Source organism: Peromyscus leucopus, chromosome 1, assembly GCF_004664715.2.
Source record: "Peromyscus leucopus breed LL Stock chromosome 1, UCI_PerLeu_2.1, whole genome shotgun sequence".
Classification (NCBI taxonomy): Eukaryota; Metazoa; Chordata; class Mammalia; order Rodentia; family Cricetidae; genus Peromyscus; species Peromyscus leucopus.
In genome coordinates, this window is record NC_051063.1 from 179428558 (window position 1) to 179572736 (window position 144179).

Genomic DNA, 144179 nt, shown 5'->3' on the forward strand with positions numbered 1-144179 from the left:
TGTATTGTTTAGGTAACAGAGAATAGCAGAAAGTCCTTACATGTTTAGTGTAGATACAGCTCCTTTCTAAATATTTTCTGTTGGCACTTGTTTGAACCTACAGATATGGAGCCAGCATACAGGGGCCTAACTACTATTATGACATGGAATTTAATCTTGTTAACTCAGATCCATGCCCAGGAGCCAACTTAATTCTGGACTCACCCACAGAATAAACCTAGGTTTGCATTTAATGATGCATTGCTGAGAAATACTACTTACTCAGTGACACTGGATCCAAGTCCAGGTGCATATTCAGTGTCCATCAAGCTCAACACCAAGCTACTCTACTGATAAGAACCTACATACAGTAAGGGCTCATTGGGGAATATGACCTTTCCCACAGTGGCACCCTTTCTACAATACAATGAATAAGTAAGCCATGATCATATCTTTACTTGATAGATCAGGAAAGTGAAAACCAGGAATAGTCCAGAAATATTCCACTGTTCAAAATGGCCAAAATGAGTAAATAATGAAAGTGAGACTTGTGGGCCAGGGAGATGGCTTATCAGGTAAAAATTATTTGCTGCCCAGCTTGATGGCATTGAGTTTGATCCCCAAGACTCCCGTGGTGAAAGGACAGAGCTGACTCCTGAAAACTGTACCCTATCACACAGATGTTGTAGCATCCGCATGTGCCCCTTCTTCCATTAACACACAAAATATATAAATGCAATTTAAAATTTTTAAGTGGGAAGCTGGACAGGCTCAGCTATTAAGAGCACAGTCTGCTCCTACAGAGGACCTTGGTTTAGTTTTCAGAACCCACATGGTAGCTCATGACTATATGTAACCCCAGTTCCAGGGAATCTGATACCTTCTTCTGGCTTCTGCAGGTGCACAGACATACATACAGGCAAAACATTCATACACATTTTTTTTTAAATCTTTAACATTTTTAGTCATAAAAGGTGCAACTGGTATCTAGATCCATCTTTAAAAGTCTTTTTTTTTCTTTTTTGACTCATTTATTAACATTATATTTATTTATAATATTTTTAATTTTATAATTTAATTTAATTTTATATTTCAGCCACAGATTCCCTTGTTCTCCCCCCTCCCGCCCCCCTAAAAGTCTTTTTTCTAACCACTTCAAATGCAGTACAGTCCGAGCTGCTTTCTGGCAGACAGCTCTTTCCCCTGGACCACCTTCCTATTTAAAATGCTACTGTCAACCTGAACACCTTCCTCATTCCCACCCTGTCCTAACTCCAGGCATGCCCCTGACCCGTCCTCACGGTTCATGCGGATTTGCTGGCCCAACTCAGTCAACTCCATCTCCGTAGGCATGTAACCCATCGTCCTCATGAGATTGCCCAAATCCTTGTAAGAGATGAACCCATCTCGGTCCTTGTCAAATTCAAGAAATGCTTCCCGGAGCTCTAAAAATTAAGAGAGAAGAGCTGTAGAGCAACTTGAAACAGCCAGTGGCTAAGACTGGTATCCCTTGAAACTATCAATAAGACACAACTAGAGATTTTATGAAGGATACATTTAATGAACTAAATGACTCATTTAAAAAAAAAAAAGCAGGGATATATAAAATGTGCTAGTGAGAAGATGACCCCCCAAGAGCACTGAAGTCCTCAGACTCTTGAGTGAACTTACAAGAGATCTCAAAACCAACCAAAGAAAAATAGTAACATTTTTTAAATCTAAAACTTGCATCATTTCTGAGTTCCTCAGACCCATGCAAATGAAACAGACACCCTGTTAACAGAGCCTAAAATGACAGAGAATGAGCTACGCAAATTACATTTAGCAGGGGGAGGGAAAGGAATCCTCACATGAAAGAATTTACAAAAAATGGAGGAGGGGGCAGCAATGAGGGGCTAACATGGAAGGGCATCTAAGCAAGGACTTACCATCAATCTCGTCCTGTCCCAGTGGTCTCTCCTGAAAGGAACACAGGAGAGGAGATTGGAAAAGTCCCACTTCCCCAAACAAGCCCAGTGTTTATCAAGCTTCCTGGTCCTTCACACTCTTTAATTTCATCTTCCTCCTTCCATCTCCACCTCCCATCCCCAGCTCTTCTCTGACCACCCTTTTCTTCCTTCCCCTCTCATTTCCTGTCTCCCATCCTTGAATCTTCATCTCTGATGGTCTGTCCTAAACATGAGGAAGTTAGAACCTCTTCTCCAGATGAAGAAAGTGCAGTATGTCTCATCTATTGTGGTCAGAGCCCTTTCATTGTATTTAAACCTCAGAATCATGTCAGTGAGGTAGACTCAAATATTCTCATCTTATCCAGGAGAAGCTGAAAAACAAAGATTAATGAGCCTACCAAAGGTCACACAGTTCATAAACAGAATATTCCCTTCTGAGGGAGAGATAAATCAATTAATCCTATTCTCCTTTTACTTATTTACCTATTTATTTAATCATTGTGAAATGCAAGCACTTGTGAGGGGTCAGAGGACAATTTGAGGCAGTTAGTTCTTTCCTTCCACCATCCTGGGGATAGAATTCAGGTCATCAGACTTAGCAACAGGTTCCTTTACCTGCTGAGCATTCTCACTGGCCCTTATTCATTTGTTCTATTATTTATTGAGACAGAGTCTCACATAACTAGTAGCCAAGTATGACTCTGAACTTCTGATGCTCCTGCCTCCACCTCCCAGGCACTGGGATTACAAAAACATCCTAACACACCACTTTGTATGAAGCTAGGGATTGAACCCAGGGCCTCATATGTGCAAAGATACACTCTGCCAGTTAAGATACATTCTCAGCCACTTCGTCCTTTTAAAAATGAATTTTTGTTAGCAAAGAAACAGGTTTACACTGGGATATTGTCACACATCTTTATCATTGTTCTTTGCTGTTCTTGTCACCACAACCACATCTAGCACATTTTCCTCTCTCCCCAGTCCCATTTCTTCCCTGGAGTAATACCCTCTTCTACTTTTATGACACATATACTCCTTTGAGATCATTCAGAGGTCAGACACAGGGCTGGGGCTAGGATGGAGGACTCCTGATTCCCATGCCAAATTCTTTCTGCTACATCCCACTGACTCCAGACCGCCACGCTCATTCCCAGGGTGAACATCCCCTTGTGTGAAACAAGTGTTCAGGGTGGTTCGTGAAGAATGTTCAGTGTCGGTCTCCCATCTGAGAATTGCTGGTCATGGTTCCCTACTCGTGAGTACACCTGAGGGTAAGCATAGTGCCTGGGAATTTACTCCATATCAACCTTGTAATGTGAGGTCTCCTCGCTTTGGATTCTTTTCCTCTTTTCTTCCCAAGTAATCTCTTACCTTCCTTCCTCTCGCCCTCCCCATCTTCCCTTCAGTTCCTTTCTCCTGTCTTCTCCTCCCTGCCCTGTCTTGACCCACCGTGACCTGTGTCACCTTCTCTTCTCTTCCCTTCCATCTTCTCCTCTTCCCTCTCTACCCTCTCCTTTTTTTTCCTTCCCCTTTCTGGTGATTTTAAAGCCTTACAATGAAGTCCATGTTCCTAAGAATCAAACAAGATTGAATAAGTAAATAAATAAGTACATGAATAAATAAATAAGTAAATAGATAAAATCATGATGCTCATTAACTCTATAGACTTAAAGCAAAATACTTCATGATTTAATGGTCTCAGTGTGCTCCCTTGTAAAACAGGAATGAAATTATACCCAACCTCGTGTGCTGTTCTAAGGACTGAATGCCATTATCAGGCATGTAAACTATTTTGCACAGGACAAGGCACACAGCAAGACTCAATAAGCAGTAGCTGCTGTTAATACCATCATCAGCATCCATCAACACCATCACCATCATCATCATCAGACGCAGCAGCAGCACCACCATCACTATCATCATTGTCATGATCATCACCACCACCACCTTCACCATCAACATTGTCATCACCAGCAGCAGCAGCAGCAGCACCATTACTGTCATCACCACCATCACTGTACGATTTCCCATATAAAACGATGATGTTATCAACAATGGCTCCATCCCATCTCCCTTTTACATTTCTCTCACTCCACCATCCCCCTTTGCTCCCGACTTCCGACCCCTGTGCTCACACAGTGCTACCTGAGTTCAGTTCATGTTCTGCTCTCTTCACCAGCTCCCCTTGTGGCTCAGCACTTGCATACTCCTCCCTCTTCCCCATGCCCCAGGACCCTTTGCTCTTCCCACGACCTTTCTACATCATCCCCACCTCACCCGCTGCTTCTCAGCAATGCCTTTCCTCAAAAAGATGCAGGCAGGGCCCATGGGAAACTGCATGGGGGCAGGTAGAGTTCACCAAGCTCTGATGTCAAGATGGCCCCTCCTTCCTGCTCCCCTGCAGCAGGCAGCCCAGCTTCCTGATTGTCTCAATCCTTTGCCAATTCTTCCTGCCTCTCTTGGTCTCTCCCTCAGTCCCTGTGACAGATCTGTGACAGCTTATGGGAAATCTCTAATCAGACAGTGGAGGGGTAGGAGCTCTTCCTACCTCCCCATCTGGCTGGAGTGAGATGGGAGGGGAGAGCTAGTGTGGGCCTCTGAAACTCTTTTATCCCCAGAATGGAATTGGATAGTACATTTTGATATGGGGATTAGACTGAAGCCTTCGCTCATTTGCTGTTCCAACAAGCATTTTGAACACTCATCTAAGCCTGACCTTTGGAGACTGAAAGATAGAAAGGATGGATGTGGTATTTCCTAAGTCATTCATGTGCTCAAAGGAGCAGGGTGCAAGAATCCTTGATACCAGAAGGTCATAGATCTTAAGGGGAGCCTACATACTGTTGTTTTGCTAAATAGATACGTTGCCAAACTGCCTTCCAAATATTTAGTGCTGCACTTGACCTTGACTAGAAAAGCTTCTCTCTTCAGTAGGCAGCTGTTAATGCAGAGACAAGAGCTGGTCAAGTGCTGAGAATAAATGTTTGTTGAGTGTCCAGCCCTAAATAGGACATTGCTATCAACCCCTTCCTCAAGGCTCAGGAAACATTAAGGAGTAGCAGTGAGAGAAGGTAAGCACCAAAGGATGAGAAAAGTACTGTGAAATACTGTCTTCTGGACATGGCATGGCCATTTCACTCATGCACTTACTGTACCTATGGTTACTTGCACAAGATCAAGTCAACAAGATCAGTTAGCAGTGGATTTTGAGACACACAGAGAGAAGGAAAGTGTTAAGAGGTGTCCAGCAGGAGTGGGAAGGGGAAATTTGGTGTGGATATGCTCATTATATATTGTATACATATAGGAAATTGCCAAAGAATACACAAAAATAAAAAAGGGATCAATTGACATGAGTTTTGTGTGACTTAATAAGACATAAATACATGTGTATTGTCCCTAAGATAAGGCAATAGCAATCAACCAAAGAAATTATTCCACCCAAGTTTCATTTGGTGAATCTCTGAGTTTATTGGTGCTGCCTACAGGAATATAAGCAATGGGTTGTGACCCAGATGTAGCTGTATAGCCAAAAAGCCCATCCCAGCGTGGGTAATGATTTATGAATGCCACATGCTGAAAAATCCCTACACAACTTGCAAGCACTTCCACTGAAGAGTCCTCTCATCACTAGAAATTGCTTAAGACTTGTATAACCTTGGAGAGAAACCTTGTGAATCATGTAATGATCTGAGATGCCTTAGTCTTGTAAGATTCATGAGCTTCCTGAGACTCAAAGGTTTGAAAGCTTCGTGAGTCTTATAGGCCTCCTTCCTCTTTCCAGAAGAAAATTGCTACACAACAAACACTAAGCTCTAAGAAGTGAATGTGCACAAGATGAAGAGCAGGACACTCACTCATCCTCTACTTATCTTTTCTCTTGTTCCTTCTGGATGCCTCAGTAGAAAGAGCATATCCTTTTCTATACATGGATTCCACTACTCTTCAAGGGGCCTTGGTTCCTTTCAGTGGATATAGTATTTGGATGTTACATCACAGCCACTGGAAGTCAAACTGGAACAGGTAGGTCACATAATATGAGTGTCCCTACCCTCCCCCAAACTGAGGCATCTTATGCCAGAAAGCAAGAGATTGCTCAGACAGTCATGGAATATGCCAGAAGAACCTATAATTCAGCACCATGGAATTCCATGAATGTGCTGGTAAATTTGAAAATAATGTGTAAATGTGAAAGTCTCTGGTGGGCATATCTTAAGTGATCAAAATGAATATCCTGACTGGTTTAACAAAACAGAATAATGTATCTCCTAATAAGACGCATAAAGGACAAAGTGGGATGGACTCAGAACACTTGCTCTGCAAGCGTAATCTCAGCACTAACACAAAAACTAGACATGACCTTATGAATGTTTATGAACACAGAGACAGGAAGATCACTGGAGCTTGCAGGTCACCAGTCCGGCTCTAAATTCAGTTGGTAGATCCTGTTTCAAAGGAATAAGGTGAATAATGATAGTGCAGAATACCAGATGTCCACCTCTGGCCTCTGCAAGCATATGTGCAGGCACATGCTCCCATGCACACACATGAACAATTTTTTCTGCATGACACAGCATTCATCACTTTTATGATTTGCCTGAATTCAATCATTTGATAGCCAGCTATCAAAACTACTAACGCAACTACTCTGAACCCTTCAAAACACCAAGGCCACACAGTGGAGGAATGATTGAGAACCCAACTGAACTTGGAGGAGACCAAGAAGATATGGACATTGCAACACAGGATTCTGAGCCCAGACCTTTTACCCCAGATGTCAGTATTGTGACAACTGATCATCCACTGGCCATTTTTGGTATCCCTTGCCTCGTGTGTGCATCATGGCAACCTCTCCCTTCATGGTATCATAGTCCAGTACTTGTGTGCACATCTATCTACATGTTCAAATTCTCCTCCTGTGAGGACAATGTATTGCAATCTTAGAGAACCAGCTCCAAGGCTGCACACAGGGCTTGCAAGGAATCCACAGTGTCATGAAGCTAAGACTTTTTTCTATCCAAGGGCTTTTAGGGAAGGAACCACATTCACACTTATTCTGATGGTCACTTTTTCTTATTCTCTCATGTTGTTCTCTATCTCTTTATTCTTCACAGCTATAACTATATCTATATATGTATATATATAGATATATATACATATATATATTCAACAGACTCTTTCAAGTTGAATATAGGAGTTACATTTTAAGGTCACATTCCATTCCTTAAGTAAATGATAAGAGACAGTCATCCCAACAACACACATGCAATAAATCTCAGCTTCCTAATTGGTGGGCTGTAATCTCACAGCTGCAGCTTTAAGGAAAGAACCAGTTATTTTTATTTATCTAGAGATAAAGCTAAACTACTGAGGAGTTTAAGAAAAATAAGAAATTTGTGCATATATCCTATATCTTTGGGTGTTGTTTGTTTTGTTTTGTTTTTGAGACAGGGTTTCTCTGTGTAGTTTTGGTGCCTATCCTGGATCTCGCTCTGTAGACCAGGCTGGCCTCAAACTCACAGAGATCGCCTGGCTCTGCCTCCTGAGTTCTGGGATTAAAGGCGTGTGCCACCACTGCCTGGCTATCCTATATTTTTAAACTTGTAGACTAGGAGTGTTTACAGAGAGACGTGCCATAAATGCTTTAGTTGGAACTCAGGTGTACCTTAATTTTCTTAATATGAGCTCACTTTGGCATTCTCCAAGGCATAGTGACATTAAAAGTTTTTTTAAGTTTTAAAATACATTTTTTGGGGTTTTTTGTTTTTTTGTTTTTGTTTTTTTGTTTTGTTTTGTTTTTTTGTTTGTTTGGTTGGTTGGTTGATTTTTCGAGACAGGGTTTCTCTGTGTAGCTTTGCGCCTTTCCTGGAACTCACTTGGTAGCCCAGGCTGGCCTCGAACTCACAGAGATACACATGCCTCTGCCTCCCGAGTGCTGGGATTAAAGGTGTGCGCCATTTTTCTGTCCTGCGTGTAACTTCTAATTATCTAAAAACATCCACAGCCCACATTATGGGCTATACAGTCAAGCTATTTTCTGTAGCCTTGACTAGTCAGAATATATTTTCACAAATTGAGGCCAGGAATGGGTGCAAGGACTAAATCATTTGCTAGCTAGTAATAATTGGGCTTTTTGTATATACAACCTAGCCAGGGAGCTCGTATGTCCTTGTGAACTAAGACAGGGGATGTTTATCTAAAAATCCATTAGCAAGACACCTGAACTTAATCTAAAGTTACTTTGAAGCATTAAATCAGCTAATGGTATGAAAGCTGTCTTAGAGCTGGGCAGATACAACTATTTTCCAATGTCAGCATGAGCTATGATATAAAACAGGTCCTAAGTATCTCACAGTCCTCATGAAACAACAGGCCTACTTATGAAAAATATACTAATATTATTTCTATTCATCAAAATTACCCAGCTTAAGCAGAAATCACCTTCCTGACCATCCACAGATGTAAATGCCCAATAGATGAAATATATTAATGAGATAAATACATAATAATACAGGCAGTGGGGAACTCCCCACACTGCATACATAGCAGCAGCAAGTATGCAGGAAGACAACAGAAGCAAAATACAGTCTGGAGTCTGTATTCTCATTAAGTGCTACTTGAATGAGACATATCCACCAGAGATATTCTTCTGGTGGACTGACATCTGAACTTGGGTTGCCATCTGCTGCACCTCTAATATGGCCATTGCTACCAGCAACCATGTTCATAGTGGATTAGCACCCACCCTAGTCATCTCATCTTAATTTGTTCACATCTGAAAACTCCCCATTTCCTTTTAATGTCATCTCTATAAGCACATGAGGTATGGCACCTACTTTTTAGAAGAAATAAACAATTCAACTCAAAGCAGTCTTTACATTTATTGAGCCATCAAGAAGAGTGAAGTTACATTGTTTGTGGGAAATGAACAGACCTGGAGTCCATCATGTTAAGCAAAATAACCCAGCCTCAAAAAGACAACTATCATGTTTTCCTTCCTAAGTGTAACAGCTATCTCAGTATCTACCTACTATCATTCTTCTGTCATCTATTTATCATCTGTCTATCTTAACTATCTACCTTGAACTATCTACTAATTATCTATCTTATCTATATGCCTCATATCTATCATCTATCACCTATCTATTTCTTTGTCTTATCTATCTCTATGTATTACGTATGTTGTAAAAGTGAAAGAGGGACAATTTGGTGTCAGGAGAGAAGTCCAAAGAGATAGATGACAAGAGGGAAATTAGGAGAGAAAAAAGACAAATATTGCATGTCTTCTTTTATATGCAAAATTGAGGTTAAAATACATATTTATGCACACATACATATGACACAAGAGCAGGAGAGGATTTTTTGGAGGGAGGAAGGAGACCCACATGAGAAGGAAGTAGGGCCAAAGGGAGGTAATGGGGAACAAATATTAACAAATACAATTATCTATGGCTATAGAAAGGCATGATGAACCCAATTATCTTATACACCATCTAAAAATTACAATGTTTTAATCAAAAGAAAAGAATATTGGCTTGGAAAAAAAATAACAAGTAATGCCTCTTGAAAACTTTGCCTTTACCAGAGCTGGTCTAAGGTCTTAGGACTTAATTGATATGAGCCTCCCAGGACACAGACACAATTACCTACTCCACAGATGATGAAAGTAAGGCTCACATGTGAAAGGACTTGCCTGTGTTCTGATAGTGAGCAAATCGTGGGACCAGGACCCAAGTCAGATGCAGAGCCATCAAGCCTGACCACTGATTTACTAGTGGAAGGAGTAGAAAGGAAGGGTGAGGCAGCAGACAAGACAGACAATGAAGGTATCTATCTAAAGCAGATGGAAGGGAAGTTGTTGAGGGAGAAAAGTGTGGAAGGCAAGCCACACCAGCATGGCAGGGAATGAAGAATAAAGGAGACATCATGGGTGACACAGGATGCAGGAGGGTGCTGAGAGACTAAGAAATGCATCATCAATCTGTTGGTCAAGCAGCAAGCATTTACAGAATAGTTGTCTTCTTAGAGTTCCTTGGCTCTGCAGAGACGGACCATGATTTCAGTTGAGGTCTCTCTTTTTACAGAGCCAAGCAATGTGACTAGAAGTATAAGACGAGCAGCTATGGATGGAGGAAAGAGACTTTTAAGGAGCTTTTTTGGTCTCAACCACTACATCCAGTTTAGCCACATGGATGTTGGACATTGTGGCTCTGATGATCAAGGAATCGTGTTCCAGCTTCAGGGTCCCATGAGGAATCTGAAGATCACACTTTGCTGCCTTTAGCTCCGGAGACCCTTTGCCCTGAATGATGTCATCAAAGACGCTCTCCAGGTCTCTGGAGACTGGCTCAGTTATGATGGCTAAGGCAAACTCAATTCTGTGAAGGGCATAGTTGAAGGGAACAGAGAACAGCAATGCCAAGTGAACACTTGGGCCCTGGTAGACCAGTATGCCCACAGTGCCCTGGAAGCTGGAGCTCTTCTTCACAAAGGAACAGTTGATAGTGGACTCTGGAGACAGCAGAGGTGGTGGGTCCACTAGTACATGCCCACTCTGCAAGTAGTATCTGGGAAAGAGGAATTACAGGTCACTATTGTTCTAAGCAGGTGGCCTTGCATGTTAAAGAAAAATAGATCTAGAGGCCTCTATAGACTATGCATGGGTTCAAAGAAAGGAAGTTCCTTATTCCACAAGAATACCTACTTTTAATCTCAACTCCACTGCCTAAGGGATGTTCCCACCACCTATGCTTGTTGTGTAAATATCTGTGTATCTAATGATGTCGAGTCTAGGGACAACTGTTCAGATTGAGGCAAGGAGTTAATGATTCAGTCTACATCAAATATTAGACCTGTCAGAAGCCACATCATATTGTATTCCATGTTTTCTGCATCTTCACACTGAGCCACGCTAATAGCGTTCCTCTTCCTTATTCAATAGGTTAAAGTCATTCTACTCCAGATTCTTCGGATGTGGTTTCCCTTTATATGGAAGTCTGTTCCCACAGACACCATGGCTAGCACTCTTTCCCTGTGCTTTGCAACCCTGATTCACCCATGCACCATTTAAGTGCTTGATAACAAGAAAACCAAGTTCATTGCTTGTGACCACAGGCAGCTGTGGGAAACTATGTTCACCTCTGCCACATGACATGGTGCTCACACTGGGGGAGGAATGTCCCACCATCAAGCCAGTGGCAACTCCTTCCACTAAAGGAAACCCACAAGAGGATGAAAGACAAGCAGGTCCTCAAAAGATAAGATTGCTCTGGGCAGGAATGCTGCATTCAACTACTCACAGCAGCTGTGGTTACCTGCACAAGATCAAGCCAGTCCATAGCCCCTAATGGTTTGGGGAGGGGCACACAAGCCCACACCCCTACATAAGGAGCTACTTAGAAAACTGACAGCTTCTGGCAGAGAGAGAAGCTATTTTCTTTAGGAATGTCATCCTGGTACCTCTACAGACCAAGCTCCAGTGGATGACCCCATAACCACATGCATGTGGGTAGCACCAGATGAACTCAGTGGGTTATTTAAAAAAATTGGACATGAAGTCTGGAGTGGGATCTGGGAGCATCTGGTAAGAATTAGAGAGGGTTTTGGAGAGTAAATATGATCAAAACATATCATATACATGTATGAAATTCTCAAAGAAAAAGTAAAAATGTTACATTTTCTAAAGTAAGATTGGTGGCTTGATAGTTAAGAACACTTGCTGCTCTTTCAGTGGACCTGGGTTTGATTCCCAGCACCCACACAGCAGCTCACAACCATCTGTAATTCCAGTTCCAGGGGATCCCATGCCCTCTTCCAGCCTCCACTGGCACTGCACACACAGTGCACATGTATGCATGCAGGACAAAGTGTGTATACATATAAGATAATTTTTTAAAGTAAGAGCATTACAAACTTTCAGCACACTTGCTGTGAAATCTTTATAGAAGGGAAGCTGAGGCTTGAACTGGCTGCATCTATCTGATCTGCCATCACACACTGAGCCCCTGCAGAGATGCCCACCAATCACAGATGAGGCACAGGGATAACCTAGGTCAGGACTTGGGAGGACAAGACAAGGATGAAACTTACAAGGGCTCACTGAATGTTATGTCCGTGTTGTTGGACATCTTGATCTCCACAGTCTGAGAGCTTTGGGCATGCTGCACTGTGTCTCCCCAGCAGTCCTCCTTAGTCACCCCTGGGAAGGTGACAGGTTTCCTGAAGTGGAATGAAAAGCAGCTCTGAATGTCATCTGACAGACATTTCTGGGCCCAGGGGCAGTGACTGGGGACTCAATGTCAGCTGTGAAGAGCTGTGATAGGTGTCCATTCAGTGCATACTCTTAGGTTATTAGAAAACCATCAGACATTTGGTCCCCAAGGTGGCACCAACAGCCATAGTAACCTGCTGTGGGATGTCTTTCTGTATGCTGTGAATATGTGTTGCTCTGATTGGTTGATAAATAAAGCTGCATTGGCCTTTGGCAAGGCAGCTTAGAGGCAGGTGGAAATCTAAGCAGATAGACATGAAGAAGAAAAGGAGAGGAAGAGACGCCAGCTGCCTCTGGAGGAATACCATGCCAGCAGATTGGTAAGCCACAGAACATGTGGCAAAACATAGATTAATAGAAATGGGTTAATTTAAGGTATAAAAGCTAACGAGCAAGAATCATGAGCCATTAAGCTATACAGTTTGTAAATAATATAAGCCTCTGTGTGTTCACTTGGGACCAAGTGGCTGCAGGACACAGGAGGGAGAGATTCGTCCCAAATGCAGGGCTGAGAAGGACCGGAGAAAACTTCTGACTACAGCAACCTATTTTCTTTAGGGATGTCATCCTGTTAGGTCTACAGATCAAGCTCAGTGGATGACCCCAAACCCACACACATATGGGTAGCACCAAATGAATTCAGTGGGTTATAAAAAAAAAAAAAAAAAAAAACTGGACATGAAGTCTTGAGAGGGACCTGGAGTGTATCTGAGAAAAATTGGAGAGGGTTTGGAGAGTAAATATAATCAAAATATATCATATACACGTATGAAATTCTCAAAGAAAAAGTAAAAACATTACATTTTCTAAAGTAAGATTGGTGGCTTGATAGTTAAGAACACTTGCTGCTCTTTCAGAGGACCTGGGTTTGATTCCCAGCACCCACACGGCAGCTCACAACCATCTGTAATTCCAGTTCCAGGGGATCCCATGCCCTCTTCCAGCCTCCACTGGCACTGCACACACAGTGCATGTGCATACACGCAGGACAAAGTGTGTATACATATAAGATAATTTTTTAAAGTAAGAGCATTACAAACTTTCAGCGCACTTGCTGTGAAATCTTCATAGAAGGGAAGCTGAGGCTTGAACTGGCTGCGTCTATCTAATCTGCCATCACACACTGAGCCCCTGCAGAGAGGCCCACCGATCACAGATGAGGCACAGGGATAACCTAGGTCAGGACTTGGGAGGACAAGACAAGGATGAAACTTACAAGGGCTCACTGAATGTTATGTCCGTGTTGTTGGACATCTTGATCTCCACAGTCCGAGAGCGTTGGGCATGCTGCACTGTGTCTCCCCAGCAGTCCTCCTTAGTCACCCCTGGGAAGGTGACAGGTTTCCTGAGAGTGGAATGAAAAGCAGCTCTGATGTCATCTGACAGACATTTCTGGGGCCAGGGGCAGTGATTGGGGACTCAATGTCAGCTGTGAAGAGCTGTGATAGGTGTCCATTCAGTGCATACTCTTAGGTTATTAGAAAACCATCAGACATTTGGTCCCCAAAGCAAGCACCAATAGTCATAGCAACCTAGTCCACTCTGCTTTGTGCTTCAGAAAGCCACTCACTCCAACACCGTCCACTGCCTATCTTCTCCCATACACAGATGCAAGCTCCAATGGTAAGAAACAGTTTCTCTCTTCCCATAAATTTTTACTTTATTACAGAGGATGGAACCCAGGGTCCCATATACACTAAACAAGTACCCTGTAACTGAGCCACACTCCCAACCCCTCACTGGAGAATTCTAGGCAGGGCATCTACCACTGAACCATACCACCAGCCCTTTGCTGAGGGTTTCTAGGCAGGGCCTCTACTACTGAGTCATACCCTCAGACCCTCACTGGGGGATTCTATGCAGGAGCTCAATTGCCAGCCACACCTATAATCCTCCCACCAGATGTACTGAAAGTTAGCTCTGCAATAGATATTCCCTAGATCCAACTCAGAGGTCAGGGCCGTTACAGCTGCTGATACAGCCTGATACTCACACAGCTATTTTCCTCATCTCATTGAGGATATTATCCTTGTTCATCTGGACATTTTCCTTAGACACTCTCAGCAAATCTTCCACCAGATCTGGTGTGTAGGAGTCAGAGAGTTTCATTGTGTCATATTTCTTTCTCCACGTCTCAATGTCATCTGAAATAGAACCAAACCAAGAAGAACATTTGTCAAGTTAGGATTGTGTCCGTTTATGAAAGGAGCTGGTAAACTATGTTTGTGACCCAAATCCAGCTGGCACACTTGGCTTTATAAATAAAGAGATGTTGGTATATCACTTTATGAAGTGAAGCATGTGTTTTACTATCTGTTCTCCATACCTACACAAGGAAGAAAAAAATGCCTCCATTTTCATATTAACCTGTATTGCCGGGAACAATGGCCAATATAGGTAACTAATAAATATTTGTTAAAGGAAGGAAGAGAGAGGGCTGGAGAGATAACTCAGCACTTAGGAATAATAACTGCTCTTCCAGAGAGAATGGGCTCAGTTCCTAGCACCTACATGGTGGCTCACACCATCTGTAACTCCAGTTCCAAAAGATCTGATGCCCTCTTCTGGCTTCCTTGGGCACCAGGCACACACACGGTGTACATGCATACATGCAAACAAAACATCCATACACATAAAATAAAAATAAAACATCTTTGCAAAAAAACTAAAAGAAGTAAGAAAGCACATACACTAGCGGGGCCTGGTAGTGTACACATATCATAGCAACACTTGGAGACCAAGATTATGAGTTTGAGCTAAGGCTAAACTTCACAGTGAGACTCTGCCTTAGAAATAAATTTAATGGGGGCTGGAGATATAGCTAGACAGATCTCATACTGCTCTTTCAGAGGACTGGAGTTAATATCCAGCACCCATGTCAGGTGATTCATAACCAAAGGATCCAATGCTTCTGTCCTCCTTGGGCATCTGCACTCACATGGACAGACAGACAAACACACATACACAAAACTGGAAATAACAAAAATAAATCTTTAAAGCAAAACAAAGGCCAGTAGAAAGGAACAGGTAAAGCGATGGGCACAATGTCAGCACTGGAGGGTTGAAGGAAGGGGATCCTGAGCTCAAAGCCAGCTTCAGCAACAATAGTGAGACACTATCTACAGAAAGAAAGAGACAGGCTTTATACTTTATCACTTATAGGGAACCCCACCCCAAAGGCAGAGTGGCAGAGAGCTCCAGATAACCTGGGATAAACAGCAGGGCTGAGACTGACAGGATGGCCATGCTACATGCTGAGCTCCACCTCGAACTGTTCACCTAGGACTAGATGGTAAATGTAGAGTGCCCAGGTAGAAGGAGCCAGACATCCAGCTAGACTAGAACGTCCCAACAAAAGGAGGAAACAGGTTGAAATGTCTAAGACAGAAACAGAAAACATGACACCCTTTTGGAGGCCCCAGGGCAGACAGGATGAGCTTTAGATGTTGAAGTGTGGACCAGGCATCCCTCAGATACAGCCCCACCAGGCCTGGATCCCATGGCTCCTTACCCTGCTCTTCCTCCCACACCTACCTCCACAGTTGTTTATGTTGAACAGAGTAAAATGCATGACAACAGGTCCAGTCTCCCCTCTGAGGATGTAGCAGCTCTCTGGGGCTTTGGCCCATTCCTTCAGCTGATCCTCCCTCACTTCAGGAAAAGGGATTGCATGGCATCGGCAGTAGTCTGCTGTGGCCCTGACGGTCTGAGAAGGGGAGAACAGGAAGCCTTGAGATACACTGGAACCTCAGCAAAGACCTCAGGAGGAGGCTGGAAAGTACACGGTTGTTTTTGGTTTGGTTTTGTACAGAAGACATCTCCCATTCACTGTGCGACAATGAATATTTATTCTAGGCTTGAGAATAACCTTGGGGTCTTTAGGAAGGACAATGTGCTCAGATGAGGGGGCATCCACAGATATTCAGAACGAGTCAATCTCATTTCCTCCCTGAAAGACTCTTTAACATCTACCTCACAGGGATGGTGGACGGTGACCGAGAAAGCTTGTTTCCATTGCTGGCTAACAGAAATGGAAAGTCAGCCATGCATGTGATTTTAAATAGCTTAATAGTCACCATGGAAGTCAGTCCACTTTCCATTACTGTAGCAAACACCCAACACAATCGGCTTACAAAGAGAAAAGGTTGGTTTGGGTTCAAGGCTTGGAGGTTCTAGGTCACGATCACTCGGCTACGTGGTGGGAGTGTATGACAGAGCAAAACTGCTCACCTCACAAGGCAGACAGATAGCAGAAATTGAAAGGATCATGCTGTCCTTTGAGAACATGAGCCCAGTGAACTAGGAACCTCCCACTAAGCCAGTGCTTCTCAACCTATGGGTGTTGACATCTTTAGAGGTTGAATAACAGTTCCACAGGGGTCACCGAAGGTCATCAGAAATTTACATTAGGATTTATAACAGTAGCAAAATGACAGTTATGATGTAGCAATGAAAGTGATTGTATTGGGGTCCCCACAACATGAGGAACTGTGTTAAAGGGTCACAGCATTAGGAAGACTGAGAACACTGCACGAGGCGTATCTCCCCAATTGACACTCTCCAATCTCTATACCCTATGGATCAAGTACAAACACATGGGGTAGAAATTATTAACTTCTGGGGTACATTTCAGATCCAAGTATCACAGCCAGCAAAAAAAAAAAAGTAAATGTGAAATATAAATCTTTGCCCACCAGCATTAAGACTAAGCAGGTAAAGACATTTGCCACCAAGACTGATGATCTGAGTTTAATCAAACATAAATATACTTTTATATATGTATACATTGCATAAGAGATGCAAATGTATATTATGTAAGTGTGTTGTGGGGGGGGTTCTTTTTCGAGATGGGTTTCTCTGTGTAGTTTTGGTGCCTGTCCTGGATCTCGCTCTGTAGACCAGTTGGGCCTCGAACTCACAGAGATCCACCTGTCTCTGCCCGGCTGTAAGTGTGTATATTTTAAAGATAAGATACATAAACTCATATTTAATGTACTGTGAGTGTGTGTGTGTGTGTGTGTGTGTGTGTGTGTGCATGTGTGTGCTACAGTGTGTGTGTGGCATCAGAAGACAACTTATGAGATCCACCACATGGGTCTGGAGGATGGAACTCATGTTGGCAGCAAGCACCTTTATTGGCTGAGCCATCCTGCCAGCCAGCAAGTATCTTCAAAGTTTTTAAATATATGATCATTATGTGTGCCTATGCATGATGTGGGGGATGTACATGCCATAGTGCCCCCAGACAACAACTGCCCAACGTCCAGCTCCCAATCAGACCCTGAGTTCCTTCCTGCACAGCCCCATCTCTGCCCAGGCCATCTCATCTCCTTCCCTCAAATACAAATCTCCTTCCCTCCTTTCAGTTACCTCTAGCGGGTCCCCAGCACTGAAGTCAAACGAGAGGATGAGGTGAGCTTCACGAGCTGGAGGCAGAACAAGCGGGTAGGGAGTGTTGATGGCTAAACCAGCGTCCACCAGATGCAGAAACTCCCGGCTCTGTATGGCCTCATCTGTGATGTTACCTAAAACCAGGAAAAGAACTTGTCTAATCTCAGGTCAGAATGTAGGTAACAGGAGGCAGTTTGAGCAGACAGAGCTGTTGTCTCCGAGAGGTGAGTAGAGACCCATGTCCAATTAGGGTTCACTTCTGCTGGTGTTTGGACATGGTTTGAGTGTGCTCCTCAGAGACCCGTGCACTGGAAGATTGGTTCAAAATGTGAAGTGCTGTGGGGGAACCTTTTAACGGATGGATCTATTTGAATGTGGAGGCACCAGCCTTAGAAGGGATTTGTGTTGCAGTAAATTAGCTCTTTAGAGAGCAAAGTGTTTATACAATGAGGCCCATCCACCTATGACTATGTCCCTTCTACATATGGCTTCTCCATCACATTATGTTGCAACCAGGAACACTCAAAACAGAGGGTGAACAGATCGGGCCACCTCATCTTGGACTTTCATCTCCTAATGCTATGAGTTAAATAAACTTTTTTTTCTTTATAAAGCACACAGCCTGGGGTATTTTGTTATAACCAGCAAAAATAGAGTGATTCAACTTCTCAAGCCATGTATGGTACTGACCAAGCTAACAACATTGTGGAGCTCATCTTCCTAGGGAACTCACCTTTTCCTAAACTACAAAGCCATTAAGGCACAAGATGTTGGCAGTATGTAGTCTTATCATGGAAGAGTGGTAAATGGACTTTAAATGTTTGGGGATTGGCATAGTCTTGAAAGAAGGCATTCATACAGCAAGACAGAAGTTTGTAAAAACTATAAAGTGATCTAAGAGTACCCCACAGGCTAGTGTCTCTTCTATCTGAATGATGAAGGTCAGATCATGAAAGGATAAACTATGGTTGTCTACACCTTTTCAGAGTCAGAGGAAAACACCAACATTTCAGGAGCCTTATCATGCCTTCTATTGATACCAAAAAGACTATGTGACTCTCACTGTGAACCACTACCATGGAGAAGCTCTGCCATTCAGACCGTTGAGGACCATGCCATCCCCACCTCCACACCTCCAGGAAAGGGATGAGCTGAGACCACTCATGCCCCTAGTCCTCCACAGCTTACCACAGCCCATGAGAGTTCAGGAAGACAAAAGGGGGAGTATTCTTACCGTGTTTGTAGAGGAAGTTGTAGACAGTTCCCCACTCCCACCTCCAACAACAAATTCCAGTTTTACTCAGAAAAGTAAAAACATCCTGGATTGAACCTAGACGCAGGAATTGAAAGGTACAAAGTAAGCATCATGGGATGTGTGTGTTGGCGAAGCACTGACCTTCAAGGTGACAGAGGGGTTTGAGTATGGAAGACCCACCTTAAAGCAGACAGCAATATCTCAGGAGCTTGGGCCCCCAACTGAATAGAAAGGAAAAAGTGGCTGAGCACCAGTATCTCTCTCTCTTACTTTTTCTCTGTCTCTCTTTCTGTCTCTCTCTCTCCCCTCTCCCTTCCCCTCTCTTTCTCCCTCTCTGCCTTTTTCTCCCTCTCTATCTCACTCCCTCTCTCTCTGTTTCTCTCTGTCTCTCTCTCCCTGTCTAGCTCTGTCCCTCCATGTGTCTCTCTGTCTCTTTCTCTGTGTGTGTCTCCCTCTCTGGCTCTCTCTGTGTCTCTCTGTCTCTACATTTCTATCTCTCTATCTCTGTGCATCTCTGTATCTGTGTCTCTCTCTTTCTCTCTCTCTCTCTCTGCTTCCTGACTGAGGGGCAATGTAACCAGCTGCCTCACACTCCTTCTGCCAATGTGGACAGTATCTTCTTAAACTATTTCTCCATCTCTGTCTCTGTCTCTCTGTGTCTCTTTCTGTGTCTCTCTCTGTCTCTATGTGTATTTCTCTGTGTGTCTCTCTCACCTCTCTCTCCTGTCTCTCCCTTCTCTCTCCTATCTCTCCACTTTCTCTCTCTCTGTCTCTCTCTCCCTTCTCTCTCCCTCTGTTTCTCTCTGTATCCCTTTCTGTCTCCCTCCATCTCCCAGTCTCCCCATGTCTCTGTAAATGTCTCTCTCTGCTTCTTTTTCTATCTGTGTATGTCTCTCAGTGTCTCCCTCTCTGTCTCTGTCACTATCTCTTTATGTCTCTCTATGTCTCTCTGTCTCTCTTTTTGTCTCTCTCTGTCTCTATCATCTATCTGTCTCTCACACTTCTTCCTGATCTCTATGTCTCTCTCTGTCTCTCTTTTTGTATTTCTTTCTCTATCTATCCTCTCTCTCTCTCTCTCTCTCTCTCTCTCTCTCTCTCTCTCTCTCTCTCTCTCTCTCTCTGCTTCCTGACTGGGGGGCAATGTGACCAGCTGCTGCACACTCCTTCTGGTGGACAGACAATACGTCCTTCAACTGTGAGTCAAAATAAACCACTCTAAGTTGCTTGTGTCAGACGATCTGTCACAGGGATGAGAAAATGTGATGGATACCAGTGGGGACACGAGAGGAGGAGGCTGATAGCGCTGACTCTTACCCTCAATCCGGCTCATCGAGTTGGACTTGGCGCCCTCATGAAGCTCTCGTGGCCTCATTAAGCAGTACAACAGATATTCCAGAAACTGCTCCTTCTCCTTGGGAGAGATCTCATCCCAATTCTGGACTATCTCAGCCAGCCAGATGTATCTCTGTTTGCCAAACTCATCTGCTACAAGAAACCCAGCTGATGACCCGCTGCAGGATGGACCCATGCCATCTCCCAAGAGCCACTGTTTAGCCCACTCCACCTCATCACTTGTGGTCACCTGACAGTGACTGTGTTGTAGAGCAATAGTTTCCTCTGAGAGAAACCATTCCATCCTCTAGGGAAGGCTATGACAGCTCAGGAAGGGTCGGGCAGCAGAGCTTTAGTGGCACACACATTCACTTACAGGGTGGGGGTAGAAAAGAGGGCCACATTGCTATGGCAGGCCACCTGGCTGTGTCAACACCCTGCTTTCCTCATGCTCACCAGCCCCTCAGCAGCCACACAGTGGTCTGCAAGTGTGTCCTCATGCACAAACCTCTCTCAGCACTCAGAACCTGCTGCAGGGCCCGGAGCTTATCCTTGATGCTGGGGTCATTCTGATCTTTGACATAAGCCATCATTAAATCCAAGAGCGCCTCATCCACCTGCACCTCTGGAGATTCCATGCATGTCGCTGCTTTAACCTCTGCTCAGAGATAAAAGTAGCCTCCCATGAGGGTGTGGAGACACCATCACTGACTTCCCCCACACAAATCTCCCTTTCCTGACATTGCTGTGTGTGCCCAGACCAGCTTCCATGTATTTTACTTACAAAGCTCCCACATGCAATTCCAGGACCTGGATGGTCCTCCCATGCCCACCTTGGCTGGCAAATGGCAGGTACAGAACAGAAGGCCACCTCCCTTGTTCCATGTAGCACAGAGGCATGAGCCCTCTTAACAAGGCTTCTGATTTTCCCACCATTACCCCTTTACATACTATTGGAAGGAACACACACACACACACACACACACACACACACACACACACACATTTCCAATCATGATTTCTCTGTCAATCCAGGATCCTCAGTTGACTCATCTGTCAAAAAAACTCCTGAGTGGGGCTGGGGAGATGACTCCATCAGTAAAACACTTGTTCCTCGAGCATGAGGACCTGAGTTCAGATCTCTAACACCTTCTTAAAAAGCCAGGCACAGGAGCACACGCCTGTAATCAGCAATGAGGTGGAGATAGGAGCATCCTGCAGGCTTGTTGGACAGTCTAGCCAATAAACAAACTCCAGGTTCACATAAGGTTGAGATGGTACCAGACATCATCTTCTGACTTCCACACACATGCACAGCACATGTACGTGCATATCTCTCTCTCTCTCTCTCACTCTCTCTCTCTCTCTCTCTCTCTCTCTCTCTCTCTCTCACACACACACACACACACACACACACACACACACAGCACAGCTGAGCAGGTGACATAAGAATAGCATTTCATGCCGGGCGTTGGTGGCGCACGCCTTTAATCCCAGCACTCGGGAGGCAGAACCAGGCGGATCTCTGTGAGTTCGAGGCCAGCCTGGGCTACCAAGTGAGTTCCAGGAAAGGCGCAAAGCTACACAGAGAAACCCTGTCTCGAAAAACCAAAAAAAAAAAAAACAAAAAAAAAATAGCATGACATTCTGCATAATCTGTGACTGCCTTATTCAATTTCTTATCCATGTGGTTCACAACGAAACAGGGTGCTTACCTTTCTGCTTCAATTTTTCTCTCAGATCCCTTAACATGTCTGCAAGAGAGTAAAAATGAAAAATGTTTAACTGTACAATGAAGCCAATGGCTATGATGTTGAGGGTTTTTTTTTTCTTTTTTTTTTTTTTCAGTTTTATAAGACAGGGCCTCATGTTACCCAGACTGGTCTCAAACTCACTACATAGCTGAAGATGACCTTGAACTCCTGATCCTCCTGCCTCCGCCTACCAAGTGCTGAGATTCCAGGCTTGCACCATCACTCCTAGTACTGAGTGTGTCCAAGGCAAGTTTCTCTAGGGCTGTTCCTTTATAGGATTGGCTACCACAGGCTGGAGCTTTTGCTGATACTGAATCTCAAGACCTAACTCCATGCTCTCCTTCCAACTCTACCTTCAATGAACCCATATTGGTAACTTGAAATTGGATAGGACACTACACACCACTATAAATCAAGGCTTCTTCACCAGAAAGCAATCCTCGTACGCCCACTATGGAAATGAAGCAAGACTCAACCTCCAACTTTAGCCACAAGGAAGCTAGAAAGAGATACTCTCTTTTTTTTGTTTGTTTGTTTGGTTTTTTGTTTTATTGTTTTAAGACTGTGTTTCTCAGTATAATCCTGCCTGTCCTGGAACTCTCTGTAAACCAGGCCCTACAAAGGTAGCCTAGAACTCAGAGATCCATCTGCCTCTACCTCTGGAGAACTGGGATTAAAGATATGAGCCATCACACCTGGTTCTAGACTCACTGAATTTGTCTTTAATCAACAAACACATGGTGAATGTTATTTTCAAGGAACAATGTTAAAACATAGACCCAGAATATGTTTGGCCCATGGAATTAAATGAAGAATTAATAGTTATGGGCATAAACTTTCAGTAATTATTTTTACTGTTAGCAGCTACAGTGAGGCAGGCAGCCTTGGAGATAAGAGATTCCTATAGATATTATTCATATTCAAAATATTCTTTACTTTGGCTGCAGCTAACATCTTGGAGAAAGAATTTTTTTTACTTGGGGCCTACAACAGGTCAGCTCACAAAAAGTCAACAAACAACTGCCCAGCACTGTGGCACTAAGTGAGGCCTACCACCTTTACCATGAAAGCTAGCACAGCCAGAGTATTCCTGCCCACCATCTTTAACCCAAATAAATTTTATTTATTTTGCAAGGCATGGTGGTGCACACTTTAATCCCAGCATTTGGGAGGCAGAAACAGAAGTTTAAGAGGTAGAGCTGTAGCAGTGGCTTAGTGGTGTACATCATGTGTGTGTGCATGTGTGTGGTATGTATGTGTGGAGGCTCAAAGATGATGAGAGGAATCCTCCTCTGTTGTTTCCTACATTATTCATTGAGGCAGGGATCTCTCAATCAATCCCAGAGCTAACCAATATGGCTATATTAGTAGCTAGTTTGCTCGAGGGATCCCATGTCTCTGCCATCCAAGGCTGGATTTACAGGCAGGCTGCCATGACCAACTGGTATTTATACAAGATATGGAGACCCAAACTCTAGTCCTCACACTTGCATGGCAAATGCTTTAACCACTAAGCCACTTCTACAGCTCTGCCTCTTAAATTATGTATGCCCAGGTATGTGCACACTCCTGAAATGCCTTCCCAAATACTCACGACCTCCCCAAACTAGTCTTCACACTTCCTTTGTTTGAAGAGGGTATCACTTTGGCATCAATGCCTGACTCTACTTAGCAATACAGATAATAGGTAATGCCTCTTTATTATACTGTGTCACCTTTTGGCTATTGAGTTTTGGCTTCACACTCACCAAGATGCAGACTCATTCTGTCTGGTTACATCATTGTTATTATATATTCGTGAGATAATATTACTATGGTCCAGGCTCTGCTCTAAGCACCATACAAATATTAGGTCATTTAAAACTCACCTCTAATACATGAGGCTGGGGAGGGGGGGGGTATTGTTGTTTCAATTATGGGAGAAACGATGTCACAGAGCATTTGGTTGGCCAGAGCATATATCATACTGGTCAGAGTTGTGATGTGGCTCCAGACACAAACCTCTATCCATTCCTACATCAGTACTCACTTGACGATGAGAACACACAAGTCACTCGGCATTCTTACAACTCAGTGGCTCTCAAAAAAATTAAAATTGAAGGCTTGGGAGATGATTCAGTGGTTAAGAGTACTGCCTGCCCTTCCAGAGGACCCAGGCTCAATACCCAGCACACACATTTCTCAACCATGTAGAACTCCAGTTCCAGGTGATTCAATGCCCTCATCTGGCCTCTGCAGCAACCAGACACACATGTGGTACACAGACATACATGCAGACAAAACATCCATGTACATAAAATAAATAAATAAATTTTGAGACAGTCCTGGTTGCCCTGGAACTCACTATGCAGACCAGGCTGGCCTCAAACTCAGAGAACTTCCGCCTCTGCCTCCCAAATGCTGGGATTAAAGTGTGCACCACCATGCCTGGCAAAATAAATAAAATTTAAATTCAGGTGATTGCAGCATCCATCCCTTGAGGCTGGGGTAAGGATGTATTAGAACAGATAATAACTTCTATTGTTTCCCAGTGCTTTTACCTACCAGGCTCCATCTTTAGTCCTTTAGAATTAACTTTCTGAACCCTTACAACTACTGCTATCATCATCTGTGTGGTGTAGACAGAGCAACTAAGATGCAGAGAAGGTGGGAAAAGAGGTCATATGTAATTAAACAGCACTGTTGCCAAGGCAGCCTGCACCCAGCCACTGGGCAGCCATCCTTGCTGCCTCAAGGTGGCTTGAGAGAAAGCAGTGGCCTTAGGAAATGTAACTGTAGGGACAATGACAGTAGTCTCATCTGTCACACGAAGGAAATGGAAGGTGAGTTCCTTTACACAAAAGATCTATCTCTGGGCTTTGGCCCTTGGGGTCCCCTCAAATACTCACCCCAAATATATTTCTTAATATCTTCAATATCAGCTAGAGCACTTCCCCATAAACCTGTAAAGAACAGAGAAATAAAACTAAGACTTTCTGTAATTAAAGTGGATCAATAGGGTTACATTACACTTGAGTCTCGTTGCCTGTAATAGACAGAAGCAGAATGGGAATGTGGGGAACAGCTGAGGGGTTCATAGTGTCAGACAATGATAGCTCAGCGGTGAGTGCTGCTGCTGGGGGGAAAGAACGGGTATGGGTGGATTCTAAAAACCTAGAAATGGAATGGGGAGGACTTATAGACAGATTAGACATATATAACGTGCAGAGATGGCATCAAAAGGCCCTTCTTCAGTGACTGGATTGTTGGAAGGGCCAGATTCAGTCTTGGCTCTGTTTCCATCTGTGCAGAAGGAGGTACCCATGAAGGACTTCATAGTGTATCTCAAAATTATATGCTGATTGGGCATGGTGGTGCACACCTATAATCCTAGCACTTGGGAGATGGATACAGGAGAAATAAGAGTTCAAGACTAGCCTCAGGCACACTGTCAGTTCAAGGCCAAAATGGGATACATGAGCCCCAATCTAAAGCAACAACAAAAATCATTTGCTGAGTAAATAGGGATTTAACTATCTTTGAATTGCTACCACACTCTGGGTACAGTGCTGAGTGTTTTATTTGTGGGACTGCATATAAATCCCATACTCACATTCTAAATCTGTTTATCAGAAGCTGTAACCTAAGATTCAGGTGCCTCCTGGACTACTTAGTAAGTTACCAGGTATCTGTCAAGCAAGGGAGTCCCTGGAGATGCTGAAGGTTTCCTCTGGAAACCCCAAGACTTCTCCTTTTCTCCTAGCAGTGAAGAAGCCTGGCAGAGCCAGACATTCAGAGAGGTCATTCTTGCCCAACATCGACTTCTCACCTCCTCGGAATTCCATCTGATCCCAGTACTGACCTCTCAGGTAAGTCAAGTCTCTCTCAGGCTCAGGACTAAGCAGTGTTCCATTCTCAAATCTGCTTCCAAACTGTGTGATGGGAACGAAAGCCCCAAGTGCAGGGTAGCCAGCATGGTGAGGGGTGAATTCAAACCAGGACTCTGGGGAGGCAAAACAAGAGTAAACTACAAGCTCTGAGCCTGGAACACAGGTGCTGAGGGAAGGGGATCCATAGAGTAAGGAATGCCAACCAAGAGACTACCATATAGGGATGGGCTGGCTGATCTCAAATATTGGGGGATCTCTTCCCCATGCCTCTGAGAGCCGATTCAGATGGAAACAATTCATCATTTCAAAAACCCTGTTTCCACTATCTCCCCAAGCTTGAGCCTCATACCCACCTTTCTCTTCTACCTCATCACAGATGCAACTCCAGAATGTGGGAATGATGAAAACTCTAGACACACATTGAGATGCGGGTTATCTGGGGGTACTACGGACTGAGTGCACTATTTATAGTAGGAAGGAAAATCACATGATCATGTTTGTCCTAGAAATTTCTATCAGGTAGCTATGGGAGGAGGAGATGACACGTACAGGAAGACAAATGAGGAAGTAATTACAAGAGTCCTCAAGCGAGATGCTGATACTCAGTCCATAATGTGCTCAGGTTGTGGAGAAGATAGTGCTTGCAATGTGGAGAGCTGAGTTAGAGAAGGCGTAGGCTAGAGGTCTCATTAGTCTTCAGGGAATATTTGAGAAGGGTGCAGCTATTCATACCTTCTTGACTGCGTAACTGTCTTCCTCTAGGAAGGAAGGTCAACCTCTCGAAACCATTATATAGCTCAGAAAAGTCACATATGGAGTGGCTAGGGAGGAAGGAACCTCCTGGGTTCCTTATTATATCCACATCAGTATCCATATCATATCCATATCCATATCAGTCAAATCACCCTTGGTAATCAATGGAGTGTCAGATGATATAGTCAAATTAACCTTACCTCTGGACTGCTGGGGTAGGATCTATGTAAAGAAGGAGGTCAGCTCTACTCACTCTAGTGGAAAACCATACAAGGACTACACTGATTAATTTCAACTTTCAACCTGACATGGGCCAGAATACCTGCTAAAAGAGTCTTAATGGGTAATAGATTGGGTTGGCATATGGGAATGTCTGTGGGAACCTTTCTTGATTGTTAATTGAGAGGGGAAAAATCCAGCCTATTGTGGGTGTCACTATTCCCTAGGCAGAATCAGTATAAAGGGAAAGAAAGATAGCCCAGAGCAAGCAAGAAAATAATGATGCATATGTATACTTCCTTTCTGCTCTTGACTGTGGATGTGACATGTAAGTTCCTGACTTGACTTCCCTGAAATAATGGGCCATAACCTGGAACTGTAAGTCAAATAAACTCTTTCTTCCCTAGGCTGCTTTTTTGTGACAGCAACAGAAATGAAACAAGATCAAGGACACGTACCGGGACTCGAGAAATAGAGCATTAACCTCAGGGACTTCTGAGCTTTAGGATGCTAGGGTGAGCAAGCACCTGGAACAGGGCCTGGCAGATATTGAGAAATAGGGGCAAACTCATCAAACAAGTAAATGCACTTTATATGCAGTAAATCGGGTGAGGAGTTCTTGATCCCAGAGCAAAAACTGGGACTCAAAAGAAGAACAGAACATTAGGAAAGCCACCAGCATTGGAGAGGATGACAGGAAAGAGTCATACCACTGTATCTCCAACCCGGGTCCCTCACCTCACCCACATTTCAACTTCTTTGGTCACTCAACGCAAGTATGGGCCCTCTGGTGGTTTCTGGGATTCCTGTTTGCTCTCTGTGAGCTGAGCATACTCTTCTATCCTGACAGCCCGTTTTTGCTCCTGGGCCGCCCAAAGTTGCAGTTTGGCAGAAACACCCATACATTCTACTCAAAGCCTTTCTGGGGAAACTGAACCCAGGACCCCATACATTCAAAGCAAACACTCTACCACTGAGCTATATCCCCGGCCCTGTTCAGTGTCTTTCATTCCCTTACTACCTCCCCTGCCCTCCATTTTTTTTTTTTTTTTTTTTTTTGCTTACCCTGAGTTTTTCTCTTCTTCCAGTCAGGCTGAAGGTCACCATCGATGGCTGCAAAGATTGGGTAAGGCAGCAGGCCTTCTTCCACTTGTTTCTTTATGCTGGACAAATTGGAGTCCTGCAGCTATGAAGGGAAAGTACCCAGATTGAATGGGGTCAAAGCACAAGGGTATGGTTTAGTCTCCCCAAACTCGATGGGATCTGAGTATATAGTGCACCTAGTTCCGGAATATTCTTTCTTCCTTCTTCATCTATGAAACCCATTTCCACATGTGTGGAAGTCAGAGGACAACTCCTCCTTCTACCATGTGGGTTCCAGGGATCAAACTCAGGTCTTCAGGCTTGACCGCAGCTATCTCGACAGTCCACTATCCATGCTTCTCAGTGTAGAAAATAGACAGAGCTCATCTACAGAGTAAGGTGGGGTACCCTCAAAGGATGGGAGTGGATAAGAGTCAGAGAGACCACTGCAGAGGAAAACAGTCTCCTGGGCCAAGAGTGAAGAGAGAGACCATGTCCCTATTCATCTGGCAGAATTATATCCCCTTCGAGCAACAGTTTTCATTTGCCTCTGCCTCCGGGTGCTGACCACCACCATTCTTCATGTCTTCATGTTCTTCATGTCTGTGAGTTTTACTATCTTAGATGCCCCGGAGGAGTAGAATCATTTGACTGGCTTGTGCCACTTAGCATTACTGAAGGGGACAGTTGTCATGCAAAGTATTAACATCCACCTCACAAATAAAACACACACACACACACACACACACACACACACACACACACACACGTGCACACCCAGAAAGGAACACAAGGAATTTCTATAGGGGATGAATCCGCCTAGCTCTGCCTCCCAGGTGCTGGGATTAAAGGCATGTGCCACCACCGCCCGGCTACCCTCTCATTTCTAAGAATGGGACAATGTTCAACCCAACCAAACTACAAAAAAAAAAAAAAAAAAAAAAAAAAAAAAAAAAAAAAAAAAAACAACCAGAAGAAATCCACTGCAGAAAGGACTCAGCTGGGGCTGAGTTCCCACTGTCATCCTGACTGTCCTATGAGGAGTGCACCCATGATGAGTTCACCCCGGCAGTCACAGGCATTTGGATGACAGCAGCCATCTGCTCGGAATAGAGCTGACCAGGTGTGCTCAGACAACCTGGGGCTGGATCCTGGAGCCAGCTGGTTAGAGGGTCTGGAGGTGACCTCGGGGGTACTCTGGGCCTGGGGAAAACTTTTCCCACTAAGAACATGGAGATGCAGAGAACTCTAGTCTTTCTGGGGTGAAGAATAAAATATTAATACAAGGAGAGAGAAAAGTAAATTCAAGAAAAGAAATGAACAAGGACAGAGATGGAAAGAATGGGTACCTTGGAGCCTCTTGCCTTTGGATGGTCCTAGATGTTTCTGACAATTTCTACTTATTTTACTGCACAAATGAGTCACAGTCTGACTCTTCTACTCACAACCAATCAACCCTTGCATCTTTTTAGTCTTGAGGTAAAAGTTCCAAGTGCCCAGATTTGGAAGAGCTGAAACAGGATATTGGTCAAGCTTCTTGGGACCCCACATCCTCTGTTGGGAATGACTTACCTCTCTGGTTTGCCTAGAAACAACAAAATAGGCCCAAAAATCAGTCATGGAGTAATTCTCCCTCCTTGCTGACTGTATGGCTTTCTTCAGGCTCTCTCCAAAGGGCCACCTATTGTGCTCATATCGATGTTTCAGCTCCTCTTCCATCCCTTCCATATTCCCATTGTTGATGTAGAATGAAGACAATGCCCTGGGAGCAGAGAGAAGAAAAGGGCTGAGGATCAGAATAGTGACCCAAGAATGCCATTAACTCTGACTGTGTCTCTCATGTGAAAAAAAAAAAAAAAAAAAACTGGGAAATAATGGTTATTCATAAAGGAAATTCGGTATGGTAAACAAGGACTCACACAGTCTCTGTGCGATTCTCCTATTTAACAGATAGGACAAGAGAGCAAGATAGAAGAAATACATCATGATTTAATGTTAGCCCCCAGACCAGACTGCTACCCTGCCCATCATACAGACACAGTCAGGCGCCTACTAAGAGCATGGTCTGTGAAGATTTAGTTAATGCCTTTCCAAGTACAAGGATCTCTAACCTGGGGAAGTGAGTTTACACTGAAGAGAGTACAGACAGACACACATCCTGCACCCCAGTTGCTTCCGTGATGGGGAACTGGAGAGACTGACTGCAGGATCATGCTGAAACCTCCCTCTGAGACCTATAAGAAGGAACCTGACTCTATCATATGAGTCCTGACTCCTTTTCAGGGTCCCCACCATGCTGTCTGTCTCATTGTTGGATCCTGAATTCTGTTGTTACCTATGTGTTGATGGCATTCATAACTGGTGGTTTGACTGAGCATGTCCTTTGTAGATTCATGTATTTGAACTTGGTCCCCAGTGGCTGGCACTGTTTGTGGAGGTTTTGAAATCTTCAAGGGGTAGACACTTGCTGTGAAGTACATCACTAAAGGTGAGCTTTGAGAGTTCACAGCTTCACCCCACTTTCAGTTTATTCTCTCTGCTTTCTATTTCCATAGAAGATGTAATCTCTCAGCTTCCTGCTTCAGCTGCCTACTGCTACGCCTCTCTCACCACTACAGACTCTCCCTTTGAAACCATAAGCCCAAATAAACTCTTCCTTATATAGTTACTCTGGTCATCATGTTTTATCACAGCAACAGACAAGCAACTGATATAGTAACTTCTGATAAAGTTTTTAACCCCAACAATCCATCTCAGTGTCACCCTGAATCCCACCTCTGGAACTGAATCCCAGTGTCCTACATGACAGGCAGATAGTATTTTTTTTTCAGATGAAAAAAACGTATGTGACAGTTGATCATTGTCCTCATTTGGTTTCTATTGCTGTGATAAAATGCTGACCCAAACCAACATTCAGAGGAAAGAGTTTATTTGGCTTACAGGCCAAATTATAGTCCATCACTGAGGGAAGTCAAAGCAGGAACTGCAGCACGGCAGGAAATGATGAAGAGTCCACGGAGGAATGCTGGATCTCCATTCTTTCTCAGCCTGCTTTCTTATACGACCACCAGCCTAAGGGTGGCTGTAGCGTTTACCTAAATTGTAGTAGTGGAGGGACAATCAGCTGACCCTGCTCTCCACATTTTCCTGGTCCAAAAGTCCCAGAAGTCCCCCTCGGTCCCTCCTTCTCTCTTTCTCTCTCTCTCCCCCAACTTCCTCAGTCTTCAATGACTCTACGGCTAATCCCTGTCGGCCAATCGCTGACTCCTGACTCCGTCCTTGATTCAAGATGACTTTTTTGGCACAGCAGGGTGGCAGTGCAAACAAGTCTTCCCAAACAGTGGCACTGCCTGCAATAGACTGGGCCCTCACCCATCAAACATTAATAAAATGCCCTCACAGACATGTCTACAAGGCAACCCAGGGAGAAAATCCCTCAGTAGGTTGCCTCTTCCCAGGTGACTCTGGTTCACATTCAGTTGCCAAAGATACCAAGCAGCACAATCGTCTTCAAAATTCGCCATCAAAAGGAACAATAGGATCATTCCCAGTTTAGAGAGGCACAGAGAGGCTAAGTGCCTTCCTCAGCACCACACAGGTATTGAAAGGGAACTGGATTTATTTTCAGATAACCTACCATCTTAGTGCTTTTTATTGTCTTTATCTGATCTTAGATGAACAAACTGTGAGCATGCCTAGATGGGGAAAGGTTTTGAAATGAGAACTCCTTACCAGTTCCTATAAGGAAATTTGATACTGCCTGATTCAGTCAGTATTTTTTAAGATTTTTTTAAAACTTGTATCTCTGTGTATGTGTGTATCGCAGGAATATGCATGCACACACAAATGCAAGTGCCCATGGTGACACAGTGAACCCTCATTTCCTCCAGTCACATTTGTCAAGTGCTTTTTAAATTTATTTTAGTGCATATATCTGTGTGTGTGTGTGCATGTGTATGCATCGATATGTACACACGTGTGTGAGGGTGCCCACAGAAGCCAGGAGAGAGTGTCATCCTTTGCAGCTAGAGTGATGGGTGTTATGAGCCTCCTGAGGTGGGTGCTGGGACCCAGACTCCAGTTATCATGACTGAGCAGCAAGTGTTCTTAACCACTGAGCCATGTCTCCAGCCCCGTCTGTCAGGTATTTCTGACATAGCAATGATAAAAAGTCATTAATACAGCACGTGATTAATATAAATTAGAAATTGGTTCTCCATTCCATTTAATTTTATTAACTTCAATTTAAACACTGCCATTCCATTCCATTAGTGGGAAGCTGAAACACATGAGAAATAAGCTTCTGTGACCACCACACAGATGTGGTGGCGCACATGTGCTCGATAAATAAAAACAATAGAAAATATTTAAAATAAAATGTGTATCAGTTTGCAAAGACTTGGTCTGACAAAAGGAATGTCAAGTAGCTGATTAATTACATAATGAAATAAATACTCATGAAGGAGAGTCATTTTTCTTTTGGGTGAGGCCACTGGTAAGTCTCCTATATCCCACAGGATGATCCCACACCGATGTGTATATGGTAATACTAAATGGACTGAATCATAATTTTAAAAAATGGGGGGGATATGAAGTTGGGAGGAAGCTGTGTTAGAGAGGGCCTTGGGGGAGTAGGGAATGGATAGGATTAACATACACTATATAAATATATATATATATATATATATATATATATATATATATATATAATCTTTAAATACCTGAAAAAAACTACTATTGAAAGAGGGAATGCACCATGACAATTAATGTCACTGTATGTATCCTTTTACTTTTTAATGGGGCTTTCAGAAAATCCGAAGGGACAGACATGACTCAAGTTATGTTTCTGTTAGTTAGCTCCATCTGGATGCTTTCCCTGTCACAGCAACCCAGTAAGATTAGAACTGTAATCTTCCTAACAGTGCAGGAGATGGAGGCACACAGATGTGACAGCTGGGCTTAGACCGGTCCTAAACGACTCACTCTAGGAGATGTGTCAACACTGTTGGACTGCAAGGCCCACCTCCTATTCCCCTACAGGCAACCACATCATGCTTAAGTTTTGAGAAGTCTGTAATTTCTATTTCAATAGTGCCCCCTGGAGTTGTGACAGAGGAAGTATGGTTCAATCCCAAGCAACACAGGGATGATAGTAGACATGATGGTGTATGTGTGGTGTGTGTGTGTCTGTGTGTGTGTGTGTGTGTGTGTGTGTGTGTTCTCATGCACAGGTTAAAAGGGGTGCACATGTGGGTTGGAGAGATGGCTCAGTGGTTAAGAGCACTAGCTACTCTTCCAGAGGACCTGGGTTCAATTCGTAGCACCCACATGGCAGCTCACAACTGTCTGTAACTCCAATTCCAGGGAATCTGGCATCCTCACACAGACATACATGCAGGCAAAACACCAGTGCACATAAAATAAAAATAAATGAACTTATAAAAAAGGAGTGCACAGGCACTTGTATGTGCATGCATATGAAAGCCAAAGGGCAATATTAGGTGCCATTCCTCAGAAGCCATCCACCTCGTTTCTGAGACATGGTCTCTCATGCTGTGACCTTTTAATATAGTTCCTCATGTTGGGATTCCCCAGTCATAAAATTATTTTCATTGCTACTTCATAACTGTAATTTTGCTACTGTTATGAATAGTGATGTAAATATTTTTGGAGATAGAGGTTTGCCTGTGGCCCACAGGTGGAGAATCTCTGGCCTAGAATGTGGGAGGTACCAATCCATGGCCTGAATAAAAAAGTGTCATGACCAGAAAGTGTCAGATCCCCTGAAGACGGAGTTACAGGTGGTTGTAAAGCCACCTGACATGGGTGCTGGGAACTGAACTCAGGTCCTCTGGAAGTGAAGTGAATGCCATCTCTCTAGCCCCTCTTTCTGCTTCTACAATGAAGATACAATGTAACCAGCTGCCTCAAGTTCCTGCTGCCATGTCTTCTCCACCATATGATGGATCATATTCCCTCAAACTGAGCCAAATAAACTCTTCTTCCTTAAGTTACTTTTGTTAAATATTTATCACAGCAATGAGAAAAATAACGAATCCAACAAGTGTGTCTCCAAAGGAGCTGCCTCACCACTAAGTGCTACATTTCTGCTATCTGTTACCTCCACCTATCATTCATTCTCCACGCCATTAGTTCAAAAGCTTGTGTAACTTTATGTTACTGAAAAGGTACCAACACTGAATAACCACGTCTGCCCTGGGCTTGGAATCAGGTTGTCAGGCATGAGTGCTTCTGAGCCCTTTGGAATAAGAAAGTCTACATAGATTTAACACAATAATCTCTCATGAAAACTAAAAGATCATAAGGGGTTATATTTTGCCCACCTAAAGTGTAAACACTGCCCTTGAACTTGAAACTGCTAGAAAAGGGGCAGCAGAAGGTAAAAAGTGGGTGGGGAAATTTGGAGTAATAGAGAGGTCAGTATGATCGAAGTATACTGCATTACAGAAATGAAGCAAAGCCCCTTCTGTGGTACAACTGATAATTTCAAAGAGAACTTTCGGCCTAGGGAAATGGCTGAGTAAGTAAGAGTGTTTGCTATGCAAGCATGGGGACCTGAGTTTGAATCCACAACACTCATGTAAAAAGTAGGCATGGAATCTCCTGTAATCGGATTGGTAACTACCCCAATTGTCACCAGAAAGCCTTCATCTACTGACTGATGAAAACAGATGTGAAGATCTATAGCCAAGCACTGGGCTGAGCTTGGGAATTTTGTTGGAGAGAGGGAGAAAAGGAAGGATTGTACAAGCCAGGCGGGGTCAAGGTCATCACAACGGAACCCACAAAAACAACTAACCTGGGCTCATAGGAGCTCACAGACTCTGGACCAACATCTAGGGAGCCTGCATGGGACCAACCTCGGCCCTCTACATATGTGTGACACTTGTGTAGCTTGAGCTACTTGTAGAACAGGAAGTAGTAGCAGTCCTACTGGTGGGAGCAGGGCCTGCCTGTAACTCCTTGGCTGGCTTCCAGAAACCTATTCTTCATACTGAATTGCCTTGCCCAGTCTTAATAAAGGGGAAAAGCTCAGTCCTACCTCAACTTGATATGCCAAGCTTTGATGACACCCATGGGAAGCCTGCCTCTTTCTGAACAGAAACAGAAGAGTGGATTGGAGGTGGGGGTGTGGAGAATGGGAGGAGAGGAGAGAGGGGAAACTGCAGTCAGGATGCAAAATAAATGAATAAATTTAATTAATAATTTTAAAAAGTAGGCATGGATGAACATGCCTGCACCTCTAGCACTGGAGAGCAGACAGGTGGATCCTACAGCCAGCCTGGCCAAAACTGCAAGCTTTAGGCTCAGTAAGAGGCCATGTCTCAAGGCAATAAGGTAGAGACCAGCAGAGGAGGACACTTGATATCTGCCTTGCCCTGGCCACTGCAGGCCTCCACAGGAACACGCACAGCCCAACTCCCTCACACGCAGCGGTAAATCTGTGGGTGAGCCCGTGAAGGTGTTTATCGAGACATTTAAATGACATGAGAAGACACCCTGAATGTGATCACACCACTCCTCAGGCTGGACCCAGACGGAACAAAAGGAAGCTGAGCTGAGCATCAGCACACCTCCCTCTTGGCTTCGCAAAGGGCCCTTAATGCCATGACAGACACTGCTCTCAAGCTGAGAACCCAAGGAAACCTTTCCTTTGTTAAGTTGCTTTTCGTCAGGTATTTCGTTACACCAAGAAAAGTGAAAATACATCGATACACAACAAATCCATATGCTGAAATATCACACCATACAACATAAAATACACAATTATTATCTGCCTGTTTAAGAAATGGAAAAAAAACAGCAGCATGCATTTGGTGTCTGGAGGAAGATGCTCTCATTCTGATATTAGAACACATGGCGCACCCTCCCATACCCACACATAACACTTACCAAGTGGACCCGGAGACCCCTGCGAGGTATGTGACAGCATCCAACAGGCCAAGTTCTTTCATTTCACTCAGTACCCCAAGACAAGCGATGTGGGCCCGCAGCCCCCCACCAGAGCCTAGGACAGCAATGACTGGAGCCTGGACATTAGAGGAAGGACAATTAGAACCAGTGGACAATGTAAGGAACAGGAGGGTATCCAAGGCCCTGCTTGGGTAAGGTGACAGCTGCCCCATGTCGCTACTCTACCAGAGTAAGTCCGTTCCTACGCTCGTCCTGCTCATCCTGGACAAGTTGAGCTGCAAAGCCTAGGGTCAGCAGAGGCAATCCTACCAGTATGGCACCTCACTCCCACTTACCTGCTCAGCCTGGATGTTCAGCTTTTGCAGAGCCTCCAACACCTTGGGGCTACGTTTGTTCACAGCTGCCTTCTCTTCTTCCTGGAGTCCAGTGGCAAAGTAAACCTCAGGGCTTCCCAGGACAAAGAAAAACAGGAAACATCAGGAATTCCGCAGTAAGTAAACACAGAAATTAGCTAGAATTCTGTCCTCCAAACTACCAGTTGCAGGTTGCTTAGGAGCAAATGTGGTCAAGGGCTCTAAGTTTAAGGTGTATATCAGATACTGAAAACATAAACGAAAGAGCAGCCAAGGGTCAGCCAAGATGGTTCTGCAGGTAAAAGTGCCTGCCAACAAGTCTGATGAGCTAGCTGAACCACACAGTAAAGGGAGAGAACTTGTCTTCTGACCTACACATGTGCTGTGGTACATGTGTGCAAGCATACATGCATGCATGCATTCACACACATACATACAAATAAACAAATAAATTAATTAAATGTAATTGTTTTAAGAGGGCTGGAGACACGCATGGCTCAGCAATTAAGAATGCTTGATGCCAACAGCCAGGAACTGGAAACAACCTAGATGTCCCTCAACCGAAGAGTGGATAAAGAAAATGTGGTCCATTTACATAATGTGGTTCATTTACATAATAGAGTATTACTCGGCAGTTTAAAAAAAAAATGACATCATGAAATCTGCAGACAAATGGATAGAAGTAGAAAAAAATCATCCTGAGTAAGTAACACAGACATAGAAATAGGCATGAAATATACTCACTTATAAGTACATATTAGCTGTTAAGGATATTCACACTATAATCCACAGACCCAGAGAGCTAAGTAAAAAAGGAGGGCTCTAGTGAGGATGCATGGATCTCCCTGGGAAGGAGAAATAGAACAGATTTTGTGGGTGGGCTGGGAGCAGGAGGGGATGGGAACGGGGCGGGGGTGAGGGGAGGATCAGGTTGGAGAGGGATGGACAAAGGGAGATAATATAGGAGAGACTGTTAGAATTGGGGGGCACTTGGGGACAATTTGGAAACCTAGTGCAGTGGAAACTTCCTAGAATCTACAAGGGTGACACTAGTGAGGACTCCTGGTAATGAAAGATGCGGAGTCTGAACTGGTCATCTTCTATAACCAGGTAAAGCTTCCAGTGGTGGAACAGCAGCCCAGCCACAAACCCTTCAACCTACAACCTGTCATGCCCACAAGATGTGCTGGGCAATGGCGGCTCAGAACTTGTGGGAGTGGCCGACAAATAACTGGTCTAACTTGAGGCCCAAGCCAGGAGAGGGAGACCATGGCTGACACTGCCTGGATGGCCAGAAACCAGAGGCTGAATAGTCCAGAGACCTAGGATAGAACTTAGAACTAAACACGCCTGGTGGAAAAAAAAAAAAAAAAAAAAAGTCAATGAAATTATTCCTAATGATATTCTGATATTCTGCTTTACTCATAGGTTGGTGCCTAGTCCAGTCATCATCGGAGATATTTCCTCCAGAAGCTGATGGGAACAGATGTAAAGATCCACAGCCAAACATTAGGTAGAGCTCAGGGAACCCCAAGGGGGATGAGGGATTGTAGGAGCCAGAGAGGTTGAAGATACCAGAAGAACATGGCCCACAGAATTGACTAAGCAGGGTTTATACGTTTATGCCTCACAAAAACTGAGGCAGCAATCACAGAACCTGCATGGGTCTACGCTAGGCCCTTTGCATATATGCTGTAGTTATTTAGCTTGGGGTTTTTGTGGGACTTCTAACAGTGAAAGTGGGGGTGTCTCTGACTCTTTTGCCTGCTCTTGAGACCCTTTTCCTTCTGATGGGTTGCCTCATCCAGCCTTGATATGAGGGTTTGTGTCTAGTCTTACTGTATCTTGTTATGCTGTATTCAGTTGCTATCCCTGGGAGGCCTGCTCTTTTTTAAAAGGAAACTGAGGAGGAGTGGATCTAGGGAGAGGGGAGATAGGGAGTAGGGGTACTGGGAGGCGTGGAGGGAGGGAAAACTGTAGTTGGGATATATTATATGAGAGAAGAATTTAAAAGGAAAAAAAAGAAGGTTTGTTGCTCTTCCAGGGGGCCCAAATTCAGTCCCTAGCACCTATATCAGGCAGCTCACAACTGCTTATAACTCCAGCTCCATAGGATCCAACACCCTCTTCAGGCATCCAATCATACACATAAATAAAAACAAACCTTAAATTTTTTTTCAAAGGGCACACAATAGCTCATCAATAAATTTTGTCATGACATGCTGAAATGCCAAAATTCAGGATATAATGACTACAAACACCTGGTGGTCCTCAGTATTTTCAGGGTCTGCTTATGCAAATTCAGTGACCCTCTGAGGAACTTACAGCTTCACTAAAGAGGCAAAGAAATTTTCTGGCCACTAGCCACTGAACAAGACAGTGGAACACCTGCTCCTACAGAACTGGCACTTACTGGGTACTGAAAGTGACTTAAAAAGGCCAAGAGGATGTGTAGGTCTCTGAAGATACCATGATGTCTTATACAAGAGACCAGAGCACCTAGGGATATAGGTGTGTGCAGAAGGTCTAGTGCTGGTCTGGGATCAATTCTCCATGGATACTAAAGAGTGGCTGCATTTATGCTCTTAACAGCATGGCAGAAAACAGTTCAGTGGTTCTCAAAAATGTTTGACAGAAGCTGGCATGGTGGCTTATGCCTGTAATCCCAGCACTTAGAAAATTGAGATAAGAGGATGTTGACTGAGGATCAAGGCCAGCCTGGGCTTCACTGTGATGCTTGATCTCAAGAAGGCAAAAGAGAAAGGTAGGGACATGACTTATTCAGTAAAATGCTTTCTGGGGAAGCAAGAAGATTTGAGTTCAGTCTCTAGCATCCAGGTAACAAAGCCAGGCACAGCAATGTGTACCTATAACCCCAACTCTGGGGAGGGGAGGCTAAGACACACCCAGGGACTTGCTGGCCATCTCATCTACCTAACTCCATGAACGGCAAGTTCAGCATGAGACTCTTTCTCAAAAAAATAAGGTGACAATCAATTGAGAAAGATATTTGATGTCAATCTCTGAGGTGCACACACACACATACATAGCCAACAAACAGAATTGCTATGTGTCCCAGAAATTTCACTCCTGTGTATATAATCCAAAGCATTTAAAGCAGGTATTCAAACAAAACCTTGTACACTAACCTACACATGTTATTCACAATAACTAACAGGCAAACAAACTCCATTGTCCATCAAGCAATGAACACACAAACAAAACATGATCTAATTGAGTTTATCACTCAGTAATGGAAAGTTTCCTGTACATACTACATTGTAGATGGCCCTTTCAAAGGAAATTCTAAGTGACAGAGACAGACACAAGGTCTTATCATATATAACCACCCTAAGTAAGACATCAAGAATAGGATCTAACACATAGTTACAGGAGGCAGGTCAGTAGCTGCCTGGGGCTGGAGAAGGGGAGAAATGGAAGAGATGATTATTGGGTGGAGAGTTTCCTTTTAGGGTGTTAAAAATATTCTGAAATTAGACAGAGGTGGTACTTGAACTTCCCTGAAAATGTGATAATTGCTACTGAATTTGTTTACTTTCAAATGGTCAAGACAGTAAATTTATATTACATGTTTTACCCTAATAAAAAATTAAGTAGTTAAGAAGCTAAACTTCACCTGTTTTGGGGGTCAATATGATAGCATTTGCCTCCAAGTCTGAGGATCTGAGTTTGATTCCTGGGACCCACATGGTAGAAGAAAATTATTCCCATAGGTTGTCTTTGACTTCCACAGATATACAATGGCACATGCATACCCTTGACATACACACACACAAAAAAAAATTAATGTGATAAAAAACATTAAAGTTAAATTACACCTATGACTCACCGTATATGTGTATTGGATGGTTGTGATTTGGAAGACTCTTCAGGGTTCATCTTCCCAAGTTCTTCAACTACTTTTAATGTCTGCAGACTTTTTTCCTGTGGCACAGCCACGTCCTACTTTGTGGTGAGTTGATGGGAGTTCTGAGGTCAGTATTGGTTCTAGCTGTGGTTTCTGTGGAAATGAACTTTGATGAATATTCCTTAAGGCAGGCAGCTCAGTCTACCAGTCCAGTCTTGCTTTGTAGTGATTATCTGATAAATGTCATGTCATGGATTGAATTCAAATAGCCATTTTAAAAAATTGAGATGGGGCGCAGGAAAGAGTAATTAGGACCTCGTGGCAAGTTTGCTGAAAGCCTTTTAGAAGGTTTTCTGGCTTTGAAGCAGATGTTTTTGTCTCTTCAGCCATTGGCTCCTCAGTCCGGGAGGGCAGTAGTTCATTCAAATTAAGGTTATTGATATAGCTGCTGATAGGACGAGGCTAAGCTGAAGGACAAAGACATATTGTGCACACACTCCCTTCCTGGAGAATAGCCCACGCTTCTCCTCCCCCTACACTCCACCCTTAACTTGGAGACTTAAAAGGTGGACGCTGGGGAAGAGGCTCCATGTGACTAACAACTCCACTATTGAAGGCCACTGAGTCCTATGGCTGGCTGTGACCCCTTGTCCTACCCCAATCTAGAAATTCCTCACTTCAGAAAGGGCGTAGATGTTTCAAGTCCTTGTAGAGGTTGCTAGAAGACGGGCTGAGAGGCCTGACCTGTACCTCTCCAGCTTCCCCATACAGGGTCATCTACCAAAGACTCCTCCATCCTGTGGGATGAACTCATGAAAAGAGCTGAATTCCAGCAGACAATATTAGCTCTGGGGAAGGAAACTGCCAATTGAGAGTTGCTATTGCCAGTGATTATCAGTGGTAATATGATTCACAAGTTCAACACAAGAATTGCTTTTCCTTTCACTGTCCTGGGGTTGCTTTTATTCTATTTACCAATTGTTCCATCCCTGTATTACCTGAATTTTTCTAGCAACTTAGCTGGTAGCTGTTGTCCCCAGCAAGGACCCAGCTGCCTCACTGTCAGTGTGTCAGAGTACAAACAGCTCCAATGACACAAACACATACAAGAGGAAGTTTGGTAAAAAAAAAGGTTTTAGTACTTACAGACCCCAGGGATACTCCACAAGCCTCCAGCACAGAGGAAAGATAGACGGGAAAGAGTGGCAACCAGCAATATATACTGGGGGACTAGGTCGTGGGTTACTTCAAGTTATCAGAGAAATGCCTGGGTGGTGCATTTAAAGGAAACCCAGCCTGTGGAGGGAGAGGAGAGGAGTGCTTTCTAGTTTTTATCTATGTTGCAAGCTGGCACACTATGGGTGTGGTAAACAATTATCTGGAAACTATCAAAAGGGACCTATCTGGAAATCTTGTTCCTGGGATTAAAGTCAAATATTAAAAACAAGTAGAAGCATACACACTCATGCTTGAACTATGTTTTTTTAAATGAAGGTTTTATACTCAATTTCCTCAAAGAACATACAGGTTCTCCCACTTCTACCCCTGACTTCTCTGGTTTTTCAAAACATTATTGGATTTGTATGCAGGTTTTATTAAAGCTTTCAATCCCCCCACCCAGCTTTTCTGGGACAATAAAAACTTATAAACTTAAGGTGAAAATATGTTATTTTTGTTATAGTTGCCAGCAAAACTGAGACTACACTTTCTATTAATAAACTTTGTTCTTTTAGACATGACAGGGAAACTGCACCCATGAAATCTCAATGAAATGGTTGTCCAAACAAGGCTTGCATAATGAAAACTCGAGTTAACATGTAAATATGAATGGGGGAAATCTCACATGGCCGCATCCCTTGAGGAAGTGCTGTAGGCAATATTAATGGCTGCTGAGAGAGAGAAGCAGTCTTCTCAAAGGTTTCACCAAATAGGTTATCAAACTCCAAGTTGTCAGCCCTTGTACATGTATATACAAGCAACATTAAATAGCCTCATTGGTGTGTGTGTGTGTGTGTGTGTGTGTGTGTGTGTGTGTGTGTGTGTGATTTATGTGACAATAATGGCCTTGCTCCTCACAGCCATTCTCTTGGTAGCACTCTCAGCACCTGCCCTGTTCCTCCTTTCTTCCTTCTTTCTCCCATCTCTGTTCTGTACTCAACAGAACCCTGAGAAAAATGCAGACCTGAGACCAAATGTTGGCTCCAGTGACCCAGTGATAAATCACAAGTCCCTGCCTCTTACAGTTTCCAGGCAAAATGTCACCACAGGCTCCTGTTTTTCAATATTTGGTTCCCGGTTGATGCCACTGTTTTAAGAGTGTGTGGAACTTACAGGACATGGGACCTAGCTGGAGGATGTAGGACCACCATGGTGGGTCTTCCACACTGCAGGCCAGCATCCCTTCTGGTCTAGCTCTGTGCTTATTGGGAAGATTAACAAGCTGCACAGTGAATTCCAGCCCCCTATGATGAGGTCACAGCATCATGCCTTCCCTACCATGGTGGGTTCATATCCTTAAACAATGGGCCAAAGAAATCCTCTCCTTCTTAAGTTGCTTCTGTCACAGCTATGAGACATGCAGTCTTTCAGTTCAGATCCCTCATCTTGACAGTAGGCAAATGACTATGACATTCAAATGACAATGTGGAGCCTGTCCTAGGAGACAGCAGCATGCTAAGAATGGCCCCCACCCCATTGCTCCAATCTCTTCTGTTCACTTACTCTTCTGTTTTATTTCTCTTCCTCTCCCCTCCTTATTCTTGGCCAAACACAGCAACTACATAGGTGACATAATTGTAGAACAATGTTACTCCCAGTTAATTTCTGCAGAAAATGGTTACTTAACTCGCCAGGGTCAGAGGGCCACTGCCTGTAGATAGGACGTTACTCCATTAATTCTGCAAAAAAGGGTTACTTAACTTGCCAGGGTCTCAAGATCATTGCCTATAGAATGGGGATGTTGCCGGGCAGTGGTGGTGCACGCCTTTAATCCCAGCACTCGGGAGGCAGAGCCAGGCGGATCTCTGTGAGTTCGAGGCCAGCCTGGACTACCAAGTGAGTCCCAGGAAAGGCGCAAAACTACACAGAGAAACCCTGTCTCGAAAAACCAAAAAAAAAAAAAAGAATGGGGATGTTAGTTCATATTAATTTCTCAAAGTCTTGAGGTTATCATCTGTAAATTGCAGACAATGTCATCTGTCTTATGGTGTGTTTACATAAGATATAAGTACAATCATTTACAAACTACCTTGCATACAGTAAGCAACACCTACACGGAAATCATTAATCTTATCAGTTATTACCAGGTGACAGTAAAAGTCAAACATGGAAAATGGACTGTTGTGAAATCTCCCTTCTATTCTCTGCTTACTTGGTTTTTGATTTTGTTTTGTTTTGTTTTAAGGAAGGATTTCTCTGTGTAGTCCTAGCTGTTCTAGAACTCCACTCTGTAGACCAGACCAAGCTGGCTTCAAACTCAGAGATCCGCCTGCCTCTGCCTCCCAAGTGATGGGATTAAAGGCATGCGCTACCACCGCCCAGTTTCTCTCTTATTCTCAAGAACCTACATTTTCTCTCCCTTCAGGAAATGTATCACTGCTTAGTCTCTCTCTTATTCTTAAGGACCTACATTTTCTCTCCCTTCAGGAAATGTATCACTGCTTTTCTCATGTCCTTCCAGAATTAACATGGAAATTAACAAATAGCAAATGTATAACACTATAATATACATACATACACACTATATGCAAATACACATTACCTATATGCACTATATGCACATGTATTTGCTATGTATACACTATACACATTTACCACACACACTACATATATATACTATATACACACATACATACTACACATGTACACATACTATAAATGTAAACTATACATATTATTTACACATATTCTACACATATACATACCATATACACATTTACACACACATATACAATGATATATACACCCCTGCATATTTACATCTATATTATATGGACATATACCACATCTACACTATATACTTACATATATACTAAATGTATATACATGGATATACTATACATTTACAGGTATATAACATCCATACACAGCTTCATAGAATATATATCACTACATATTTACAGAAATACACTTATATCTGTATTTATAGTGATATATATACATGTATACAAACATAAACACAAAACACATACACTATGCATTTACATATATACACTATATATACACATATATATTATATATGTACATATTGTGTGTCTGGTGGTGTGCTACTACACATTTAACAACTGTCATTCTGTAGCAGGAAGATGTTACCTAACGACCTCCTGGGGTAGATTATGACCACCAGTTTGATATCACAGACACCTGGCAATTGCAATATGTCAATAGTCAATAACTGCAGCACCTGGCAATTCCCATGGAGTCAATAGTCGCACCACAGGTGATTTCAAGCTTCCATCATGAGGACTGTGGAATCAGGAAGAGGGGGCAGTCAGAGAGGAGGAAGGAGACCAGCAGGAGCAGGTAAAGGAATGAGGGAGGGGAGGGGAGAAGAGCAACAAAAATTTTGTATAGAAATGTCACAATGAAACACACTGCTTTGAATGCCAATTTTAAAAACATTAACTGTCCCTGAGGGCCAAAATGATCACGCTTCAGCCCAGCACCTATAATAACACACACACACACACACACACACACACACACACACACACACACACACACACACGGGTGTGTGTGGGAGAACATTCACGAAACCCATTAGGGGTTTTAAAGTCCTTTTATCCTTAGGAGAGGGAAAGTACAAAGCTTAGGTTAGGAAATATGGAGGACTGTAGAACTCTAGACACTTGTCCAGTGGTCCAGAATAGAGTGTGGGAAAACTTGGCGTCTGGTCATCTACTGATTTGGCACAGTCACAAAGCCTAAATGGGCCCGACAGCTGCCAGTTACTCATATTTTGGCACCATCCACCATGAAAGGGAGGAAAGAGATCAAAGACATCCCAGAAATGCCAGTCTGAATTGATAGTTTCAACCAAGCACTCCTCAAATGATTAACCAGGGCTGCTGGTCAAGGGTGGGGTTAGGATTTCTTAGGAAATATGCTCAGCAGTGTTCAATGGCCAAGATCTGCGACTGACGCACACTGGCCTCCAAAACCAGCTTTCTGTATAGCCCATTACATGTAAGTAACACCACAAGTGAAGCAAGGGGCTTGATTTGGGTTCTCCCTCAGTCTCATTAGCACGACATCAGCAACAATGGGATTCCCACCCTGCATCAATGATAGAACGGGGCTAATTCCTCCCTTGTCAATCCCAAAAAGTATGTCTCTAGCTTTACATTAGTTTGCCACACCTTTCTACTGAATCATTGGAAATATTTATCACTTTCAATAGCTATGAAACCTGGAATTTCCATTCAAATGATTAATGGTGCGTTTCTCCTGCTATTTATATGATTTCTTTAAGCCAATTTCTTTGTGATTTTTTTTCCCATGGTCTTTGCTAAGACTATTCACAAATGCTATAAGTCCTATTACAAACTAATTATTCAAGATACAAAGTAGAACTCATTTCATAGGTTTTAATGGTGTCCAGGAGCTAGAGGAAGTGATTCCTATTTCCAGCCCCCTCCTTTCCATCATGCTCCACTCCTGCCAACAAAACCTATTCCAAGGGGCATTGTCCGAAAGCAGTGACTATAGAAAGGGCCCTCCTGCTCAGTTTCTTTGCAATGAAAACCTTGAGGCTACATGTCAGCATAAAAAAAATAATCTTTTTTTTTCTAATGGAGTCTCAGATTTTGACAATTTAAAGAAAATCCTGAACATGTATTCCCAGACACGTTCATTTTCCTGTGTTCCTGACTGCTATCCCACTACAGTCTGGGTCATTGTGTCACCCTGTCCATCTCCTCACCTTAAGTACATTTTTGTATTTACTCATCTAATTCTCATGACCCTTTGTGGTGACTTTTGTAACCACAAAATATGGTTTTGTTCCCATTTACAGAGAAAGAAAAGAATCAAAGGGAGTGACTTGTCAATATAGCATATTGCCACCTACTCCACATGATCAACACTGTGAATCATTCACCCAACTGAAATTTCATACTCACATCTACTGCAGGCACAATTATCGACTCATATGTAAAACCAGAGTTTCAGTGAGGTCACAATATTCACCCAAACCCTCCCTCCACAGGCAAGCAGCCAAGCCATGTTTCATGGGAGTCAAGAATTCCTGCTCACCCACAGTAGCAAACAAAAGATGGAACCAGCACAGAACCCCTGCAGTTGCAGGCACCTGATTTTTGACAAAGATGCCAAAAATATAGAGAAGTGGGCTCTTCAACAAACAGTGCTAGAATAACTGTGAATCCACATGCAAAATAATGAAGCTAGATCCCTACCTCTCACCTTCTACAAAGCTATGTTCCAAATGGATCAGACATCTTTGTAAGGAAAATGAGGCAGACAAGAGATAGACTCCATCTCAACAGGCTGAGACTGCCTTACTGGAACAGCAAGAGGCCCCAGCTTTTCCTAAGGATGAAGGTTGATTGCCTTCACAGGAGTGGGGGAAATGTAGATATACTAGATGCCCATAGCTCTTTTTGTAGTTTGAGAACAGGGTGAGTTGTTTTCAATACACAGAGATGAAGCTGAACGGTCAGGCTTGGGCTAAGCAATTCTTTGTGGCTCGGGGCTATTGTCTAATACACCCTGACTCAATTCCTCATAACCTGAGGCTATTACCCAACAATCATAAGACCTGAAACTCATGTTAGAGGGGGAAATTAGGGTAATCATTTCAAGGTACAGGGAATAGGCAAGGACAGTCTAAGAATGATTCCAGATACTCAGAAAATAATGCCAAGAATTAAAAAAATGGGATTGTAAACTTTTAATGCTGTGCACAGCGAAGAGTTGAGTGAAAAGATAGCCTGAAGAATTAGAGGGAATCTTTGCTAACTGCACTTCCGATTGAAGAGAGCATCTAAAATATGTAAAGAACTCAAAGAACAAACACCAAGACATCAAACCCAATCAATAAAATGGGCAAATAATAAGAACAGTTTTCAAAAGATTAAGTATAAATAACCAAGTAATTAAAAAAAAAAAAAGTTCACCACGTGCTATTGGAAAAATGCAAATTAAAACTACATTGAATCTACCTCACTCCAATCAAAACAGCGGTCATTAAAGAAACAAGTTAATGATGAGGAGTCAAACCAAAGGGAACGTTATCAAGGTTAATAAAAAATAAAGACAGATCTACCCTAAGTCCCAGCTATAACACTCGTAGGAACTTTACTGAAGGGCTCCACAGACACATGCACATAGTGTCCACTGTAGCACTAGTCATATCAGCTAAGTTATGGAACAAGCCTAGGTATCCATCAACAGGGGAACAGATACAAAAAAAAAATGTGGTCTACGTGCACAAAGAAATTTTATTCAGCCATAAAGAGTATGTCAATTGCAGGAAAATGGCTAAAACTCCAGATTATGAGATAAACTCTTGGGCTCATAAAGGCAGTATCACATTTGTGGTTCTTAGATTTTATATAGGGCAGGGATAAAGAGGGGGGATGGCAGGGTAGGGTAAGAAGAACAAGGTCAAAGTACATCATATAATAGTATGAAAATGTTTTTATGAGTTTTCAGGACTGTGTTCAACGAATATATACCAACTAAATAAAGGGCCAGCAAGATGGCTCTGTTAATAAAGGTGCTTGTTGCCAAGTCTAATGACCTGGGTTCATCCCCTGGGACCCAAATGGTAGAAAGAGAGAACTCCCCCAAGCTGTCCTCTGACTTCCCCATGTATGCTATGGCATACATACAAATGGATGACTATAGTAAAAATAAGTTCTGCTGGGGAGGGGGGAGTGAGACTAGACTCAGGCCAGAACACTGAATTATCGTTTTCAAAGAAAATGCTTTAAAAGCATTCCCAACTTAAACCAGTGTTGACCCAGCAACTTTCTAAAAGCCAGATAATGGCAAAGTGTAGCGGTGCATTCCTGGCATCCCAGCACTTAGTAAACAGAAGGGTTATAAGTTAAGAAGCCAGCCTGGGCTACACAGCAAGCCCAACTAAACAAAACAAAACCAGACAAAGGGCCACCCTCACTCATGTCAGTAAGCACAAACCTGAAAGTCTACTAACTTGTCATCCTCCAAGGACCCCGTTTCCACAGCATCCTGTTGATTCCTGAACCTGACTGCCCCTGACCATTGATTCCTAATCTCCTTGCTTCCCTGGACCCAAACGAGGTCAACGTTTACTAGCTAGCCCGTTCCTGTTTTCATGTGATAGCTCTACAGTCTTCTTTCAGCTTCTGAATGCAAAAGTAAAGCTCCTTCTGTCTTCAGTGAGCTTCTGACTCTGGTGGAAGGAGGGCATAACCTCTGCTATCTTGCTCTCAAGAATATTGGCCTGAGAACAGTCACCACACACCCCTAACTTGTCACAAACTGGGTGTTCCTGGCAGCAACATGAGCTGTTGCTTTGATTCTGTTGCCAACTTGTAGACAAGGTGTTGGGCAGTATGCCCGGTGCAACCATTTCTTCATGACAAGCCATGATAGGGGGCAGTGAAGGACAAGCTCCCGATAAAGGAATGGCACTTGGAAACAGCTACTGCTCCCAACAACTATCTTTGCTACCCCTTAGACTCTCAGGCAGCTGGCAAGCTCACTTTTTTTATTAAGAGATTTTCTATTCATTTTACATACCAACCACAGATTCCCCTCTCCTCCCTCCTCCCACCCCCCAGCCTTTCCCCCCAACCCCCCCCCCACCCCCACCTCCTCCAAGGCAAGGTCTCCCATGAGGAGTCAGCAGAGCCTGGTATATTCAGTTGAGGCAGGTCTAAGCCCCTCCCCCCTGCATCAAGGCTGTGTAGTGGTCTGGAAAGCCCATAAAGCATATCTTCAGGTCAGCATTTATATCAGCACATAGGAAGTCCTCGGAGTTTGAGGGTACCAGCCAAATCTCAATCCACTACTTGTTAACTGAGGTTTATAGCAAGCAACAGTATCCTGATGAGGGTAAGGTTTTCTTTTACTAAAAGACATAGAAAATAATTGTACCAATAGAATAGCTTCATGGGAGGGAGTGGATGAAGTTATGCATGAGACATTTAAGACTAAGTCTGACTCATTTCACATCCATATAGAAAAATGTGGTGAGTTCCACTTACAGTTGGGTGATATAAAAAACTCCTTCCCAGTATAAAACACTGCCTAGCAACCTTAGCTAGGTTGATCACGTGACTGAGATCTGGGCATTCTGAGTCACCTTGAATTAGGAACGCTGCTTCCAGTTCTTCAACCTCCCATGATGTCCTCAGACATATACCTAAACCACTATTCTATAATCTTCCCACCTAGATAGGCTGTGACAACTTTCAAGCTGAGCAGGGTTTCACTCTCTGGGGAACATTCATGTGCCCACTGCTCACCCAACTCCAGGCTTGTTTCTTCAGTGTCCACATACATCAGCATGACTCCTTCCTTGCAGACTTGATTGTAGCAGGCTCCATATTCTCATAGGTGCACACAAAGCCCTCCTGGCATACTTACTGTGAATATGTGGCCTGAAGCAAATAGCCCAAACAATCACGTCTCACCCACCCCACCCCACCCCACCCCCACCCCCACCACTCCCCCACGCCCCCATCACCCAGACAGTAGAGCACGGTGCCTTAGAATCTTCACCTGTTAAATGTAGATTATTTACAAACTAGTGGAACTCACTGGTGAGAATATGAGAGGGAAATCACTAGCAAGGCAGGAAGGCAAAAAGCCACTTGTTCAGGCTCCGGCTTGCACAACTGGATCCCATTAGGACTGTGCTGGCCGGAGACCATACTGACACCTGTGTTTCAAGCTCCAACTTGCCTCACCTTATTTAACTCTTATAGCAGCCCAGGCAGGATGTCAACTGCAGCAGCAGAAACCCCCAAAGACATCTGGTTTTGTGTGTATGTGCGTGCTCCTATCGGTGTATTCACGTGGATGTGCAAGTTCACGTGTGTACTTAAGGATGCTCAAAGTGTGTCAGATGTCTTCCTCAATCACTCTCCACATTATTTTTTGAGGTGGGTGTCTCACTTAAAATCTAGAGCCTGGCAATGCGGCTGGACTGGCTGGCCCAGTGAGCTCCAGGGACCCTGCTGTCTCTACTGCCTCTGCTGGGATTACAGGCACACAGTATGGCGCCCGGCTCTTTTTTTTCCCCCTTAGTGTGAGTTCAGAGGCAGCCTGAACCCAGGTCCTCAAGCTTGCACAGTAAACACTTTACTGACTGAGCCGTCTCCCCAGGTCAGGACAGCTTCTTTTAAAGGGGCTTTGTGAGGGCTGGGTATCGGTGGAAGTATTAAGGCAACTCCATGTAGTTAAAAGGGAGGTTTATTTTGTGGGGTAACTTACAAGTAAAGGGATAGGTTACAGGGTCCGGGAGAGGTGAAGTGCAGTCCAGTGGTGTTCTCTGGAGAACTCTGCTCAGTCTACCTCCAGCGTCCAGGATTCAGGAACCAAGAGAGTTGGCACATCCGGATCTCAGGTCTTAAGGGCTCCTGTCTCAGGTCCGCCTCGTAGGTGTGACAGTTACCGAAGCCTCAATGGGGGTATTACTTCCAGGTCAAAGCTGGAACAGCTACCCACTACATCTCCCCCTTTTGTCTAAATAAGAAAGTTCTACTAACCTAATGCAAAACTATATACAATAGGAATGATTATCAAATATTGTCCAGGAGGAATAAGGGATAATGACCTAGACAAGATGGAACTACAGCCAACACAAATATCAAACAAGAGACACATACTAAAATCCAGAGACGTCTGGAGCATGGGTAAATGGCACGTTACAGAGATCATTCCAAAAGGTACCCTATCCTGAAGCACCTGAATCTAATACTTAATATGTTCTAGCTAAGATAGAAGATTGTAACTCATTTAGATTATAATGGATAATTAAGAAATACAGATTAATAATTGGTCTTCTATGATGGTCAAACTTAAGTTACGTTAAGTTTTCTAGGTATACATAGATATAATTCAATTAGGCAGGTAATCTTCAAATACTTCAAAGATCTAGAGAATATGGCATTTAAAATGTTTTAAAAATTTAGACTTTCTGGACAGTGAGACATGTCTGTTCCTGGCAGCACGATTTACTTCAAAGAAAAAGATGGGCATCAAAGACACTCCATAAGGAATTTATCTTCTTCTTGGCAAAAATAACCATTTGGACAAGAAACTGTTCTTGCCTAGACTGCTTGACAAAAACGTATCGACTGGACATGCAGGACCCATAGGAAGGTGACCACTGAACTTTACAAGGCAAAATGGTCCTTCAGGTTCCTGCTTCACGAAGAAACTGCCAGACATACAGGACATAGAGAGAAGTGACTGAGAGACTCTAGCTAGGCCTGTGGGCTAAAAACAGATGCCCCAACTTTACAGAGGAACTTTGGATGACTGTCCAGGCAGCCAGCTGTCTCTGTCATTCTAGATTTTTGAAAGTTGCTTACAATGCACTTCCTGTTTATTGAGGTAATAGTATATCCTTCTGAGGTGTTTGATGTAGTTGAAGACTAGATAGTTATAATTTCCTTAGTTAAGATAAAAGGTAAGTTAGGTATGAAACAGACTCACAAATATAGGATAAAATATCTTCTTTAATTTTGCCAAATACAAATAGACTAGATATTATAATGTAATTTTACTATGTTAAAGTTAAAACCTTCCTTTTGGAAAAAAAAAAAAAAGGGGGGAAAGTGCTGTAGATATCACTCTGTATGCTGTAAATTTTTTGCTCTAATTGGTTAATAAATAAAGTGCTGATTGGCCAGTAGCCAGGCAGGAAGTATAGGTGGGACAAGCAGAGAAGAGATTTCTAGGAAGTCAGGGGTCACCAGCCAGACACTGAGGAAGCAAGATGTGAAGGCAGGACTGAGAAAAGGTACCAAGCCATGTGGCTAAACATAAATAAGAATTATGGGTTAATTTAAGTGTAAGAACTAGTCCATAGTTAGCCTGAGCTAATGGCTGAGCAGTTTTAATTAATAAAAGCCTCTGTGTGTTCACTTGGGTCCAAGTGGCTGCAGGACTGGTGGGTAAGAGAGATTTGTCCTGACCATGGGCCAGGTGGGACACAGGAAAACTTCAGCTACAGCTGGGTTCTGTGTCAACGTGACACAAGATATGGTCATCTGGGAAGATGGAATCTTGACAAAATGCTTCTACTAGGCTGCCTGTAGGCAAATCTGTAGGGTATTTTCTTAACTGATGATTGATGTGAGAAGATCCTGCTCACTGTGGTCAATGCCACCCTTGGGCTAGTGGTTCTAGGTGCTGTAAGAAAACAGGCCAACCAAGCCAGGGGGAGTGAGCCAGTAAGCAGCACGTCTCTGTGGCCTCTGCATCAGTTCCTGCCTCCAGGTTCCAAACATGACTTCCCTTGTTGATGATGAAGTGAACCTATAAGCTGAAATAAACCCTTTCCTCAAGTTGCTTTTGGTCATGGTGTAAGATAGGCTTCACTGTGCCCCACAAGAATGGCTCTAGCTGTGCAGACCTGGACTTTGCCTATTTGTCTACCCTCCTCCTGGTCCACGTCTCCTCCAGCTGGTAGCCAGAAAGCTAGCTGCTACAGGTCCCTAAAATCTGCCAGGGCCCAGTTCTTTCTGGAACCATCTCAGAAAAGCGGAGCTTTCTAGAAGATTCTCCCGCTCATCTTAGGAGCGTTTCTATCACATCTGCCTAAGTTTTGCAACATGTCTGTGTCTTCTCCAGCTTCAGGTGACCTTCATGGGACCACAAACTAGCTAGGGCTATCTGCACCTCTGTGAGAACTGCAGTCCCTCCTGAAGCCCTGTAGGGAAGGAAAGGGACACTGGGGGAAGACTAACAGAGATGCCTGGTCTTTGGTCATGTGCCAAAGGAGGCTGGCACTCAGCTAGTGCTTCTGATCACCTGCCATACACAAGATATGTCCAGGGCACAGCCATAAGCAAAGCAGCCACAGTCACTACCTGATCTTGTGGAGTGATGACTGAAATGCTACACTGAGGATTCTGAGGTGATGTCTGGTAATAAGATGGTGGGTGACACAAATGGGAACCACACACCTGGTATTGCACCACTGTCTCCCAAAAGCATGGGGACGTTGTTAGGAAGATGTGGGACTGCCTGCCTGTCAGGCCACTGGGTTGGAGCCGTAAGTGCTGGTGCTCTTGGCCAGGGCACTTGGTGGCCCCTGGAAGTCTCAGTGTCCTCACCTATATTTGCAAAAGGCAGCACGACAGTGTCAACCTGCCAGAGTTCTAGGAGTTCAAAGAAGTTAAAACATGAACAACTACTGCTATTCAATGATTAGCACTGACCACATGTGGCTATTTAAAATAAAATAAACTGTTCTAGTCTTAGGACTTAGGTGGCAAAGGCTACATGTTGAATGTTCCACAGCACAAATGGCTGGAGGCTGCCAGAATTCGGGGAACATGAAACTTGTCCAGAACCTGGCAAGGTCATATACTATACTCTATGTGAGCTCACAGACCAATGCCACAGAGCTCAGTGTGGACCTCCTCACAGAGTAGGCATTTAGTAGTCATTTATTGAAGAAAATGAAGCATCCCAGCCCCAGTATCCCACCCCTATGTCCCTACACACACCAGTCAACACCACCAGGTAACAGTACCCAGGTTCCCTCAACCTCTGCCCCAGGCCCAGGAGGCTAGAGGTTTAATAGCAGTCCTCAAAGTCGGAGTCCATGTCTGAGCTTTGCTGGTTCTGAATCTGACTCTGCTTCCGGTACAAACAGGCCACCTGAGGAGAGGGTGGAGGGTATCAGCAGCTCCTCCCCAGCCATGCCTACCTCTATGGCTCCTGGCCAGAACCAACCCCCTTCCCAGGGCCTCACCTGGTCACTGGTGGTGGCCTGCTCTGGTTGCTTGTCTTCACGGACGCGAACGAACCGAGGGAAACGAAGGGAGATCCCTTTCTCTTTGTCCACCTGTGAGAGAGGACAGTAGTGGGGGCTCTGCAGGGTTCCAACTGAAGTAAGCTGACAAGCGATTCCCTAGTCTTCCTCTTTCCTGACCTGGGCCTTAGCTCAGTGGGGCTGAGCAATGGGCTCTAAAGGTTAAAGAAGGTGTCAGCGCCGGGCGGTGGTGGCGCACGCCTTTAATCCCAGCACGCGGGAGGCAGAGCCAGGCGGATCTCTGTGAGTTCGAGGCCAGCCTGGGCTACCAAGTGAGCTCCAGGAAAGGCGCAAAGCTACACAGAGAAACCCTGTCTCGAAAAACCAAAAAAAAAAAAAAAAGAAGGTGTCAGCATGTTTGAAATCCTGGTACCTGGTGTACTTTAACACTCAGGAAGTATCAGCTGCTATAGTTAGCATCCTAATGAGGACGAGTGCTGAAAAGCAGCCGCGGCTTTGATGCCAGCTAGCAGCTCTCAGGAGCCAAGCCGCTCTAAGCCAGTTACCTCAGCTCTCTGTGACACTCATTCTCACCTATGAACACAAGTACACAGACTAACATTTCCATGAGACTTAAATGGGTAATACACCAGTTACTAAGCTATGGCTGCATCACAGTAAATGTAGGACAAATGCCAGCTACTTGCACTTGGTACCAAGAGCCCTTGCTCTCTACTGTATAGTAAGTATGATAAGTATGAATTTTTTTTTTTATGAGATAAACTGAGCCTGAAAGAACTTGCTTGCAATCCCAGCTGTTCAGGAAGATGAAGCAGGAGAATTTCAAGTTCAAGGTCTGTAGGTTAATGAGAATTTGTCTAAAATAAACAATAACAAAAACAAAAATACAGGGTAAAAATAGAGAGGAAAAAAAAAGAGGGGTATGATAGAGCATAATACCCCATTGAGATGCCAGGGATGTGGCTCAGTAGCAAAACACCTGCCTAGAATCCCCCAGTAAGAGCATGATCAGCAGTAGAGAACTTGCCTAGCATGGACCAGGCTCTGGCTTAAGACCAAAAAAATCCTAAAAAACAAAAACCCAGGAAATACACTTTTCAAAATATAAGTCTGTTTATACTCAAACTACATGCCAGCCATGCTTCAGGACAGGAAGAAAGGTCAAAAGGACCTTCATTTGAGTTGTACTATCTCCTGTGTGCTACCTAATGACTGCTGTAGCCACCGGCTACATCACTGATCTGTTCTGACACAGGGACATTAGCCACGGAACTGCAAAACTTGATAACATGACAATTAATTCTGGGTGAAATAGCAACCTCAGAGGCGGGCAGTGGTGGCGCACGCCTTTAATCCCAGCACTCGGGAGGCAGAGGCAGGCGGATCTTTGTGAGTTCGAGGCCAGCCTGGTATACAGAGCGAGATCCAGGAAAGGCGCAAAACTACACAGAGAAAACCTGTCTCGAAAAACAAAAACAAAAAAAAGAAATAGCAACCTCAGTCATGAAGGAAACAATGGGAAGGCAAGCTGCATTTTCACATAAGTCTAGGTTCTCAGGTTACATTGGAGATGAAGGTCAGATGCTACCAAAGGGAACAATGTCACTGTCTTCTTAATACAGTTGAACGATATCTGACACCTAAGTATATTCCAGGTTTCTTAATCAATACACAGGAAGAGCACAACCCAAAGTCCCTCCCCAACAGCTGTCTTCCCTACTAGAATCTTTCCCAGACCCAAGCACTCACCAGGCCCCGTGCAGCAGGGTAGACAGGGGACAGGGAGAGATCTGCACACTTCACTTCCCACACGACGCTTGGGTCCAGCCAGTGGTCTGGGGCCACTGCTCCATCAATCCTCACATAGGGGCGTGGGGTCGGCAAGACCAGGGCCTGCAGTGAGCAGAGGGAAAGGAGATGAGCTTAACTATCAAAACCCTAGAGGGAGGTTAGAGATGAGAGAAGGGGAGAAGAAAGTGGAGAAGACGCTGTCTAAGCAATCCTTATATCAAAAAGCTAGACATGGGGTATCCAAGGGAAATGGTAAAGGGAAGAAAGGAGACACCACGGGACTGAGAAGGGATACTAAAGATACAGAGAGACACAGACACATACATAGACAACACTTGAGGGGGGTCAGGGGGAGTTTGAGGTGAGGGACACAAACCTAGGGAACAGCAGAGAGATATCCAAGAATGGGACAGAGATGGGGTCAGACCTGAGGATACCAACACACAGGACAGAGAAAACGCCTGAGACCACTAAGAAAGATCGTCCTTCTCTAGAGGCTCATAGCACTTCTAAGGGGCAGCTACTAGATGCATGCTGTGCTGGGACATGCAGTCCCTTGGCCAGCGTTGCCAGGAAGTAGCTGGCAGATCTGGGACTTAAATCTAGATGTTCTCGGAATCCATACTACCAGAGCCCCAGCACAGAGTATGATGAGAGGCGCCGGGCAGTCATGCGGCCCACCTGTAGGCTCTGGTGATGCTCCTCCAGCTCTTCATCGCTGAATCCAGTCCCCAGCTGCAGGAGAATATGGCGAATTAGAAGCTCATCTGGCCAGCTGGTCCAGCACCTAACCCTGCTCCTGCCACCTGAGATGAGGTGGAGTGGTGCTACTGAGCATTCGGCCAAAGCTCACAGAAGGGGAAAATTTCCTGCCCGGAAAGACTACGCTTGTCATGCACTGCCCTTTGCTTTCTAGAAAAAAATATCTCCTCTGCTGTGCTTCTCCAATGTCTGGGCAAGATCTCTACCACTGAGCCACACCCCAGCCCCTCACTGGGGGATTCTAGGCAGGGGCTCTACCACTGAGCCACACCCCCAGCTCCTCACTGGGGGATTCTAGGCAGGGGCTCTACCACTGAGCCACACCCCAGCCCCTCACTGGGGGATTCTAGGCAGGGGCTCTACCACTGAGCCACACCCCAGCCCCTCACTGGGGGATTCTAGGCAGGGGCTCTACCACTGAGCCACACCCCCAGTCCCTCACTGGGGGATTCTAGGCAGGTGCTCTACCACTGAGCCACACCCCCAGCCCCTCACTGGAGGATTCTAGGCAACAGCCGTACTGCTGAGCTACACTCCCAGCTTCATATCCAGTATGGCACTGGACTTGTGACTCTCCTACCTCCCAAGGGCTAGGATTACAGGCTTGCACCACCACTTACCACTCCTACTCTTTAATACCACCATTAAACCTAGAACCAAAATTTAGGAAATGCTAAAAAGTAGTAATACTCTGTGCTGGTAGCTGTCTTTAAACTGCTTATGTAAGTTTCTAACAAGACAAGTCCTGCCTGTATTGACAGCCATATTACTGTTTGCCTTCTGTCCTAATAATAGTGCTTTTAAATCCCCATTCTAGATAAATACTGCAAAAATGTAAAGATATTGCAAAAAATATTTCTGGCCACCGACTGGTGCCCAAAAATATGACAAATTACAAGCCATGATCACATAGGTAAACACGTGAGACATCGCTCATTTATTCAGAGCTGGTGGAGTCTGCACATGCATGATGACACAGGCACATCCCAGAGTGTAATTATATCCCTCCCGATTCTGTGACCAGCACCCAGTCCCCAGGACCTTGCATATGGCCTGCAGTTCTTCACTCTCCTCATCATAGGCAGCCAACAGGAAGCCCCCATACCGGCCGGCACGCTTCCCCCGGCCCAGGTAGGCACCAATCACTACAAGGTCCAAAGTGTCGCCCACACCGTCAAGGTAGTCCTTCTTCAGCTGGAGGAGAGAAGTCAGGGATGAGAGGGGTAGAAGGGCAGATGGGAACTCACTACTTGAGGCTTGTCCTTGAGGGCTTGAGAACTTTGAGGAAAGCTTGCTGGAGAAGTTGCAGGTAAAAGGGCTTTTCATCTTGAAGCAAAGCAAATGAGTTAGAGGTATGTGAGGGGAATCACCTTTTATATTTCCAGGCTGAGCTGGCATCTGGATCCTCCTGCCCCAGCCTCCAGAGTGCTAGGGTTACAGTATATACCACATCCAGCTTGGGGGTTACCTTGTTTCTCTTTGCTTCAGTCCCCAAATAGTCAAGGTTAACTCACTCAACCCATCCCTTCACACTTACCCATCCATTCAAGAAACACTTATGAAGCACCAGCTGAGTGACAGGCAGGCACTTAAGATTGTGGGTAAGAGTGAATTATTGCTAAGGCAGGGAAGGTTTGCACACAATGAGCTGCTTCTAGATAGGAGAAACAGACCAGAGCCAAGAGGAAAAGCACGGCAGGCCTAGCTTGCCCAGTTCCCAAGGGCCTCCATCTGTCATCTCGTGCCAGCAAACACCCTTCCACCCCCTTCTCATTTTTGCCCAATCATACATCACACTGGCTTATTCTCTATAAAGTAGCCAGAGGACCTCTGCAAAGTGACAACAGGATCAGACTTTCTCTGAGACTCTGCTTGCTTCCTGAAACCTTTAGAAAAGAACCCAGTTTCATCTCACAGGGCGCAAGGTGCTACATAGTCTATAGCCTGCTCCCCTGACCTCCCTCCCCTGCCCACCCTGTATCCTGTAACACTGAACCTACTCCGCCTCCGGGGCCGATGTATCTGTGGCTCCCCAGCCCAAATGCTCTGCCCTCATCTTCACATGGCCCACCCCTTCCTGCTGTCCAGAGCTGTACCAGATGTCCAGCTGGAGGGCTTTTCTGAACTCCCCAAGACCCTTCCTAACCAAGCTGACTCTTTCCTCATGAGCTCATCAGAGGCGGTTTATCTTGGACACAACCCAAGGACTGTCCTTTGAGTGCCTCCTACAACAATGACACCAGCACAGGAGCACGGAGACCTGGCTTGGCTTCCTCACCATGATGTAACCAAGGCGTAGGCTAAGCAGTTCACAGTGAGTTCCTGGAAGAGGATTAGCCATGCTTTGCTGAGGCAGGAATCATATAACGGGGACCCGTGCTCAGACAGGGAGTGGCTGGAGACTCCAGTGCATAGTGGGGCAGACACCCACACTGGGGAAGCCAGTCAGAGGCCAGAATCACCTTGAGCCAGTTGTGTGACCTCTTGGCGATCTCATAGGTGGCATCAACATCCAGGGTCTTCACCATCAGCCCTTCACAGGAGTCTGTAGGAAACACGGAAGCCTGATTGGGGAAATAGTGGCTCACAAAGCCTGAGCAGGGAGGATTCCAGGCAAATCTCAGGGGTTGGGAAATGAAGACACGGTCAGCGCAGGCTACAGCAAGGCTTCAGACCCGTAGAGAGAAGAGTGGTTGCACTCACCCTTCACCGACTGCTCCAAGAACTCAGCGATCTGCTCAATGTCCTTGGTGTCCAGGGAGGTGGCGAAGACAAACTCACCCTCTGTCTCCACAAAGTTTTCCCGGAGCAGCTGCCGCCGTCGAGACAAGGGCTGGCGAGTCAGGGACTGAGGAGAGAAAGTGGACAACACCGAGGAAATAAAAACTGTAGAAGTCCGGACCTTGACAGTGTACACAGCAGGCACACATGTGGTTACAGAAAGCCTTGGGGAAGGAGGAACCAGCGACCAGCAGGACCGTCAGAACTTTAACTATAGATGGAGGGATCAGAGAAAAGCAGACCCCACTAGTGTGCTGAACTCAGGATTACCTAATGGGAAGCCATCATCCATCATCCACCTGGTGCCAGAATGAACACTTTGTGGAATTATAATTTAGTTTTTATTTATTATTAATTTGTTTATCATAATATGCAGATATGGGTGTCCATGGCACACATGTGGAGGTCAGAGGATAATTCTGTGGAGTCAGTTCTCTCATCTTCATATAGGGTTTTGGGGACTGAAGTTAAGTTATGAGGCTTGCCAGGCAAGCACTTTTATATGCTGAATACCATCACACAGGCCCTACTTCTTGTCAATTTTAATATCACCACAAGGTTAATACACATTTCCAAGAGGATCTTCCCTACACTAACAGAGAACTGAGAATCCCCTCCTAAGTGAGAAAAAGATTAACAATGCAATGGTTCCTCAATATCTATGGAGATGAGTCTGGGAGCCCCCCATCCCAGATACAAAGTTCACACATGCTAAGGTCCTTTATAAACAATAGTGAAGTAAGCTAGGCATGGGGTGGTGCTAGCTAACTAACAAGCTTAACTGCTTGCTAACTCAGGAGGATGAAGAAGAATCACACACACACACACACACACACACACACACACACACACACATACACACACACAAACACAAACTTTATACACACAGACAAGACAGATAGAACCTGAATAAGATGTCATCTATCCATAAGAAAGCTAGCCTCTGCTCACCTTACTTCCCTAAGACAGACTCACCTATCTGGTGGAAACAATATGTGCTATATGGCTCAATTAGCCAGAAATATATAGACTGTCAGTTCTGATAGCCCAGGGACAGAATCAGATCTTGACCAGGTACAGAGATTTGACTGGTACTGCCCAGACAGAATATATCAAGAGAGAAGCAGTAAGAAGAGGCAAGAAGAGAATGGGAGATCTTGTCCCTCAGCCCAACCCCCTAAGTACACACGATGAGTTCTCTACAGGCTGGGTGAGAACAATTTCTGTGACAGTAATCATCAGCTTCTTAACTAGTACCCTTACGTGACCATTTTCAAATTTTCAGTCTTAAAACTCTTTATAGCCTTTTTTTTTTTTAATTTTTTATGTTTTTAGCAGATACTGGAGACATAACATGAGGTCTCATAAATTCTAGGCAGACACTTTACTTCTGAGCCCCAGCCCCTCATTGGGGGATTCTGGGCAGGGGCTCTACCACTGAGTCGTGCCCCAAGCTAGTTTAAAAAGTACTTGAGGACTCTCTTTAAAGGGCATCTATTTAGGAGGAGGATAGAGGTGGCCATACTTCTTGATATTCATAATATCAGAAATTCAAAATTTTAAATATAGTTAATTCATTAAAAAACAGTATATCCAATATGGCCAATTAGCATTTATTTTTTTCATCTTTTTTGTGTTCTGCAAATGGAGCTCAGGGCCTTGAGCAAGCCAGGCAGGTACTCTACTTATAGTACTTACGCACCTCCAAACAGTGTATTTTATAAAACACACATCTATTTAAAAATAAATAGCGAGAAGAGGGGCACTGACTGACTGACAGTGTGTAGACCCTTTTCAACAGAACAGAGGCTGGCTTTTCCACTGCTTCTGAAATCACAGGGAGAAAAATCTACTTCATACAGATGTAAAACCACACCAGGAGTCCTCAAAATCACCCTGCACAAAAGGTCTGGGGGCCTCTAGCCTACTGAGCCCACATTTAGAAAGGCACTGCCTGAGCATGACATTCCAGCTCAGTGATGGAGCAGAAACAACCTCCAAGCTCACTCCAGCCTGCCACTCTGTGTGGCCACCTGTCACAGAGCAGAACTCACCTCTCCGTTGAGGTAGATGAGATCAAAGGCATACAGACACACCTGCACCTGTATCTCTGATGCATCAACTTCCTAGTTGGAACAGAACAAAGACCAGGCATGAGGGACGGGGAGGTGACCTTCTGTGCCCTATCCCATCATGCTTCGGGCAGACACCTACCATTCCTCACTCCTCCCCCCAGGCGAGGGGATCACACTGCTGAGGGGGCAGCAATGCTGCAGACATAAGCCCTGAGTGAGGATGACTCCTGGGGAATCCTGACTTAACCCTCCTTCACTGCACGATTTGCCTGCCAGCCTCCCTTGCAGCCAATGATGAAAAAATGCCACAACACTAACAAACTAGGTATAAAAGGAAAGCCAGCTGAGGTCCAGGGTATGTGACTTCCCCAACAGGCCTTTCATAGTGAAATGATAAAAACAGGAAAAGGACCCTTCACTCTTTCCTAACTGAGATCCTGGGGTGAGAATGCGATGGCTGGAACAAGGGTAACCACTTTGCCAAAGCTAGATCCACATTCAGATCCACTCTGCCCCTTAGGGGACCAGGCAGGACCCAAAGTCAGCCATGGAAGGAAAGAGACAGAGTGTGCCACTGCAACAGGAAATTGATGGGCTGATGCTACCTTGCGCTTTCGTGTGGTGAGCACTTGGAATGGCTGGATCTGCTTCTTTTCCCGGTCCCAGGCCACAGCCTCAGTGTCCAGGATGAAAGATGTGACTGAGGGGAGTTTAATCTGCAAAGTGAGGGAAGAAGTCAAAGGACAGAAACAAGCCAATGAATTCCTTTTCCCTCCCTTGCTCCCATGAACCACAACTGACCTCAGCAAACACAAGAACATAGATCCTCCTGAGTCCTCACCAAGGGGCACTAGTTTTCCTGGTGACTTGCCATTTCGTGCCATGGACCAGACTCAGCGGCTGCACCCAGGGAAACTTCCCTCTTCCTCTCACCACATTCAACTTTCCCTGAACCCAGCACTTCCCCTCTGAGGTCTCTGAGCTCTCACCTCACCACAGCGTGCCTCAGCCACCCCAACTGCTGCCTACTTGCACTGACCCCTGCAACAGCACCTCTAGCCAACAGCCAAGGTGACTGCCACAAACCCTGGTTATTATTGCTGTGCTTGCTGATAAAAACGGTGTGAACTTCCTTGGACTCTGGAGAACTCTTCATCAGCCCCTAGTCTTCTCTTCACTTCAGCACATCAGCTTCTTTGTGTCTCTAAGCGGCAGGTGTCTCACAGCACTGGGCCTTTGCACATGCTGTTCCCTTTGCAATGCCTGCCTTCCTCCCTATCCCCTTTCCTGTGGTTTGCCTTCCCTGGGAAGCCTTCTCTTCCCTCACTAAAACACTGGTAGAATGTCAGGGGCCGCCCTTCATGTTGCATCCCAGAGCTAGCTGTATGCTTTAAGACACTTCAAACCTCCTTTTCCCCCACTCAGTGCTAGGAACTGAACAGAGGACCTTGGGCACTACATGCGCAGCAAGCGTCCTACCACTCAGCCATGCCCTCAGCCCTTCATTGGTGGACTCAAGGCAGGTGCTCTACTGCTAAGCCACACCCCCAGTTTCTCATTAGTAGACTCTAGGCCACTGTTGTAACACTGAGCGATGTCCCAGTCAATTATGGTTCTTATTCAGGGTCACAGATGCTGGACCTTTTCTTCGGAGTCTACAGTGCCCCCCTCTAATGAAAGCGGCAAGCTCTGGCTGTGCTACCACAGGCTATGGCACACACAGATGTCTAATCCACATTTGCTGAGTGAATGGGCACAGAAAACATAGGGGCACTTCCAGGAAACAGCAAAACCAAGATGTGCTCAGTGCTTAAGAGCACTTGATGTTCTTACAGAAGACCTGGGTTCAATTTCCAACATCCAGGAAGCGTAGAGAAACCCCTGGCCCAAGGCCCAGCCCTGCTCTGCCTCTAAGCTACTTGTAAGGCTCCAGCTGCTCACAGGCCAGTGCCCTTTAGGTCCTCTCTTGGCCTCACTATGGACAGGCTCCAGACTGATCCAGGATCCTGCTAAGGACGTTCATGGGAACCTGTGTTAGACAGTGTCCACAAGTTGAAGCCAGTGGGGAGACGGGGCAGGGGTCCAGGAAAGCATTAACTTTCCCATGGGCTAGACATAGCCTAGAACCCCCTTCCCCTCTGTTTCTGTCTGGAAGTGTGGCAGCTGCAGGCAGACAACACTAGGATGACAAGCTAGCCAACCAAGGACAGTGGAATCAGAACAGCCTTGGAGCACCTGCCTCCAGACTGCAGAAATGTGCAACATCTGTTCAAACCATACTGAAGCAAGGCTGACATACACAGCTACACATCTTCCAGTCTCTCCTAATAAGCCCCGCCCCTACCGCACCAGGTTGGTCCAGAGGGGGCTGTACCACAGCCCAGCAGGCAGACACTCACCTTGGGGATGCGGCTGATAATGTCAGGGTACTTTCCTGTGTTGTCTTCCTGGTTCCTGCTGAAGATCTTCACCTCTCCACTTTCCAGAACGTGGATCTACCATCACAGGGGAAGGGAGAGGAAGTCAGGCAAGCCCTTTCTGTGTGGCACTGGCTTCAGACCTCACCTTCACTGCAAGTTTGGGAAGCTCAACGAGCTGCTACAGAGATCTGAGCAAATCATCTTAAGTTTCCTGGTACCTACAACCTGTGTGTAGCATACAACATCTTTTTGCCCCGTTTTTTTTTTTAACCTTTATATAATGTATGTACACACACACACACACACACACACACACACACACACACACACACACACACACACACACACACACACACGATTTATCACACTGTTGAGTGTGCAGGTAAGAGAACAAGCTGAGGAAGTTAGTTCTCTCCCTCCACCATGTGAGTCCTGGGGATCAAATTCCGGTCATCAAGCTTGGTAAAGCATCTTGCCTACTCGTCACTTCACCAGCCTGGTGTCTGACTTCATCGCTTCTGTTTCCCATTTCCCTACCTCCCTGTCTCCCAAAGTTCATCCACCTTGTTGAATGCAACACAGACCTGTCTGAATGAGTTGTGCTACAACTGAACCACTCTGGATTCTACTGTTGGCATAGTTGTCTGAATACTGTCTGGTATTTACACAGGGTTTAAGAGGGTTATATATACGCCATCTTATATGTATAGTCTTTAACATATATATGCATATATGTTTATAATCATGACCACTATTATAAACTGTTTTCTGATTGTCTTCTCAGTATTATTCTGAAGACTCACTGCTGAGGTTGTGCGTGTGGAATCCACTGCTGTGACTGCCTCAAAGGCCCAGGTACTACTCACCTTGTGTGCTATCCCTTCCTCATGTGATAAACGCCAGGCTAGTCCCGAATCCCACCCAGACAGAAAAGCCATAGCATACTTCCTCAGCACCAATGCCTTGGTCTCAGGAGGCGCACGCCTGTCACTGCACCAAGAGTCACACAAGGGCCTCCCAGAACGGCAACCATAAATCATACTGTATTCACCAAGTACCAGGGGAGTCAGCACCTCCTGATGACCCTTCTATAGGTCAGAACTTCTAGCAACCCCATTTTGCCATAAGCTGGAGGTGAAGGGTACTGCACTCACTGAACAGAGGGGAGACTAAAGCCAGAGAGAGGACTGTGCCATTCCGGACCTGTACTGAGTACCCTCCTCATACAGGAAGGGCTGTGCTCGACCCATACCTGTGCCCGCTGCCCATCATATTTGTACTCGCAGGTGAAGTCCACCTCCTCAAAGCGTTTCAGTACCTCACTGACACCCCGAGTGGGATGGGCCAGCATTGGTTTAAGAGGGACCCCTGGGAGGGAAGAAAGCAAATTAGGAGGGCAGAGAAAAGGCAATCGATCAAGAAATTAAGAGGGGGAGGCAAAGCCTACCAATGTGCCCAGGGCCTACCACTCTCTTCTCCTGCCATACTGTAAAGGAGAGGACCACCCACATTTCAGAAGAGGCACTCGGGTCCCCATACCAACCTCCCTGGCAGCTAATAAAGGCCATACATGGGCACAGGAGTAACAAGAGCAGTATATGGTCACACTTTACAAGCAACATTACCTCCCCTCTTTCCCTAATCATATAGGCTTTAGAGTGACAGCTTCAAGACAGCAGAGGGACGAGATAAAAGGAATCCAGGTCCTTGGATAACCACTGAAGCACAGCTACATGCGCTATGGCTGCCAGCCGTGCTCTACACATGTAGATACATGACAGATTCTCCTTGGCCACTGCCTTCTGGGGAATCTTCGCTGCTGTAGCCCATGCTCTGTTCAGTTATAAGGGAGAGCTCAGGGGAAAAGGAAAGGGTCTCAGTACTCAGAAGCTGTCTGGGTGCAACTGCTCACACCAGCTCAATGGAGGATAGCTGCCTCCACCTCAAGGGCCATGGCGTGGTACCTGGGCTTAGCCTGCAGTGCTCTGGGAGACGTTCCAGGCCATGTTCCAGCAGCACAGGGATGATTCGATCCAGGTCAGGCACCTCACTAGGGAGGGGTTGGAGAGAAGAAAGCAAGATGACAAGGTCTTTTGTTTTCTTCCAAGTGCTGGGAGAAGGGGCGGAACCCAGGATCTTAGCCATATGAAGGCAATGTTCTGCTACTGGGCCACACCCCAATCCAGATCAGGATGGATCTAGGAAGATACTGCTAGATTCTAGGTGTTAGATTCTAGGCATGGACTGTATCACTGAGACACCCTCTTAGCCCCTCACTAGTGGATTCTAGGCAAACACTCAACTGCTAAGCCACATCCCCACTCCATGATTTTATAAGACAAGATCTTCCTACCTACCCCAAGTCGGCCTATAACTTGAGATCCCAAGTGTGTACTGAGATTTCAGGTGTGTACCACCACACCCAGCCCATGAAGGTTCTTTCTAGAACTTGAAAACTCTGTCTATATGCAAGTGCAAATACAGAGATCCCTCAGCCCATGCCAGACCTGGGCTCCTGAACACCTCTGCTTAACTCTGTGACCATGTCCTCAACTCCTCATCACTGTGTCCTCCTGTCAGTCACCACACATCATGCTGATTGTCTCCCTCAGCATGCAACCCCCATCACCCTTGCTCATGTCCTGAGAGCAATGACTATGTCCCACTCAAGGTCACTGCTAACTTATTCCGCTAGTCTGGGAAAGGGCAGAGTGGGTCGGACAGAACTTGGCAGATAGTGGAGCCTCCAGAGGCTGAGCCATGGGGGAATCTGTAAGAAACTCACGACAGCTGTATGCCCAGCACCCAAGTCAGGTCCAGGTCAGGTGCCTTGGGGACATTTATGGAACTGCTCACAGCCCTCTTTCCTCTAGTATAGTCACCCAGTCAAAGGTCTTAGGTCAACTGCTGACCTAAATTCCTCCATGTGGCTCACTATGGAGCCCTAATCCTCTCTGTGCCCGTAACATCTATTACAAGTAGTCAGCAGCCTCTTCTCTGGGTCCCTTAGGCCTTTGGCTGGAACTCGGGGTGTCTCGTGCCTGCAGCCCCACATGCTGTCAGTGTCTGCCTCTCACTGCTCACAACTCAGTATCATCCCTGTCTTGACCACAGTCCCTTGCTGTTGTTAGACCCATGTCAGTCACTCACGTGTTAGCCATCATTCTGCCCCATCCCTGCATCTCACCAGAAGGTCTGCTTCAAGATCATGCTTTGTTCTTCCAACCACATCTTTCTGGCCTCTGCTGTCTTGCCCTTCCCAGCATCCACAACAGCTGGGGGAAATTCTATGAAAAGACCCACCAGCAGCTTAGTGATGAACATGACCCTTCAACTATTCAAGGACCCAGGGTCACTGAGGGCAGTGTATGGCATGTGACAGGGAAAGGAATGAGGTGGGCTGCCCAGGAGCATTTTCAGAGGAGAATAGGGCAATAGATGGAGAAGGGAAGCCCTGGGAACAGTGTTGGCATAAAAATGGGCCAGAGTGACTCACCTTGGCCAGGGGGTGTGAGGCTCACAGCCTGGGCAAGTGCAGCCAAGACTGACTGCTCAGCCAGCCCAAGGCGCAGCCGTCCACTTAGGGACCTGAGGAGAGAGCAGCAGGGGTGAGCGAGCTGGCCGCTCTCCAGTCTGGCCCTCCACACTTTGCCTGCTCCTGTCTCCCCAACCTCCACCTTTTGTGGAACCTCTTAAATGTCCAGATAGTCTTCACAGCCTCAAAGGGGCCCAAGATATCACATAACCCGTAAATGACAAGGAAACTGAGGCCAGCCAGGAATAGCCATGACCACTGTTTATTCCTGGGAGACAGCAAGACCTTCACAGGTGAGAGGGTAGGGGCCTGTGGAAAGTAAGTCACAGGCAAAAGCTGAATCGAACAAGAGTCTGCTAGCAGGTGTGACAGTCAAGCACCTGACCCAGCCCAGGCTGTGCTTTAAGCCAGTCCCTCTACAGGGAGTAAGCGACCCACACCTCCACCCGTATCAGCTGCAGTAAGGTTGATAGGTTCTACCCCAGAGTAGCTGGGAGAACTGAGGGCATCAAACAGTAGGTACAGGGCAGAACACCTAAAAATGGCTTCAAGACACACTTCAAGAGAGGTCAGGGACTTTCCTTCCTCTGTCATGACAGCTTTATGCTGAACTCAGGCCAAGGCAGACATAAGGAATCAATCACAGAATTTACCCTTGAGCTCCAGAATCCTTCTCTAGGCAGGATCACCAATAGAGGGGAGTTAGCCCATGACAGGAAGTTATCATGATTTGATATGAAATATTCCCCACGAGCTCACATTTTAAATGCTTGTCCACAACTAGTGGTACTTTTTGAGAGCCTGTGGAAACTTCAGGAAACAGGGCCTACCCAATGGAAGCAGGTCACTAACTAGGTCACTGTGCAGGAGATCATACATGCCTTGGTTCTAGTCTTACTCTGTTTCCTTGTCTGCTGTAGTACGAGGAGCCTCCTGCACACACTCCTGTGGCCACAAACCCTACCATGCCTTCCCCACCATAATGGACCCAAGCCCTAAAAACCATGAACTAAAATACTCCTTTCCTCCATCAGGTATTCTTGCAGGCCACAAGAATATATTATAGAGATTTCAGCTGTGTATTTATTAAAGCTATACTTTGACCAGCCAAGAGTCTGTCAAAAGGCAAGCCATTTATTATGAATGTTTGGTGTTATCCAGCTTTTAATATTTCAGCTGTCTTCTGCTATGAAATTCTTGCGTGCCCAAATACTCCCAGACCATCTGGAAAACAGTTCAGCTCCTCAGACCTGCTGAACTTCTAGGTAACTAACACCCCCACCCCACCCACACACCCCACCCCCGTTGAGCCTAGGAAACAAGCTGGCTGGAGGTGCATAGCTTTGTTTCTTGTGCAAATGAAGCTCAGACCATCCCCTTCCTCCATGCCTAGGGGCATGGCAGAGAGATTGACTGAGGACTATAGGGTGTTTTACATAACCAGGTGCAGTAAGGACTGGAGTGGAATTCCAGAGGTGGGCGCAACTGCATGGCCAGAGAGAGGAGAGGTGCATGGCCAGAGAGAGGAGAGGAAGAGTGAAGGGTAAGGCAGGAATAGAGGACAAGAACCACATGGCCAGAGAGAAGAGAGAAAGACAGAGGTTCAGTAGAGGGTAAAACAGATCTCTTGTAGAGTTTATCAGGGCCAGGGGTAAGGAGTCAGGAAGAATATAGATGGAAGACTGAAGGGACAGAGAAGAAAGATGAGGTCAAAAGCATAAGAGCCTACTAAAACTCTGAGGACAGGATGACTGGGCACAGAGAGGAGCTGAATGTGAGGACTGGGCTGAAACTGTGTAGACAGAATTGGCATAGAAGAATAAAGTGAATGGACTAAAGAACTCAAGTGTATCTAGATTCATTCCCACGCCGATGGTAGTGTCCCTTATGGGCCCCCTGGGATAGTATAATATTAAGGCTGGTCCTTAATATTATACAAAAAGGTAGTTTGACCACAGTACTGCAAAAGTAACTAACAAGGCTTCCTATGCAGAGTCAGAACTGGGCCATGTTGGTACTTTTCTCATCACAAGGCAGTCAGTCGGGTTGTTAACAGCACTGGAGCTGCCAGGTGCTCACAACGCAGGCCCATATGCCTCCCCAGTCTCATGAGCCCCATGTTTACCTGGCAATGAACCGGGCTTCCGAGTGGCGGCAGGCGACAAAAAGGCCCTTGATGATGTCCATCTTCTTGGCCATGGACTGAACAAAGTGGAGAATAGGGAAGGCATCATCAGAGGAGGAACCAGACACTTTTCCGCTTTGGAAAAGCTGCCACCGACACCACCTGTTGTAGCCTCTTGCTCTGAGAGCAACGGATGGCAATGAACTAGCTCTCTCTGCCTTTCTCCCTTTGTCCAACAAGCACTAACAAGAGTTCTGATCCCCAGGAGGCATAGCATTAGGTGCTAAGGTCTCCAGAGAACAGGATGAGACACCATGAACACACAAGCAGAAAAGAACACTCAGCCCCCACAGTCAAAGCACGCAGTCCCCTCCACATGCTTTGCTTTAGGTCCTGGACATCTGGGTGTTGGGATGAGCCACACTGATCCACTTACAGCACTGCCAGTGAGCCGGGCAATGTCACAGAATTTGGTAAAGACCCCGGAGGTGGTGAGTGGAGGTGGGGGCAGCATGAGTCTCTGAGTGCTGCGGCTGTTCTCGGCCACCAGCCCCACATCACCCTTCTCTGCTACCTCAGCCCGGACGGACTCCAGCTGACGACCTTGATAGAGGAGACAGTGGGGAAGGAAGAGGGAAGGGGACATTGAGGCTACCTGTGTCCCTTCCCTGGCTGGATGTTTCTCCAGTTATCTGGGCTTGTGGGCTTTCCCCTTTCCTACAGATTGCTTCATTGGTACAACTAGTTAGTACCTGCTCCCATTAGGTCAGTGTAAGAAGCCTAAGCGACAGCCATTCAGAGGAAGGCAGGCAGCTGGGTGAGCACACCCAGACTCAGAGATGTGTGGATGGGACTGAAATCCTCGGGATGGGATGAAGCCAATGGGAGTAGAGAGGGTTTTCTGTTCTATCCTTAGTTGGTCTCTAATGGTCTCCAGCCTCTTATTTATTGTGTTTCTGTTGTTCTACCATTCTAAAATAGCCATTACCATATGGGGTGTACCTTGACCTTGTTTATGGTCCAAAGCAGAGTCCCATTACGGCACACTTAGGTAAGAGCAGGGGGCTCACAAGATGGACAGTCAGGCAGTCAAAACAACTCAATGACTGAGTTGTGTCCCGGTGTTGCGCCTCTCCATCCCACAGCCTCTGTCCCAACACAGGCTGTGCTTCCACACCCTGTACTGGCCAGATCTTAAAATTCTGGCCGTGCCAAGTACTCTTCCCCACTAGCCTCTTCCTCTACCCTGACCCACCCCCAACTCCTTCACAACCTCCAAGTGCCCCCTCCTGCTGGTCCCTCCTACCTGTGGCCTGGGCAACTGCCTTGAGGAGGACACCATCACCAACACCCAGCTCTAGTCCCTGCTGAGGTGGCCCGAGGCGGCTGAGGCTGAGGTAGAGGACAGGGAGCAGGTCTGGAGGTGACAGGGCCACCACGGAGCGCAGCAGGTTGCTCAGTGTCTCCACCATCTTGAGCCTGGAGGAAAGGGCCAGAGTGTGTCCACCTATTTCATGGTCAGTAGGGTGTGGGGTCCCAGGAAGTAAGGGGGTGGGGGAAAGGAACAAGAGAAAGGAGAGGGAGGGAGAACCAAAGGAGCAAGGACAGCTTGCTTGCGGAAGGGTGACTGAAAATGACAATGTAGATGGTAGTAACACTAACGAGGACAGCAGCCATGCAGACACCTCCTCAAGAAGGCATTGCTTTTCAATCCTTCCCACCATTTAACTGATGGATCCTCAGGGCCCCTCTGAGACAGGTGACATTATTATCTCCAGTCTCCAAGTGAGAAAACAGGCATGGAAAGACCATGATTTGCCCAAGGTCATGAAGCATCAGGTTGAGGTTCAGGCTGAGGTTCAGGCCAAGGCTGTCCATTCTAGGACACTCCAGCCACTGAAAAGGATGGCCATGCTGCCTGTGAAGCGTTGGTTATGGTGACACAGAAACTGCAGGCTTTCTATTTGCCCCACTTATGTACCTGACTGAAGAGGCTGTGTGGGCTGGGGGTGAAGATGGAGGGGCGCCTGAGAACAGCCAGCTAAACACCACGGGTGGGAATCCCAGAAAAGAAACCAGGACAGAAACGGGCAAGTGCCACAATGCAAAGGCAGGCAGGGATTCCTGTCACTAACAGCTCTGTGTCTACAGTCTGATGATCTTGGTTCTAACGATGATCCTAAACCACAACAAGACATCAACACAAAGGAAGCTAGTCCAGATACATGAGGACACTCCACTGCCTTTGAAGGTTTTCTAGAAAATCTTCCAAAAAAACCTTAGAAAGGAAGGAAGACAGACAAATTGTATACACCTGTTCCCATGATTTTAGATTATGGGTCAGGACAGCCACTTGCAGTTCCTTCTAAGTAGAATGTATGAGATTCTCCAAAAGCTAATGTCTCCCTATGTTGTGTTGATAAATTCAGTCTCCATAAAAGGCAGAGATGTATGGTCTCCCCTTTATTCATGGGGAAATTGAGTCTCAGAGAGGGAGGCTGAGCCACCTGCCACAGGCACAAAGCCAGGAAGCAGAGCAATGTTAACTGTCCCATTGGCCACCTTACCCAGCTGCTGCTACAAGCTGCTTTCTGAGTGACAGCTATCCTGGTACTCAAGGTCCTTCCCAAATCCTCCATCACCTCATTGTGGAGTTATACCCCATGGGAAGTTCTTTTTTTTTTTTTAAATTTTGGTTTTTCGAGACAGGGTTTCTCTGCTAGCTTTGCACCTTTCCTGGAGCTCACTTGGTAGCCCAGGCTGGCCTTGAACTCAAAGAGATCCGCCTGGCTCTGCTTCCCGAGTGCTGGGATTAAAGGCGTGCACCACTACCGCCTGGCTCCATGGGAAGTTCTTAAACATTCCCCTCCCCCCCCCCAAAAAAAAAAAAAAAACATTTCTAAGGACAAAGCACTAAGGGCAGCCTAAAGATGTATAAAAATGAAGGCATATTATAGAAAAGTTTAAATATGCCAGGAAAGCTTAAGCCAACATGGAGAAGTAAAAATGAGGTTGATTAAACATGCAAAGGCAGAATGAGGTACACTCCATAATACTTATAGCACCTACACACACAGAAGAAAGCCCTAGGAGAAAGCCCTAGGTGTAAGAGGCCAGGAAGGGACAGGATTTGGGAGAGGAGTAAAGGAGCCAACATGGACCACTGATACTGAGCATCTCTAAGAGGGAAGGCTCTGTAGGGGAAGTCTGGCAAGCGAGGTCACCCTCTCTGTAACCAAGACTGGACTTCCATTCATTTAAGATGAGGAAGCAAGACTGAAGTCTCTTTGTATGACACATTTCCTATAATTCCTAGAATCTGTTTCCAAACCCTGCAGATCTGGCCGACCCTTCTGTTTCACGCAGGCACATTCAACCTTTGACACCGACAGGTGAGGTCATCTGCAAGGTTCATGCTCCAGAACAGTGCAATTACGTTACAATCAACGAGAGACAGTTCTCACGATACATTAAGTGTAAGATGTCTGTGTTCAGCCACATTGGTAGCCATCTTGGCTGCATGCAGCCTTTGGACACAGGCTGGACCCACTTAGACTAAGATAATATGCCATCAGAAATAATATTGTAGCCAGGTGTAGTGGTATGCGCCTTTAATCCCAGCACTCAGAAGACAAAGGTAGGCAAATCTCCGTGAGTTTGAGGCCAACCTTGTCTCAAAAACCCAAAGAAAAAGAAATGATTGTGAGGGTCTTCTGAGCCTGGGCCTCAAAATGATGTGGCCATTGTTATGAATAGACAGTGACTATGATGGGGAGAAGAGGTGAGGAAAGATCACAGGGTAGGAGGCAGCACACGATGCCATGCTCAGCACAGAGCCACAGAGCACCTGCCCCCAGACCTGAGTAATTAATTACCGAGCAGAAACCTCCTCTATCTTCTCAAATGTCCGGGCCACAGCAAGAAAGGGAACCCTGGGGAAGGAAAAGAGATGCAAGAACCACTTGAATAGGACATCACATCCTGTATCCATCCTGCTTCCTCACACCCTCCTAGGGGATAGCCTTGCCAACACCAAAATGCAGAGGCAACTATCCACTAACTCTTCCCATGGTGCCGTGTCCCAAAACAGGAATGGGGGAGATGTGACAACTCCTCCAATAGAGGCCAAAGTGATAGCCTCCCACAGTCACAGGGACAGAAGTAGGACATGGGAAGGCTAACTTCTTACTTCTGGCCATGTTTCCAGCAGGCATCATCAATGGGATGGTAGTTACTCTTGGAAGGATTGTAATTTGTTGGATCCAGGGTTCTATGAAGACAAAGGAGAAATAAAATTGGATAACTCTGGGTCTACAAAATTACTTCTCAAAGGAATGTTTCTACTATGTTTTGGATCTGGCTCACAAGGCCAAAGGCCACCACATTTCCATCTCTTCACTGGTAGAATCTAGGCAGGAGGTCTACCACTGGGCCTCTAGCCCCTCACAGGTTGAGTCTAGATAGGTGCTCTACTACTGAACCACACTCCCAGCCCCTCACTGAGAAGGAATTCTATGCAGGGGTTCTACAACTGAGCCACACCTCTAGCCCCTCGCTGGCAGGTTTTAGGCAGGTGCTCTACCACTGATCCACACTCTCAGCTCCTCACTAGGTGGTGATTCTACCACTGAGCCACAACCCCAGCCCACATATGGTTTTGAGTAAAGCAAGAATGGGGTCTGATCCCTTTAGTTTATAGGATGTTTTTGTCACCTATCCACCTGACTACTCATTCAACAAATCTTCTTGTGTTCATAAACAGTGGTATAAGAGTGGCCCAATCACAATAAAACAATCACGTAGCAGCCATTCAGAGAACCACAACTCTAATCCACAGTCATTATCAGGAAAGAGCAGCAGCTCTACATGGTCCGTACCATGGGCTGGCACAGAGGCCCTCGGGAGATACCAATGAAGATGTCTGTTTTTTCTAGAACATGTGCTCAACCTGGTAAGCTCAGTATGGTGAAATCAAAGTGCTAAGAACTGAGGACAGAGTGATCAGTGGGGACCAGTGGACAAAGGGCCTTAAGATTTTGTCCGGGGGATAGCGCAGAACCACTCTAGGCAGGTGGATGGGGTGAGAGGTAAGGAAACCCATGATTACATTACTGTGTCACATAGGTGCCTTTACTCCTTTGAGGGTCAGGCTGGAGGCTGGAGGTCAGGCAAGAGGCCAAGCAATCAATGGGCATGCAAACTCTGTCCCTGAGCAGTTCTCACTCTGCCTGCAACCTAAGGCTTTGCAATAGGGGCCAAAGACGTCCAAAATACTGACCAATGGCCGAGCCCTGCAAGAGGAGGAAGCCCAAGCCTGGGCTGAGTCATGGGATGGAGAAGGGAATTTGCTAGATGTCTGTCAGACCTGGGCACCGACTCACCCCTTGGTCTCTTCCTTCCTTGGAGTACCTGACTCTTCTTGTTTCACTTCAGCTTTCACTGCTGGCTTCCGGGGGCCTGCAAGGGAAGATGGGGAGTAGAGGGTGCTTACTCCTGATAGTCCCCACCTCCCAAGTCTTGTCCAGCCAGCACAGCCTGAACAGAGGCCACGACCTGCGGCCTGCACAGCCCAGAGGGACAGAGAGGGAGAGGTGCTCACTGAAGAAGCTGCTGAGTGTCTTGCCACCTCTGGCAGGAGGCTTGCTCTGCTCCTCTTCTTGAGGCTCCTGTTTCACGCCAGCCTTACACACTGGAACGTTCTCTGTCTTTGTCAGGGGTACTGACTCTGAAGTGAGAGAGGACAGATGGTGATACAAACTGTTTCTCCCTCTAGACTTTAAAATTCGAAGGTCACTGTGCCCTAGAAGTGGAAAATCAAACAATCTGACCTTTCTCCATCTGCTATATAAATGCAGGGCCTCTCTGGCCTGATGTTTACTCCTCAGTGCTAATGAAAGCACAGCTGGCTTTCATTAAGAAAGACTTTGGAATGGCAGTGAAAAGAAACCTCAGCACCCAGCTAGGTGGCATCTGCCTGAAATCCCAGCTATTCAGAACAGAGACAGAGGACTGCAAAATTACAAGGCCACCCTGGACTACACAGGAAAATCCTGTCTCAGACAAACAAATGAACACAAAGAGTTGAGGTGTGGCTCAGTAACAGAGCACCTGCCTAGAACCCCCTAGTGAGAGCACTGAGGTATAGCTCAGTGTTAAACACTTGCCTAGCATGAGTCAGGCTCTACATTCCACCGCCAGCATCACAATAGCAAATAAATAAATAAATAAATAAAGTCTTAGCGTGATTTGAACAAAAGTCCCACTGTTCTTGCACTTGTAGAAAACCAGATCTCAGTATGTCATAAAACCGTCTCTGCAAATGTCACCTCTGACACAGGATCTCAAGAACACCAGGGCACAGAAGCTGCACCATGGCCTCCAAGGGCATTCCCACTTCTGAATCTCATAACTAAGTTTAGATGTTGCTCTTACTAAACACCTACTTAGTTCATTGTATTTGACTGGCACCTATGATGTCTTTGTTTTTGTTTTGTTTTGTTTCATTTTTTTGTTTTTTTGTTTGGTTTTTCGAGGCAGGGTTTCTCTGTGTAACAGTCCTGGCTGTCCTGGAACTCACTTTGTAGACCAGGCTGGCCTGAAACTCACAGCGATCCACCTGCCTCTGCCTCCCAAGTGCTGGGATTAAAGGCGTGCGCCACCACTGCCCACCTTGGCACCTATGATGTCTAAAAGCACTTTATTTGGGGGCTCTTTCCTCTTTTCCCTCATGCAAACAATAAACCAGTACTAACAATAAAACCCATGATTATCTTGGGAGTTTACACTGAACCAGCTTGGGCTAGAAAGTCTGTGCCTTGTTTTAAATGACTCACCATCAAAAGACAAGTAACACCCCAATCAGGACATGAAGCTGGGGGGATAAGCAACTCACCAGGGGACTTTGCAGGCTCAGGGGGCACTATGGGCTGGCCCCCCTCCTTTTCTTCCTTCTGTTTTACATCTTCAGCCTCTGTGAGGCTTTCTGTTGGGGTCTGTGCTTCTGGTGACAGACAGAAACGTTAAATGGCAGTGAGGCCTAAAAGCACTCCTGTTAGGATTCTGCCGCCACTCCAGCTGCATGGCCACACATGTGCAGTTCAGCAGCTAAGTAAGGGAGGAGGATTGATTACGTGCGCACAATGTGGTCACGCAGTCAGCACATGCATGTGTGGCGTAGCTCCATAAGCCTACCTGAGCATGTTTACAGGAATCCTTAGAAAGCCAGACACAGACTCCCTCTCCTCTCCGTTCTGTTCTCTCCTGCCCCACTCCCTCCCTCTTCCGCCCCCCCCCCTCCGCTATGTGCTTCTTCCCCAGGCCTGGTTCTTTTGTCTCCCCCCACAATAAAGCTCTGATACTAGGTTTTTGTCATGGTTTGTGCCTCATGACATTTCCGCACGGTAACCAGCACCGCCTATCATTTTTAAAAACAACTCCCACCCATTAGATAGTCCTAGGCAGGAAGGTCACAAGTTCAAAGCCTGCCTGGACTACAGAGTAAATTTAATTTTTAGTCTGGGCAACTCTGTGAGACCCTGTTTCAAAAACAAGATACTGAAATGTAACTCTGTAATCCAGCACTTGCCTAGCCTAAACTTTTTTTTTTTTTTTAACATACTGAAAAGCTATCCCCCTGGTAATGATAACATCACAAACACTAACTTGGGAGAAATTTGCCTTAGGACAAAGATACTCCTTTTACTTCAAGATACTCAGAATGGCTAAAATCTCTGACTTCTAGGGAAATTTTTTACCAACTACAAATTGCCAATAGGAAATCAAGACTCCACCAAATAATTCAAACCTGCCATAGGAAACTGAGCATAATTTTTTCTTATCACATAAACAAGAACCTGGATGTGTCAGATACTGCAACTGATGGAATCACAGACAACCCCAATGGATACCCCCACCCCCGATACACACCCGCCTCCCCCGCTTCCCCACCCCCATTTCCCTGCACTGCACCAAGACAAAGGGAACCAGAACCCTCTCAATAGCCTGACATTCTACAGTTTCCAAGGGAACACAGCGACACCTGCTGGACATTAAGTGAAAACTAGCTGAGGGAATTTTAAGTTTTCAGTTGTCTCAAAATAGGATGTAGATCTTGTAAAGGCAATACAGACCCCATGTTAGGGTAGGGCCACCTGCTGTACTCAGTCCCATGAAGGACTTCAGGAACGTGCCATGACAACTCAGACACAGAACAGTATGCTCCTGCAGACATTCTGTCTGTGGTTTATGGCCCTTGAAGATATCCAGATAATCCTGTTCAGCGGGTTGTAGTTCCCCACCAAAAGTCTAACCCAAAGGTTTCAAATGTGGCTTTGTGCCCAAAGTCTAGACCAACAGTTTCAAAAAATCACCTTGCCCCATATCCTTTCTACCCAATCCCAAGCATGCAATTTCCGGCTTGTGCTTTTTCCCTATAAAAACTCTTCACACCTGGGTTCGCGGCCGCCGCCACATTTCCTTCCATCTGCTGTGCGGTGGCCCACGTTGAACCTGACAATAAAAGGACCCTTATTTTTTTTTTTTTTGGTTTTTCGAGACAGGGTTTCTCTGTGTAGCTTTGCGCCTTTCCTGGGACTCACTTGGTAGCCCAGGCTGGCCTCGAACTCACAGAGATCCGCCTGGCTCTGCCTCCCGAGTGCTGGGATTAAAGGCGTGTGCCACCAACGCCCGGCCTAAAAGGACCCTTATGTGCTTGCATTGGAAACCGGCTCCTTGGTGGTCTCTGGGGGTTTCAAGAAACCGGTACAACACATCTCAAAGAATATCCTTGGATAAACTTACTACCCTGCAATTGAGATGTATTACATGAGAGAAGAATAATTTTTGAAAAAAAAAGAAAAATAAAACAAAAAATAAGTAAAACTTCAGCAAAGCAATGGTTAGAAAATAATAATAATAATTTCCATTAAATAAAAACAAAATTAGTTATACACAATAATGAATTAAGACAAAAAAAGTTTCAAAAAGTTTTCATGATGAGCTTCTGTGTACTAGAGTATGGAATGTTTATTCATTTAACTATTTGAAACAGGGTCTTGTAATATGGAACAAACGGACCTCAAACTGGCAGGGATCCTCCTGCCTCAGCCTCCTGAGTGCTATGATTACAGACATAGGCCACCAAGTCTGGTTCCAAGTGTGAAATGTTGACTTAGAAGGTTTAGATATCAGATCTGAAAGTCCAAAATCTTGTACTGCACACATCTCCCCCTCCCAGACCCTTGAAGGTCCCCGTTCTATGTGCGTGTACCCACCCCCCCACACACATGCACACGCACACGCACACACAAGCACATGCATACACACACACACAAGCACGTGCATGCATACACACACACACACACACACACACACACACACACTCCTCTCATCCTGGTCCCTCACCTTCTTTCTTCTTCCTTTTCTTGGCTGCTCTGTCTTTGTCCTCATTCTGTTCCTCCACAGTGTCCTCAATTGTCCGTTTCGGGAGCTGCTTCCGAGCTGGGGAGGTAAAGGGAGGACTCTGGCTGACCACAGTTCATCTGTGTCTCCCCAGTGAGATCAGACACTGCCTGGTCAACAGGGCGACTTAGAAGGTTCCAGATCCCCTTCCTCTTCTGTACCTGCCATAGCCACTACCCCAATAAGCTCTGAATCTGTGACCTTGACTGAGTTATTTAACCTTTGCCCCCCCCCCTTCTTGCATTCTGAGAAGGAAACAAGCTCTAGTAAACAATAACAAGCTGGTGTCCGAGAGCCCTGAGGATCCAGCCAGTCCTCTGTAGCTCACATCTTACCACACACTATCCTCAAGCTGCCTCCCTGTTCTTCAAACCAATGTAGTCTCTAGAAACACCAGAGTCCGAATTCCCACATACGTTGTGTTATTCCTACCTGGGGCCTCTGCACATATGGCTCCTATCTGGGATCGTCTCACTTGCCTTCGGAGCTCCCAGAGCAGCCGTGTGACTGGCTCTATTCAGGGAACTGCTTATGTGATATTAAACTTTAGCACTTAAAGAGGGGCGCCAACTGGAGAACCTAGTTTTAAACCATATATTATGATCTGAACACAATTTCAATTCTAAATTATAAGCAGTCTCTTTCTTAATGCTAAGGGTGTGGGCTCCTATCTGAAGGGTCTCTAGCCAGCCCAAGCTTGGCAAACATGGCCCTGGCAGGCCTTGTCCTTCTCTCCCACTCCCTCTGCTTTGCTAAAAACCATTAGATTACATTCCTAAAGCCAGCCACCAAGGTCTATTCCCTTATTTGGCCACTTCCTACTCCTGAGGCTGACTACCAATATCCAGCTATCAAAGTATTAAAGTCCGGCAATCAAAAGTCCCCTTTGGCTGACTTAATTAACAGCCCAGTTAAATTTAAACACCTCATTCTAGTTTCTAGTAGAAGGTTTCCTCTTCTACCTTTATAAACTGCCATTTTCCTATGTGCCACATCTGTCTCCTCTCTAACCAGAGGCAGTCCTTTGTCCCCTTCTGGGTCAAATACCTCTTCCCCCATCCCTTATTCCCTTCCCCTTCTCCCTTATCATCTATCTCCTGTCTTTGCCTCTTACTCCCTGCTCTTTGTCCCTCTAAAGCAAATAAAGCTCATTTGTGCTGAGAAGTTGGTCTTGGGGTATCCTGAGCCAATACTGATTCCTTCACTATTCATTAAAATTTGACCAAATCTGGAATTCCTAGGAAACACACCTCTATGCCTGTGAGGGCATTCCTGGTGAGTTTTAACTGTGGGAGACTCACCCTGAATTTGAGATGGCAGCATCCTACCAGCTGGGGACAGGGAACGTATGAAAACAAAGGAGGAGAAAGCGAGCCGAGCACCAGTATTGTCTCCTTCTGCTTCCGGACATGGCTGCAATGTGACCAGCTGTCATGCCTTCCCAGTCATTATGGACTGCACTCTCAAAGTGTGAACCAAAATAAACTCCCCTAGCTTTAAGATGCTTTGGACAGGTCTTTTGTCACAGTAATGAGAAGGGGGGGAAAAATACACTAAGTCTTCAAAATCTGACATGCTGTATGTATGTGTCAATTCAGACATCAGGTTTTTGTCATGAATATTTAATCTGTGTTTAGGTTTTTAAAAACTGACAGCATTCTGCACAAAAAGCAGATTCTTACACCCAAGTTGCTCATGGGACACTGGAAAGTCTTCACTTGCTGAAGCCAGCTCAGGTGGAACACCCTGCATGAAATGCTTGGGTCCAGTGGTATTGCATCATTTGGGATTTTCAATTTTAAGTCTGCAGACTGCAATGGCTGAACTGGCGAGCATCACAGATCTGAAGATCAGGCATGCTCGTTTGCACCAGCTTCACAATGTCCATTAACCAAAACACAAGTTCCCATCTCAAGTCACCACATTACAAGTCATCAGACCAGGCTCAGAGTCCCCAGGTCACATGTGGGTCTCTCACCTGGCCCTTATCCATACCAAGTCTTCTCCTTCCAGCCTGTCTCAGGCTGATTCTCTAGGATATTCTCCAGTCTATTCACTCAATGTTCCCAACTCTGTGTTCCCTGTGCCAGAACTCCAGACCTAAGTGACCAAGATGTTCCCAATGTATTCACACTACCTGGAATCTTCTTCCTCTCTCCTATCCCAGCTGGCTCTCTTTGCCTTTCAGGGACCAGCTTAGTTACCCTCTCTTCCAGAAGTCTTCACACATGCACCTTTGTGTTCCTACCAAGAGCCATGGGTAGCGATCACTCCCCAAGACAATCACAATTTCCAACATGTACTGACTGAGCGCTGACTGGGGGCCAAGCCTGGCCATTAACTTTACATGAATCAGCCTTTAATCCTGGCACTTCTGGGCAGTTGGCACTGTATTTTAGACCACCTGGTCCACAGGTAAAGTAGCCACACCTCCACAAAGGTGAAGCTGTTTGCCTCAGGTCACACAGCTGAGGGACAGTTAACCGTGCTCACCACCGCAGTACGACCATCACCACCGCAGTACCACCATCACCATCGCAGTACCACCATCAGGGCCACTGGAAGGAGGACCACCATGGGCAGTACAGACGGAAAGGAAGGAGTTGGCCTGTCCTTACCAGTGCGACGCTTCGGGAATCCTGATGGGGAGATGTCCATGGAGGGGCTGCTTCTTTCTGAGAAGGAAGGACTGTTCTCAGGATATGTGTCAGGGCTGGGAGGAGAGCTCTGTTTGGAGTCTGAAACGGACTTCTGGAAGGAGACAGGAAAACAGTTCTAGAATAAAGAGGATGCACGCCTCACCTGGCAGTTGCAGCTACCATGCTTCAGAGCAGAATGGACTCAGTCATCCCCACTCAAGCCATCTTCTCTATCTAGGTAATCATCTGACCCACCAAAACATTTTTAGTGTCCCAGATTCACTGCATTATTGACCCCAATACCAATTCTACTTCTTAAAGTAACAGAATCTTCCTTTTTCAGCTGTGTGTCTGATGGCCTAATCAAAGACTATCTACCAACCTCCTTTGGAGTTAGTACAATCATGGGCCTGAGTACTACATACCACAGCCTCCTCTGCAGCTAGTGTGGTCATGAGTCTAAGGACTGTATTTTCATGCTTCCTTGTATCTCCCACAACGTGCAAGGAGAGGACTAACTCTTGCACATTATCCTGTTAGATACCATACACCGTGGCATGTGCATGCATGCGGGCACACACACAGACACAGACACACAGAACTTATAAAAAAATTTACATAGAAGCAAGAAGAATCACAAGGAAATGTGACCACAGAAAGCACAGACAGCAACCATAAGGCTGGTTCAGAAGATGGACAAACAGGCTTCTAGAAGCATGGAAGTAGTCTTCCCTATAGGCTCCAGAAAAATGGCCCTGCCCACACCCTAAAGATAATCCACTCCAGGTGTCTGACCTACAGAATTATAGGATAATTGTGAAATAGGAGGTGCCATAGGTATGTTCTTCATGAGGCAGCTGAGGCATGACGATGTCAAGAGGCTGAATGAGCCCCACATGCCAGAGCAGAGGTAGACTGGGACCCTGTACCCCAACCCTCCTGCTTGAAGGCACAACCGTGGATGTTGCTTGTCTCCTGGACAACGTCCCCAGTCTCCCTGTACAGCTACTGCACTCAGCTGTATAGGTGAGTAGGCCAAAGGTCAGCAAGATGGCTTGGTGGGCAGAGGTGCTCGCTGCACGAGCCTCGAGACATGAGTGCAGTTCCTAAAACTCATGTGAAAGTGGAAGAAAGGAACACCACAAAGTTGTCCTCTGACCTCCACTCACACAGCCAGGAGACACACACACACACACACACACACACATTAAATTTAGAAAAGAAAAACCAGCAGGCTGCTGGAACCCACCTGGACTTTGGGGGTGCCAGGAGCGTCATCTTCCTCCTCCCCTTCGCTGCTTAGGACCTGGGCTGCCTTCCTTCCTGGTCTCTTCACTGGAGAATCACTCCCAGGCACCACTCCATTCCTCTCCTTCAATGCCACCCTAGAAGGTGGGAGGGAGATGTGGAGCACACGGCAGGCAGATGGGGACACTGCCCAAAAACACTCTGCATTCCCTTCTCTTCCACTTCAGTGAGCACTTTTCTAGGCACTGCCATGGCACTCGCTACTGTTTTTCTTTTGAGATGATCTCATGTAGCCAAGGCTGGCTTCAAACTCAGTATGTAGCAGAGACCAACTTTGAACTCTTGATCCTCTTGCCTACACCTGACCAGAACTCAGATTATGGTATATGCCACATACTTGACTTCCCTCCATCCCTTTCTCCATCCTATGCCCAAGGCATCCTGAGTGCCTGTGTCGTGGTAACATGTCATGAAAAGCAGATGGACTTCTTGGCAGGGATTAGGCACAGGCTTGACACTGAAATCGATATGGAGACCTTCTATCATGTCACAGGAGTTTCAGCATAGTAGTCAGTCACCCAGGCAACAGCATAACAGCCTGAAGTTTTACATGAAGAAAGGGAGACTGTTACTCTCCCCATCCCCTTGATGCCACCTCTGAGTTCCCAGTTTATGGGGACACACGCAAGATGGCATATGTGTTGATGGCAGTCACTTAAGTGCTTACTGTCCTCAGAAAGCTCACAGTCAGAAAGAACAGAGGCCACCTGTAGTGGACGCTAGCTGTTCCAGCTTTGACCTGGAAGTACTACCCATAGTGAGGCTTCCAGTAACTGTCACGCCTACCTATGACCTGCTCCTGAAGCGGGGCCGAGACAGGAGCCCTTAAGATCTGAGATCTGGATGTGCCAAATCTCTTGGTTCTGGTGATCCTGGATGCTGGATGGTAGACGGAGCTGAGTTCTCCAGAGAACCCAGCTGGACTGCACCTCACCTCTCCCAGATCCTATAACCAACTCCTTTACTAGTAAGTTATCCCCCAAAATAAACCTCCTTTATAACTACATGGAGTTGCCTTAATAAATCCCCCAATAGCCACCGTGAGTACCATCTACTCCATACTTCCTGGTGACAGGCACTCATCCTGCAGAACTTCTTTACAAAGAGGGAAGCAGGTCCATGCTCAGAGCCACAGAAAGTTCTACAGACTTTTGGAGAGTAGAGGAATGGCCATCTACTTGGTTCACCTCAAAACCGGAGTGTCTAGAGCTATATCTGACAAACAGAAAATACTTGAGAGCTGTTTTATGAGTCACAGTGCTTTCCTCTAGTGGAAAGAGGTCAAAAACTTTTTTTTAATTTTTTAAAAATTTTTATTCATTTATTTTTATGTGCATGGGTGCTTTGCTTACATGTATATCTATGTACCCTACACATGCCTAGTGCCTACAGGAGCCAGAAGAAGGCATCACATCCCTGGGAACTGGAGTTACAGATGGTTATGAGCAACCACCTGAGTGCTTGGGAACTGAACCTGGGTCCTCTGGAAAAGCAGCAAGTAGTCCTAACTCCTGAGCCATCTCAGTAGCCCCTAGATTTATTATTATCGTTATGTGTATATCTGTGTGTGGATAGGTACAAACGGACACAGGTGTTCCACTCTTGGAGCTGGTGTTACAGGTAATTGTGACATGAGTGCTGAGAAGCAAACTGTGGTCCTCTGTAAGAGCAGTTTGTGCTCTTAACCGCTGTATCATCTCTCCAGCCCCAAGGTCAAATTTCTACCTTAGTTCTGAGTTAATGTTTTTTACAGTTATCATACATAACTCCTACAATGTTAGACAAAAAAATACCTGCATGCATAATTATACACATATAATAAAAATTAACAAGAGCAAATCTAAATATATTAGCATATAATTGTTACACCCACAAAGAGGAAACAACCTAAAAATTCACCAAAAATGAATTGCTAGTTTATATAGAATATCCATAGAAGAGGATACAACACAGAAGGTAAAAAGAACTGAGCCCCTGTGTTTCTGAATGAAAAAAACGTCCTCTAAGCTAAGAAGCAAGCTAACAGACAATAATATACAATATATATACCTGAGTCAATCGCAGAAAACAAACCATCATACGCTCTTGCACACAGCAATGCATATGTCACAGTGACCAACCTCGACATCATAGTTCGACTCCTACATGTGCAGAGTGCCTTTTCTCCAGTGTGCAGCGTGGTATAAATGGCACATCTGTTTACTCACTGACCCCACGCAGAAGGCCTGTCGGGTATTAGGTACCTTTTTACTCGTGAGGAAGCTAGGACAAAGGAAGTGAGGCCTCCTGCTCAACATCTCAATTTGGGGATTATGAACTAAATGTGTTCACATCCATGCTCTGGCCCGAGGGTGACCATGGTACCCAAGCAAGGCCACAGAGTATCTTTCCTGAGACTGTATGAATCAAAATGTGGTCAGCATCTGTACCCCATGGACAGGGTCTGGTCCAGAATGAATGCAAAGCATATGGGAACAGAGCCCTGACAGGAACTCTGAAGTCCCAGGTTCAGTTGTACCTGAAGCTAGCTGTCAAGTATCTAAATTAAAAATATCATTTTGTGGCCTGACACATCTGAAGTAGGTTTTTAACACATGCGAAGCAAAGAATTTTGACTGCTAAAGGCATATGCCCTGCCCTGGCCCCCTTACATACTTTGGAGGGGGCTCCTTCTCTCTGATGCTGTTGGCTGTCTCCTTCTCGGGCTTCTTTGCTTTACCCTCTTTTGTGGGTTGGAAAAATGACCTGGAGGAACACAAGGGGGTGAGAGACATTAATAGCACCGAAGCTCCAGCCACCTGGGCCACACCTGCAGCTCCAGACACCATCCCCAGCCATGCAGATTGTTCTACTTTTGTGTAGCCTTGGGGGAGGGAGGGGACACACACCAGGGATGTAACTTAGTGGTAGAGGGCTTCCCTAGCATGGGCAAAGACCCTAGGTTTTAGTCTATTCTGGACACTGAAAAATTTTTAAAAAAAGTAAAGGGCAAGAAAAGAAAAGAAGAGAACAGGAAGCATCTGAATAAAGAGCTGCCATCCCAGGAGAGACCATATCCAGGTTTCCCATCCTGTGAGTAAGCAGGGATTTGTGCCTCCTGGGTTTCCACAGTGAAAGCCCAGGTCTGAGCCTGCTCGTATCCATTCCCTCCTTTCTCTGAGCACCCCTCTCTCTACGGCCTTCTCTCAATACAGAATATGAGTGACCTACACTTACACCTATGACACATGGACACAGGACCCAGGCCTCACCAACTAGTGCAGTGCACTGCAAACCTGCATCCCACCATGACTGTCCCAAGCCAAAATTTGACTCTAGATATTGCTGGGTGAGAAAGGAGAGAGGTAATCTCTTCCCAGAGATTGCTGATCTTGGAAGAGCCAGTCAGAAGGTACAACATCAAAAGTAACAGAGATGACCACAGAAAGATAGACCATAACAATATTTGGTTGGTGGATCTAACCAAGCCTGAAGTTGCACACTGTAACTATGGAAGCCGTGTACCTTCCTCTCTCATGTTCCTAAAGCCACCTTGCATTAGTATAGGGTTTTTGAACTGGCACTCAGGCTGTCCTGTGCACCGAGGGAGCTTTAGTGCAAGCCTAACTTCTGTCCACTAGATATCAAAACCAAATCCCAGACCCCTAAATTGCCAGAACCAAACATGTCTCCAGACATTGCCACATGTTCCCAGGGTGCAAAACCGCTAACTGAGAACCACTGCATTAGGGACCAATACCCTGCAGCTAAAAATTAATTAATGAATTAATTGATTCACTACTTCCTCCCACGTCCCACTTCTCATTTTTCAGACTACTCAATGCTAGGAACTTGAAGTCTCACTCAAGGTCTTCTCAGAAAATGCAGATATGAAGCAGAAAGCTCAGAGTTTGGAAGGCGTATTATGTAGACACAACCTCTTACAGGGAGGAGGAAGCTCAAGAATCAGGAAGCTCAAGACACTGAGGAGGCTCAGAAAGTTACAAGACTCACAAGCCCCTCCCCAAGGTTTATATTAGCAGTCAACAAATGCTTTGGATTGAGAGGGACTCTTCAGTGGAGCAGCCTGCTGACTGAGCACAGAGCTCCAGGGAGGCGGCTTTCAGGAGTCATCACCGGTGCTGGGGTAGGCTTGGGAGTGAGGGGCTGCCTTTGTGTCACCAATTAACACCAATAAACCCACTGGTTCACTAAGGTAAATTTGGGTGGCTTGTCATTGGTGCCCTATCTGGGGTAAATGAGTGTTAGTTTGCACTTTCCCAGGAAGGGTCACAACACAAAGTGCCTGGAGCACGGCAGAGGCCTTACATAATACTTCTCTGCATGGTGGCAGCAGAATTCTCCCCTTTCCTCTCTTGTTCTTTCTTTCTCATTAGTTGGACCTGAAAAAACAAATTCGAAGACCTGCTAAGGATATTGGCTGTGCAAAGACTAAGACTTGGGGGGAGGGGGAGACAACACACACCCACCCACCCCCCTTAAGGAAATAAAAGAGCAAATGCAATCAGGGGCTGTGGAGATGGCTCAGTGGGTAAGAGTGCTTTCTGTAAAAGCAAGAGAACGTGAGCTTGAATCCCCAGCACCATGTTTAAAAAAAAAAGTTCGGCATGGCTGTACATGGCTGTAAACCAGCACGGTGGGGTACAGACAAGTGGAAAAGGTCAGATCCCAGAAGCTCACTGGCCAGCCTGACAGACTAGCCAGAACAGTGACCTTCGGGGTCAGCAAGACCCTGTCTGAAGACAATAAAGCAGATAGTGATATTTGTACACATGGGCCTGGATTCCCTCCCACACACTCATGTGCATTACCAAACAGATTCTATACATAACTCCTGGTACACACGTACACACAAACACACACACATGCTGTATATACAATCAGAAATATGCATTTCCTCTTCAGGAAAAACACCCAATTTATAAACCAGTAAGAAACTTTAATTAAAATTTACTATTAGGTCATAAAATTTGCAAGTCAGAAAAAGGGAAGTCTCCTTTCCCATACGGTGCCTGCTTTCCATCTAATACAAAAAATTCACAGTATAGATTTCTTTTTCAGGTTTTTGTGCTTTGAGAGGTAAGTTTCTTTATTCTTTCTGGTCCCCCCCCCCGCCCGCCCCCCCCCACACACACACCTTATGGTACTGAGGACAGAATTCAGGCAGGGTCTGATGCCGCTAGGCAAGCATTCTATCACCAACCTACATCTCAAGCCCTCTTGGCTGCCTGCCAGCTTCCCTTTCCAAATGTCCCTCTTCACCCTGACAATTTCCTTCTATTCTTGCTATCCAAGTTTCTCTGCCTCCCCAACTCCACACACACTTAAGCAACAAGCCCTGACCCACCCCTAAGTGTTTCCAGGCCTCGCCTCCAGACCTGCAGTCTTGTCTCATCCATGCCCAGGTCTGTGTCCCTTTCTGGCAGCCTATCTCACCTTTTTACCTGGCTCTTGACACTGATCACGCCAAGTTTCTCTGGTCTTCGGACAGGAACGCTTTCTGGCCACTGACGTCACCCTGCTCTCACTACCAGAGTCCACCCGGCCCCATTACACCTAGCATCCTATGTGCATAGAAAGCTGGCGTCCAGTGATAACACGGCACACTTACACCTTCCCTCCGGGCCCCAGGCTGCCCCGGCTCACATGACGCTTCCAAGTCCAGTGGCCACGCCCACTGCCGGCCTTTCTCCCGGGCCCCGCCCCCTGCAAGGCCTCCTCCTGTCCTCTGCAGACGCCGCACTTCCAACCTGCGGCGGCCCTCGTCCACCCGTCAGCCCGCGGCTCTCCCTCCACCCCGACTGCCTCCTGCCCTCTTCCCACACCCTCGGCCGCCGCGACGTCCCCACGCTCCTTCTGCGGCTCACCCCCGGGAACCGGCCAAGTTCACCGGCGACAAGCGCTCGGGACGCCCGCCGCCCCCAGCCCCAGCCCCAGCCCCAGCCCCGCTCCCGCGGCCCCACTCGCCTCTCGAGTCACCGCGCCGGTCGCCGCACTTGCTTGCTCCGCGACGCGCGCCCGAAAGCCCTAAGTTCGCGCCACACGGATTTCGCGCGCAGACGGGCGGGCGGGGTTGAGGGTGGGTGGAGACGGCCGGAGGCGGGGCCCCCGGCGCCCCGCGCGCCCCGCGCGCCGCCATTATCGCCGGAAGGCTGCTGGGACTTGTAGTCCCCGGAGCGTGAGGCAGCCTGGAAATGGGACGGAGTGGGGAGGGGAGGGGCGCTGTCCCGCACAGCATGCTGGGAAGCGGCCCGGAGCCTGTCCTCCCCGTGGATGAGCCGGTGAGGCTGCGAGGTCGTAAGGGTGACAGGCGGGGAAAGGAGAAGGGTTGGTGAAAATCCACCTTGCCAGGCACTGCGGGAAGAAAGGCGGGAGACCGCGCGAGGCATCCCGGGAGCAAGGGCCGGGCTGGGCTTGGGCGCGGGGCATTGTGGGAGGTGGACGCTGCTCCGGGTTGGGTAGGTGAGTGGAGGGGGAGGGGGCGGGAAGGGTGCACAGCCTGGGGAGTGGAGAAGCACCGCTGTGTAGGATGGTTAGGCCGGGAGGGGCTGTGGGGAGACGGGCTGCGAGGGTCCGGGGAGGTGGGAAGCAGCTAGAAGGGGCTGCGCGAGGGAGGGAAGGCTCAGCCGGACGTGGGGGGGAGCATCAGGGGTGAAGAAGTCCATCTGAGGACAAGGGGCCAAGTCCAGAACGAAGACTCACATTGAGAATAGTAGCTATTGCTGCAAAGAGGGGGCTGCAACTTGGCCCAGGAGGAGAGTAAGTCTTAGGAGGAGTATGGACCACAGATGACTGTTCGTGACACTTCTGAGTTCAATTGGCCACAAGTGGGCCACACCCCTCTAGGCTAAGGACCCATGCATGACAGGACGTGGGGAGGACAGCTGAAGATAAGAGCATCTCTGGAAAGCATAAGCCACAGATCAATGTAGCAATCCAAGGTGGTCATATCTGAGGGGTAACAGCTGCATATCTGATAGATCGAGGGAAGAGGAAGCCAAGATGTGTGAAGAATACACCTAGGGTTCGAAATTCATACCTAGCTATGAGGGTAGATATGAGTTATAGTCAAATGTAGATTCATGGGAAAAAGAAGTTCCAGATCAATGGGGCCACTAGAAGTTATCACCAGGGGTCGGAGACACATCTGGAAAAAGGAAAAATCTTAACCAGAAACTAGGAATACATCTACAAAGATGTCCACAGCTGGGCTGAAGGCAAATACTTAGAAAAACTGATTCCACTTGTACCTAGAGGTCCCATCTAAGGCAACTGGGACTAGAATTGAAATTAAGTGCCAACTGAACATAGGGAAGCAACAGGTGGACCACACAAATGGGATGGAAACTGCTCTCTGGAGAGCAAGCAGTAAAACCACTGTGATCTGCCCAGAGACATACACGAGGCATCCGCAGCTGATAAGACAGTCTGTGAATAGGGAATAATGGGGAAACCCAGGTGGGGATGGGTCTGATGTCCAGTTCTTCTCCCCAGTTCCACACAGGGCCCCAGGATGGAGCTGACAGAACCCCCACCGGGCACAGCAGTGCAGAAGGAGGAACAGGAATTGCTGGATCGGACTTTCTTCTCTTGGGCTGAGTTCAGCCGCTTCTTCGACAAGTGGTGCCAGCAGCGGCTGGTGGTCTTCTCGGTGAAGAGCTCCACACATGTGGCACGCAGCCCCTGGGCCAATGCGCCCCCACTCTACAGGCTCATCCACGTGCTCAAGTACAGCTACGTGCTGCTGGTGTGCAAGGATGTGCGCGTACCCAACCAGTCCACAGCGTGGTGCGTGAGCCTGAGCTGTGACCCTGCAGGGGGAGGGGAACAAGGGGTGAGCCCGACAGAGAGCTTCCTACCCACAGATCCAGTATCAGGGAGAGAAGCCCACTGATTGCCAAGTACAGAGAGGCCAAGCAGGACAGATTCACTTACTGAGACAAAGAGAAAGACTGAGCCAGGGGACAAACATACTTACTACAAAACAACCCAGGCTTGATATGCAGGGTTTAGTAGAGGCCATCAAAGAGGGCGAAAGACACAGTGAAACAAGCTAAAATGAAATGGGAGAATTGGTTCCCCAAATACCAGAACCAGCCAGGGAAGTAAGAGGGCCAGGGTTTGCACTCCCCAGGGTTTGCACGGCTATGAAGAGCCACCTGGGAGACTGAACTGCAAGGAAAGCCACAAGACAGGCAAATATCTTTATTCAGTGTAGAGCCATGTCCTGTGCTGGGAGCTGGGGGTACTTCAGACTAAAATCGACCATCTGGAACTTTCTGACTGGCCAGGAAGATTGATATTAAAAGAGTAAGCATGCAGGTAGTTCCTGGCAAATGTGTAGTGCCACCAAAGGGTTGGTTGATGGTCCAGGAAAGCCTCTCGGGACTGGGGATTTTCTTTCTGATATGTCTCCGGTCTTCCTTGGATGTAGGACAAGACAAAACCATGCTTCTGGATAGCAAATGGTCAGCTGCTGAGATAGGCCATTAGAGTTCCTGTTTGTCACCTGTTCTACTTCTCTTTATTGCCTCAATCAGAGTTGCCACTGCTTTATCCTGCCTATCTGGTGTGTGTGTGTGTGTGTGTGTGTGAGAGAGAGAGAGAGAGAGAGAGAGAGAGAGAGAGAGAGAATGTATTCATTTGAGACTCTGTGTGTATGTGTGTGTGTGTGTGAGAGAGAGAGACAGAGAGAGAGAGAGAGAGAGAGAGCACATGTATTCATTTGAGACTGTTAGTTTGAAGCCGTGAATGGGTAAGAGCAGAGTGTTTAAGAATACAGGCAGTACCTTTGGGCTGGCTGCCAGACTCTAACTCTGTGTGTGTGTCTGTGTGTGTGTGTCTGTGTGTTTAAGACCTTAAGCCTATAGGCTATGCCTTTGGGCTGCTGGACTCCAGCTCTACTGCTTACTAACTAGAATGGGGTACCATTAGGTAATGAGTTTCACAGCTCCAAACCTCAGTTTTCACATCTCTGAAGTGGAGCTATCACATGTATACCTGTACTGAGGACCATTTTAAAGATCCATGATCATGAATAAGAAGGCATTTACCCGATGCCTGGTACCCAAAGCAGCTAATTAGTTGATAGCTGTTACCAAAGTTGGGGCATAGACTTGGGACTGGTGTCTAACTGTGATTATAGTCATGGAGGAAATAACTTCACCTTTCTGGGCCTCTGTTTGCTCATTTGGAAAATAAGGAGCAAAGAAGTATCTGTGTCGTAGGTTTTGAATAAAACTTGTTAATTGTTCGGAAGGGCATCCCACATGGAGTAAGCATTCCGCAGCTATTCTTGCCCAAGGTATTTCAACATTTATTGTTGCTCTAGTTTGTTCTTTATTCTAGAAGCGGAGATTCAGAGGTCTGATAGCAGAGCAGCAGCAAGCACGTGTCCTCGCACAACTGTCTAGAGAGTGAGCACTTGCCAAATGGACAGGCCTAATCCAGCCTCTGCCTTTGCTGGCAGGACCATATTCAACATTTAACAACCATCTACTGAGGACCTCTCATTGTGTCTGCTCTTTCCTGGGTGTTTTGAGACCAGAGTTGATTATCTTCTCACCTCAGGAACTACTCGGAAGCTATTGAAGGCGACAGAGACGAAAGGAACAGAAAGGAGGGAGGAGAAAGCACAACACAAAACCAGATTTCAGATAGCCGTGTATAGTGTGAGCATCCAATTGAGGGAGCGACGAGAGCTAGATAAAAGGAGAGGGAAAGGGTCCACTCTACTTAAAATCTGTTTTGTTTTGTTTTGTTTTTACATATATTTGTGAGGAAGAGGGAGCATGCCACAGTCTAGGTGTAGAGGTCAGAGAAGAACTCAGGGGAGTCAGTTCTCTCGGAACTCCACGTAGGTACCAAGGATCCCTTAGGCTTGGCTTGACAGCAAGCACCTCTACCCACTGAGCCATCTTGGGCTTGAAATCTTAGGAGAGGTTCTAGGAGGTTCTCTAGAAGAGATGATCAGTAAGCAGGTCCTTGGAGAGTTTTATTTATACACTTGTGCATGTATGTTTTTTTTAACACATGGTGCTTACTGTCTGTAGCTACTGTCCCGGGTGTTCTACCACTGCCAGGAAGAGCCATTGGGCAGGGGGTACATGGCTGTGGAGAGAGAGCATGGCCCTGCATTTGAGCCTGTTGACCTAGTGGAGAGAGAGATTGGTTCCTGGGTGGAGAGCTCTGTGGTGGGGTGAAGGTTGGTGGGGCTAGTTCAGGGATACTGACTTGTGCTCATCATTTCTGAGCTCTTGAACCTACGCAGTTGCTCACAGCAGGCCCTCTCTAGTGCCACAGTCCAGGGACAGGCCATGCTTTGTCTGTAACAGGGATGGTGTCAAAGGCGGGACCTGGATGGGCTGAGTCCAGGGAATGGGGCTTCATCCTTGGGATACTGAGGAGTTCCAAAAAGCTGTGAGCAGTCAGTGCTGATTTAGTGAAATCTCATCATGTGGGCCGTGGTCTGGAGGACAGGGTTGAGAGGCCAAGGAGGAGGCTGTATATACTAGGGAGTATCTGAGAATCACACTTTCCAGAGATTCAGTGGCCTTGAGTTGCCCTCCAGATACTTCCAGCTCTCCAACACCAGTGTCGTTTCCCCTAACACTTTTCTCTGTAGGACAGTATTCCTCAACCCATCCCGACATATTCCAACCTTCAAAAACACAGAGTCTTTAAAACCTGCAAGATGAAGAACAATTATGTCAGACCAATGAGATGGCTCAGTGAGTAAAGGTGCTTGCCACCAAGCCTGACCACCTAAGCTTGGTCCCAGGGATCCAGATAGTAGAAGGAAAGAAATGACTCCCACAAGTTATCCTCTGAGCTCCACACCTGCCCTGACACTTTTTTTTTAAATTTAAGAATAAACAAGAGGGGGTTTTGGTTGAAAAAAAAATGTTTTGAGAATAATGACTACAATTTGTTAAATGTTTGCTCACCCCTCTTTCTCTGACCACTGTACATCACTTAACTACTCTCATCAAGCCTGGAGGAATTGGCAGTATTTCAGCCCCAGTTTCCAGATGAGAAAACCGAGGCACAAGTAGTTAAAGGACCCATACACACAGTAGCCCAGCTGCTGTGGGAAAGCCAGGACTTAGATCCCACCATCTTGGTTACAAGGCTCATGCTTCTGATTTTTATCCTATCTTGCCCCACCCATCTGTATTTCAATCATGGATTGTCAGTATAGGAGTGAAATGTTCCAGTACCCCGATGGGTCTCTTGGTTCTAGGGATCAGCCCATTAGCCCAGTCAAGAAAATTGTTCTGAGCACCTCATGTGCAGTGTGTATGTCTTGAGATGTAGTGGGGAGCATAGGATGCACACAGCCAACCTTCACACCATCACTCTAGTATGTGTTGGTATCTACCCTAGCCTGGGATTCATCAGAAAGGACTTCCGGAAGGAGCTGGTGCTGGTGATTTGGTCTGAAGGAGTAAGACTTGAGTGGATGTAAAGGGCAAAGGATGTTTTATGAAGGAGGAAAGAATGTTAGGTTGGTGGCTGTAGAGATGGGAAAAAAACATGGATGGTCCAGAGATGTTTCAAAAACATCACAGGCAGGGCATAGTGGTAGTTGGTTTTGATGAGATGAGAAGGGTGGCTGAATGTGTTGCCAGGTGTTTAGGTGGGATTTGGTGATTCACTCGGTGTACAGTTGTCTTTGGTGTCTGTGAATTGACTCCAAACAGAGTCAACAGGTGGTCAAATTGTGTAGCACCTGCATGTAACCCATGCATATCTTCCTGTGAAATATAAGTACCTATACATGGTTTGTAATACCTACTACATGTATGTGCTTAAAACTGTTATGCTACTGGGGAAACATAAGGAAAGTGTGTGCATATGCAGTATAGATGGTTGGGTTTTCTTTTTCTTTTTCCAAGTGACTTTGATTTAAGACAGAGATCTGCAGGTAAAACCAGGTGGTATGGGGGAACCACTGTATATATTTGCTGAGCTTCTTTGGTGGGCAGATGCTACTCTGGGTGATGGGTAAAATGGGTAATTCCTATCCACATTCGCATTTAGAGTCACTGGCATTACCCATCACTATATGCAAGGAAGAATGGCACATTTAGGCATCCATACTTGGTCATGTGAGAAGCCAGGACCCTACAGAGGACATGTGTTTTCTGGCAAGATGTCTGGCTTCACAGAAGAGGTGGCATTCCCTAAATGAAGACCTGATCTAGGAACAGAAACCACTCAGGCTCAAAGGGACCAGACCAGACTCCAACAAATGACAATGAACTCTCCTTAGAAAATAGACAAGGTGGAATCTTGGGAATGTACTATTTTTGGTAGATCAAATGTGGTTGCATGTTGCTTCCACCTGATACCAGTATGGGGCCTATATGTTTGGGTTTTTTTATTTATTATAATTTATACACTTAAGAATTTTCTGGTCCCAGAACTGAGGTGGGAAGATTGTGAGTTCAAGGCCAGCCTGAGTTGCACAGCATAACTCTGTCTCAAACACCAAAATAGATTGCTTTTCTAACTTTATATTTTATTATTCTTAAATAAGGGGGAAAGTCTCATAATTATTTAGATTTTTTTTCTTTTCAATCTGCCAGGTTCCTTGGTATGCATATAGGAAAAAAGAGATGTCTCAAAGAAAGTTTTCATTATGTGTTGATCGTTAGGACAAACACCTGTCTCAGGAGCGATTTGGAGACACTGGAGGCCATTTGGGGGGAATTCACTACTGACATCATTTACTAGACTACCAAGGAACCATGACTTCCTTACTACATAGTATGTTACAAGGGTCGTAAAGCTCTAAAGCTTTTGGGCTCCTTCCAACCTGAAACTCATTTTTATAAAGTTTTATTGAAACACAGCCATACTCTTGGTTTGTGTATATTTGCATGTATCTGTTTGGAATATATCTACTATCTGACTCTTGGCAGAAAATGTTAGCCAACCACTATTCTATAGGTAAAACCTCCTGCGGGGGGGGGGGGGGGGGGGGGGGGAGCTAATAATCACAATACTCCATAGAGAAATACTGCTGAACCCTCTTTCAGGAAGATGTCAATTTCAGTACTGTTATTATGAAAATAATTTTTTTAAGATACTGGTATCAAACCCAGATACTGATTTGTATTTCCTATTCTCATTCATTCTTTACAATACTGATTATAACTTCAAAATTGATTTCATGCAAAGATATTTGCTCTGCAGTTTAAGAACCACTCATACAGAGAAGTATCTAAGAGAGTGTCTGTTTGAATGACTGGGAAATCTCTTAATAGTTGTCAGGGTCATGAAGTGGAGCATTAGTCAGCATGTGAAAGGCCCAGGAAAATCTCTAATAGTCTTCAAAGGAAGCACAGAAGGTATCCATTGACTTTGTCTCCTTGTCTCCTATTTTATAACCAACTACCATAAATATAGTGGCTTAACTTTTTTTTTTTTTTTTTTTTTTTGAGTCAGGGTCACATGTAAACAAGGCTAACTTTGAGCTTGCTGTGTAGCTGAGGGTGACCTTGAATTCCTGATCCTCCTGAACTACTCTCCTGGAGGTTCGGGGACAAGTATCCTCTACCCTTCCAGCATCTGGAGCCCACACAAGTGCTTTGGTCCTTTCTCTGAATCTTTTACTTTCTTCTTTCCCTCATAAAGATCCTAATGAAGATATCATGCCCCTCACCACTACTACAGTCCAGAATTGTCCCATCTCAAGATACTTAATTTAATCACATCTTAAAAGTCCCTTGAACATTAGGTGACATATGTAGTTCTGATGACTCAGATGTGGACACTCATGGAGCCGGGGGGGGGGGGGGGGGGGGGGGGGGGGGGGGGGGGGGGGGGGGGGGGTGTATGATCAATTTTTCCACTGTACTGCTACAGAACAAAAGGTTTCTTTCAAGAGTGCAACACACATATAGAAATATATACATGATGCATGTTCAACATGCTTTCTAAAAATCCTAGAAGTGAACCAGGTCTCCAAAAAGGCCACTACTATCTAGCCTAGCAGTAGAGGTGAACTTAGTCTGCCATTGAATTTCTTGTAGATGGGAATCCCACAATGGGTTACTCTTTTCTTCCTGGCTTTGTTGAGGTACATCCACATTGGAAATGGTAATTGTTAGTTGGTTTTTAGTGTTGTTTGGTGTTACTTTTTTTTTTTTTTTTTTTTTTTTAAGAGTATATCAAAGCCTGTTTTCTTGACCCGTGGCTATTTGTCTGGGTTTTAGGTTCTGGCTAGTATACATAGTCCTATTGTGTACATGCCAATCAGTGTCTTTTGCTGCCTACATGCAGGCAGTCATGTTAGTTGGTATCATAAGATACTGGGCTCCATAGGTAGGTATTTCGTGGGTTCTTCAAAGTGTCTGACAAATCAGTGACAGGTACTGCATGATGGGTACTGTTGTCAGCCTCTCTATTGTTGGCATTTCCTTTTTTCATTTGTTAATTTATTTAAGAAGGGGTCTGGCTGTGCAGCCCAGTCTAGTCTGGAATTCCTGGACTTGGGTGACATTCCTACCTCTAGCAAGAGTAGAGTAGCTGGATATACTATGTTTGAAAGCAGAACCATACCATCCATTGCTTGTGATTTTGAAAACATAGCAAGGTAAAATATGTAATTGCAGGTAGTGATTGCCTCTGAGAACAGAGGAAAGGGAGAATTCATTAAGGCCTCATCTGGACATGGTATTGTGAAACCAGAAGCAGATACAAGACAATCTGAAGTGTTTTTATATGATCTTACTACATTTATTTACTTATTGTGTGTGTGTGTGTGTGTGTGTGTGTGTGTGTGTGTGTGTGTGTAGCAGTCAGAGAACAGTTTGTAGGAGAGTGTTCTCTCCTTCAACCATGTGGCTTCTGAGGATCCAATTCAGGTCATCAGCCATGTTGGAAGGTGTCTTTACCCACTGAGCCATCTCACCAGCCCCTGAAGTATTTTATTGCTAAAAATTTCTGGTAATATAACAGGGTATGTGGTTGGTCACAGAGCTGGGTGTATAGGTATAAGCCTTTCTACCAATATGTAGTGCTTACTATGTTGTAGATGCTGGTTCAGTATTTGGGGAGTTTTACGCGTACCAATTCGTTTTCACCGACACAAGGATCCTTTGTGGAAAGTCTGTTATCACTTCCCTATTACCATACAGAAAAAATGAAACACAGACACTTACACAAATTCATCCAGCCAGTGTATTCTTAAGGCTCTCCACTCTTCTCTATCCTTGAAACCTAATGAGAGAGGAGGGGAAAGGTGGGAGGGAGGGAAAGAAAAAACAGAGAACTGAGACCGCGCAGAGGGTTGTGACGGAGGCGCTGGTGGTTCCCTCTGCAGGCCTCCACAGCCCAGCTGCCCAGCCTTCATCACTGTCAAGCTGAGCCCTTTGCGGGATCGTCTCGTGGTGTCTGAATGCCAGCTGACCCACTCGCACCCGGCCTGCCCACGCGAGTTTGCCTACCACTTCCGCCCGGGCCACTTGCTGGCCAATGCCTGCCTGCCAGTCCGCATCACCAACCAGATCTCCAAGCAGTTTGTGGCCCCTGCTGACGTGCGCCGCCTGCTGTCCCACTGCAAGGGCCCAGACCATGGGGTCCTGGATGCCCTGCAAGTGCTTGAGGGGCTCTTCCGCACAGATCCGGAGGCCAAGGTAGGGTCTCACAGGAGGCAGCATTGGGCAAGGAGAATCACGCTGACCTACTTCATTGATCATTCATTCATTCTCTCACCACACATCATTCATTCATCCCTTTATTCAGAAAACACCTGCTAGGATGCTTAAGGTGCAATCACAAAACATCCTTTAGTGCAGGCTGCCCAGCAGCAACTTTCTGTCCTATGCAGACTCTGATTCTGTGTCATATTGTTTGGGAGCCCTAGACATGCTCATGACTGATGAGCACTTGAAATGCAACCAGCACCGTAAGGTCTGAGCTTATTTTAATTGACTGAAACTTAAAAAAGCATGTATGGCTGTTGTCTGCCTTGCAGAGGTTCTAGTGACAGAAACAAAAACACCAAGATAGGATGTCAGTTGAATATTAGGAAGATCTAAATGAGGGAAGGTGCAATCTAAATTTTTTTCAGTGTGGACTATGCAAACAGAAAGTGCATAAATAAGTCCACTCTTTAATGAGTGTCCAAGAATATGCCCCTGAACTCATCATTCAGGAAGCTGTATTATATAATGCAGTAGAGTGAAAACTATTGTAAAGCAGAAGCTGGGGATGTGCAGAAAGATTGTAAGGTGCTGTTAACTATCTGTTGTTTGTTTTTGCACTCCTGAGGATAGAACTCAAGGCCTATTACATGTTGAGCAAGCGCTCTACCACTGAACAATACCTCCAGCCTCTCACTGGGAAATTATAGTCAGATGTTCTGCCACTGGGCCACACCCCAAACCCTCACTGACAAATTATAGTCAGATGCTCTACCACGGAGCCACGCCCCCAAACCCTCACTGGGGGATTCTTGACAATCATTCCACCTGTGGGCTACATCTCCAGCCTCAACTTTCTATGCTGAGAGTAACTTTATTTCTGCTATCCACTATAGTAGCCATTGCCCTTATATGCTCTTGATCAGTTGAAACAATTCTAATATGATTGAGGAGCTGGGTTTTTGGTTGGTTGGCTGGTTGGTTGGTTGGTTAGTTTTAGTTTATTTGTTTTATTTTTTATTGTTGTTGCTTGGGTGGGAGTGCATACATGTGCCTCAGGTTGACCTTGATTACTTTCCAAATTTTTTAAAATGTATTATATTTATTTTCTTTGTAGAGGGGATAGGCAGGTGTACACATGCCTTAGCTTGCATGCAGAGGTCAAAGGACAACTTGCAGGAATTGGTCCTTTCCTTCTGCCATGTATGTCCTGGGGATCAAACTCTGGTGCTCAGGCTTAGTTGTGAGCACTTTAACCTGCTGAGCCACCTCTGTTTTTTGAGATAGAGACTCTCATTGAACCTGAAGTTCAGTTTGAATAGAGTGGCTACCTGGCCAGTGAGCTTCAGAGATCTGTCTACCTGTCTCTGCCCTCCACCCCACACTGATTTTTATGTGGGTTCTAGGAATCTGGAATTAGGTTCTTGTACTTGAGTGGCAGGCACTTTACCAACTCTGTCATTTCCTCAGCCCAGAACTGGAGTTTTTAAGTAATTGAATTTAAACAGACCTCATCACTAGTGTGGCTTTTCCATCAGGTAATATAGAGCTGTACATGTGCAGGTAAGTTTGCATTTCTGTATTTTTAATATATATATATATTATTTATATATTATTTAATGTATATATATTAGCACTTATCCAGTGTATAAAACTATGAGTCCATGAGATATCCATTCGAGTGTACTATGGACTTGAACTTTAGTCGCTAACCCCACATTAGCCTCTCTCTTCCTCCTGTTACACACCTCATCCTCTTACCTAAAACCCTCCCTGATTTTCATTATGTATATTTTCTGATTGTCCATCTAAGAGAAAAATGCAATATTTTTCTGTTTCAGTCTGACTTGCTTAATATGATCTCCAGGCCCATCCATGTCCCTATAATTGACAAATGACCTAATATTGTTCTTTTTTTATGGCTGATTAAAACTCTGTTAACCTAACTCTGTCCACACCCTCCCTGTGCGTGAACACACACACACACACACACACACACACACACACACACACACACCACTCAACAATGCTGTCTATTCTATACATCATTTGCATCTTGTTTTTCTGGTTGCTTGTTTGAGGCAAGGGCTCATGGTAGCCCAGGCTGACCTGGAACTGGCTATGTACCTAAGGATGGCCTTGAACTCCTGCTGGGAGTACAGTAGTACACTACTGTGCCTAGCACACAAATGGTTTGTCTTGCCTTGCATGCTGAAGAATGCCAAATGCCAACATCTTTCCTTCTTTCTCTGGGGCTTGGTCAGGTCCCCTGAGAAAAGTCTTCCCACCTCCTGATTGGAGGTGAAGGCCAGGCTGCCAGAGTCTAGCAGCCATGTGGGGAAGAGACTAGACCTGGCAGTCAGCATGATGCATGCCAACCCTGCATGGAGCTTGGAATCTCCCTCCTTCATCCTCAGGTGGGCCTGCTGTCCCCAAGGCCAGCAACCTTTTCCATTTACCCTGTTTACAGAATAAACCTCCAGTCACTTGGAAGAGTGACAGCCTAGAGGGAGAGAAGAAACACAGGGTTTCCAACAGCCCTCACCTGGTCTTATGGGTTGTGTTGCCTGGTCCTGATGGGGTACTCTACTATTGGTTTCTAGTACTTCCCATCTGCCCACTTAGGGTTCATAATTTTTGTGGGTGGGATGACAATCCATTTCCTCACCTGCTTTCCAGCTTCAAAGGTAAGTTTTGCACCTGTCATCTTTTATCTTTACAGGTTGACGAGAGAGTGGCGTGCTCAGTCCATCACCTTGCATGGTTTCACTCAGTTTCTTTCAATTTATAAGTTCCTTTGAGATAGGTCTATATTATAAAGCATATCAGTATTCTGAAAAGGAGTTCTTTATTATCATCCCAAGACTAGATAAGCAGCATTCAAATATTCCTTTCACTGTGCAGCAGTTTTCTAAGGAAGGGTGCATTGGCTTTACATCACTATACTGAACTGCCCAAGGCCATGAACTTACAAAGTAAAGTGGTTCGTTTAGTTCACAGTTCTAGAGGTTCGGGTTAAAAATTAGGAGCCTCATTGCTTGGGGCCTCTGGCATGGTAGTACATCTTGTGCGGAGCACGTGGCAGAGCAAGCTGCTCCAGGCCCTGGCAAAGCAGGAAGCAGAGAAGCTGCGATGACAGATGGGACACAGTCCTTCAGATGTACCCCAGTGAACTAAAGACCTCCCATAAGGCTCCAAGGAGCACAAGCTTTTAATACAAACACCATTGCAGGACACTGCTAGTACTGAAAGGCATAGCAGAGATTGTTTTAGGAAGCTCAGCACCTATTCCTTTTCTTTGTATTCATTGACCAAAGCAAGTCATGCTGCTGCTCACCTGCAAAGCATGTGAAATACCAATCCTAAGTGCCCAGGATAGAGAAAAGTGCAGTCACTTGTCATGGTTTGAATGTGAAAATAGCCTCATGTGCTTGAACACATAGTCTGGTCTCTGGTCTGTGACACAGTTTTGGAATGTTGTAGAGCCTTAACTAAATGGAACATTGCTGAAGGAAGTGGGACACGGAAGGAGAGGCTGGAGTCTTTATACCTTGGCCCAACTTCCTGTTGGAGCTCTGCTTCCTGGCTGTAGTCACAGGTGACCAGCCACTTCACACTCCTCCATACCCCCACTCCTGCCATGAAGGACTGCAGCCCCGCAAACTGTAAGCCAAAATAAACTCTTCTTCAGCTTAGTTGTTTCTTAGCAGGTATTTGGTCACAGTGACAAGAAAAACAACCAGTACATTATGCAAAGGACAGAGACAAGGGCTGTGTCATCAAGACCTTCCCCAAGTTTTGACAATGTTTATATCACATCAGTTCATTTTGAGGGGATATAGTGAAAGCTGGCAACATGAGTTATTGCTGTTGATATGTTCTAGAAGCTTCTCATACATTATGGCTATGCTGTTTACTAGCTGTGGGATAGTGAATGCATTATGAACAGGTAACTTAGGTTCATGAAGCTCCAGTTTGTTCATCTGTAAATGGAAATGATGATGATGATGATAATGATGATGATAGACATTATTTTATAGGGTTGTCGGGTGAGGATTATGTGTATGTGTCAGAGAATGTGTGAACATTTCTTCATGAGGTGACCAAATGTCTATTCACCCCAGATAGGACACCAACAACATACCCAAGAAGCAGTTCCAACTAAATCTACCTTGTAAAACTGGTGAGTTTATTTAGGGTTAGAGAAGCATGGGAAGTTTACAAGGAGCTACACTACTGAAGAAAAATGTCTGTCTCCTAGCAACCAGTAACAGCCTATACATCTTTGGGGAGGGGCTGGCCCGCTTGAGTCATTTCCCACCATTATGCTGGAACTTTATTGGGCCCAATCTTGTGCAGGCCTCAGACAAAGGTGTGTGTGTGTGTGTGTGTGTGTGTGTGTGTGTACGTACAGCTGCTAAACTCTCATGAGAGCAACTTTCATGCCATGCCTAGATGACCTACATGACAGTGTTCCACAACAGTGAGATAGGGACAGAAAAAGGAGAATCTAGAAAGTAAGAGGCCTTTATATTTTAACTATTTAGCAGTTATTGTCACTCCCTAATTTTTTCCCTTCAGGACGAACTGGAAAGTGATATCATTTGATTATAGGAAATGGGAAGGGTGTACTTGCATATAGGAAGTCATGAGTGGGAGTGGTGAGTGCTGTGGTCTCTCTATTAGCATGTCTAGCCTCTACCCACTACCTGCACACACACCTGAAACAATGCTCCTTTAGCTTTTCCATCTCTGCAGATGCACTTGTGTGCACAAGGCCAGATCCTATGAGTCTGGCCTTATGCCCAAGCCACATGGACTCAAATCCTTACTCTAACAATTACTATCTGGATGACGCAGGCAAGCAACTGGCCTCTCTGTGTTTCAGTACCCTCCTCTGAAAGAGGGGGTAAGTAATTACAGTGCATGTTTTGTGGGGTTATTAAATGGTTTGGAGGAATGCCTAGTAGAGAAGCTGCTTCATGCATGACTAATGTTCCTAAGCACTTCATTCACCCAGAATCATCAACTTAAGATGTATTTCTCTTTGGTTTGCTGCCTGTCCCACATACACACTCAATGTTGTACCTTATTTACACCCTTCCATGCCTAGAGCAGTACTTTGCATATCATGTTTGCTCCATAAAATGTTTGGAAGAAAACTAAACCTGTTTACAATATAGAGCCCCACCTTCATCAAATGTCAGCATATCCATTAAGAGTCACCCAGCCTCTCCCACACGCACATACACCCAGCCACTTCTAAAGGCCTGAACTTATCTCCTAGACCCACCACTTGGAAGGCTTGGGCAAATCACTCCCCTGGTGCTGTTGGAGACCTTTATGGCCACTCTGGGGTTCAGGGATTCACTGGCAGTCACAGAACCCAGAAAGTATCTTATACTCACAGTTAACAGTTTATTACAACAAACTGACACAGCTTAAATTAAAATGTAGACAGCTCCATGTGTCTGCCCTACTGAATACAGCAGGCGTGGGTTGAACATAGTTTACGTAAATTCAAATGACAGTGTAAAATGATGAAGGCTGGAGGGATGGATGGGTCAGTGGTTAGGAGGACTGACTGCTCTTCCAGAGGACCCAGTTCAATTTCCAGCACCCACCTGGAGGCTTACAACTATAACTATAGTCCCTACAGTTCCCAGGGGATTCAACACCCTCTTCTGGCCTCCAAGGGCACCAGACATACTCATGATTCACAGCCAGACATGCAGAAAAAAAAATACACAGAAAATAATTTTCAAAATTAAATGTCTGAAAATATTGTTGTAGAACTGTAACTGTGTCAATGATAAACTTACTATACATTTTTTCTTAAAATATTGATCTCACCAGGCATGGTGGTACACACCTTTAATCCCAGCACCTGGAAAGCAGAGGCAGGAGGATCTCTGTGAGTTCGAGGCCAGCCTGGTCTAAAGAGCAAGTTCCAGGACAGCTAGGGCTACACAGAGAAACCCTGTCTGTCTAAGAAAAAAAAAACATATATATATTGAATTTTAGTACCCTTTGGGGTGCTAGGCATATGATTTGGGGGTTGGGGAAGTAATGTCTTTCTTCTCTTTGAATTCTGCCAAACCTGTTTTTATTAGATCTCTGTCTATCTTTGTCTCTCTGTGTATATACATGTGTAGCTAGGCATATGTGTGTATGTGTGTTGCATGTACCTGCACATAAGAGCGTACATGCCCATGCAGAAGCCAAATCAAAGCATCATCTGTCTTCCTCTATCTCTGTCTTATTGCCTTGAGACAGGATGTCATGCTGAAGTGAAAAATTGCTGTTTTCAACTAGGCTGGCGGTTTCCAAACTCTCAGATCTGCCTGTGTTTGCTTCCCGGGGCCAGGGTTACAGTTAAAGCTGTGCCCAGTTTTTTATGTGGTGCTGTGGATTTGAATCAAGCCCACATGCTCACTCTGCCCATTGAACCATCTGCTCCTTCTGTCCACAAGTTATTTAGTAAATTTTAGGAAGGCTAAACATGATTCACTGTTTTTTAAATAGTCTTGCAAGATTAGGTTGGATTATGGCAGAGTGACTGTGGAGGGGTCTCTCGTTAAATTGGATTCAAATTCTGTTTGCACGGCTGTGGATTATTTCTTACAGAAACTGGCCCAAGGAGCCCAGGACTGTCCCAGTACCTAAAGAGATCTGGGGCTGATGATGTAGCTCAGTTGGTAGAGTGCTTGCTTGCTTGATTCCCTGGGTTCCATCCCCAGCACCTAATATAAACCAAGTGCCTGTAATCCCACATCTTAGAAGGTAGATCAAAGGATCAGAAGTTCAAGGGCATCCTTAGCTACATAATTTGAGACCAACCTAAGCTACATGAAACCCTTTCTTGGAGGTGTCTGCAAACAGATACTCAATGTGGTCATTATGAACTTGGACTCTTAGAGAGTCCATACTACTTCTTAGTAATGATGTTGCTTGCACCAGGCAATGTAGAAGATACAGGAATGCATTTCATCCCTCTAGTCACAGGACTTGCTATTGCCATTTTTAGAGATGAGATGGAGGTGAGGTAAGCTGCCAGAAGCCACTCGGCCAGAAAGAAGGGGTTGCAGGACCTCAAGTGCGGCAATCTGGTCTAGAAAGCTTTGTTTCTAACTGCTGCTCCCTCATTCAGGGCTGGGAGGAATAAACAGTTCCTAGAAGAGGAAATCCGCAGCGACTGAGGTTAAAGAGGAAACTGAGGCAGGGGGGTAAAATCAAGCCATGAGGTAGGCTGAGAGGCTCAAATCAACACCATTTTATCTGCCTCCACAATCTGCTGCTTACCAGTGACCCTCAAACCAAAGCCATGGGGACCTCCTGGGAGGCTTATCTAAGCAGGTTTGAAAGTCTCAGCTCCAGCAGGCTGCTTGTCTCTTGCAGCTCCTGTTGCCCGTAGTAGTCCAAAGGCCCTTGCAAAGACTGCTCCTGGGTGCAAGAGCGAGTAACATCCGCCTTCCAGCAGCAGCAACTAGGGGCTAATCACATACGAATATCTCAGTATTGTCAGATCAGACCAGGGTGTCATGGTTGCAAACGCAGGAGAGCTACTAGTTTACAAAAGCAACAGATTTTGATTTTATTATACTGCCTCTGGCCAATCAAAAGGTTCTATGCAAATGCATGAACAAATGGATTTGCATTTCTGCAAAGGAAGTATGTGCCCTGGGAATTGAGCAGGACGAGCATGTGCAGACACACACGCGCGCACAAACACACACACACACACACACACACACACACACACACACACACACACACCATGTGCCCTGACCTCTTTCCTTGCCTCCCTGCCCGTGCCCACAGGTGAAGCTGGTGTTCGTAGAGGACCAAGCGATGGTGGAGACGGTGTTCCTCCTGACATCACGCACCAGGGCACTGCTGCGGCGCTTCCCGCGTATCCTGTTAGTGGATCGGCTGCCAGGGCTGCAGGGCGCGCTGGACCTGATGGCAGTGCTGTGCGTGGACAGCGCGGGACGTGCGCGCCAGACTGCCTGTTGTGTGGCGCGCCCCGGTACACCCAGCCTGCTGAGGTTCATGTTAGTCTCCCTGCTGCAAAGTGCTCCAGACGTCAAAGGCCGAGTGCGCTGCCTCACAGCTGGACCCGAGGTGGCGGGACAGCTGCGCGCAGTTCGCCAGCTGTTGCCGTGTGCGCGCGTGCAGATCTGTCGAGCTCAGGGTCTGGAGACGCTCTTCAGTAAGGCACAGGAGTTGGGCGGTGCCAACCAGGAGGATCCAGACCTGTGGCCACTCCTCTGCCGTCTAGCAGATTCAAAATCCTATACAGCTTACAGTGAGGCACTGGCTGAGCTACGTTCCCAGGCTCCAACTGCCTTCATCAGATACTTTGAGCATAACTGGGCACCCCGCCACGACATGTGGGTACGTTTCCGCGCCTACGAAGCAACCCGTGACCTGGATGCCTGTGCTCTAGTGCGCGGCCATCGAAGGCGGCTTCTGCGCCGCCTCAGCCCCTCACACAGTGTGGCTCAGTGCCTTCGTGACCTAGTGGCCATGCAGTGGGCTGATGCGACTGGAGAAGCAGCCTCCGAGGGTGCTCATGGTGACAGAGTGTTGCTGGAGAGTGAGCCCAGAAATAGGGCACAGATGGAGAAAGAGAAGGTGAGGGGTTCGGAGACCAGCAACTGCGGAGGGCCTGAGCGAGAAAGTGAGAACGGGAAGGGATTACAGTTGAGAGATGGTCAAGGAGCCCGGTTGGAGAACCAGAAGGTGAGGGGACCTGTAGGGAGAGGAGCCCAGCTAGAAAAAGAGCACTTGAGAGGGCCAGAGGTCAGAGACTGGAGGGGAACCCAGGTGGAGGATGGAAGGGTTAGGGTGCTGGGGCCCACAGACCAGAGAGGCACCCAGGTTGAGTCTGAGAAGACCAAAAGTCTTGAAGGAAGCCCCTGGAGGGACGTCAAATTGCAAGAGGAGATGGCACGTCCAACGAAACCTCGAGATTGGAAAGGGCCTCAGTTTGACATGGAAAAGGGACTAGACATTAGGAAGTGGAGGGAGGTCCATGTGGAGAAGCCCTTAGAGTTGGTCCCCGAAAATGGAGATCAGAGGGAACCCGAGTGGGGTGGTGAAGGGCAGAAAGGGTCGGAGATTACAGAGGAGAGAGGTGGGAGGTTTCAAGTCAAAAGGAGACGAGGCCTGGAGGACATCGTTGTTGTTCATTTGGAGGATGCAAGAGCTACAGGCATAGCAAATGGAGACGAAGGGGGGCCCCGGACTGTGGTTTCCAAGGATGGAGCACAGCAGATGGAATTTGGGGATCCAGAGGGGAGGCTTTCAGGGCTGGGGAATGGTGTACCATGCACCCCCCCTGTGCGGACTGTGTTGGAGGGCAATTCAGAATGGGCAGTGGCAAGAGTGGAGTCCCTTGCCGCAGGGGAGATGGTGCAAGGGGGAGGCGAAGAAGGCCCAGGGGAACCAAAGAGGCTTTGCCGCCCCTGCAGAGATGAGGGGGTGGACTGCGAGCCACTAGCCAAGTTCCGAGCAGCCTGTGGGCCTGAGCTGGCAGACCTAGTGGCGGAGGAGCTGGCCTTCGCCAGGCAGCACGGGACCCGAGGTTTCCACTGGAACGGAGCTGGCTTTGCCCTTAAGGATGGCACCTCAGACTTCTTCCTGGATGGAGCCCTGACACACTGCAGCTGCTCCATTCATGCTGCCAGACGCCTGCCCTGCAGACATCTCTTTGCTGCACGTCTCCTCACAGGGGCAGCCTTGTTCCACATGGACCTGCTCAGAGATTGCTGGGGGAGATCCCAGGAACCCTGACCCTGTGCACTCCTTCCTGCTACCCTCCACATGGAGGGCAGAAACATATTCTTTGATCCCAAAGATAACAGGGCTCATGCCCAAGGGGCCACCCCAGCCCTTGTAATCACCTCCTGAGTCATCTAAAGACCTCTCCTGGCCAATTTTCTCTACATCCTAGGGGATGCTGGCTATGGTCTCTGAGGTCCTGGAGCCACACCTGTGGGAAGTGCAACGGCCGGGGCACATTGAAAGGACATTGCTCTGGAGAAGAAATGCATGAGGAAAGGTGTAAACAGTATCAGCCGAGAAAGAAGACAAGAAAGGGACAGAGCTGGTCCCGGGGGAGGCTCAATGGAGGTCACAAAAAGAAGCCAAGGTATGGGGACACTGACAGAAGTAGGACTGAGAGCCCTGGGGACTACAATATTGGAACGGGAGAAGCTAGGGAGAGTGAGTAAGACTGGGGAGAAGGGAAGAAGAGATAGAAGGAGGGAGGGCAAGAGACAGGACTGGGGAAGTGAAGTGCCGAAGAGGAGAGGGAGGTAAGGGGAGCAGATGGAATTTTAAAAGGACATGGCAAAGCACAGGAAGAGAAAAGACGGTGGGATGACCTGGGCACGTGGCCATTTCTCAGGGTGGGCAGGGGAGATGGCTCTGAAGATCTAGTGGGACAACCTAGAGACTGCCTTGGAGGGAAGGGAACTAATTGAACGGCTGTGCTTTGAGATTGGAATAAACAGCATTATTTTGGTCTCCAGGCTGAGTTCATGGCTTCTGGGAGAGGGGGGGACACAGATCCAGAGGAAAAATGAAACGGGCCCGCATCCCTTTGTTCTTTCTGTCATTGAATTTCCTCTAGGATGAATGGAGGGTTCACAATCAATCCCTTGCTAGGACAGCTGATGACTCATCCTCCCTCTTCTGAACCACTTCACAACCATAGCAATTTCCAGACATTTGAGCATGCCAAAGTCCTCTCAGTGATTAGTTTGAGAATGGGTTTTTGACTAATGGAGTCTTCTCAAGTGGAGACAGAACTTCTAGGAAAGATTATCTTACTCTTAAAATGTTCCAACATGAAATGATTCTAGGCCTGCTCACCACCAGTGTGCATATGAAGCCCATCCTGAGGAGGTGCAAAGAACTGGGAGATGAAGAACATCTATTGCCAAAGAGATGACTCAGTGGGTTAAAATTAAAAAGAAATAAATAAAATTTTAAGAAGGTTGCCTTGCAAACCTGATGATATGAATTCAATCCCCAGAACCCACAGTGGAAGGAGAGAACTGGTTCCCAAATGTTGTTCTCCCTCCTCCACATGCACAAACACAGAAAGACAGAGACAGAGAGAATAAATCAGAAATATCTAGATTCTTGCTGGACTCTAGATCCGGGTCCTAGGGCTTGTTCTAGTGTGGTGCTTCTGAAGTGAAAGATGTTAATGATGAAGAGTGGCTTGACTTTGGAGTTCATACAAGGGACCTAAGTCAATAGTAGGCTACAAAATGCAACTTAAGGTGGATTTTGCTCAGACTTCCATGTAAACATGAAAAGGGAAGCTTGTTGAGGCACAGAGTTAGATTTGACAGGTAAAGGAGGGTCAAGAACTTTGAGAAAGATGATTCTGTTATTGATGGATCACAAGGCACACTTAGAATAGCAATAAAAGAATTTTAAGGTAAAAGACAACTCAATGATTCAGACAAGGCATCAAAGGTTCTAATTATACCAGAATGTGGGGGGGAAAGTGACAGGTTTCTCCTCTTTTGTCCTGCCATTTGTGTGATGGAACAAACACACACACACACACACACACACACACACACACACACAGCTCTTTCGTGACCAAAAAAGATACATGTTTGAAATCCTAGTATCAGATGCTCATATTTAGCTCCCAGAAGACATTTGTGTTCTCATCCATAAGTCGTGTCAGTTGTCTATGGCTACACTGGTGCTGTGCTAACAACCAAAACAAATCCTAGGTATACAACAATATGCATTTATTGCTGATTTGTCTTGTATCACCCAACAGGATTGTCTGTGGTGGCATTCCTGCTGAACTCCTGGCCTGGCTCCAGAGAGCAGCACCTAGCCCTAATCCTCCCTTTGTTTAACCACACCTTTTGTTTCTCTTACCTTTTGTTACCTTTATCACCCTATGTGAATCTTGTTAGAGAGTCAAGGATCTGAGAGTCCCCTAAGGATCAAAGGCCTATGCAAAACTTGGTCCAGGAAACCCGGAAAAACGTGGTACCTGATAAACCAAGTAATTTTCACCTGGCATTTGATCTCTGGGAGCTCCTTTTGGTTTGCTTTGAAGGTGTGGATATTAACTATCTAAACTGTAAAATGGAGTAAATAAATATGCCCTAGGCGAAGGGAACAGGGCTTCAGTCCTTCGAGGCTGGACCCCCCTGCAGCCGTCAAGAGGCTAAAGACATTCTTAAGGTGCCTCTGAGTCTTTATTCCACGGATCCGCGTGAATCCACACAATCATGTCACGATATACAGCAACAATTGTCTATAACAATCCACAAAACAGTATTGCTATGGGAGCACATTTGAAATGGGGTGGGGGTGCCTTGGGGGTTAGCAGCACTAGCTGCTCTTGCAGAGGACCTAAGTACAGTCCCCACTACGACACCGGGTGGCTCACAACCATCTATAACTCTAGCTCCAGGAGATCTGATGCCCTCTTCTGGCCTTCATGGACACACACACACACACACACACACACACACACACACAGCAGAGAGAAATTAATTTTGAAAACAGAAATAAGAGTATAGAAGTGAATTAGTGAAATGGGTATGGTTTTTCTCATAAGGAACTTCACCTTGAAAGAATGAAGTATATTTTTGGCCTAAGGACAGTATGTATAAGAAAATTTTGCCCTTAGGGAAGGCAGAAAGAAAAGTCAAGATTAGTTACCCTCATAGTTTTTGCCAACTTGACAAATCTAACTGTATCTGAGAAGAGGGAATCTCAGCTAAGAAATTGCCTCTGGACTGGTGCGGTTTTGATTTGACTTGTCAGTTTGACAGGAGCTAGAGTCAAATGGGAAGAGGAACCTCAGTTGAGAATATGCTTCTATCAGATTGTGTGGGGTGAAGTCTGGGGGGGCATTTTCTTGATTGCTAATTGAGAGACAAAGGCCCAGTCTTCTGTAGGTGGTGCCACCCCTCGGTAGATGGTCCTGGGTGGTATAAGGAAACAAGCTGAGCAAGCAAGCCATGAGGAGCAAAGCAGTAAGCAGCGTTCCTCCATGGCTTCTGCTTCAGTTCTTGTCTCCAGGTTCCTGCTTTGAGTTCCTGTCTTGGCCTCCCTCAGTGGACTGTAACCTGGGATGTGTAAACCAAATAAACCCTTTCCTTCCCAATTTGCTTTTGGTCGTGGTGTTTTGTTACAGCCACAGAAAGCAAACTAAGATCGCCTCCATCAGGTTGCCTTGTGGACATGTCTGTGAATCATTTTTCTTAGTTGCTAACTGATGTAGAAGGGCCCAGCTCACTGTAGGTGGTGTCATCTTTAGGCGAGTGGGCCTAAACTGTTTAAGAAAGGTAACTAAGCCTGGCATGGTGGCGCATGCCTTTAATCCCACTACTTGGGAGGCAGAGGCAGGCAGCTCTGAGTCTACAGATGGAGTTCCAAGACAGCCAGAGCTACACAGAGAAACCTTGTCTCAGAAAAGAAGAGAGAGAGAGAGGAGGAGGAGGAGGAGGAGGAGAAGGAGGAGAAGAAAGAAAGAAAGAAAGAAAGAAAGAAAGAAAGAAAGAAAGAAAGAAAGAAAAAGTAGCTAAGCAAGCCAGTAAGCAGCACTATTACACTGGCTTCCCTTGATGAAGAACCAGTTACCAGAAGCCGAATAAACCCTTTCCTTCCTTCCCCAAGTTGTTTTTGGTCATAGTGTTTATCACAGCAACAAAACAAAGCCAACTAGGACTGTGACTCCTGGGGTATGATCCAGGTGCCCAACTGGTAAATAAAATCAGTCCTTTTGGGCCAGTGCAAAACTCACCCCCTACTGAAGACCATCCCTGAGGAGTTTCCCTAAAATCACCTCACCCCATACTCTGGCTTTCTCTGCCTCATTCCTCATAGACACATAACCATCATCTATCTGGAAGTCTTTCACGTACTTACCAGTGAAAACGTATTGCCTGGGCTTGCATCCTTGGCTTCACCTGTGTAGCTTTCAGTTGGTTAATCTCTTTATGTTACATGTTTTAAATTATTTGTTTACTAATTAACTGTGTGTGTGTGTGTGTGTGTGTGTGTGTGTGTGTGTGTGTGTGCCACAGCATATGTGTGGAGGACGGAGAATGACTTGAGGGAGTAGGTTCTTGCTCCCATGGGATTCAACCTTGCTGTCAGGTTGACTGCAAATGCTCTCACCTGCTGTGCCATCCCGACGGCTGGCTTCTTTATGTTACAGTTGGGGGATAATAATAGAACTTACTTCACAGGGTTCTGTAGGGATAAATGAGTGTGTGTACAAAGATTCTAACATTGCCTGCAATTCTTCTTTACTTGAATCGTCCTATTCACCCATTAGCATACTATCAGTGACCTTTGACATTATTGTCAGTCTATGACCAACATTCCACCCTCTCAATAAGAAAAAAAATCTAATTAGTTCTCCACTGTATCCAGGATTTGTGGTGCAAAGTAAGCTGCGAGTTAGAAAGATGAAAAGGAAATGGCCGACCAGCTGGGAGGGCTGGCGCTGTAGCATTCCTGTGGCAACAATACTGCTTACTCTTTAGATCCCAGCTTTAGAAACCTGTCCCCATGCAATTCACCCATTGGTCATCGGCTGTGGAACGTAGGAAACTACAACTCCCATCAGGCTGAGCGTCGCTCCGCCTTCTGAGTGCGTGCCCTTTGTGCTAAGTTAGGGCGCATGTGCAGTGTCCAAGCTGTGCTGCTAAACCGAAGTCTCTGGCACAAGCTTCCGCCCGTCCTTAATTGGCAGGATTGGGAGGTTGTGGGCGCTTAGTCCGAGGGAAGAAGAATAGAGGAATGGGGAAGGTCCTTTACTAGCCGCACAATAAGGGAGCCGCCATTGCTCTCAGGTTCAGAGAGTTACTACTACTACACCCAGGTCCTGGTCTGGTCTGGTCTGGTCTTGGTGCGTGATTTCCATGACAACCGCGCGTCTCATTGTGATGGGGAAATCTAAAGGTTACTGTTACCATAGTGATCCTAGTGCAGAAGGAGATGAGGTGAGGCAAGATAGGGGGGTTAGAACTATCAGTCAAAGAATTCAATAACCAAAGCGAGCTGGGATGAACATAAAGGAATGGAGTGTGGCAGAGGGATTGGCTTGAAACAAGAGGAACTGGACTAATATTAGGGAAGTTGGGATGTTTAAAAGGAATGACAGTGTTGTGAATACGTCTGTAGTAAAGAGATTGGAGGGCCCCTGAAGATATGGCTCAGTGGTTAAGAGTACTGGCTGCTCTTGCAGAAGACAGGGTTCGGTTCCCAGCATGCACATAATGGCTCACAACCATTTGTAACTCCAGTCCCAGGGGATTCAATGCCCTCCGTTAACCTCTCTCTACAGGCACCAGGCATGCATGTGGTGCACAGACATACATACAGGAGATACATGTATACACATAAAATACATAAATAATATAATTTTAATAAGGAGATGTGGGGAAGTTACTGGGACACCAGTATGTGAGGAGATGGGGGATGCTTGGGGGAAATTGGAAGTGCCCTAAGGGAAATTCTAGTCATTGCGATGTTATCTGTAGGATTCCTTGTAGATCAGACATTGACAGCCATGGAGAATACCATAGGTAGCTGGGAAGAACATGACTCGAGGCAGAATTTCGGGTCTCTGAGGGGTACAGAAATAGGCACTCTGGTCCCTGTGGGAATAACGAGGCCAACCGGACTGAATGAATGAGGGCACTTTGAGAAACAGGGACCCAATGCAGAATGATAGGTGTGAATATTACTGAGGAAACTGAGGTTCCCTTTTGCGGTTTAGTCTCATTAGTAAAAGCATTTGAGAATAACAATTTTATTAGTTTTTGAAGGGATAAAAAGCACAAAACAGGACAGGTAATCTGTAACCTTTGGCTGTTGCTGGGACGAGGAATTAGGATAAGAGAGAAACCATGCCTTTTAGGTTAGGGTCCAAGAAAGCCATCATGTTCAGCAATGGAAGTCTGCAAGCATCTGCATGGCAGATAGGGGGCTTCAGCAAAAGACTGAAAATGTCCAGACTATCATGGAAAGAGGCAATTTACTAAAGGGGAAAACAGGGTGGTGCACACCTTTAATACCAGCACTCAGGAGACAGGAGCAGGTGGGTCGCTATGAATTCAAGGCCAGCCTGGTGCACATCTTGAGTTCCAGGTCAGTCAGAGCTACATGGTGAGTCCCTGCCTCAAAAGAAAGAAAGAAAGCAACAGAAAGTGGAAAACACTCCCAAGAATGGGAGTGGGCTAGTGAGTGGAAAGAAAAAAAAAAAAAACCAAATAGCTAGGTCACAGGGCATATGACCCTTTATATGACATTTACACTTGCATAGTACACCCAACACACACACACACACACACACACACACACACACACACACACACACACACACACACACCATTTGCATGGCCAGAATTCTCTGTTCCCAGGTGAGGAAAATTTGTTGAATGATGCCCAGGTTGGGAAAAGCTTCCAGTGTTATGGGAATTCTGTCATCGGTTCACTAGCCAATTGAAAGGAGCAGCTTAGTCCAGAGGGCGGAGTTAACTAACCGGAATAAAAAGCCGTGGGGCGAGATGCGCGCTGTCTTGGAAGTTGGACAAACTGGCCCTGGACCACGGAGCAAGTGACTGTGGCTTGGTTCAGGTTCCCCATCCCCTATTGGAATGAAGATGCAGCGGCATCAGAGGCAGCATAGCAACCGGTGTCCCGGTTTGAATTCTTCGTCCTTTTTTGTAATTATTGTGCACGAATTTTGTCTATAAATAAAAGGCAACACATTCTCCTGACGACTTCCTTCAAGTTTTCTACAGTGAACAATAAACTTTCCTAACAGCCATCTCTGAAGTTTCCAAAAAGGTGATGGGGCCCTCACAATAACGATTCTACCTGGATTGTAATAATGCCATTAAGCCATTCAACACTACCCAAAGATTGTCTTTGAACTACAAACTGCTCAGGGCAATTCCAAGGGGTTAGCTGATATGGTCTACCCTCATGCACCACTCCAGTCAGATCAGAACTTCGGATAGCTCTACCCTTTCCCATTACTCAGAGACTAGCAACAAATGCTGCAGCTAGTTCTCCTGAGACTTAACCATTATTTTGGTTTTTACAGGGTCCCATAGAGATACCATCGCCCCCAAACAGCAGGAGGTAATTCTAAGAACACGATGCCCACTTTCCCAATAGGTGGGGTGGATGGGTTTTGGTTTTTCTCGGGGTTATGGATAATTGTCACCATGAAGAGGGTTTTGTTTTAAGTTGTTAGAGTAAAGGGTTGAACAAAAGAGATTAAGACTCAAGGATCTTATTTGAAATAGAGAAAGAGGGGATAGATAGGATAGGATAAACAGGTAGATTATCGAATCTACTCGCAAACTTAAAAAGCAATTATCAGTCTTAAAAAACTTACATGATATATCTTCTTACATATTGATACAAATTCAAGGTTATACTGTATATATGTTCCTACTACTGTTTAAGGTATTTTTGTATATTGATACAAATTTAGGTTACTTTTGTTATACTGTATGTATGTGTCTACTCCCATCTAAGATTTTTGTATACTGTTACAAAATTGGAGATTATTGTCCTTATACTGTACATCTGTTTCTAATTTTGCTTAAGGTATTTTCTATACAGCTTGCACCTATACAGCTTGTTTATTTATATGTTGTGAGGTTTTAGTCCTTAAAAGCAATATAGGATAATAAGGAATTACAGGTTATAGTCACCCATATTTATCAAACTTAGTCATGTTAGTTAGGTTTTCTAGGTATACACAGATATGTTTCAAATAGATAGGTAATCTTCAAACATTTCAAAGATCTACAGAATATGGCATTTAAAGTTTTTGTTGTTGTTTTGTTTTTTGTTTTTATTTTTTTCAAGACAGGGTTTCTCTGTGTAGCTTTGGAGACTTTCCTGAAACTTGCTCTGTAGACCAGGCTGGCCTAGAACTCATAGAGATTCACCTGTTTCTGTTTCCCAAGTACTGGAATTAAAGGCGTGTGCTGCCACTGCCTGGCTAAAATATTTTAATAACTTAGAATTTGCTTTTTGACATGAGACACATCTGCTCTTGGTGGTACCAATGCACTTCTAAAGAGAATGATGGGTGCCAAAGACACTCCATATGGAGTTTGCTTTCTTTGTGGCACAAACTGGCCTGCCTATAGAGCAAGAAACTGCCCTTGCCTCAATTGCTGACAGTAAGTATGCTGTCCAATCTGAGCAAGCAGGACACAAAGAAAAGCGACTACAGAACTTTGCCAAGGCAGGGTTGGACAGTCCTTCAAAATTTTCTGCTTCTGAAAAGGTCTGTCAGAGATTCTAGGTCTGTAGACCAAAGATGGATGCCCTTGCATTGTAGAGGAACCTTGGGTGACTGTCCAGGCAGCCAGCTGTTTCTGTCATTTCTTACATTTTTGGAAATTGTTTACTTGCACTTCCTGCTTGCTAAGGTAATATCCTTTTCCTTTTCAGGTCTTTGATGGGGTTGAAGACAAGACAGTTACAGTTACGGTTCTCCCTAATCTCAGCTAAGATAAATTAGGTACAAAACTTTGGATTCTTCAGGAGAGAACAGCTATTGGAGTAATCTCTATAAATTCTTCAATTAATTATGGTCAGGACATTTAGAATTTATTTCTTACTTAATATTTGTTTTTGTTATATGTAGTTTAATTTTTGTTTATATTATCACCTTTTCTTTCTTCTGGACAATACTTGATAATACTTCTTATTGTATAGTTTTTTGATGTTAAGATTAGAACCTTCCTTTTTTGTTTGTTTGTTTTTCGAAACAGGGTTTCTCTGTGTAGCTTTGGTGCCTTTCCTGGAACTCACTCTGTAGCCCAGGCTGGCCTCAAACTCCCAGAGATCCGCCTGCCCCTGTCTCCTGAATGCTGGGATTAAAGATGTGCACCACCACTGCCCAGCAGAATCTTCCTTCTTAATTAGACAAAAAAAAAGGGGGGGGGAGGATGTTACATGAATTCTGTCATTGGTCCACTAGACAATTGAAAGGAGCAACTTGGCCCAGTGAGCCAATGAGCAAGTGGCTGTGGCTTGGTTCAGCTTCCCCATCCCTCACTGGAACAAAGAGGTGGTGGCATTGGCTGCAACAACTGACATCCCAGTTTGGATTCTTCGTCCTATCTTGTATTGTGCAGGAATTTTGCCCATTAATAAAAGGTAATGCATTCCCCGACTTTCTTCTTTACACCAGGCTTCCTCTACAAACAGGCCTGTGCATGTTCTTTTTGTTGTATGAAGCCTCAACTGGATGGGCTTTCAGTCTCTCTAGCAACTGGGTTCTTATATTAATCTTGATATGGCTGTTTCCATCCCCAGATTCCTGCACATTAACTAAATGTCCAAGTAAGAAAGAAGAGAACCCACAAGCAGACACTCAGAAAGTGAGAGACCTTGGGACACTCAGGCACAAAGGGGATGACTCCATCAAATCCCTCCCCTTAGGGATCAGGGAACCTTGTGGGAGAAGAGACAGAAAGAGTGTAAGAGCCTGAAGGGACAGAGGAACACCAAGAAAACAAGACCTTCTATACAGCTCTGAGGGGAAAGGCTTCCCCAATGGAGTGTTGCAGCTCTGAAGGGAAAAACTTCCCCAATGGTGGTATCGTGGTTCTGAAGGGGAGATTTTCACCAATGCAAGTGTTACAGGTCTGTAAGGAAAGGTGTCCTGGAAGTTGGGACCCAAGGAACACCACAGTCACACCACAGAACAAACCTCATGCAAGAGATTTATTGGGAGAGACACAAGAGAGTGGCTCCCTCTGCTTGGGAAAGAAGCAGCAGGGAACTGAGGAAACAGGCTTATTTGGGTTTCTTCAGGGAGGAATTTTCCATGGTGAAGATTTCCAGAGTGGGAATTGGTGGGATTTCAAGCCAAGCCCAGGGATTGGTGGGATTTTGAGCTCAAGGATTGGTGGATTTTGATAGATTTTCAAACCTGGAAGTGGACTCGGACCTTTTATCCTACATCCTCTAAGTCAACATGATCAAAGCTCATATGCACTCACATATGACTGATGCAGCACGCATAGGGCCTGCTCAGTTCTGCACCAGATCCTTCACATATATGTTATGGCTTCCAGGTTAGTGTTTTTATGGTATTCCTGAATGTGTGAACAGTGGGTTTCTGTTTCTTGTTTCCTCTCTTGGGCTCTTTTCCTTCTGTTTGTTTTGTCCAATTCCAATGTGTTAGTTTTTGTTTTATCTCATTTTACTTTATTTTTTTTAAGATTTATTTATTTATTATGTATACAGTATTCGGCCTACATGCATGCTTGCAGGCCAGAAGAGGGCACCAGATCTCATTACAGATGGTTGGGAGCTACCATGTGGTTGCTGGGAATTGAACTCAGGACCTCTGGAAGAACAGCCAGTGCTCTTAACCCCTGAGCCATATCTCCAGCCCCCCATTTTACTTTATTTTATTTCATTTTATTATTAGAAGAAAACAACACAGTGAAGTAGTTCCATGCACATGAACCAGATCCCAGTTCTGGTTGTTATTTACTATGTGACCTTGGGCAAATAATTGACGCTTCCTGCCTGTGGTGATGATTAGTTTTAATTTACAACATGACAATCTAGAGTCAGTGAGAGACTGTCTAGATCAGGTTCAACTATAGGCATGTCTGTAGGGTATTTCCTTTGTTGTTAACTGGTGTGGGAAGACATAGTCCCACTATGGGTGACACCATTCCCTAGAAAGGGATCTGGACTATATAAGTATAGTGAGAGTGATGAGCCAGGAGTAAGCATGTATGCATTCACTTCTCTCTGCTCTCCACTGTGGAGGTGATGCCTCTCTCTGCTTCAAGGTCCAAATGCTGTGATTTCTTCCACAATAATGAGCTACACCCTGGAATTGAGAGCTACAATAAAACCAATCTCCCCTATGTTGCTTCTTGTCAGATAATTTGTCACAATAACAGAAATGAACCCAGGACACTGCACTTCGGTCGCACTTGTAAAATAGAAATTTTGTAAAATTTATAAAAATGTTTTGGTTACAGTTATATTGCTGTGATAACACACCATGACCAACTTATAGAAGAAAGTGTTTATTTGGGGCTTACTACTTCGAAGGGTTAAGAGACCATGACCATCATGTTAGAGAGCATGGCAGCAGATAGGCAGATATGGCACTGGATTTTTGCCTGAGAACTTCTTGATCAACAACCATGACACAGAAAGAGACACCTAACACAGAATGGTGTGGGCTTTGAAACCTAAAAGCACATGCATGTAGAGGCTCATGGTTGATGTCAGAAATCATCTTCCATCGCTCTTCTATCATATCCATTGAGGAAAGGCCTTCCAATGAAACCTATAACTCACTGATATGGCTAGCCTCACTAGCTAGATTCCTCTGGGGATCCCCTGTCTCTACCTTCTGAGTCTGAAATAGTAGGCAGGCCGCCATATCCACTCGGCATTTACACCAGCCCTAGGAATCTGAACTTTGGGCCTTATTCTAGCCTGGAAAATGCTTTACCCACAGAACCATCTCCTCAACAAAGATGCACTTTTTCTTTGCCATAAATGTGGTATATAATCATCTTATTCTCATTTTTGCCATTTTGTTCAATTATTTATTTGCTGTCATTAATACAGTGCCAGAACATTCCTGACATGTTTAACAAGTTGATAAGTAAAAATTGTTCAGGGAAGAAGGTAGTTGGAGTTTTCTCCAGTCCTTCCCAGCCCCACGGACCCCACAACCGCTTATAAAATAATCACTTAGAAACTTATATTAATTAAATTGCTCAGCCATTAGCTCAGGCCTACCACTGTCTAGCTCTTACACTTAAACTCAGCCCATTTTTTAAATCTATATGTTGCCACATATTCCATGGCTTTACCTTCTGCCTTTACACGCTGCTCCCTGGACGACAGGCTGGCGTCTCCTCATTCAGCCTTCCACTTCCCAGAATTCTCCTCTCTCTTTGTCTTGCCTATGCTTCCTGCCTGGCCAATCAGCTTTTTATTTATCAATCATAACAACATATATTCACAGTACACAGGACATCCCACAGCAGAAGAATAATTTCACAGAAGATCAACCATACATGTTAATAGTAAACCTTCTACTCGATGTATTTTTCTTAGGATGAAAGTCAGCTTTATTTCACATCACAATAATCCATAATTAGTATGAAGAATCTCAAACAAAAAGTAATGAGGAGGACTGGCCCATCTTGCCCCAAATTGGTATTGTTGGGAATTTAAGGTGCTGGAAAGTTAGAGCCCATAAATCCTCAGCAAACCTCATGAGAACAACAACAACAACAACAAAATCGAAACAATGGCACTAAGCAGGGGAAACCAAAGCAGGTTGGCTGGTCACTCAAAATAAACAATGTGATTTCGAGCCATAAAGTGACCCCAGGTTTCATTGCCCTTAAAATTTAGGATCATTATCTAATGGACACTCTGTAATTTTAAAAGAGTTCACATGTGAATATGAAGCTAATTATAATACTATTACATCTCAAATTTGTTCAGTATAAAAGTTAAGCACAATGTCATATGAAAATTGTTGATTTATTAATGTATGTTTGTTCCTATGAAATCTTCAGAGTCTCATATTAAAAACATAGCATACCTAAAAAAAACAGGTGAAGTGGCTGCATGCCTGTAACCCCAGTAATTAAGAGATGGAAACAGGAGGAACAGGGGGTCAAGATCATCTGCAGTGCATAACAAGATTGAGGCCAGCATGGCCTTTATAAGACCCCGACTTTAAAAAATGCAGTACCTATCGGTTCCTACCATCTGGATATTAGGTACCTAGGAATGCCCTGATTATTTTGCTCAGATGTAGTAAAAAAATCCTCTAAGGCAAAGGAGAGTTTGGGGTATCATATTAGCCATGACAGCCTCTTGTAGAAAAGGTACATTCCAAGTTTGAAAAGGAAGACATGAATTTGGAAATAATTTTCCTATTGTTCATCAGAACATAAGGACAGACGATTGGGTAGCCTGAAGATAAAGCTCCACTAATCAGATCCAATACTGGGCTGCCCTTAGGTCTGTGAAGTGAATAGAAGGTGACAAAGGTGTTTGAGAAATAGAAAAACACGAAGAAACCCACAAGCAGAAGGATGCTGTGTGTGGCTTTCTTTTCAGAAGAGGCCTGGGAAGAGACACTGGAACTGTGGACATGCCGTGTTCTCCTATTGTGTCTGAACAGGAGGGTCACCATGTAGAGGCTGGCCCACATCATGAGAAATACAAACAGGGTGTCTCTAATCGTTAATGCAGTTACAAGTGGCATGGTGGTGTAACGGCGAACCTGGTTGCTTCGGCAGAATGTCTGGGAATATCTAGAGCCTACAACAGTGAAGTTGATTTGGTCCTTTACGTTTTCAAACATGGGAATATAGAGAAATGTATTGATGATCCAGATGAAGAAGAGTGAGGGAAAAATACAGGACTCAAGCTTGGATTTAAGCCATGCCCACTTGGAGTGATTGGAACTGACAGTAATGGCTTGAAATGCACTTAGGAGAGAAGTAGTACAGATGGAAAGGCCCCTAGTAACACTGTATGCATACAAAACTGCCTTACATCCAACATCATGGAAAAGGAGCTTGACCGCAAAGAATGCCATGACATCTGGTATCAGCCTGAACACAATGCTCAAAACATTGACAAGTGTCAGATGTGTGAAGATCATATCTATGGGCTTCTTCAGATGAGGCTGCATTAAGAAGGTGTACATGTATAGCACAAAGAGCAGCGAGTTTCCAATGAATCCAATGAAAATTTCTGACAGGAGGAAGAATCCAGAAATTAGGTCTCTTGGAAACATTATCTTAAGGAAGTCTTCAGTGTTCTGACTGGACAAGGCAGACCAACCAAGTATAAATGCATGATGTTGTGAGGTTAAAATTAATGGACTAGGAGGATGAATACAGTGATTGATAGATAAGCACAAGAACACCAAACAAGCTCAGAGGTGACCCCTCCAGGAACTGGCTTCCATTATTCTGAGAGCCTGAGAGTAGAAAAGTCGGGGCTAAAGAACTCATAAGGAACCCCATGACACTTTAGTATATGAACCAAAATACATTTGAATCATATGAAAGAGAGATGGACTTTGTAAAGAACAAAAAAGCTGAACATTAAGAAAACAACCCAATTTTTAATGAAGGAATAGGATTAAATGGAGAATTCTCAAAGATGGATGACAAATGGCTGAGAAACACTTTTTAAAAATGTCTGGCATCGTTAGTCATCAGGGAAATGCAAATTAAAACTACTTTGAGATCTCAGCTTATCCCAGGATGACCAAGATGATTAAAACAAATGACGCCACATGCCAGGGAGGATACAGGGAGAGGGTGGACATGGGAACTGGTAGGGCCACTGTAGAAATCAGTGTGGCCGTTCCTCGGGGACCTGGCAATTGATGTACCATTAAATCTAGCTATATCATTCTTGAGCATATACCCAAAGGACTCTAGTTCATACCACGGAGACACTTGCTCATCCATGTTCACTGTTGCTCTATTCACAATAGCCAGAAATTGGAAACAACCTAGATGTTTATCAACTGATGAATGGGTAATAAAAATGTAGCATCTATATGAATATCATTCAGCTGTTCAGAAAAATGGAATCATGACATTTGACAGTGAATCGACTGAGGTAGAAACAATCATCCTGAGTGAAGTAACCCTGTTCCAGAAAGATAAAGGCTGGCCTGGCAATGGTGGCACATGTTTAGTCCCAGCACTCAGGAGGCAGAGGCAGGCAGATCTCTGTGAGTTCAAGGACAGCCTGGTCTACGGAGGGAGATCCAGTAGAACCAGGGCTACACAGAGAAACCCTGTCTTGAAAACAAAAACAAACAAACAAAACAACAACAACAACAAGCAGAAAGAAAGAAAGAAAAACAGTGACTGTTGTCTCCCTGTGTATACTGGCTTTACTATTGCCCTTGTACCTTCTCTCTAAACCAATATAGTCTTAATTATTTGACATTTCTATAGAACATTATAGCTCAGAACAAGAGTATGGGTATTAGTCATTCTCACCTTGGTTTAGACTCTATTACACAAGTCTGTCAGGACAAGGATCAGTTCAACAATTACCTATCAGAGCTATCCAGGTAGAGACATTTAGCTCATTACCTCCAACTTTACTTTCTAAGTCAAAAGTCAGTGTTTGGGACAAATGTGGTTCACACAACTTGTAAAGATTCCTGAAATGGAATGGGGAGAGATAAAACTATACCTGACTATCCAACTATACAAAACATAAACTTAACCCAAGAATTTTCTGGCCCAAACCAGCATTCATGCCATGATGGACACACCTAATCTGACCAAGAATTGAAGTGTCTTGCCAAGTGAACACCATAAGAAATCCACACATTTGTGTGAATATTTTGTATGCCTTTGTGGAAAGATAAATTTTGCATTCTCAAGCATACTTACAATGATACTGATACAAGTTGGGGAATTACAAACATGAAAACTTCAATCAAACTATAGATCCTGAAATCTCCTGAGAGGTGAAAACAAAGAGATATGGTCACTGCGTGACCAAGCATAAAACACACCACTTTTTTTTGTTTTGTTTTTTTGTTTTTTTGTTTTTTTGAGACAGGGTTTCTCTGTGTAGCTTTGGTACCTGTCCTGGAACTCACTTGGTAGCCCAGGCTGGCCTCGAACTCACAGAGATCCGCCTGGCTCTGCCTCCCGAGTGCTGGGATTAAAGGCGTGCGCCACCACCGCCCGGCCCACACCACTTTTTTTCTAATCCTTTTTTATTATTATTCTCTTATATATTACATACTGACCACAATTTCTCCTCTCTCCTCTCCTCCCAGGCCCTCTCCCCCTCCTTGAGACCCACTCCTCCTCCATTTCCCTTCAGAAAAGGACAGGCCTCCCAGGGATATCAATCAAACATGACATATCAAGTTAAAATAAGACTAGGTACATAATCTCATATTAAGGCTGAAAGAGACGACTAATAGGAGGGAAATGGTCCCAAAAGCAATCAAAAGAGTCAGAGACAGTCACACTCCCACTGTTAAGAGTCCCACAAGAAGACCAAGGTACACAACCATGCATACATGCAGAGGACCTAGGTCAGACCTATGAGCCCAGGTTTATTGACTCTGTGAGCTCTCTTGTGGTGTCCTTGACCCCTCTGGCTTCTGCAATCCTTCCTCTCCCTCTTCTGCAAGATTTCCAAGCTCTGTCTAATGTCTGTCTGTGGGTCCCTGAATCTGTTCCCATCAGTTTCTGGAATGAAACCTCTCTGATGATGATTATGCTAGGCTCTGGTCAACAAGTACAGCAGAGTATTACTAGGAATAATTTCATTGACTTTCTTTTTTCTGGTCATATTTGGTTCTATCCTAGGTCTCTGGGCTATCCAGCCTCTGGGTCCTGGCCCTCCAAGCAGTGTCAGATGTGGCTCCCTCTGTGGCATGGGTCTCAAGCTGGACCAGTCATTAGTTGGCCACCCCCACAAGTTCTGCACCAGCTTTACCCCAGCACACCTCGCAGGCAGAGCAAATTGTAGCTCAAAGGTTTTGTGGCTGGATTGGTGTCCCAATCCCTCCACTGAAAGCCTTGCCTGATTGCAGAGATGGCTAGTTCAGACTCGGTATCTCCCTTTACTGGGAGTCTTCGTTAGGGTCACGCTTGTAGATTCCCAGGAGTTTCCATTGCACTAGGTTGCTACCTTGATGGTGAAATGCACCCCCAATTCCAGTTGTCTCTTCCAGTACTCTCTCCCTCCATTCCCCACCCTAAAGTGACCTCTCCTGTTCCCATCCACACATACTCTGGTATCTCGTCAGATCATATAGGTCTTTCCCCTTTTACAAACACACCTCTTCGCACACAGGAAGCAGTGTTGCAGACCTTGGACCAGTCTGTGGGCCAAAGAGCAGCCCAGTGACTCAACTCCAGTCCATCTGAGCTGGGTGCTGGAGCTAGTCAGGGCTAGTCAGCATTCCAATGAAACCTGAACCACCCAGGCTCAGTTACATGCTCATCAATGCAGGGTGAAATCTATACCCTCAAGGGGATCCTTATTCCAAGGCTGGCTTTTCAGATCAAGATCTTAGACAGAGGCCATGTGATTCACCCTGGAACCAGGTTGAACACAGATACATTTAAGCCCCTATCCACAAGACAAGCAATGGAAGTTCCTTGTACAAACCCTGTAGCATCCATGAGATCCAGGCCCATGGTCACTTAGACATGATTTGGAGGGAACTAATCCACCTAGATTGCTTTCATAAAGAGATATTGGAAAACTGGAGAAGACATGGCCTCTTCTGTGAACAGAGCTGAAATACATGATAAATATTCAGGTATACAGAAGGGAGACTGGACACTCTGCAGCGATGTGCCCAGGGTCTGAGGACATCCTGGGTGGAAGGGCCAGAGCAGCACAGGCTGTGGAGACAAAGCAGAGATGGGACCCCAGAGCCTGAGGCTGAGTCTTTGTAAACCTCCTGAGTAAACAGACTGAGAAGGAATCTTCCTTACCTACTCCCTGCCTTGGGCAGCAGATTCAAAGGACCAGTCATTAGTTGGCCACCCCCACAAGTTCTGCACCAGCTTTACCCCAGCACACCTTGCAGGCAGAGCAAATTGGAAGATGAAATCATCACTCTTAAACTGGATGTGGTCCTGCTTGGAGGCTTGCCTAGAAAGAGACCACCCGGAAACAAGGCTCTCTACTGCCACTGTCTCTGGACCTAGCTGGGGCCAAAGGTGAAGCAGAATTGCTCTTATTGCAGGTCAAGCTAGGCTAGCTGTCAATCATTGTATCTGCTGTTGTTGCTGTCCCCCACCCCCCACTGCAGTGGGAAACATAAATTCAGCTGAACACAACACAGTGAACAGACTCACATAAAATCAAAGAAGCAAAAGGAGTGGGAACAAATGAGAAATAAAAACTAGAGGAGAAAAACATCCACCCTAACAATGTGTAAAACTCAACACACACACACACACACACACACACACACACACACACACACACACAAATATGAGAAAGCATCTACCATCATCACGCCTGCAAACAGAAGAGCCCACCACCAGAATCAAGGAAAAGGAGGTCTGAAATGTCTGAAAACCATCCCAGAGTCCTACTTTACACAGCATCCATGGCCACATGCAGGACCCAAGCTGATGAGATCAGGACAGAGATGAGAAAATTAGCAGAGTAGATGAAAGGGTCAGCTCTTGGAAAGGATGATTAAAGACACAAAGGAAAAAAATTAGCAAAGTAATTAAGACTTTGAGAGCAAACAGAAATGCTGTGAATAACAGAGCCAATCAATCAAATCAGAAGCACAGCTGAAAGCTTCAGCAGCAGATGTGATCAACGGAGAAGTAATTTCCAGGCTGGAAGATGACATCAAGAATACCATACATTGCCAAGAAGTGATGGTGCACGTGTTTAATCCAGCCCTCGGGAAGCAGAGGCAGGCAGATTTCTATGAGTTCAAGGCCAGCCTGGTCTACAAAGTGAAGTTCCAGTACAGCCAGGACTACACACAAAGAAACTCGGTCTCAAAAAACAGGAACAAACAAAAAAGAACACAATACATTGAGGTGTATGTGAAAAAAGGAATGGGCAGGGCTAGAGAGCTAGTTCAGCTGTAAGAGCACTGGCTGCTCTTCCAAGGGACCCGGATTCAATTTCCAGGACCCACTTGGCAGGTCCCAGTTGACTGTAGCTCCAGTTCCAGGGGATCTGACACCCTCACATAGACATGAATACAGGCAAAACACCAACGCATGTAAAATTAAATTAAATTAATTTTTTTTAAAAAAAGAAAGGAATGAGTGTGTCCAGATCTGTGGAATAAACCCAACCAACCTATGATAGAGTAGAGCATGATGTGATAAAGTCTACAGGCACTGATGAGTTAAACGACAAATTAGAGCCAGTGTTTCCCAAACTTATAAAAGAAATGATCATCCAAACACACTCCAAATAGACACACCAGAGAGAAGCCACACAAAGACACATCATAGCCAAGATATCAAAATTGTGAACCCCAGAATCAGTCTCAGGTGTTATAAGAGGACTGCCAACCCACCTACCAAGAGAGCCATGTGAAAATAACATCAGCTCTCAAGTCAGCAACCCCAAAAGCCAGAAAAGCATGAAATGATAGATTCTTAGTTGTGAAAGTAACTGGCTTTTCAAACACAGTTGCTGTGCCCAGCAGAGTTCTCTTCCATTTGGTGGAGATGTAAGTGCACTTCAAGACCAGTACAGACCAAGGCAGTCCTCAAAGCCAAGTTGGCAGTGCAGAACTTACTTGTCACATTCCTGACCTTGAATCCTGGAAAGAATACATGTTTTCAGATGGATGAGTGGAGAAAGCAGAGCTTGCACATAGCCTGTACCTTGTAAAGAACACATTCCACCCCTACCCCACTGTGAGAGTGTGCACTGCCCCGGATGAAGGAAACAGCATCAGGATTAAATGTAGACAGCAGTTGGGAAATGCAAATACTTGTTAAAAGATGAGATCATGGGGCTGGAGAGATGGCTCAGTGATTAAGAGCACTTGCTGCTCTTCCAGAGGACCCAGGTTTGATTCCCAGCACCCACATGGCAGCTCAAACCTGTCTGTAACTCCCTGTCCAGATTATCTGACACCATCACACAGACATACATACAGGCAAAACACCAATGCACATAAAATAAAAGTAAATTATACATATAAAAGATGAGATTATGGGATCCTGCACCAGTACCTCTGGAAGTTTCAGGGACATAGAAAAGGTTCTGGGGTGCAACTTTTCATAAAGGACACTAGACCTGTAAGGAATCATGACTGAGTCCTTGGCTAGAACATGTGCTAAGACAGAAAAAGGAAAGAAGATGGTAAAACTGTGTATGAAGATAAAGAGATGGAGAGAAAATAAGAGTGAGGAAACATTTGATAGTAAACATGAGACAAAATACCTGCTAAGATCACAATCTACAGAGGGAGGCTGGGAAAGGGACATACCTCCCTCTCATTCTCAGGTCCGAGTGTCTTGCCATCCTCAGTGGAGGCGACTGCATCCCAGACAAGTGTGTTAAAAAGGCTTCCTAAACACACTCACAATTAAATTGCACACAGAATGGCAGCATGTTTCCTCCCTATTGGCATGGCCCCCAACGGCCCCCCAAGGCATAGATAGCCTTGTTTTAGTGCATCATTTTGGGGCACCCAGAGGAACAATATATCAGTCTCCCACCTCTAAAATGAGTCTCCTGGTGACCTTATTAAGCTAACTAGGCCAGGAACCTTTGAGAACACACATTTCCCCAAGTTAAGCTTCACCAGAGAGTCAACTTTGGGATCTGAAAAGTCATTAAAAGTTAGTTCTCCTGCAGTGGCAGAGATCAGCACAGCCACTCCAATGGGCTGAGCACTGAGCAGGACCCCAGAGAACATGCTCTCTGTTCCCCAGGAGGCCATTGTGCCTCCTGCTCTTACAGTGTGCCTTGAACTTCTTCATGCTCCATAGAGGGCAGGATGCCAGGCTGTGAGGTTTAGTTTTGCCCACTGTACAGGAATCAGTCATGGCTGTAACACTCTGTTTCCCATACACTCTTATTTTGAAATTCCTTGCTATGATAATAAATAAATATTTCTTTACTTACTGTGTTAAATATTCATAATCACATGCTGTACATCTAAAAAGAACGTGAAATTATACATCTCCCACATGGCAAATAACCCTGAATACCTCAAATGTGTACTTACAGAGTAAATGTAACTCTTCCTTTCCTGCTGGGACAACCACTGAAAAAATTTTATATAGCCTTTACTTTTAGGTTTAATGCCTTTGGAACATACAATTCAGAATTTAAAAATCTTTATTTTAAGTGGAAAGAATCCTATGTACAAATTCTTTCAAATGTTTCCATTATTTTTATCTTATGTCTATGGGTGTTTTGCCTGCATGTACATATGGCCGACATGTGCATGCTGTTCCTGAAGCGGCCAGGAGAGGGCGCCAGATTCCCCTAACTAAAGTTACAGATGCCTGTGAGCTACCCCATGTATGCTGGGACGCTAAGCCTCTGGAAAAAGCCCTGCCTGTAACCACTGAGCCACTTCTCCAGGTTAGCATTTTATAAATTCTTAAGGGATGTAAGATTTATCTTGGGAAATATGATTTTGTAGTTGTGGGATCATATTTTAGAATATTGTTATTTATTTATTCATTTTGGGTTTTTTTTTTCCCCTGGAGCTGAGGACCGAACCCAGGGCCTTGTGCTTGCTAGGCAAGCGCTCTACCACTGAGCTAAATCCCCAACCCAAAACAAGTAACTCTTATTTGACTTTTTGTTTGTTTGTTTTTTTCTGGAATTAGAACTGAACCCAGGGCCCTGCGCTTGCTGGGCAAGCGCTCTTTCACTGAGCTAAAAGCCCGACCCGTTCATTTTGGTTTTTTGAGCCAGGGTTTCTCTGTGTAGTTTTGTGCCTGTCCTGGATCTCACTCTGTAGACCAGGCTGGCCTTGAACTCACAGAGTTCTGCCTGGCTCTGCCTCCTGAGTGCTGGGATTAAAGGCATGTGCTACCACCACCTGGCAATATTGTTTTATTTATTCTTTGAAAATTTCATACAATTTATTTTGATCATATTCATCCCCCTTCTCCACTTCCTCCCAGGTCCTCCCTACCTCCCCAACAACACAACCCAATGAACTCTCTCTCACTCTCACTCTCTTTCTCTCCATCTCTTTAAAATTTGATCAAAACTCAGCCAGCTAATAAAGACATTCTATTAGCTTAAACCTGTGCCTGAGTAGTCTTCTTTGGTGGCTAGCCCACAAATCTGAGCACTCCAAACTCTCTTAGTCTCTGTTCAGTGACCAGTTATGGGTTTCTGGGTCAACTCTCACCTACATTGAGGAGAACATTCTCTGGTGAGGGTTGAGCGATCTATGGATGTAGCAATAAGTAATTAGGCATGCTTTTATTGTTGTGTCCTGTTGCTAGAAAGAACACAGATCCCATGATGCAAGGTAGTGTGAGATGAGCATGGTTTCTAACACTTTGAAACTGTAAGTTCCAAAGATTCTTATACGTTCCCTTGGTCATGCTGTCTTATCACTGCAATAGGAAAGTAACCAAGATAACAACACACACTTGAGTCATAGAACATAAATAAATACATCAAGTGGGTACCGACCTGGAAGCTCCGTTCCTACTAGCTAGCCTTCATAGTGCTAGAAGGTGCTGTGCATGCTAGTAGTGGTGAAAAGTGATTATCAATCTCACCCAGGTGGGACACCAGTGAAATACAAAACAACCTGCCTGACAAGAGATGCCCACTGATGCAATAGTGGCGTGGTTGTTCCAAGGGTAAGCAACCATCTCCTGGGCCTGGATTTCAGGCCCAGATCATGAGATGGAACCCACACCTGGCACTATTAACCAGACTGAGAACATGTGGCTGGATGGTGTATAAGCTCTAAGAGAAAACTTATTACCATTACCCTACTAAATGGGTGTAGCCTTGGATGACTTCCAATACTTAATGCTTTACTTAGAGGTTAGTGTATCATTCAATTCTTATCAAGGAAGCTCTTTCAGTAGATGGCAATGAACACAGCCACCCACAAATAATCAACATGTAGAGAATAGGAGACTTCAGAGTGCTCGTCCCTAAATGGAAAGTATATATCACACCCATTCTCACAAGTGTCAAGAATTTTTGCTGAAGTGGGAATAGAAGGAAAGTAACAGCCAGGGATGATGGATGATTTTAAGGAAACTGGTTTTTAGACACAGCAGAACTCATGCACACATTAATTCACAGCAATGCAAGACTAGGGCAAGCTACAGCCAGACAAAAATCCCAGCATGGAAGCAGAGAGTAGGCACATACACCAACCCATAAGTGATGAATACTGGCATTTGATAGCTGCTTGGGAAGACTAAATCAGTTTTCATTAATGTGTGGCATCTGGCCTCTGTTATATCGACCACACTATAGGACAAGAACCAAACCCAAGAATAGTTGGACTTGATGAGTTGAGAGAAAGAGAGAAACATGACAGTGGGTGAGATAGTGAGGTAGGGGTGGAACTAGAGGAGCTGGGGAGGGTAAATATGATCAAACCATGCTGCACGACACTTCTTAAAGAATCATAAAAATTATTTTTAAAACGAGTTGGATTTATCTGGTTGCTAAACTGTGGGATCTTCAATCAACTGAATTTCCCAGGTTTATTGGCATAGAATCCCATGATCTCATCTTTTAAGTGGATAATAGCAGGAAAATTCTGGTACATTCATGAAATGAAACACAATACGGTAGGGGGAAGTGAATTAACTACGCTTCAAAAATAAGTTTTTAAAACTACTATCTGTCTATTTGTCTATCTATCTATCTATCTATCTATCTATCTATCTATCTATCTATCTATGAAGATGGAACTTTGAGTATATCCACTTAAAGTTCCTAAATTCCTTAAAGTCCCTGAATTGTATTATTTATTTATTTATTTATTAACTATTTATTTATGTATTTATTTATTTATTACAAGATCTCTCACTATGTAGCCCTGGCTGTCCTGAAAATCACTATGGAGTCCAGGCTGGCCTAGAACTCATGGAGATCCAGCTGTCTCTGCTTCCCTAGTGTGCCACCATGACTGGCCAATTTTTGCTTTCAATTTTTACTTTTTAGGCATTAAACCTAAATGTAAAGGCTATATAAAATGTTCTCAGTGGTTGTCCCAGCAGGAAAGGAAGGGTTACATTGGCTCTGTAAGTACACATTTGAGGTATTCAGAGTTATTTGCCATGTGGGATATGCATAATTTCACATTCTTTAGATTTGCAGCATGAGTTCATCAGAAATATTTAACACAGTAAGTAAAGAAATATTTATTTATTATCATAGCAAGGAATTTCAAAATAAGAGTGTATGGGAAACAGAGTGTTACAGCCATGACTGATCCCTGTACAGTGGGCAAAACTAAACCTCACAGCCTGGCATCATGCCCTCTATGGAGCATGAAGAAGTTCAAAGCACACTGTAAGAGCAGGAGGCACAATGGCCTCCTAGGGAACAGAGAGCATGTTCTCTGGGGTCCTGCTCAGTGCTCAGCCCATTGGAGTGGCTGTGCTGATCTCTGCCACTGCAGGAGAACTAACTTTTAATGACTTTTCAGATCCCAAAGTTGACTCTCTGGTGAAGCTTAACTTGGGGAAATGTGTGTTCTCAAAGGTTCCTGGCCTAGTTAGCTTAATAAGGTCACCAGGAGACTCATTTTAGAGGTGGGAGACTGATATATTGTTCCTCTGGGTGCCCCAAAATGATGCACTAAAACAAGGCTATCTATGCCTTGGGGGGCCGTTGGGGGCCATGCCAATAGGGAGGAAACATGCTGCCATTCTGTGTGCAATTTAATTGTGAGTGTGTTTAGGAAGCCTTTTTAACACACTTGTCTGGGATGCAGTCGCCTCCACTGAGGATGGCAAGACACTCGGACCTGAGAATGAGAGGGAGGTATGTCCCTTTCCCAGCCTCCCTCTGTAGATTGTGATCTTAGCAGGTATTTTGTCTCATGTTTACTATCAAATGTTTCCTCACTCTTATTTTCTCTCCATCTCTTTATCTTCATACACGGTTTTACCATCTTCTTTCCTTTTTCTGTCTTAGGACATGTTCTAGCCAAGGACTCAGTCATGATTCCTTACAGGTCTAGTGACCTTTATGAAAAGTTGCACCCCAGAACCTTTTCTATGTCCCTGAAACTTCCAGAGGTACTGGTGCAGGATTCCATGATCTCATCTTTTATATGTATAATTTACTTTTATTTTATGTGCATTGGTGTTTTGCCTGTATGTACGTCTGTGTGACAGTGTCAGGTAACCTGGACAGGGAGTTACAGACAGTTTTGAGCTGCCATGTGGGTGCTGGGAATCAAACCTGGGTCCTGTGGAAGAGCAGCAAGTGCTCTTAACCACTGAGCTCTCTCTCTCCAGCCCCATGATCTCATCTTTTAACAAGTATTTGCATTTCCCAACTGCTGTCTACATTTAATCCTGATGCTGTTTCCTTCATCCGGGGCAGTGCACACTCTCACAGTGGGGTAAGGGTGGGATGTGTTCTTTACAAGGTACTGGCTATGTGCGAGCTCTCCTTTCTCCAATCATCCATCTCAAAACATGTATTCTTTCCAGGATTTAAGGTCAGGAATGTGACAAGTAAGTTCTGCACTGCCAGCTTAGCTTTGAGGACTCTCTTGGTCTGTACTTGTCTTGAAGTGCACTTACATCTCCACCAAACGGAAGAGAACTCTGCTGGGTACAGCAACTGTGTTTGGAAAGCCAGTTACTTTCACAACTAAGAATCTTTCATTTTGTGCTTTTCTGGCTTTTGGGGTTGCTGACTTGAGAGCTGATGTTATTTTCACATGGCTCTCTTGGTAGGTGGGTTGGCAATCTCCACTTATAACTCCTAAGGCTGGTTCTGGGGTTCACATTTTTGGTATCTTGGCTTTGATGTATCTTTGTGTGGCTTCTCTCTGGTGTGTCTGTTTGGATGATCATTCCTTTAAGTTTGGCAAACACTGGATCTGGTTTTGTTGGTTAACTTACTAGTGCCTGTAGACTTTATCTCACCATGCTCTACCCCACCTTGTGTTGGTTGAGTATATTCCACAGATCTGGACATGCTCATTCTTTTCTTTACATACACCTCGATGTACTGTATTCTTGATGTCATCCTCCAACCTGGAAATCTCTTCTCATCTGCTTGTTATCATCTGCTGCTGAAACTTTCAGCTGTGCTTATGATTTGATTGATTGGCTCTGCTATTCGAGGCATTTCTGTTTGCTCTCAGAGTCTTAATTACTTTGCTAATTTTTCCCTTTGTTCTTTAATCACCCTTTCCAAGCGCTGGCCATTTCATCTACTCTGCTAATTTTCTCATCTCTGCCCTGAATTGATCTGCTTACTTCACTCATCAGTTTGGGTCCTACATGTGGCCATGGATCCTGTGTAAAGTAGGACTCTGGAATGATTTTCAGACATTTCAGCCCTTCTTTTCCTTGATTCTGGTGGTGGGCTCTTCTGTTTGCAGGTGTGATAATGGTAGATGCTTTCTCATATTTGTGTGTGTGTGTGTGTGTGTGTGTGTGTGTGTTGAGTTTTGCACATTGTTAGGGTGGATGTTTTTCTCCTCTAGTTTTTATTTCTCATTTGTTCCCACTCCTTTTGCTTCTTTGATTTTATGTGAGTCTGTCCACTGTGTTGTGTTCAGCTGAATTTATGTTTCCCACTGCAGTGGGGGTGGGGGACAGCAACAACAGCAGAAACAATGATTGACAGCTAGCCCAGCTTGACCTGCAATAAGAGCAATTCTGCTTCACCTGTGGCGCCAGGTCCAGAGAGAGTGGCAGTAGAGAGCCTTGTCTCCAGGTAGTCTCTTTCTATGCAAGCCTTTAAGCAGGACCACATCCAGTTTAAGAGTGAGGATTTCATCTTCCTTTGAATCTGCTGCTCAAGGCAGGGAGTAGGTAAGGAAGATTCCTTCCCAGTCTGTTTACTCAGGAGATTTACAGAGACTCAGCCTCAGGCTCAGGGGTCCCATCTCTGCTTTGTCTCCACAGCCTGTGCTGCTCTGGCCATTCTACCCACAATATCCTCAGACCCTGGGCTCATCCCTGAAGCCTGGCCAGTCTCCCTTCTGTATACCTGAACATTTATCATGTATTTCAGCTCTGTTCATAGAAGAGGCCGTGTCTTCTCTAGTTTTCCAATATCTCTTTATGAAAGCAATCTAGGTGAATTAGTTCCCTCCAAATCATGGCTAAGTGACCATGGGCCTGGATCTCATTGATGCTACAGGATTTGTACAAGGAACTTGTCTTGTGGATAGGGGCTTAAATGTATCTGTGTCTACCCTGGTTCCTGGGTGAATCACATGGCCCCTATCTAAGATCTTGATCAGAAAAGCCAGCCTTGGAATAAGGATCCCCTTGAGGGTATAGATTTCACCCTGCATTGATGAGCATGTAACTGAGCCTGGGCGGTTCAGGTTCCATTGGAATGCTGACTAGCCCTGACTAGCTCCAGCACCCAGCTCAGCTGGACTGGAGTTGAGTCACTGGGCTGCTCTTTGGCCCACAGCTGGGTCCAAGGTCTGCAGCACTGTAGCTGAAGGTTTTCCTGTGTCCTGCCTGGTCCTGCAGCTGCTCAGACCCAAGTAAACACACAGAGGCTTCTATCAATTAGAACTGCTTGGCCATTAGCTCAGACTTATTACTGACTAGCTCTTACACTTAAATTAACCCATGATTCTTTTGTATGTTTAGCCATGTGGCTTGGTACATTTTTCTCAGTTTTGTCATCTTGCTTCCTTGTGTGTGGCTGGTGACTCCTGACTCAGCCTTCCTCTTCCCAGAATTCTCCTTGTCTGCTTACCCCTCCTCTACTTCCTGCCTGGCTACTGGCCAATCAGCATTTTATTTATCAGCCAATAAGAGCAACATACATTCACAGCACACAGAATAACATCCCACAGCACTTCCCCTTTTCTTTCTAATCAAAAAGGAAGGGTTTAACTTTAACCTAGTAAAATTACATATAATATAACAGTTATCAAGCAGGAATTACAATTACAATATTAGTCCATTTGTATTTGGCAAAATTAAGAAAATATTCTAGCTATCCTATATTTATGAGTCTAAAGTTTCATATCTAATTTAACTTTTATCATAACCAAGGAAAATTATAATTTTAACTATTTAGTCTTCAACTACAGCAAAGACCTCACAAGGATAAAGTATTACCTAAGTAAACAGGAAATCCATTGTAAGCAACTTCCAAAACTCTGAAAATGACAGAGACATCTGGCTACCTAGACATTCACCCAGTATTCCTCTGCAACATTGGGGCATCCATCGTCAGCCTATAGGCCTAGAGTCCCCCAATCACTTATCTCTGTGTCCTGTAAAATGTCTGGCAGCTTCTTCTGTGAAGCAGTAACCTGAAGGGAAGATCTTGCCTTGCAAAGTTTAGTGGTCATCTTCCTATGGGTCCTGCATGTCCAGTTTATACAACATTTTGTCAAGCAGTCCAGACAAGAACAGTTTCTCACTCAAATGGCTAACTTTTGCCATGAAGAAGACAAACTCCATATGGAGTGTCTTTGGTGCCCATCATCTTCCTTGAAGTAATTGGTACTGCCAGGAGCAGACATGTCTCATTGTCCAGAAAAGTCTAAGTTTTTAAAACATTTTAAATGCCATCTTCTGTAGGTCTTTGAGGTGTTTGAAGATTACCTACCTAATTGAATTATATCTATGTATACCTAGAAAACTTAACATGACTATAAGCTTGACTATCATAGAAGGCTAATTATTAATCTGTATTTCTTAATTATCCATTACAATTTCAAATGAGCTGCAAAAACATAATACCTTAAACAAGAGTAGAAATATATATTCAGTATAACAAAATTAACTTTAAATTTGTATCAATAAACTATAATCTATAGCAATTGAAAACAAGTTGCTGTTTAAAAGTAGGTTCAATAATCTTCTCTTTTATCCTATCATATCTATATCCTATCCTCCTTTTTTCTTTAGAAAGATATTGACTATGACCAATAACAATTTGTAACCAACCTCTAAACAAAGACAAAAATCCATAATCCAGTTTTGGGGAATGTGGGCACAGTTTTCTAGGCTACTTCCTGCTGATTATTGGCACTGGTAGTCTTATGGGGATCCTGAGAAAATCCAAGATAATGGTCAAGTCCTGGGAAGACCAGCTATAACTTTTGTTGATAGGTACCATCTGTCAAGGTTCAGGAGGTCTGGCTTAGTAAAACTGATCCATCTTAACCTGGAACAAATCCATAGCCTCCTGCTTCCTGTGGAAACAAAATAGAGCCTCCTTTCCAAACCAACATATCCTTAGATCCAAATTTTGAAGTCAAGATATCTTTAAAATACATTGATTAGAAAGAAAGGGAAAGTGCTGTGGGACGTCTTTTGTATGCTGTGAATATATGTTGTTCCCATTGGTTGATAAATAAAGCTGTTTGGCCTATGACAAAGCAGCTTAGAGGCAGGTGGGAAAGGAGAGAGACAGGAAAGAGAAAGGTGGAGTCTAGAGAGACACGAGCCAGCCACCAAATGAACAACATGTATGAGACGCAGGTAAAGCCACAGAACATGTGGCGATACATAGATTAATAGTTTTTGGGTTAATTTAAGATATAAGAGCAAGAAGCCTGAGCCATTAGGCCATCCAGTTTGTAAGTAATACAAGTCTCTGTGTGTTTAATTGGGTATGAGCAGCTGCGGGACCAGGCACGACACAGGAAAACTTCGGCTACACAGCACTGCTTCCTGTTTGCAAAAAGGTATGTTTGATGCTTGGTCACTCAGTGACCATATATCATTACTTTCACCTCTCAGGACACTTCAAGATCTATAGTTTGATTGAAGTTTTCATATCTGTATCTCCTCAACTTGTATCAGTACCATTGTAACTATGCTTGAGAATGCAAAAATTATCTTTCCATAAAGACACAAAATATTCACACTAACATGTGAATTTCTCATGGTCTTCAAGACACTTCAATTCTTGGTCAGATTAGGTGTCTCTACCATGGCATGAATGCTGGTTTGAGCCAGAAAAAAAACTTAGGTTAAAAGATGTGTTTTGGGCCATATGGTGGTGCTGCACACCCTTAATCCCAGCACTTGGGAGGCAGAGGCAGGTGGATCTCCATTAGATTGAGGCCATCCTGGTCTACAAAGTGAGTTCCAGAACAGCCAGGGATACAGAGAAACCCTGTCTTGAAAAATAAAATGAAAAACAACAACAACAACAAAAAAGATTCATGTTTTGGAGAATTTGAAATAAAGGAATCTCAAATGGTGAAGAAATACTTAAGGAGATGTTTAACACCCTTAGCTATCAGTTTGTAAATCAAAACTAGTTTGAGATTCCATCTTACATCTGTCAGAATGGCTAAGATTGAAATCACAAGTGACAGCTCATGCTAGTAAGGATGTGGAGCTAGGGGAACACTCCTCCATTGCTGGTGGGTGTTCAAACTTGTACAGTCATGATGGAATCAATATGGTGGTTCCTCAGAAAAATTGGGAATCAATCTATCTCAAGAACCAGCTATTCTAGTATTGGGCATATACCAAACGATGCTTCATCTTACCACAAGGACACTTGCTCAACTATATTCGTTGCTGCTTTATTCATAATAGCCAGAACCTGGAAACAATGTAGATGCTCCTCAACTGAAGAATGGATAAGAAAATGTGGTACAATTACACAATGGATTATTACTCAATAGTTTAAAAAAATGACATCATGAAATTTGCAGGTAATTAGATGGAACTAGAAAAAAAAATCACCCTGAATGAGGTAACCCAGACCCAGGAAAAAAAAAACATGGTATATAGTCACTTATAAGTGGATATTAGCTATTAAGTAAAGGATAATCATACTACAATCCACAGACCCTTGGAGGCTAAGTAATAAGGAGGGCTCTAGGACGGACAATGCATGGTTCTTCCTGGGAAGAGAAAATAGAATAAATTTTGCAGCTGGATTGGGTGCAGTGGGGATGGGAGTAGGAGGGAACAGACAGAAGGGAAGGATGGAGGGAAAGGATGGAGGGCCTGCCTCTGCCTCCCAAGTGCTGGGATTAAACATGTGCCACCATCGCCAAGCTAGTGTTTATCTTTCTAGAACAGGGTTACTTCACTCAGGATGATTGTTTCTACCTCAGTCGATTCATCGCCAAATGTCATGATTCCATTTTTCTGAACAGCTGAATGATATTGATATAGATGTTACATTTTTATTACCCATTCATCAGTTGATAAACATCTAGGTTGTTTCCAATTTCTGGCTATTGTGAATAGAGCAACAGTGGACATGGATGAGCAAGTGTCTCTGTGGTATGAACTAGAGTCCTTTGGGTATATGCCCAAAAATGATATAGCTAGATTTAATGGTACATCAATTCCCAGGTCCCTGAGGAACTGCCACACTGATTTCTACGGTGGCCCTACCAGTTCCCATGTCCGCCCTCTCCCTGCATCCTCCCTGGCATGTGGCATCATTTGTTTTAGTCACCTTGGTCATCCTGACTGGGCTAAGCTGAAATCTCAAAGTAGTTTTAATTTGCATTTCCCTGATGACTAACGATGCCAGACATTTTTAAAAAGTATTTCTCAGCCATTTGTTTTCCATCTTTGAGAATTCTCCATTTAATCCTATTCCTTCATTAAAAATTGGGTTATTTGGTTTCTTAATGTTTAGCTTTTTTGTTCTTTACAATGTCCATCTCTCTTTCATATGATCAAATGTATTTTGGTTCATATACTAAAGTGTCATGGGGTTCCTTATGAGTTCTTTAACCCTGACTTTTCTATACTCAGGCTCTCAGAAATAACTGAAGCCAGTTCCTGGAGGGGTCACCTCTGAGCTTATTTGGTGTTCTTGTGCTTATCTATCAATCACTGTATTCATCCACCTAGTCCATTAATTTTAACCTCACACCATCATGCATTTATACTTGGTTGGTCTGCCTTGTCCAGTCAGAACACTGAAGACTTCCTTAAGATAATGTTTCCAAGAGACCTAATTTCTGGATTCTTCCTCCTGTCAGAAGTTTTCATTGGATTCATTGGAAACTCGCTGCTCTTCATATTATACATGTACACCTTCTTAATTCAGCCTCATCTGAAGAAGCCCATAGATATGATCTTCACACATCTGACACTTGTCAATGTTTTGAGCATTGTGTTCAGGCTGATACCAAATGTCATGGCATCCTTTGCAGTCAAGCTCCTTTCCCATGATGTTGGCTGTAAGGTGGTTTTGTATGCATACAGTGTTACCAGGGGCCTTTCCATTTGTACTCTCTTGTTACTGAGTGCATTTCAAGCCATTACTGTCAGTTCCAATCACTCCAAGTGGGCATGGCTTAAATCCAAGCTTGAGTCCTGTATTTTTCCCTCACTCCTCTTCATCTGGATCATCAATACATTTCTCTATATTCCCATGTTTGAAAACGTAAAGGACCAAATCAACTTCACTGTTGTAGGCTCTAGATATTCCCAGACATACTGCCGAAGTAACCAGGTTCGCCATTACACCACCATGCCACTTGTAACTACCTTAATAGTTAGAGACATCCTGTTTGTGTTTCTCATGATGTGGGCCAGCCTCTACATGGTGACCCTCCTGTTCAGACACAATAGGAGAACACGGCATGTTCACAGTTCCAGTGTCTCTTCCCAGGCCTCTTCTGAAAAGAAAGCCACACACAGCATCCTTCTGCTTGTGGGTTTCTTCGTGTTTTTCTATTTCTCAAACACCTTTGTCACCTTCTATTCACTTCACAGACCTAAGGGCAGCCCAGTATTGGATCTGATTAGTGGAGCTTTATCTTCAGGCTACCCAATCATCTGTCCTTATGTTCTGATGAACAATAGGAAAATTATTTCCAAATTCATGTCTTCCTTTTCAAACTTGGAATGTACCTTTTCTACAAGAGGCTGTCATGGCTAATCTGATACCCCAAACTCCCCTCTGCCTCAGAGGATTCTTTACCACATCTGAGCAAAATAACCATGCCGTTCTTAATATTCAACTAGTAGGAACTGACAGACACTGCACTTTTTTTTAATCAGTGAAGAGATTTATTTTTTGGCATGGTAATCTATTAATAAGGAAGACTTTTTTTTCTGTCTTTGGAATGCTGGTCTTATACTAGAATTTTCTAAGATAGGAATTCAGAAAGACTTTGTTAAGCCATAGTACATAGTAAAACAAGAAGGATTTATAAAACTTTTAAACACTTATTATTGGTAGATGGAGATTATATACAAATATATAAAGTATAACTAAGAGAAATTTTCAAAAAATTCAAAATTATTCAGAGTTGCTTTCATTTTAAATAAGAAAAATAATAAAATAAGATTTAATAAAGTGGGCTGCAGAAATAGCTCAGAGGTTAAGAGCATTGGCTGTTCTTCCAGAGGTCCTGAGTTCAATTCCCAGCAACCACACGGTGGCTCACAACCATCTGTAATGAGATCTGGTGTCCTCTTCTGGCATGCAGGCACACATGCAGGCAGAACACTGTATATGTAATAAATAAATAAATAAATCTTTTCTTAAAAGATTTAATAAAGTATACCATGTTAAATAATTTTCATTATAGAATAAAATAATGTATTCTAATGTAATGATTTATAGTTTTTTAAAAACCACTAATGAAATTCATCGATTTTAAGTATATTTTCTGCTTAAACTATTGATTTGTGACTTTGATATAACTGCACTGAGCTATGTCCCTTGCACTTTGAAATAAAACTATAAATGAAAATAAACATAGTAAAGATGTTATAATGAAAAGCTTTTATTTGTTTATTTATTTATTTTGTTTCTGATTCTTCTTGATTTTTTTTTCCAACCAGGGAACCAGCATGGAACTGACCTAGGTGCTCTGCATATATCTGATAATTGTCTAGCTTTATCTTCTTGTGGGACTTCTAACAGTGGGAGCAGGGGCTGTCTCTGGCTCTTTTACTGGCTTTTGGGATCCTTTCCTCATACTGGGTCACCTTGTTCAGCCTGAATACATGGGGAGGTGCTTAATCTTCCTGCAACTTGATATGCCAATATCTGTGGGAGGCCTGCCTGCTTTTTCTGAATAGAAACAGAGGAGAAGTGGATGGGGGGATGAAGGAAGAGGCAGAGGGGACGTTGGGGGAGGGACTGGGAGGAGAGACGGGAGGGGAAACTGTAGTCAGGACATAAAATAAATAAATAGATACTGCATTTCTTAAAACACAGGGCCTCATGCAGGGTTTCTTTAGATTTTTTTTTTAGTATGAAATTTTGAAGCTTTAATATCAAAAGGACAAAGACTAATAAAAAATTAAGATTTTTCATATAATTATGTTTAAAATATATGTTTATGTACATATGGTATATAATAGTATTATAAGTAACTTTATCTGCTTATTTGAACTCTTTCAATATGGAGAGTACAAAATTTACTTCTACATTTATGATTAATCTTCTATAAAATTGTGCTTCCCTGGGAAATATTTTTGTTGTTGTTGTTTTGAGACAGGATTTCTCTGTGTAACAGCCTTGGCTGTCCTGGAACTCTCTCTGAAGACCAGACTGGCCTCAAACTCACAGAGATCAGCCTGCCTCTACTTCCTGAGTTCTGGGATTAAAGGAGTGTGCTACCAATGCCCAGCTTTCCTGGGAGATTTTTATAAATTTAATAAACATGTCATGAGTGTTCTGGACACTATATTCATGACAGGAAATTAATAACTGAACAAAAAAGGAAAAATGAGAACAAAAAGATTCTACATTATACTTATAGTATAGAAAAAGTGTACCTTTACTGAAGAGATGTTTCTTTGGCCAGAAGCACTTACCATGCAAATATGAGAACTGGAATTTGCATCTTCAGGGCCCATGTAAAAACGAAGTGGACATGGTGGCCTGCCTATTATTTTAGATGCAGAAAGTAGAGACAGGGGATCCACAGAGGAAGCCAAATAGCAAGACTTGCCATTTCAGTGAGCTCTGGACTTGACTGAAAAACTTTTCCTCAAAGGGTAAGGTGGAAGAGCAATAGAAAGTGATTTCTAACATCAACCATGGACCTCTATGTGCATGTGTTCACACTTACATGAGTGCATCCACACACAGGCAAACTTGTACACATGCTTTTATAATGATAGCCACACGTACATTGTATGGATGCTTTGCAATTTAATTCCAGCCTGTGGAATTCATTTCAACTAAATGTGTCCCATAACTCTTCATCAGGTCTATGTGACTCTCAGTTTCCTGTTGTCATTTGCTTTAAGTATTTAGTTTGAAAAATTCATGGATTGTTGGTGTTATGCATTCGGACCCTGAAATGTCTGCCCTGCATTGTCTGTTATTCCACTAAAAGATTCAGGGATATGGTAGAGCTGATACGTTATTTGAATCTTTGCCCAGATGATTTTCCTTAACTGTAGCAAATAGATTCCATGTTGGCCATAACATAATTTTTTAATATTTGTTTTTATTTTAAATTATGTATATAGTTGTGTGCCTATGAGTGAGTATGTATATGCATGGGTGAGTGAAGGGCCAGCAGAAGCCATATAAGGACATCAGATGCCCTGGAACTGGAGTTACAGCCATTTGTGAGCCTCTGGATATGAGTGCTGGGAACTGAACTCAGGCCTTCTGGAAGAGCAGTGCATGTTCTTAACTGCTGAGGCATCTGTCCAGCTCCCTATAACATTCTTGGATGAGAATTTGTTTGGTTGTTCTGTTTCCCACTGTCTTCCATCTTTCTGTGATTTATCAAGACACTGGCGATTTTTTCCTTTGAAAATATGAAGTTTTCTTCATGAGTTGTGAAAAAATAACACTGTAGTCACCAGGGAATTTTGTATTTTCATAAAAATTTTAAGACTTTTTTCCTGTTTCTGTGATTATTGTCACTGGTTACTTGTTGGGCATTGTATAGAACCTGTAAATTGCCTTGGATGATATGAGCACTTTCACAATATTCTGCTGACCACTAAAGATGGAC

General features: G+C 44.9%; 6 protein-coding genes across 22 annotated transcripts in view; 2 read left to right on the forward strand and 4 right to left on the reverse strand.

Moving 5' to 3' along the window:
• The window catches only part of Cabp5 (calcium binding protein 5), a 10231-nt gene extending 5688 nt beyond the window's left edge, over positions 1–4543 (reverse strand). The window contains exons 1-3 of the mRNA XM_028884922.2: positions 4209–4543; positions 1908–1938; positions 1281–1424 (exon numbers count right to left, since the gene is read on the reverse strand). Coding sequence (XP_028740755.1) covers positions 1281–1424; positions 1908–1938; positions 4209–4271 — 238 coding nt within the window. The 5' untranslated portion in view covers positions 4272–4543. The remainder of the gene's footprint in view (positions 1–1280; positions 1425–1907; positions 1939–4208) is intronic.
• A 4244-nt stretch (positions 4544–8787) lies between these two features.
• On the reverse strand, positions 8788–48459 carry Pla2g4c (phospholipase A2 group IVC). Of its 8 annotated transcripts, none has more exons than XM_028884915.2 (19): positions 48190–48456; positions 41160–41309; positions 39996–40166; positions 36128–36239; positions 35772–35908; positions 29430–29619; positions 27840–27960; positions 25775–25915; positions 24822–24875; positions 21895–21933; positions 20688–20837; positions 20162–20464; positions 18827–18922; positions 17572–17726; positions 15736–15907; positions 14195–14345; positions 13418–13546; positions 12021–12149; positions 8788–10498 (listed from the first exon to the last, which is right to left on the reverse strand). In XM_028884915.2, the coding sequence occupies exons 3-19, from the start codon at positions 40043–40045 to the stop codon at positions 10075–10077; spliced, it is 2553 nt and encodes an 850-aa protein (XP_028740748.1). In that variant the 5' UTR covers positions 40046–40166; positions 41160–41309; positions 48190–48456; the 3' UTR covers positions 8788–10074. The 8 variants fall into 8 exon arrangements, with proteins under 8 accessions (XP_028740748.1, XP_028740746.1, XP_028740747.1 ...); XM_028884913.2 differs by having other exon boundaries at positions 48174–48456; XM_028884914.2 differs by lacking the exon at positions 41160–41309.
• Positions 48460–53602: 5143 nt separating this feature from the next.
• Lig1 (DNA ligase 1) lies at positions 53603–88954 on the reverse strand. 7 transcript variants are annotated; one of them, XM_037202083.1, is made up of 29 exons: positions 88836–88954; positions 87177–87250; positions 85524–85613; positions 82810–82945; positions 81540–81672; positions 78865–78960; positions 77911–77970; positions 76355–76462; positions 75062–75187; positions 74844–74919; positions 73652–73732; positions 73338–73394; positions 70769–70941; positions 69899–70065; positions 69463–69539; positions 67299–67390; positions 66990–67089; positions 65767–65852; positions 65055–65170; positions 63782–63877; positions 61988–62098; positions 61362–61433; positions 59230–59374; positions 58989–59071; positions 57568–57720; positions 56446–56499; positions 55723–55866; positions 53953–54045; positions 53603–53858 (listed from the first exon to the last, which is right to left on the reverse strand). In XM_037202083.1, exons 2-29 carry the CDS (start codon positions 87239–87241, stop codon positions 53775–53777), a joined length of 2874 nt encoding a protein of 957 aa, XP_037057978.1. In that variant the 5' UTR covers positions 87242–87250; positions 88836–88954; the 3' UTR covers positions 53603–53774. The 7 variants fall into 7 exon arrangements, with proteins under 7 accessions (XP_037057978.1, XP_037057982.1, XP_037057980.1 ...); XM_037202087.1 differs by lacking the exon at positions 88836–88954 and adding an exon at positions 88515–88591; XM_037202085.1 differs by lacking the exon at positions 88836–88954 and adding an exon at positions 88313–88507.
• Positions 88955–89040: 86 nt separating this feature from the next.
• Zswim9 (zinc finger SWIM-type containing 9) lies at positions 89041–108572 on the forward strand. 4 transcript variants are annotated; one of them, XM_028884907.2, is made up of 4 exons: positions 89041–89149; positions 90363–90656; positions 98200–98512; positions 106343–108572. In XM_028884907.2, the coding sequence occupies exons 1-4, from the start codon at positions 89142–89144 to the stop codon at positions 108317–108319; spliced, it is 2592 nt and encodes an 863-aa protein (XP_028740740.1). In that variant the 5' UTR covers positions 89041–89141; the 3' UTR covers positions 108320–108572. The 4 variants fall into 4 exon arrangements, with proteins under 4 accessions (XP_028740740.1, XP_028740742.1, XP_028740744.1 ...); XM_028884909.2 differs by lacking the exon at positions 89041–89149 and adding an exon at positions 89182–89330; XM_028884911.2 differs by lacking the exon at positions 89041–89149 and adding an exon at positions 89182–89326.
• Positions 108573–121424: 12852 nt separating this feature from the next.
• Positions 121425–122372, reverse strand: LOC114703962 (vomeronasal type-1 receptor 4-like). Its single transcript, XM_028885012.1, has one exon. The coding sequence runs from the start codon at positions 122370–122372 to the stop codon at positions 121425–121427; it is 948 nt and encodes a 315-aa protein (XP_028740845.1).
• A 17807-nt stretch (positions 122373–140179) lies between these two features.
• Positions 140180–141127, forward strand: LOC114703933 (vomeronasal type-1 receptor 3-like). The gene has a single exon (XM_028884980.1). It carries the CDS (start codon positions 140180–140182, stop codon positions 141125–141127), a length of 948 nt encoding a protein of 315 aa, XP_028740813.1.
• Positions 141128–144179: the final 3052 nt, after the last annotated feature.

Coding starts and splice junctions, on each gene's coding strand:
- Pla2g4c (XM_028884914.2), bottom strand. CDS start 40,045: ATGAACCCTGAAGAGTCTTCCAAATCACAACCATCCAATACACATATA. Junction 36,240..39,995: donor CCATCCAATACACATATACG/GTGAGTCATAGG, acceptor TGTCCTGGGAAG/CCCTGAGGTTTACTTTGCCA. Junction 24,876..25,774: donor AGACTTGACTTACCTGAGAG/GTCAGTACTGGG, acceptor TGTTCTTTACAG/GTTTATGGGGAAGTGCTCTA.
- Lig1 (XM_037202083.1), bottom strand. CDS start 87,241: ATGAGAAAGAAAGAACAAGAGAGGAAAGGGGAGAATTCTGCTGCCACC. Junction 74,920..75,061: donor GACACTCAGCAGCTTCTTCA/GTGAGCACCTCT, acceptor CTTCCCTTGCAG/GCCCCCGGAAGCCAGCAGTG. Junction 59,375..61,361: donor TCATCTACCTCAACGGAGAG/GTGAGTTCTGCT, acceptor TTCTCTCCTCAG/TCCCTGACTCGCCAGCCCTT.
- Zswim9 (XM_028884907.2), top strand. Junction 90,657..98,199: donor CCCAACCAGTCCACAGCGTG/GTGCGTGAGCCT, acceptor TTCCCTCTGCAG/GCCTCCACAGCCCAGCTGCC. Junction 98,513..106,342: donor GCACAGATCCGGAGGCCAAG/GTAGGGTCTCAC, acceptor CCGTGCCCACAG/GTGAAGCTGGTGTTCGTAGA.
- LOC114703962 (XM_028885012.1), bottom strand. CDS start 122,372: ATGTTTCCAAGAGACCTAATTTCTGGATTCTTCCTCCTGTCAGAAATT.
- LOC114703933 (XM_028884980.1), top strand. CDS start 140,180: ATGTTTCCAAGAGACCTAATTTCTGGATTCTTCCTCCTGTCAGAAGTT.